The 121,896-nt window shown below is 50.2% G+C and overlaps 2 protein-coding genes across 2 annotated transcripts; one reads left to right on the top strand and one right to left on the bottom strand.

Annotated features, from left to right (window-relative positions):
- The first annotated feature begins 1,595 nt into the window (after positions 1–1,595).
- On the top strand, positions 1,596–26,227 carry Ccn4 (cellular communication network factor 4). Its single transcript, XM_051202590.1, has 5 exons — positions 1,596–1,904; positions 13,842–14,121; positions 20,130–20,390; positions 22,890–23,083; positions 24,291–26,227. Exons 1-5 carry the CDS (start codon positions 1,836–1,838, stop codon positions 24,588–24,590), a joined length of 1,104 nt encoding a protein of 367 aa, XP_051058547.1. The 5' UTR covers positions 1,596–1,835; the 3' UTR covers positions 24,591–26,227.
- A 7,913-nt stretch (positions 26,228–34,140) lies between these two features.
- Positions 34,141–72,076, bottom strand: Ndrg1 (N-myc downstream regulated 1). Its single transcript, XM_051202453.1, is given in 19 exon segments — positions 34,141–35,759; positions 35,761–35,802; positions 35,804–35,892; positions 37,965–38,016; positions 39,486–39,521; positions 40,383–40,430; positions 41,028–41,079; positions 41,790–41,846; positions 42,568–42,671; positions 44,421–44,477; positions 46,202–46,288; positions 47,504–47,564; positions 48,257–48,276; positions 48,278–48,320; positions 49,690–49,810; positions 51,573–51,678; positions 60,090–60,125; positions 61,405–61,485; positions 72,000–72,076. Coding segments are annotated over 18 exon segments (1,185 nt in total). The 5' UTR covers positions 61,468–61,485; positions 72,000–72,076; the 3' UTR covers positions 34,141–35,648.
- Between the last annotated feature and the right edge of the window lie 49,820 nt (positions 72,077–121,896).

The raw sequence follows: 121,896 nt of genomic DNA, 5'->3' as shown, positions 1-121,896 counted from the left end.
GCTTGCTCTGCCTGGTCACAGCACAGAGGGAGCTGTGACATGGCCCATGGCATGTGACATGCCCGTGCCTGTTGTCTGTCAAAAGGCCATAAATGATCCACTGGTTCCCCCGGACTTAGGGGGAGTCTTTAATGTCCCCTGGCAGCACACTGGTCTTGAGGGGCCCCAGCTACAGAAGCAATGAAATGAGTTAATGAGAAGGACATTATAAGCTATAGAGGTGATTGGTCTCAAGGCCCCACACTTATGTCCCGCTTTGCCTACATACATGATTTTCTTCAATTCTCAAATATCAATTAATATGGTTTGCCTCCAAAGAACAAAATTCCTGAGTACCTGTGGCTAAGGCCATGGGTTGCTGATTCATTTTGTCAACAAGAGGACCCAGGAACCCAGATTTCTTCATCAGTATCAACCTTGCTCTTATATGAAAATGGCTGCTCCAACTCCAGCCATCACATTTACACACCAGAAAGATGACTGGAGAAATCTCTTTCTTTAGAAATGAGGTCCCTTTTAGACTTCCTCTTACATCTCACTGGCTAGAATTGGGTCAGAGGCCCAACCTGAGTGAATGACTAAGGAACCCTGAATCATCATCATAGTCACCTTTGGGGGCCATATCTGTGGTGATCACAAATGACTTGTGTGGGTACAGCCAAACAGGCAGCATCCCCTGCTGAAGAACTGCTAGGAAAGGAAGGGAATTGTACAAGAATGGTGTCTTCCTACTGAGTAGGAGGCAAGCAAAGCAGCAGTGAGGAGGTCTGGCAGGGTCGGGGACGGGAACACAGGAATGATACTTAAAAGGGAGAGAGGATCCCCGGACCGACCAGCTTTGGCTGGCCATACCCAGGAGATGATCCACACCCACCAACCATAATGCCAGTCTGAGGACAGCTCTGATCTCTCTGGGATGCAGGAACATCCCAGAGGTCAGAGGGGAAGCCGAGGCTGGCGGCTGAACAGGGTATGTGCAGAGATGCTGGGACTCCACAAAGTGGAGTTGGATCTTCAGAAGACCCCCTGCTCCCGTCACTTCGGATGCAAACATGAGATTTCTTTGACTGGGTCTAGAAAGGACCGAGGCCGGGAACCTCAGCCCTCCAGGAGTAAGACTATCCAACAACACTGAAGGCAGGCTAATGGACTCAGGAGTCCTGGCTGAAGAGCCCGCTGGAGAGGACCTGCCACCAGTGTCCACAGCCATGAGGAGCCCTGCAGACCCCACCGATAGCTCACACCTCCAAGCATGCCAGGGGTAAACTCTTGGCATTTCTGGGTGGACTGGGAACCTTCTTTGCTGGCAGCTGAGTGAAGAAAGGCTAGCCCACGGGAAGAGACCAGTGAGTCAGAAGGAGGAGACCTCCCCCCCCCACCCCGAACCCTGGCAAAGCCCCACACTGTCCAGCACCCCCCTCCAGCCTGCACCCCCTCCCTGCTTCCTCCCTCCTGCCCTGAGAGTCTGAATGCTCTGGAACACTGGATGCTGGATGCTGGGTGAGAATTCATCTCCCTGTGTGAAATCAGTCCTGGGACTTTCCCTTTAAGAGCTGTCAGAGCAGGGAGGCTGGCCAAGCTGGGCTGGAGGTGGGGACTGAGGGAAGAAAAAGAGAGAGGGAGAGAAGCAGGAAAAGTTTTTTTTTAGAGGAAAACGCAGGGCTAGTCTGTTGGCCTGACGTCAGATGCAGCTTTCATAACCCCCCCCCGGAGGGGGGTGCTGAGGAAGGCTCTCTGCCGCTCTGATGGGCCAGCCCAGTCCTGGCCCAGCTCCCTCAAGAGGCATCTGCATTCTCTGGGCTGAAAGGTAGCTCCTGTGCCACTGACTTCCAGGCATGAGGTGGCTCCTGCCCTGGACGCTGGCAGCCGCGGCAGTCCTGGTGGCGGGCAACGTCCTGGCCATGGTGAGTCCCGCCTGGAAAGGATCAGTGAGGGGACCCGACCCCTTGCTGCCTGGTACTGAGGGTCAAGGCAAGATGGGTTGGAGTGGTGGGCAGAGAGGGGAGAGGACAGCTGGGGTGAGGAGAAGCTCCTGGAGTGGGGGCAGGAGGAGCAGCCCTCAAGACAGTCAGCCTGCTTTCCTCTGTCTCCACACAGGGAGTTGAGGATCAGCACCCCCCCCCCCATTGGCTGTGTGATCTGGGGTGGATCACTTGCCCATTCAGAACAGCACACGATGAGGGGTTGTTGGGGACATCCAGAGCCTGTGAGTTTGAAAAGCCCAGGACTTTGGGCATCAGAGCTCCCAAGAGGAGAGGTGCTGGGAAACCCCGGGGAAAACTAGGAAGGAGCATGCCTGCCTTCAACAAATTCCCGCTAAGCATGCTGCATTCGGGGGTTTTTGAGCTGTGCCAGTTGCCACCTCAAAGTCCTGTGTCCCTCCATGGTTTGTCCAGCGGGGGTGTTCCTATCCTGCCATTCCCAGAAGGCATCTGGAGACTTCTCTCCCACCTGTGTCCAGAGGGAGCGACAGAGGTCTGCACCCTCAAGAACCAGGGGAAGGAGACACGTGGCAATGTAGGGAAGTCTGCTGGAGCAGCGTGGGGGTGGCTGGGCAAGAGGATGAGCTGCTAGGGGCAGCGAGGTGGACGGCCAGGCAGAGGGGAGGCAGCCTGGGGCAGCAGAGCTAGTGGCTGGGCGGTTTCAGAGTCTGAGTCCCACATGAGGACCAAGAACCGTGGGAGGTGCAAGGCTATTGTTATGGGATTGCCACAAGGATTTCTTGGAGGGGGGGATTAACATACTTGTTCACCGTCAGGGTTCAGCTACCTGTCTGTGAGTACTGCAGCTCAGGACGAGACCTGGCTGGGACTGGGATTACCCACCTTGAGGTGTTGCATGCAGAGAATGAACCTGTCCAATTTGTGCCCAAGTCCTCCAGCTCTTACATGGTGCTTGTTGGTGCCAGCACCTAACCCTACAAAAAAGTAACACCAGCTCTATTCACAAACGATAGCCAGAAGGAAACAGAGGTTTGGAGTGACTGACGTGGGACTTGCAGGGGTCAGGATGAGTAAGTGGCCACGGCCTCGCCGGTTGGTCCTCCAAGCAATGCCTAGTCTGGAGCCCGGGAAGGAAGGAACTAGGCCTGCCTCCTCCTCTGGGACTGGATGGGACTGGGTGCGAGCCTGCAGGTGGCCGGGCCTGGGAGGGCCGGGTGCTGATGGAGTCAGGGTAAGGGGATAAGAGAAGCTCAGGGCAAGTCCTGCACTGACTGGAGCCTGCTCACTTGCCACTACAGCTGCTGCCACAGCTGGAGGACAGTGGGAGACAGAGACAGGGCTTTTTGGAGGCTCTCAGCACAGAGATCCAGAGTCCGGAGGGACCTGGCAACAGCAGGGAGCTCCTCCAACAAAAGCTCCCAGGATGCCCACCCCATCCTCTTAGGAGACTCGAGGCCTCTTCACACAAAGGTCTGGATGTCCCAGGATGTCCTCACAACCCCTAAACACCACACACAGGACCCTTGACCGTAAAGAGCGAGGCCCTGCCCAGCATCCAGTGCCTGGCTTTATGACCAAATTCCACACATGGCATCCTCCAGAACTAATACAGAAAGGGAGTTCAAATCCAGCAAGGGGTCAGGGGCCCCGTGGAAAGAATGACATGCATTGGCCATATGGAAGGAAAAGTATGTGGGAAGAGAGAATTGCCAACAAGGCTCTGAGGAAGTGGGCTGGGAGGGAGACTCGGGCCGCCTTGTGATGTGCATAGAACTCAATGGGCCGTGGGCAGGAGGGAGAGACCAGCTGCAGGGGGAGGGGCATCAAACGTGAGGGAGGCAGATCCTGAGCTCAGACACCAAGCCCGGCACAGTACGGCAGGATGCGTGCGTACGTGCGTATGGCAGTGTTATGGTTGACACTCAGTGTGAGGAGCAGTGTGTTTGATTTGTTTTCTCTTTCTTGGACAAGTGTTAAGCATCCACCTGCTAAAAGGAAGGAGGTAGAGTGTCTGAGCCTTCCCAGGGACTGTGTGTCCTGTAATACCCACCCATGTGTCATGCCTGTGAGGAGACGAAAGACTTGCCTCAGTACCATCAACATCTATTATGCTCAGCATCTCTAGAATCCCTGTCATCATAACAAAAAAGTAACCATCCCTCTTTGCAGATGCAAAAACTGAAGCTCAGAGAGGTTAGGCAAATTGCCCAAGGCCACACAGCTAACGGTCCATGGAAGTGACGTTCGAACTCAGGAGCAGCATTCTTCAATGAAGTGTTACACTGCTCTGACTCCTTATACAGAAATTGAATACATATAGGCTAGACAGACCCCAGAAGAGCTTGCGGGTTGGTGAGGATGAAGGCTAGAGGCATCCACACTTGCTGGAGTGAGAGATGAGAGAGGACGAGGCAATGTCTTCCAGGATTAGTAGGCTGTGATTTGGGTTCTGCCACTGGCCGAATCTTCTCACCCTGTCCATGTGTGTGGGCTGTTCACACAATTGTGTTTGTGGTGGGGGGGGGAGGGTAAGGGAAAGAGCTCACTGTTTGGAAAGGGAATGCAAATTCATTCTCTGTTCCCAGAACCCATTACAAAATGCCAGGGACCTGTGTATGTGATGAAATCTTTCCTCTAAATGAGAAAGCAAGCAGGACCCACAGACATAAGCACTGTGCAAGGGATGAGTCAGCAGCTCTGCCCATCCCTACCCACCCACCCCTGACCAGAGCCCTTCGGGGGGGCCTTAAAATCTGTGTCAGGGAGCTGCTGGGAGGCTACGGACAGACAGTTTGGCCCCCTGGAGTATGACATTTGTCGAGGGATGGGTCTCAGGAGGGCTGCTCCATCCTAACCTCGACAGTCATGTGCCCCACCTATGTGCTGGGCATTTGGCAAACACACACACAACAGAACGCAGGGTTTAGCAACAGCTTCGTCTAGAACAACTGAACAGGTAACTTCCAAGGCTGCTTGGGACCTGGGGCACACGCTAACCCTGAAACCTGCCATGCGATGCCCCCACTGTCTCCCCAAAATGGCTCCACGGAGAGCAGGGGAGGAGCCACAGAGGGGCTTGGCTACCACAGCCATAGAAGCCGCTCAGGGTTGGGAGAGTGACTGTAAGGTCTCAGTTACACTTTGGCATGTCAGCTCTTATGGTCAGCACACTACGGATACTCCACTTGCCAGCCACAAAGGAGATAAGAGGCCCACTTGGTTCTGGTATGCTACCTTAGCCTCCATGTAAAGCAACACATTGGAGCACCGCCCACTGAGAAGACAGAGCCAGCCTGCTGAGGTCCAGACCCTCACCGCCCTTTGTAGCCACTGGCCCCTGAATCCATGCTGCGTGGTCCTTTGGATTACAGAGTTCAGTGGAGATAATGCAGGGTTAGCAGACTCTAATTCCTACCCTCACCCTGTTGACAGGGTACAGTTAGACCACGTTTTGTGTTCAACAAAACATACAGTTGGCGTCAATTTTACTTGCTTCCGATTCCTTCTGATATAGCTACCAGAAAATTCTGTCTGTGGCCGGCAAATGGACACAGAGGTTCAATGTTTGGTGAGGAAGGGTCCTCTGGGAGGGTTCTGAGCCGGGCATTGTCCCCTTAAAGGGGAAAGTCTCCCTTTAAACATTCACACTAGATTCCAGGGATGGTGGGAGGGTGGAGTAGATGGAGGGAAGGGGTAAACAGCGAACATGAGGCCTGCCCACTCAGCAAAGAGTCCCATTGTCCCAGCAGCAGGGCTGGATCCCAAGCAAGTGGAGGCCCAGGCTTCAGGCAGGCACTACGGGGACTCGGGCTCACTACTGTACATGCGCAGAGCAGGACAGTGCCTGCCGTCCAGGGCTCCGCATAGGGAAGGTTCCAAAGCCCGTTTGCCAGGTCTCCAGCCCCGAGAACAGTCAGGGAGCACACCAGGACATCGCAAGAGCTGAAGACTGGTGAGGGGTTGCTGCTGCTGGTGATGACAGTGGTAAGGAGCGTAATAGCGATAGGGAGTCAAGGGTTAACGGTATCATGATGGTGGTGACCACGGAAATCGTGAAGATGACGATGATGACGGGGATTAAGGTGCTGGTGGTAGTCATGGTGACGGTAGAGCTGGTGGTGATGATGGTGATGGTGATACTGAGGATGCTTGTAGGGTTGTGTGTGTCTCAGAAAAGCTGCGTCAGGGGCAATAGCCCCTGTTCTGTTGGGAAGCAGGGGCAGCCTGCATGGGGTCTGCCTTAGGTGGTTGGGAAAGCAAGGCTCCTGCCTGCCTGGAAGATGGCTTCCTGATAACTCAAGCTTGCTTTGGACTTTAAACAACGGATGATATGAACCAGTCTCTGCTCCCACACTGATTTCCTGACATTCATGGGCCAGTGCTCCCCTTTCCCAACCCCCCCCCCTCTGTCTTCCTAACTTCCTCCTCTTCTTCCTCCTCTTTTCCATACACTAAAAGGAGAAGGAGGCTGGAGGGAGGATCTGGGCCCCTGGAAGGGGATAATGGGCATTCCAGGGGTGAGATTTGATCTTGGCCAGCCCACCAGTCTGGATCTGGAGGCAAGTTCAGGCAAGGTTTCCAGTGTTGCAGATCTGCTGGGAGCAGCGGGTGGGGAGGACAGAGGCCAGGCCCTAAGGGATCCTCCAGGGACTGCCTCTAGTCTATGGATGAAGAGGAGGAAAGGGGGCTGTGAGCTTGCCCGGGGCTAGAGAGTTCAGGGGGCCTTGCAGGATAGAGGAATAGTTAAGAAAGCTAAACATCAACCCTGTCCTTAGTAGAACGTCAGGTTCCCTGAATAGCTGCGCAACCCTGGTGCACCACTTCCCCCTAAGCTCATGTTCTTCATCTTGAAAGCCAGGAGATGTCAGACTTGACTCTTCAACTTGCTTCCTACAGAAGCTGTTTAGAACCCGCATGTTCCTTCTGGGGATCGAGCCACCACTGAACACGCTGCAGGACTCTCACTGGCTAATCTTCATAGGTGTGGGCGGGGTGGGGAGGAGTTACTGCCTTCCCGCTGAGAGCTGCTAATCTTGCTGCCCAAACCAATGCGTCCCTGTTCCAAGACACCCCTCTGGTCCCTGTTCCTCTCCCTGGCTCCTTGGGCTGTTTCTCCAGTCTCAGTCTCCTTTGCAAATCCACAGCTGTCCCCGTTGTCCTAAGCACAGCCATCCCGACCTGACCTTAGGGCGTCTCACCATCTTGGTAGGCACAGCAGGGCCCTTACCCAGCTCCCCCTGCCCATACACGTTTCTCAGGCTCACCCTTCATGACTACCTTGTTCACTTTAGAAACTATTTCCTGGTCATTTTCCCAGTCCTCCATATGGACTGCTCTCCTATCCCAGCCTGTCCACTCCATGCCATGAGTGCTATCTACTTGGGACACCTCCAAGAAACCTTCCTCGTGTCTCCAAAGTAGATATAGACATTCCCAATAGACCTCATCCTTGTCTAGTGAAAGGGATCACATCACCCGGCTAGAACTAACTACACCTGCCTCACCTTTGCTCATACTACAGAGCTTAACACCTCTTAATCCTCATCCTCGAGCCACCTGGGCTCCTCAACCCTGGGCTGTGCCCTCCACAGGCCTGGCTCATGCTACACTCCTTCCTGAACTAGCACGCCACCTGCTGGTCTTGTCAACGGCTATTCTAGTACACTGTAGGCGTTGAGGACCGGCTCTGCTGTGACCCATAAAGCCTGGCCAAGCCTGGTGTGAGCTGAGCACATTGTGTGTGGGGAGGATGGACAGGGGAAATGGCTTGCCGGGGAGGGGTGTGGAAATGTTGAAAGAGAACCTGACTCAGTAGCTAAGAGGCCCAGGCAGAAACTAGTGCTTCCAGACTTAGTACCAAAGCAAGAATGCTGAACTTAGAAATCCGCCTGCCTCTGCCTCCAGAGTGCTGGGATTAGAGATGTGTGTCACCGCTGCCTGGGTTTATTGTGATGCTTCTTAAAACTGCTAAAAGAAACCACCCCTGGTCTCAGCATGAAAAGCCCTGAGGTGGCTGTTGCCAGGCTGTGGCTGCCCTCATCCTTCCCTTGGTCCTCTCCACTCTTGTCTCCTCAGAAGGGAGGGGCTAGAGCTTGCAATGAAGGTTAATAGAGGCTCTAAGTTCACCGTCCTTTACCGTTGACATTGGGTACTGATATACATCCCAGGCAAGCCTAGAACTCGCAATCCTTGTAACCCTCTCAAGGGCTGGGCTCCCTATACTGTTCACTGTGCCTCTGTGTAAATCTGAAGGATGAGTGGATGAGTACGTGCTTGTAGTTTGGAAACGTCTTTATCTCTTGTTCCCTTTATCCTCTCCACGCAAAACTGCCTCTTCCAGCCAGAGGCTCCCAAGACGCAGTGTGAAAAGTTGACAGAAAGAAAATTACAGTCTTCCACATTCCTTGTCCTGACCCCTAGCCAGCTGGAGTGAAAACTTGGGGCAACTTTGCTCCCTGAAAAACCTCCTGAATGTGCAACCTGGGGATCTGAGGGGAAAGGACCATCTTTCATGCCTGACTCAGGCCTGCAAGGGTTGGAGTGAAGATCCTCCCACACAGTGGTCTAGAGGAGCAGATGTCCAGAAGCTCCCAGGAGGCCCTGGAAAAGTGGTGCCCTCCAAAGGATCAAAAACACAGCAGAGGGAGCCACAGGTTCCTGTAGTGCACGTGCCTTAGCCTGGGCCCAGACTCGCACTGGCCCTCACCTCCCCTCAGAACCTCTCTTTTCAGCTTCTGCTTCTAGACTCCCTCCAGATCCCCTTCACTGGAGATGTGCTCTTCCATTCTTGCCTTGACACTGACCCCTCGTGGAACATGTAGGCACAGCACCTCAAAGGCTTCAGTCAGGCTCTCAACCCTGAGCATTGCCCAAGCGTGCCCTGGAGCCTGTGGGCACTCAGGAGGGTTCCCCTTGCTGGACTAGTGGATGCAGCTAGTCTCTCCTCTTCTGGGGCCCTTTGGAACCGAGGGTGATCCCTGTTGCATTAAAATCCTGTAGTAGTCCATTCTTTGTCCCTCCAGGTTCCAGATATTGAGTAGAGCCTTAGTGCGTAAGTGTTAGGAGTAAGGTTTTCCCACCAGTCTGGTCCCACCGCCACGCCAGCCCCAATTAACACACAGAGACTCTGTATTTGATATAATGCTGTTGGCCAATATCTTGTTTCTTATCAACTAGCTCTGTCTTAAGTATTAACCCATTTCTATTAATCTAAGTATTTCCACGTGGTCTCATCTTACCGAAGAGAAGGGCTGGCGTTCTGCTCTCTCCAATCTCTCCATCCTGACCCCTCCTTACTACTTCCTCTTTCCTCCTTGTCTCCTAGTCCCGCCTATCTTGCTTTCCTATTGGCCAACAGTGCTTTATTCATTAACCAATAAGAGAAACATATTTACATAATGGCGTCTCCCATCATGTAAGTGTGGTGGGAAGGTGAAAGAAAGAAAGAAAGGATGGATGGATGAATGAATGAATGAATGTGAATGGATGGATGAGGGTGTGGTGCAATGACAAACTGCACATCCGTTCGTCCAGCAAGGGGAAACCTCCTGAGTGCCACAGGTTTCAGAGCAATGCTCACAACTTGGGCAATGCTCAGAGAATATCAGGGGTAGGGTGGAATGCTGTTCCTAGGTGCTCCACCGTGGGTCAGCTAGCAATGACAAATGCGTGCTCCTGGGGAGGCACCAGCATCATACATGGTTCACAGGCAGTGAAAACTCAGATAGGTTCCTTTGGCTCTCCGAGCCTTCGTTTCTTCCCCTGGGGAGAACACTTCTCATCAGGACTGATGGAGGGCCCTGCTGCCACCACCCGTTTATAAATGGGGGGGGATGACCATCCCCAGTGCGCAGCCCTGCTGGCGGTAAGGATGGGAGGCTGTTACATGGTGGCTCCTCACTTCCCTGTACCTTGTCACCACTGGACCACTCATGTCCTAAGGACATCACTGGGTCCCCCAGAGAAGGCTCCGTTTTCTGGTCCCATGTCCCTGTTGCCACCTTTATAAAAAACGGAGTAATCCCCCTGTGTGAAGTCCAGAAGACTGACTCAGTTTCTGGCTCCATCTGGAGTGGCGGACCACGCTGCCCCTCCCTTACTCACGTCTCACCTGTAAACGGTATGTCACAAATGCATATTCAGTCTGGACATCATCCCTTCTCAGCTCCAGTCAGCCTAGGCATTCCTGCATGACCGCAGAGATTTTACCCTGTCTACCCACTGTCTGCTTTGTCCAAAAGTGTGGCACTCTTAGGGACAGGCACTTTAGCAAACTCTCGAGGGCTATGATGAATTTCTACCCATCGCCTAACAACATTTTGTCCTAAGGGGTGAAAGAAGGATTATTCCCCACAGCTCTGTCTGGTCGCTCTGTATAGGGCACGTTGAGACACAAGAACTTCATGGTAAAGCAGGAAGATGACCGAGGCCCTGCCCTTCCCCTAGCTCCCACTGTTTGTACAGTCTTAGGAATGGCAAGGACTATGGGCCAACTCAGGCCTGTCTAGAAGAATCCAGAGAGTTCAGTCGGGGTCAGGGCATCCATATTGGTGGTGGCTGCACTCAGAACTAGCCAGAACAGCCTTGCTGTGCAGTCTTTTCCCCAGAGGCTAAGTTTGAGTCTTTGGGGACAGTGATAGGTCACCAACATACTCTGCTGTCAAGGTGATTCTTCTGATGGGCAAGAAAGTTAAGGAAGTTCCATTAGGCTTTGCTTCTGCTAAAGAACCTGAGCAGAGAGAGGGTCTCAGAGTGTAGAGGGTGGTAGGCCTTCAGCCGCAGAGCAGGGTAGGCCAGCTATGACTGAGCGTGTACTGTGCATTGTGTCTGGGAGGCATCTTGGGCATGCCACTTTTTCCTTGTCTTCCCATTAACACAGTAGCATCTGCAGGCTCTGGTGCCAGAAGCACATTGTAAAAGCAGTTTTATGTGAGCAACTTCAATTTGGAGAGACCGGGCCTTTTTATTTTTGTTTCATGTCTCTGCCCTTCTTAGCCAGCATTCTCCTTACTTGATGATTCTTTTCCTCTTTCTTCCTCAAGAGTAGCACAGGGTCCTAGGGCATTGTGTCTGCACAGATGCATCTACTTTCAGCATAGGCATGTTGACCCTTTCGTGTGCAAGAGGATGACAGCCAGGGCTCTCTGGGGAGGGGGCAGGGATCATGCTCAGAAAAGCAGAGACAGGATCCCAAGGGAAGTAAAAGTTCAGGAACAAGGTCTTACGGATCTGGGGCAGTGTATCCCAGAAGGAGGGTGTCTCTGGAGATCCTGTGGCACCTTAAAGAGCCCAAAGGGATTCTCTTCCCTTCCGGGCACCAGGAGACTCTCCCCATCCCCCCCACCTCACCCAGGGCTCTCACTTCCCCGACCATTGGAGGCTAAGCGTTGCAAGCTGTTGAGCTTGCCTGCACAGCTGTTGCCTCCACCTGATGGTGATAGCCTTGTTGGTTGTATTCTGAGTGCAAGACTCACTAAGTCCTGATCTCTTTGGCCAACAAAGGCCCCTGTAGCACAGTCCTCCTGGTTTCCTCACTCACCTGCAAGGACAGATGAGTCCATTGCTTAAGTGTCAGGGGAGGGGCTGGTGAGCTGGCTCTGCGGTTATGAGCACCTGCCCCTCTTCCAGAGGACTGGAGTTTGGTTCCTAGAATCCATGTCCACCGGCTCACAAACCACTACAAGTCTAGCTCCAGGGGATCTGGTGCCCTCTTCTGACATCCATGGGGACCTGAACACGCATGGGATACAGGTACAGATGCACACCCTCCTGGAGTCAGGGATGCCTGTTCATTTCTCCTACTTCAGCACCCAGCCTGGCGCCCAGCACACTGTGAAAGCTAAAGTTGTGCCGAGTCAACAAATGAAAGGAGTTGAGTGAATGATGTCACGGAAGCGTTCATCACCTTGCTGCAATTATCATGTACACATCACCACTGGGCGTGTGTTAGTGAGGGGAGGGACTATGCAATGCTGCTTCCTCCAAGCCCATCACAGGGCAGGGCCTGGCACACAGTAGGTGTTCGGTAAGAATCGGAGGATTCATTAGCCAGTGTGCTTTTCCGCCGTCTGAACTGCCTATCTTCAAGGCAGAAGTCCCCTGCCAGTGCCAGTCATCTGTGCATTCCTGTGTGCAGCAGAGGGTCGATCAGTGGAAATCTGAACTAAGTTCTGGCTCGTAGCCCTACACCTCAGATAATCCTGGAGTAACCTGGGGTGCAGAGGGATGGCATTGCGCTTCTTGCTTGGGGTAGCCGGGAGTGTTGTCACCACTAGATGGCACCAACGGCCAAGACTTGGTCCAAAGTAAGTTTTGCTTAGCCAGACACTGCCCAGTGCCTCTGTTAAGTCTGAGAAGGCCTTCTAAACCCCCCTACCCAGATGCCTGGGAGGTCTAGGCACGTACCTAGAATGAAGGCTTCCCCCCCGAGATTGCTTACTTGAGATAGACTGGGGCGGGGGTCTGATGGTGTACACCAGAACTCCGCGGCCACCCCACCCCCCACTCAATACCCGGAGAGCCTCACTGCGAACACTGCATTACACTCAAGCAGAGAGACAAAGACCTAACGGGGAAGGCGCTGTCTCTGTCCCCAACAAGGCAGTCAGTCAGTCGCTCCATGCACACTGCAAGCACCTCGTGACTGAGGGTTCCGAGTGTCACAGTGGGTCATAGAGAGCAGCCCGAGGGAAGGACGCCGAGGGCGTCCTGAGGCAGGGAAAGGATGCTCTAGACTGGGCCCTGACTTAAGCCTGGAAGTGATGTGGCTTGGCTTTGAATGGAGGCTACAGGTGACACAGGCCCACTAGGGTCACCTTGCTGGCCTTCAGTGCCTTCTTTTCTTTGCATCAGTATCTGTGCACCTGTCATGTTTCAGGTCCAGACCCCGCAGGTCAGACTGACGCAGTAGTTCATCTCTGGTCCCCTTAAGTGAGAGCGATTCCTGTCCCAAGTTCCAGAGCTCCTCTCTGCCCTTTCCACAGCAACCACCGTCTTATCCTATGGTGTGTAACCCCCAAAGCTTGTTTGTGTTGCATGAGTTTCAAGTACAGCACCTACTAAATGTTACCTTTAAGTGTCTAAAACATGGAGAGGGCTACACGCAAACTCAGCAAACATTTGTCGAATGGCTGGAACAGGCCAGAAATAACTACAGGGTGCAGGTGTCCCAGTCTCCTCTAGTGCAGAGCAAGAAACCCAGATGGGGTCTGGGTGGGCAGGAGACTGGATTACAGAGATTGCAAGCATCGGAAAGGTCTTGTGCTTGGACGCAGCAAGTTCCAGGCCAGTGAGAGACCCTTACTCAAAAAACAAGGTGTGCAGCGCCTTAGGCAAGCAGCTGAGAATGTCCTCTGGACTACACACACCCAAACATACACACCCACACACTCACACATCAACACAGATGCACACACATGCAAAGGCATACACATATCCATGCATCCATGCATGCACACATGTGCTCACACACACACACACACACACACACACACACACACACACACATACCATCCGACTCTACCAGGCACAGACAGCTCAGCAGAGTAAGAGCTTGGAGCTGCAGAAGGGAGCAATACTTGTGGGTTGTGAGCAACTCTCCAGCAGCGAAACTTATCAGCCTGTCAGCACTGCCCACATCCTGGGCTCCCTGTCCCGGAGCTCAGTGCCACACACACTGCTGGGCTATTGAGATGCCAAGGAAAGAAGGAAGCCAAGGTGGGCTAAGGTGGGTGCCAGGCTCCAGAACTTCACAGGCTGGGAACTGTTTTGACTCCTCTGAACTTTGATCGTAAGGAAGAACCATTCTAAACGCAATGAACATGGAAAGACAATCGCAGCCATTCAGGCTTGGAAACCATGGACTCAACAACCCCTTCCCATCTCTCCCTTCCTCCGCAGGCCGTCTCACCAACCCCCGCAACCATGACTTTCACTCCAGTGCCACCGGAGGACACAACTGCACGCCCTGAATTCTGCAAGTGGCCATGTGAATGCCCGCAGTCCCCACCTCACTGCCCACTGGGCGTGAGCCTTATCACAGATGGCTGTGAGTGCTGTAAGATATGTGCCCAGCAGCTCGGGGACAACTGTACAGAGGCTGCCATCTGTGACCCACACCGGGGCCTCTACTGCGATTACAGTGGTGACCGGCCGAGGTACGCAATAGGAGTGTGTGCACGTAAGTGAGACCCTCCGTATCTTCCAACTGCCCCCGCACCGCAGCTCCAGCCCACGGACACCCACAGCCCTTCATCTGGCCAGGCTGAGCTTGGTAGGAAGCATACGCCAGACCAGTCCAGTTAGAAGCCACAGGATGAGGTCATCCTGGGGAGAGAGCAATAACGGCATTATTCTTATTCCTAAGATCTCATTGTGTCTTGCTTTCTTCCCTACAAGAGACCTCCCCCTCTCCCCCGAGGAAGGAAATTCCGCCAAGAAATACTCAACCCTGGTTCCCTTCTCTCGGTAGATACAACTCTTCAACAGATGCCCAACGGCCTTTTAACACCGAATCACTGCCATACTTGAGATATTTTAATGACCCTTTAAATTAAAATGTTTAATAATATGCTTAAGACAAGCCAGTGACCGTGAAATAATGAAAACTGAAGTCACCAGTTGCCACCATTACCTTTAGCTGCTAGCCCTCTATTTTTATAGTTACCTCTACAGCAATGTCTTCTGCTAGATCTTGATTGGTTTGCTACACTGATTTTGGATCATTTATTAATTCCCCTACATGGTAGTTGTTGGCCTAGCTTCCCCCGCACTGGGAGATACCTTTGTCATCTTCCAAATGTCCTTGTTCTGATTTTCGACTACATAATAATGACTATTATTTATGTATGTTCTGACTGTGTACACGGGAACCTAAGAAGTATATATGTTTGAATTCTCCCTTTCCACGGTGCCTTCTGCTCTTTCTGGGGTTTCTAAATGACTTTGTTTTTCTTTGATTTTTTCTTTGATTTTGGTGTGCATGGTTTCCTTGTGTCTGGAGAAAGACTGGTATTTATCCCCCATGTGCTCCAACTCCTGTCCCCTGTCCTCACCACGGTCCCTGGAGATCATGTTTCTGGACTCTGTGCCTCTCTCTGGACGCCTGTGTCCTTAGTCAGAAATCTCTGAGCATTGCTTGTGAAATGACATGAGCCAACATGATGATGAACGATAGCCCGACACACAAGAAACATTCCTCAACATCTTATAGATACAGAAACTCTTCTCCCATTAACACTAAATCAAGGCTCCTCCATAACTGTTAGTCCACTACCGGCTCATATACACTACAGTCCCTGGTCCCACCCAACACCTCAGATTCCCCTGCAGGTTGTTGATAAGGGAGTGTGTACACAAGTCAGTAAACCCTGTCCGCGCCTCCTGTCCAGTGGCTATTTTCTTTGTCTTTGTTTGTTTGTTTCATTTGTTTACATTAATGTCTCTGGCTTATCAAATAAATGCCCCTGCTTCCCCCAACTTTCCTGTTTTTCTCCTCTTGCTGGAATTTGTTGTTAATGTCACAAAACATGCTCAAAGACTGGCACCATAACTTGCACATAATTACACAATGCACCAATTAAAAAATTTGTTTCCTGAGCATCAGCCCAGGCCTGTTTAAATAAACCCTTGAGTCACCGGTGACCTCTGCTTGCTGGTGCTCAAGACTGACATTATAAATAGTCATCTACCTTTTCCCATAATCCAGAGAGACTAGGCCAGCTTCCCTGTGCTAGAATCACCCATGAGGCCAGGCATATGGGACCAGCTAATATTTCCTCTCCTGACTAACAGCTATTTTGGAAGTTTGCTGTGATTGCACTAATCTCCAAACCCATAATGGGATCTTGCAGGACAGGCCTTGCCCCCTTATAAACATTGTCTCAGGGACCCAGAGATTGTCTTCCCCATCTTACTACCCCACCCTGACCAAACCTCACAGTCCCTTAGCTCCCTGCCACCAGGAACCTTGATCCTTTCCATTTGTTTGGGAAAGATAAATAATCGCCCGACCTAAGGTAGGATTCAATACACTTTTTCATTTCCTGTGACTTCCCTGGCAATGTATGTGGATTTGCAGACATTGAAATAAACACAGTTAACCAGGAGGTACGGGGACTTGAGATGAAATGTCCCAGCCCGTTGTTAAGTGTGTAAAGGAGCCTCCACAGAGCTCTGACCTTTCCATCTCCAACACTTAACTCTTTTGTTCAGGTACATTCTTACCCATGAGCCTTGCCACAAGCGCTCACACAGACACACATCTGGTGCATCCCCGAAAACACGCATGTAGGTGCATGCACGTACACACGCTCACTTACATGTAAACACGTGCACGCATATACACAGTTCGCTGGTGTCCCCCAATTACTTCCCCAGAAATGTGACATAATGTCAGAAACCATGAGGGCCCAAAACAAGAACCGAGACAGGTCCCGACAGGCAATGAGAAGAGAGAGCACTCAGACAGACGGTTGGCACATGGTCAGCTTAGCTCGCGGGTGACCCCCAGGTGTGGATAAACCTGTCTGGAGATTTGCAGAGAATTAGGTCAAGACGAGGCAAGTGTAAATCAGACCCAGGGAGCTCAGAAGAGATGCCAGCATGCCAGTAAATGCCAGCTTTGGCTGTCAGTGGTCACCGTCCTGGGCCACTGGGGCCAGGCGGAACAGAGAGTCTAGTATTGCCTGCACCACGCTCAGCTGTCAAGAGGAATCTAGGCGTGTGTGTGTGTGTGTGTGTGTGTGTGTGATGGGTCAACACTAGAACTATGTTCAAAGAAACTTTTAAAAGTGTGTCCAGGCCAACCTAAACACGGCAATGGGCACGGTGTCCTCTGCGTCAGGTTCCACTATTTAGGTTGTCCAAACACCGCCCCGATGCAGCTGGAAGAGGCGCCGGGGCAAAAGGAACATGGTGTTTACAGGAGATGGGCTTGGCCTTTCAGTCCCTGTTCTCTGCCCCTTGCTGCCCCCACCTTGGGCCACACACCTGAGTATCTTCGTTAAATCCACCTTGTGCAGGGAGGGGAGGGCAGGAGGGTGGCGACTGTGGGTTTTGCTTGCTCTCTGAAAAGTCATCTCAGCCCTGTCCACTATTATCCCTGGTAAAGGGAAGCATTCCAGGAGCACCCAGACTCACATGGCTAATGGAGGGAATGGAAAACTCAGCATGGCGCTTGAGGCTAGACAAGCAGAGCTGGAGTTCCATCGCTACTCCCAAGTATTCCTGGGCTGGTAGACTAGCTCCCGGACCTCTTAAACGCCACTGTCCTTGATAAGAACATTGTGATGAAGAGTGAGAACCTCTGTGGGAAGTCAGGCTGTCACATGCTTAGATACAGTAGGGACCTAGTGGAGGTCAGGGGCCGTGACACATGTGTGCCTCTGTCCACCCATCGGCCCGTGGGACATGTGACAGGACCCAAGCCTTGTTCCTACTCCAGCAAGGCCACAGATGATGCGGGCTTGAAGGTCACAGTAAAGAAGCATGGCGGCTTTTCTGCTGCAAGTCTTCTAACTGTAAGAAGGCTGCCCATGCCTCTCCTGAACTTTCAAGTGAGGTCAGAGCAAAGCTGGCTGTTCCCCCTCACCCCAAACCAGTCCCCCGGAAAGGTAGACAGGTTGTCTGTGTCCAGAGAGGGGTCTGACCTCTGCTGATGCACCATCCTCACCTACCCTGATCTCCCTTGATCTATGTGGGGTAGGCTCATCAACGGCCCATGGGTCCCTATTAGCCGATCTACAGAGGTAGCGCTTTTGCTGCGCACTGGACACTCCAGGAAGGCCTTAAAGAATACCAAGCCTGAGGAGAGCAACACCGCAGCATCTAGGGCTGTCTCATGTTTGTAGCCTGGGTACCAGCATCTTCAAAGGTTTTTCTGTGAGTTCCTTTGAGCTGATAGAAGGATGGCTTTGCCAAGGACACCACAGCCCTGAACTGACATCTTTACCCATGGGAGCAGAGCAGAAGCTTCAGTCTCCTCTCCACCAACACACACACACACACACAAACACACACACACACACACCAGACTCACACGCTCATGCACACATCACACACATGTAAACAAATACATATATAAACTAGTATGTACAAAGATGTACATTCATGTGTGCACACATGTGCACACTCACACACACACACACACACACACACACACACACACACATCTTCCTGGGGTTTGAGGGAGAGGCATGGTGACTGAGGCTCACGGGCCCCTTTGCATCCTGCTTCCTCCTCCTCTTCCTGAACTTCCTCTTTCCTCTCCCCTCATGTCCTTCCTTCCTGGTGTCAGGTAGAAGGAAGGGGACAGTGGGTTTAGTGTCTCTTCTCTGTCACTCTCTCCTTCTCTCCATCAACTCATGTTATCTGAGCTCACAAATCCCTCCCTGTCCCAGACCTCTCCCATCTCTGATGAAGTAGACAAAGCTCTCCTGAAGGAGCCATCACTGGGAGACCTGAGTGAGATCATGGGCCAGAAGCCGGTGTCCATACATGCCAGCACCTGCTTCCTGGATATCCAGAAAATGATAGCAACGATAAGATGCACACGCCCCGAGCCCACAGCTCATTGGTCAGCTTGCACTCTGATGACACCTTGCTGAGACTGTTTTGCTGTATATACAATGGAAGGGACAATGTGTTTCCTTACAAAACAAATTATGCCATGGAACACACAGCAGAGTCCCTGGTTCTGACAGCATGTGCACCTGACACATGTTCTGATGCTTATGGCCAGCCACCACCCCCACCAATGCAGGAGACAGGACAGAGCTGCTGCACACTCCTAACTGCCTCTCCTCTGTGGGCATCATTGCTGTCCTAGGACCCTCTTCATATAGTTCCAGATGCTGTCCCCAGGGAGCACATAGCACCAAGGGTAGACTCTTGCCTAGCAGTCCCCTAAGCCCACAGGCAAACTTCCATAACCAAGTCCACCAGGTATATCTCATGTCTAACAAAGACTTGGAGCTAGCCTGCCCCTTCCCAGCTCCTCCAGAGAGGAAGGAAGATCTTGCTTTCTGGACCTGAGTACAGAGCGCTGGGAGTCTTCCTTGCCTCCTGGGAGTCTTTGCGACTCTCCTTGAAAATGTGTCTGGAAGCTTAACTTTCTCATTGCTTTGGTCTGGGAAGCCACCAACCTCTGCTTGGGTCGCTGGGGTGCTACCCCAGTGCCATCCCATCTTGTGGCCCTCTCCAGCCTATTGTCCACTCAGTAGTACAAGATTTTTGTGTATGTGTGAAGTATATAATCCATCTCATTCATAAGCTACTCATTGAATGCCTACTGTTCGCCAGGAAGAGTGCTAGACACTAACAGTTGTAGATCTCCCATTGAGACAGGAGGAAGATGTATCTGGCCTCACTGCCTCTCCACACCCCCCTTAGCTTTCTCTCTCCCTGCTTCCCTCCCCCCCCCCACAGGCCTACTGCTCCTTCATCGGGTCCTTACACACCTACAGCAGATGTCCTCCCTACCCGGAAGACATTATCCATGCTGTCTTGTTCTAGTCTTTGTGGAAGGCAGGCAGAAAGCCCTCTTGCATCCATGGGCCTTGCAGGTCCACTCTTTCTCAGCCTACAGCCCTGCCCACATCCCACACCCACTCACTCTTCCATCGCCCCCCAACACTTACCTGAGTGAGCTGTCATCACCAACAGACGCTCCAGATGACCATTGGACCGTCTTTCTACCTTGTAGTGAGATCTTCAAGGACCAGACCGTTGTCACTCTGTCCAGCATTGGGTCCTCAGCTCCTGCCAGACTCCACAGTCAGTACTGAGGAAGACAACTTTTTCATTCCCAGGTTCTGGTGTCCTGGGTACGCCTTTCTCCCTTGGGCAGGCATTCATTCGTACCAGGCTGGGTGCTGGGGACAGTATAGAGACTAAAAATGCCTGTGCTCCTGCACTAGGGTGCTGGACCCTCACATCCGGTATCCAGCAGAGCCCCCCCTCCCCGGCTGTCCCTGATGTCATGGAAGGCCTTCACCCTTTCTCTGCTGTGTCCCTCTTCACACGGCCCACTGCTTGCCCTTGGTGTGCAGCCAACTGATATATGGGACATCTCCTCCGTCCTCACACGAGTGACGTCTTGGCCTGACATCTTACACAGAGGGAGAACAGCGAGGGAGTATCTTGGCCCACACCTTCGGACGTGACGTGTCTACCACCTGTGTTTTGCAGAGGTGGTCGGTGTGGGCTGCGTCCTGGATGGCGTGCGCTACACCAATGGCGAGTCCTTCCAGCCCAACTGCAGGTACAACTGCACGTGCATCGACGGCACGGTGGGCTGCACGCCACTGTGCTTGAGCCCCAGGCCCCCGCGCCTCTGGTGCCGACAGCCCCGGCATGTGAGGGTTCCCGGCCAGTGCTGTGAGCACTGGGTGTGTGACGATGACTCTAGACGGCCACGCCAGACTGCGCTGCTGGACACCAGAGCCTTTGGTAAGTGTGGCCAGGGACAAGTGGAGGCTCGGGATGCCACAGAGCCCCTAGACCTCTGATTTTCTTCTAATAAGTCAAGCCCCCAGGCCACTACCCACTCCACAGCTCACAGCCTTGGAGGTGTGCTGTCTGGAACCCAAATTCCCCATCTGTAAAAGGCGAATGATATCATCTTTGCTGCCTACTTTATGGGCTGTTCCCAGGATAAAAGCCTGGTGTGACATGTATGGTCCTCTATCATCTTACTAAAGTATCTCAGAGAGTTAGGGTATAGGATGGACTTCCCAGACAACTCAGGGGGTTCCATTGCTATCGTCAGGAGAAAAGATGAGGCTTTGCCTAGGTAAGCCTGTGAAGAGGAAGCTGTAGGAGAGGGGACAGGGACACGATTGTTTTCACCATTGCCTATGGAGCTCAGTGCACTTGCCAGATACCTGGAAAGTACCCAACCCATGTCTGCAGTGGTAGCTGTGTAGGTTTTTGGTTATAGGTGGCTGAAAAGACTAGTGAATAGATATGATAGATGATAAACGGGAGTGTGTGTGTGTGTGTGTGTGTGTGTGTGTGTGTGTGTGTGTGTGCTGCATCATCAAGACATATGTATTTGGATAGATACACAGAGAAGAAATGGTTGGTGAATGGAAGTGAAGTGGATGAGTAGATGGATGGATGGATGGATGGATGGATGGATGGAGAGATGGATGAATGGTCAGATGGATGATGAATGAATGGATGGCTAAGTCAGTGGAAACCTGGATCCATGCATGGAGAATAGATGGTTACAGAATGGATGGAAAATGGATGTATAGTTTAAGATGATTGATAGACAGACAGACAGATAGATATAGTTAATGGAATGAATATAATGGATGGATGGATGTATAGGTGGATGATGAATGGTTAGACGGATGGATGGATGGATGGTAGGTGGGTTGATAAAGGACACATAGATGGCGTCCAGTCAGATGATGGTGGCTAAATGCATAATTAGGCATTTGAACCAGGGCAGGGGGGGGAGGGAGGGGCAAAGTCACCCATGTGGAGAGACGGTGTGGCATGGATGAGAGCCAGTGGCAGCGGAGGCTTGGTCCCCGGTAGCTCAGGACAGCGTGGCAGCGCCTCCCACTAAACCTCCCTCCAGCACATCTGCTCAAGAGTCCTTGGGTGGTGGAGGGGAGGCAGAGGCTGCCTGCTCATTGTGTGTGACCCAGTGACCCAGTTCTTAGCCATCCCAGACAGAGGCCCTGCGGCGGTATGGAGGAGGCCCAGAAACCAAAGCCCTTCTACCCTCTCATCCTCCCTGGCAAATCCCTCCCTCCCCTGTAGCTTGCCTCACGCTCCCAGCCAGCTCATCCCAGACTGCCTGCCTCTGGGATCCCTCTGTCTCTGCCTGCCTTCTCTGTGTCAAATTCATTCAGCAGTAACGTTTGCTGCCAGCTCCAGGGACTGAGTGACGGGTTCTATGTTGCCCTAAGTAGATCCCTCATCTGTTTGGTGTGCTTTCCCCCCACCCCCCGATTCCTTGATTTCCTTGTCTCTCTTGTTCTCTCCCCTCCCTTCCTCCGGCCGTCTCTCTCCTTTCCTCCGATTTCCTGTCCCTGTGGGTTTTCTCCGTGGGTCTGTCCCATCGTTCTGCAGGCTGTTGTCTTGCCTGCCATCTGCCTGGCTCCCTGCACAGCTCACCACTCTCTCCTGCTCACCCCTGGCTAAGCAGGTAGCCATCAGATGCTAGGGAACTGAATGTTCACAGGACCAGTCCAGAGCAGATGGGCAGTCCAATGGGACTGTAGTCGGGTATCTATGCCCACTGTTTTCTACTAGGGCTCACTAAACCAGGGAGTCCCATCACATACACAGACACTCACAAATAAAAATAAATGCAAAGATGAATCTCACTTTAATAAAAACAAGAGGACAAAAGGCAACAGGAGAACGGGGTGGCGGCTGGTCACGTGGCATCCAGTCTGGAAGCAGAGAGTGATGAAAGTTGGCGCTCACCTCATTTTCTCCTTTCCATTTGGTCTGGGAGCCCAGCCCATTCCCGTAGTTAAGGTAGACCTTCTCACTGAACTTAACCCAGTCTAGAAAGCCCTTGACAGACACGCTCAGAGGTCTGTCTCCTCGGTGAGTCTAGCTCCTGTCGGGTTGACAGTCAGTAGTGACCATCACAGAAGAGAATTTGATGTAGGGAACTCCCGGCTCTAAAGATGGTTTCCTTCCATGATTTCATACTTCATCTCCTGGTCAGGAAAAAAAGGGTAAGGATATAATCTCCCCTCCCTGCCAATTAGAAAGCACCTTTTCCTTCTCCCTGTGGGGAGGAACAGCCCAAGTCTGTCTGTCTGTCTGTCTGTCTGTTTCTGTGTCTTTGCCTCTAGTTTCATATCATCTGTTTGCCTCTGCCTCTTTCTGAGGCTCAAGAAGCCTAAACTTTGGGGCAGGGACTGGTGGAGCCCGTGGAGGCTTCAGACTCATGGATTCCCTGGTGTCCCTCTTCAGCAGCTTCGGGCACAGTGGAACAATGGCATGGGAACTGCTTAGCCTACACTAGCCCCTGGAGTCCTTGCTCAACCACCTGTGGCCTCGGAATCTCAACTCGGATCTCTAATGTCAACGCCCGGTGCTGGCCAGAGCAGGAAAGTCGCCTCTGTAACCTGCGGCCATGTGATGTGGACATCCACTCGCACATCAAGGTAAGTCCAAAGCAAGGATAGGCATCCTGGGCAGGAATAGGCATGATGAGCATCCATAGCTATAGCTGGCTTCGAGCCCGGTCACTGAACTTCTCGGGAGTCATTCATAAGATGGAAATAACGAAGGTTGTCCTGCAGGTCTGGGGTAAGTGATTTAGCACCTCGTCTTTGGTGGACAAACAGTTTTCTCCCTTCTCTTCTCCCTCTGCTGTGCCAACCCTAGGCGCCACGGGGCCCTCATGTGTGCCTTCCGATTGGAAATAGAAGCAAAATGTGAAAGAAATAGGGCCATAATCTGGGCTAAGATAATTTGTCACAAGGCTGGGCGCTTCACAGGAGGCTTGTGATTCCTCTCCTATCCCCATGATCATCTACCCCTAGCTGGCTTACCCCAACTGGAAAAGCTACATGCCCCATCCACATTGGATGTGCTCTGTCCCCAGCTCTGATGTGGTGCTGATAATATACCCGAAGAAATACTAGCTCATGGCATTTAGTAAGTACCTACCGTGTACTAGCTTCACAAACTCAATTCTGAATTTCCTGATCCTGACTCTCAGTCTGTGCTCCTATTTCGACCATCCCAATGGGCCAGGAGAATGCTGCTCAGGCTCAGAAAAGGCATCCTTCCTTGGGAGTATCCTATATCACTCACTTATATTAGAGAGATACAGAAAGAGGCCCGGGTGTGAAGGAGCCCACAGCCTCCTGGAAGGCTCTACTTGTATTTAAGTAATGTCAGTGCTGTTGAAAATGCTGCATGATAATAGTGTGTGTGTGGTGAGAGAGAGAGAGAGAGAGCCATTGGATTTGGATTAGAGGGGACAGGCGATGGTGGCCTTCCTTGCCAGCTAAGCCACTTGCTACTAGAAAGCTTGATTAGCTAAAAGATAGCAAGCCTTCCTGTGATGGCAACCCTGACATGTGGACATCAAAAAGGCAAAACTTCAGGAGAGAGCTTGCAGGCTGTGAGATCTGAGCGCAGCATGGAAACCCCCTTCTGCAGTCCTCAGTTTACCTCTGCCGTGTGGCTAGGCCTCGCTGTGTTTGCCGAGGTCCTTCCTTGCTCAAGGGTGCTGTGAATCTGGAGCAAAGGTGATGCTTGCCATGCGCAGTGATGGGAAAGGGAGACAGGGTGCTCAGAGGGAGCAAGGTGGCTGTGCATCACCAGAGCATACTAACAGAAGATCCTTTTCCTTTCCCAAAGGCCGGGAAGAAGTGTCTGGCTGTGTTCCAGCCGGAGGGGCCCGTGAACTTTACTCTTGCGGGTTGTGTCAGCACACGCACCTACCGGCCCAAGTACTGTGGAGTCTGCGCTGACAACAGGTGCTGTATCCCTTACAAGTCCAAGACTATCAGTGTCACTTTCCAGTGTCCAGAGGGGCCGGGTTTCTCCCGTCAGGTGCTATGGATCAATGCTTGCTTCTGCAACCTGAGCTGTAGGAATCCAAACGATATCTTTGCTGACTTACAATCTTACCCTGACTTCTCAGAGATTGCCAATTAGGTAGGCATATGACTTGGGGTAAAGCTCCATGTTTGCAGAGCAGCCGGCCCTCTGTGGCCCAGGACTTCACAGATGAGCCTTACTTCATCCCCTTTCCACTGCATTCTGAATGTCCTGATCCTGACTCTTAGTCTGTGCTCCTATTTCGACCATCCCAATGGGCCAGAAGAATGCTGCTCAGGCTCAGAAAAGGCATCCTTCCTTGGGAATATCCTATATCACTCCAAAGAAAACACATCTCAGACAGTTCAAGATGAATCCCAAGCCTGACTCAGCCTGTTTGACTTTAGCCTGCTCAAGTTGTCAGAAATCCTGATGGGGCTGCGCAAGGAACGGAATCCATTGGAAAGCCAGTATCACAGACTCCTTCTTCAGATGCCAAACGTGATGATGCTGGGGTCCTCTCAGACAGATGGATGGGACTGGGAACACAGGAATAAGCTATTCTTTGGGCCTTGCTAAATAATACTATCATGGGCATGTATGCCCACAACACACCAAAAGTGCTCTTGTTCCAAAGATCTTTGTACCACGAGGTCTCCGAACATTTTCCAGGTGAGGTGAATGGTTGTGCCATTTTTCCTCTCAACAGAAGGTCATTTCCATTAATCTGGGAATAACTGAGGATATATTTCTCTTCTTCCTGTAGTGTAAAGGCTTCAAATTGTGTTCATGTTGATTGGAAATAATATCTGAGAAATCTTATTTTTGCTTGTGACGATAACTCCCAATCCATCCTATAGAGATGGGGCAAGGCCAGCCAGTCTCACAGGCCACAATTGATCAGGTCATTGAATCCGTTGCATACCAAATTCTTAGGACAATTAGCCAAGTCTTCCTAACATCTGGACCTCTCTTGCACTGGGGCTCCTGGGAATTGGTAGGGACCTTGGGGTGTCCTGTCTGTCTGTTGTCTCAACAGCACCCCGGAATCGTGGGATGGTGAGAAGATGTCCTCATGAGCCTTGGAAGATTCCTTTGAAGTCCAGACAAGACCTAGCAGGATGTATGTGTCAAACGAATAAGTTGGTCACCCTTCGTGGGCCTGGGTGGCCTCTGGTATGAGTGGTGAGGTCACAATAGTCCCTGGGCTCAGGATGCATGTCTTTTCTTTAGTGACCTATTTCACAGCTTTAGTCGCTGTGGAGCAAAACAGCTCAGCTCTCTAGTCTGAAGGTAGACGTTGACCAGCAGAAATCTATTTAACAGGGGTAAAAACCAAAGAGTTTATAAGTTGCAGAAAAAGATTTCTCCTAGGTGACAGTGAGGCAGTTGTTTAGCAGTAGAATGTAAGGTTTTCTGTCATCATTCTTTTATTGGGTATGTGCTATCCTTTGTTCTCAGTATTTGCCCACATATTTTGTTCACTGAAGCTTTGTGACAACATAGAGGAGCCCCCACCATCATTTCTGTCCTTAAAACTGTGAAATGGAAGCCCAAAGAAGAAACTCAACCAAAGTCACCCATCTGGATATTCATATCCCAGATAGATTAACTTCATAATCTATATTGCCTCTCTGCTACTGGATCTTCCAAACATGTCAGGGTAGGAGAGTAAACTGAAACGGGCAACTTGTCCTTCTCTGTTTGGCCTCTTAATATTGTCTCTCTGGTTCCTTTCCTGCTAGTGGTGCATGTGTGCGTGCGTGCGTGCGTGCGTGCGTGTGTGTGTGTGTGTGTGTGTGTGTGTGTGTGTAAGTATTAAGCATCCAAACTAAATGGAACAGGAAAAGGCATGCGGATTCCCTGTGGCTCCTCCTGCCTTGAAATCAGAGTCAGCTAACGACGTGAATTTCTAAGGGGATTCTGTTTGTCCAGCGCCACATGTGTGGTGGTGGAAAGATGCCTGTGAGAAAACTATGCACAGCACACAAATGGACTCTTAAGTAGGAAAGGGGACTCAGGATTTCCCCTCCTTCCTGTAAGCTCCCAAAGGCCTGGCCTTGTGCAAGATGAACAGCGGTGCTCAAGATGTACTTAAGGTGGAAAACACATTATAAATACACTCCTACTTTTCCTTAGAAGCACTCTTCTTCTAAGATCTCGTCCTGCCAGTGAAAATCCTCTATTAAAGGGGGCTTAGTGCTTTGAATAAATGTATGTCATATGTGTACAAGAGCTTGCGTGTAAAGATATGTTACCCCTGGGGATTATGACTTGTGTTAAGGTTTTTTTTTTTTTTGTGGATCATGCTAGATTTTCTTTGATTGGAAAACCCCGTCTTAACGTCTAACTCTGAAATAATTTCCATGGAAGCTAGGATTTCACCAAGTATCCATCCTTATTTGGGAGAACAGAAAGAAGCAAGTTTGACCAAAGGAGGCTCAGGTAGAGGAGTTGGCGTGATAGTGGGAATAGGAAGGAGGGGTGGGCCAAAGAAGCTCAGCTGTCAGTGGTCTTGAGAAATGGACCTGGCCTTCATCAGGATCTGAAGAACCCTGAACTGAAGTTCCAGGGGAGACTACAAGGATCCATATAAAAAGAAGTTCTTTCCAGTAGTCAAAAACAGCCTGTAGTGGTGTGGCCTGGTTCAAGGAAAGTTAAGGATAGCAACTACAGTTAAGAAAACAAAGCAAAAGTCCACTTATCGGTGACTTATCTGGTGCTAAGCACCACAGTGCATTTTTTCAGGTTATCAACTAGCAGAGCTGTGCTCAGTACACAACCTCTCTCCGTTTGATAAATAGAAACTCTGAAGCTCCAAGGGACTGGGGAACAGGGGACCAGATCTGTGCTTACTCCACTCTACCACCAGAGGAGACCTAGACAGAGCCTAAGTGACTGTTGCTGGAGTCTCACATAAGCTAAGCACAGTGTCCACTTCTGGGCTGACAGAGCAAGGCCTGCAGGAGTTAAGGGATTTGCTCAAGTCCTTACCAAACAGGGCATAGCAGACAAGCTCTGAAACCCAGGCTCATGTCATGTGACTCCCCATGCCAATCTCTCAGGTCATTCAGACACCTTGCCTGTCCTCAGCCAATCCAGAGCCACAAATGGTGACTCACAGACCCCGGTGCAAAAAAAAAAAAAACCTGATTTTGAGGGTGATTAGAGACTGGTCAAAGAAAGTGATTGCAAATGATATGATTGCCTGTAATTACCCTAATTAACTTTGTACTTTGCTTGCTTGGAGAATGCAGACAGCATTGGAACCGCTGACTATAGTGTTGACTCCTGTCATTTCTTTTTAGAGACTTGTTTTTGATTCAAAGGAGCCAAGGTGACAGGTCTAAATGGCTGGGAAGCAGAAATGGCCATGGTTAGCTGTGTGTTCCTGCATAGAGGTGTGTGTGTGTGTGTGTGTGTGTGTGTGTGTGTGTGTGTGTATTTTCAAACTGTGATTGAGTATTTAAATATTCATACTGCCATTTTGTAAGTGAATACACATAAAGGAATGTCTTCGGATTTCCCAACAGAGGAAAAATAGCCCTTGGGCAGCCTGTCACGTTCTACCACATTCCTCATTTTTCTCATGATTTGTGTAGTAGGGAAAGTGTTTGTTCGCCCGAGATGGGTTTTCATTGTTCAAATTCTTTGTTTACAGCTTTTCTTGTTAAAGCAATAAATCATCAGCAAAAGCGACTTCTTTGATTTGTGGGGTTTTGGTTTTTGTTGTTTTTCCTTGTAATTTCTGCTGTTGGGAGGCAATGAAAGACAACTGGGCATGTTCAGCCAACGTGCAGGCTGGGGAAATTAAGTTCCAGATATTGGATAAGAGAGAGCAAAAAAATAGCTTAAATGCTTGAAGATGAGCCTGGAAACACAGATTCTGAAACTAAGAGAATGCCAGTGTTGTGAGACGCTGTTCCTGAAGAGACCTGAGCAGACACCTACTCATCCTAGGTAGGGAGCCCAGGCTAGACCAACGGGAGAGCGCCGAAGTCTGACTTGGTGAACCTCTGCTTTTTATGGGAGCTACTCACAGGAGTCCAGATGGGAGGTGACCACTGGAGTGTGTATAATTCAAGGGCTTCTGCATCACAGAAAATGTACCCAGCACAGGAAGCTGGAATTTTCCAGCTCACTGTATGACTTAAAGGCAGCTCGACAGGGCAGAGCGTCTCTCTTGGGCAACTCAGCCTATCTGCCCTTAAACAGCCTTGCTGACCCATCTGTGTTAGGTAGTTAACTGGCCTTTGCTTAGTAGTTCTTCCTGTTTTCATAGCTTTGAGGGTGGGGGCTTGTGTTTCTGGTCAGTTTTAGGGACTTTTTGAGTATCCCGAGTTGTTTACCTCTTGACTCTTGGCATTCCCTCCCCCCTCCCTTAAGAACAAGCCTGTCTTTCAAATTTTTTGAGGCTTAATAAATCCATCTTACAACTTCTCAGGTCTTAACCAGCTTTGAGCCTTGAAGAAAATTGATGCACAAGAACCAGAGTTGCCAGTGTACCCAAGCTTAAGGATAAACAGGAAGGGGATCTCTAGCTTTCACTCCTTCATTCACATTCTTACTCATTCATTTAGTATTTTGGGTACCTTGAAGTTAGGGCCGTGACTACATAGCATCTTGCCTGGAGTATGTCAGGGGTGAGATGACAGAGTATCTATAGCATACTGTCCTCAAAGCCAAAAGGAGCATAGAGAAACATAAAGCTGGCTGCAAGTTTTCATGGAAACACCCTGCCGTTAGTGCCCAGCTGTGTCTTAAAACACTATACTCCTTCCTCTCTGGGATGCCTCAGTTCAGTCTCCCCAACTTGGAGATTCACAAAATGATGACACCTACCTCTTGATAAGAGTGCATCTTGCATGCTCCATTTTTAAATGGAGGGCTAGTATAAAAGTATGATGTTTACCTTGAGGCCTGAGGAACCTAGGTTTGAATCCCCCAGAACCCACATTAGAAACAAAAAGCTAGTGACAGGTGCTTGGGAAACAGAGACAGGTGGATCCCTGGGATTCCCCGGGTAGCAGGCCAACTTGAATCAACAAAGGCCAAGCTAATGAAATACTGCCTGGATAAACAAGGTGGGTGACAACTGGGGTTGACATTTGGCCTTGACATGCACTCACACCTGAGCATGGCAGCCAGGTGCACCCACATAAGCACTAGCCGAGCTGTTTCTCTACAGACGGGGTGGTTATGGTAAGACTAAACGTAAGTGTATGCATCTATATATTTAAGGTAGCCCTTATTTAAGGTAGTAAACGTGAAGTGCCATCATCATTTAGATGCACCCCTTCACTTTAATCATTGGCTGCTTAATCACTGAGTATTTTCCGCTGGTGTGTTTTTGTTTTGGGTTGTGACTTGATTTACAGCCCAGCTTCTCTAAGGCAGGAGGAGCATGTTGGTCCTCTCCACACGGTGTGTTATGCTTAGCCATCTGAGCAGCTGCTGATTGCTATGATGGGTCTCTGATTCCTTCTAGTCAACTTCTCCCAGAGCAAGTGGTATCACAATACAAAACAAGGGGAGACTCAGTTCCAGCTTAGAAAAGCCACACGACTTGTTTCCATTAACACCTCCATACGCAAGCAGTTTTTCTTCTTCTCAGGAGGACGCTGTAGCCTATCACAGAGATACTGCCACGTCCATACTCATTGCAGCTCTGTTTGCAACAGCCAGGGGATGTAAACAGCCTAGAAATCCGGAAATGAATGGGAAATGGGAAGGGGAAACAAGGACATATGAACGCACAGTAGAGTGTTAACCATCCACGAAGAAAAATGGAACGCTGAGACTTGCTGGGTAATGGGTAACAGAAAAATATTATAGTGACTGAGCCTCAGACAGACAAATGCTGTGTATTCTCTCTCCTGCACGGGTCCAGCTTCTGAGTTTTAATATGTGCACTTATGTGGGAATTGAGTGTGTATAGATAGATTCCAGAAAACCAAAAAGAGGCCCATTACAGGGGGAAATGGCTTTAATGGAGAGAATTGGGGGAGGTAATAGACACACATAGCACGAAAGCGGAAAGCAGAATCGTGGAGGAGGAAGAGGAGAAGGGGAGACGGGGTAGGGAGATTGTGGAGAGGAGGGTGTGGGAGAGAACAGGTGAAAGCAGGTACACAAGAAAGTGCTCTTCTAAAACAAGATGCAAAGTAAAGTTTAAAACCGTTTGGAAGTTGGGGCCTGGAGTCCTGTGGGTGCCTCAGATTCAGGGGAATGAGTGGCCCTGTCCCCTGGACTGCTGTCCCAAGAGGACTGCTTATGTGTATAGTATTGAGGCCAACCTGAGCAACAGGGAAGGACTAGCTAAAAAAAAATCTATCTTAAATCTGTCATCTATTTCTAGATATCATCTACCTACCAATTACCTACAATCTATTATCTATCACCTATCTATCATCTATCATAAATCTGTCATCTATCTCTAGGTATCCTCTACCAATTATCTATCATCTGTCTATCATTCTATTATTTATCATCTATTTACCTGTCTATCACTCATCTCTCATCCATCTATATGTCTACATCTACTTATCTTCTATCACCAGCATCCACCTACCTATCCCCACCTTATTTAGTCACATCTTATTTAGAAACCCATGTCCCTCTGAATTGGGGCTCTTTCTCTCACAGAACTGCTCAGATCAGACATGGATTTTAAGGAGATGCGGGCACAGTCTGCTCACTGGTACTCTCTGTATAGCACGCCTCAGGCTCTTCACTCTGAGCCTCATTTCTCTGGCTTTTATACGGTACAAAAAAAAAATTGTGGATTTCTTGATCCATTTCAGTAAAAGGAGCAAGAGCTGCTGTAAGCAGCCTCACTGATAATATTTTTAAATGCCAGCAGAGGAAAGGGAGAGAAACTCGAAACCACATCAAAGCTATTGTGTCTTGCAAGTCTGAATGTGACCATCTGATGGATGGACAAAGGCACTTAGGGCCAGTGAAACTTTTCAGGCTCCTGGTATTGACTCACAGCTAACCGATGTTCCACCATCCTAGACTTTGAAAGGCGAGGACCTGAGCCAGCTCTGTGCTCAGGATTTATAGGCAGGGAGACGATAATCCACCGGAATGGCCACTGGAGCCATCAGTCTCTTAGTTTGGGGAACTACTCTTTTGGGGGGGAGTGGAGACACTCCTGGAGCCAGTCTACCCAAATTGGTGAGTTCTAAGATCTGTGAAAGACCCTGCCTCAAACACTAAGGTGGGGAGCAACGGAGGGAAGACATCTGACATTGATCTCTGGCCTCGAAGCACACCATGCCTGTACACACACAAATACACACCAAATAAATAAATACAAATTCTTTGTAAGAGGAAGTCGGTAGTTTGTGAGTGGAAAAGTAACACACAGTATGCAGCCGCATACGCCATGTCTGCAAGTCTCTTTGCTTCCTAGGAATGCTGGGCGTGCAGGAATTGCTTCTCAGAGCAAGGATGAGCGACAGTGGGTTTTGAACCCACAGATTGACTGTCAGGAGATGATGTCACTATCAATTCATCAACTTAGCTACACTGAGTCCTTGGAGCTTGTCTCAGTTGCTTTTCTACTGCTGTGAAAACACCCATGACCAAGGCAACTTGTAAAGGAAAGCACTTAATTTGAGGGTTACAGTTTCAGAGGCTTGGAGTCCATGACCACAATGGTGGGGAGCAGGCAGGCAGGAGCTGAGACCTCACATCCAGACTTACATCCGCAAGCACAGAGAGAGAGAGAGAGAGAGAGAGAGAGAGAGAGAGAGAGAGAGAGAGAGAGAGAAACACATAAGCCAAGTACTCCACCATAGCACAGTGGTTAAGAACACTGTTCCTCCAGAGAATTCAGTTCAACTTGAAGGGCCCACGTGGTGGCTCACGCCGTCTGTAACTCCAGGTCCTGGGATCCCACACCCTCTTCTGGCCTCCACAAGCACCAAGCCTGCATGCAGGCAAACATGTACACACATAAAACACTTTTCTAGAAAGCCAGGCATGGTAGTGCATGCTTGCAATCCCAGTGCTGGGGAAGTAGAGACAAGATGATCGCTGGGACACTCTAGCCCGTCATCCAAGCCTACTTGATGAACTCCAGGTCAAGAGGTCCCATGGCAGCACAGATACTGTCCTCTAGACTCCAAGAGCCCTGCACCTACCTGCACAACCAGGGGGCACAACCAGGGGCCACCCTGCCGCGGAGAAAAACCCCATGCAGACCTCAAGCCAGTGCCCTTCACGCAGCACTTCGTGCTGAAGCAGGAGAGACCTGCAAAATGGTCACAGACAACAATAAACTAAGACAGAAGTCCTGTCGTGAGGCATCCTGGGATACAGAGGGGACATCGAGAGAGAGCCGGTGCCTCCCTTCTCCGGTAAAAAGGTGGAGCTCTAGTGTTGGCTTTTTAGGGACAGGGCCCCCCCGGGGCCTGTGAGGAGTCTTTGAAGTGATTTGCAGTGGTTAGGATACACATTGAAATGGACCCCCTCAAAAAAACAAAACCAAAAAAGCCTCACGCACTGTAGACTTAGTCCTCTGCAAACACTCAGAAACACAACTGCATTATGCGGGTACTGATACTAATCCATCAGTGGATTCAGAACCAAATGGATTCTCCCTTAGGGAGGCGGTGAGCCATAGTAAGTGGGGCCTGATTAGAAAAAATACTGGTTTTCATGTTATGTCCTTTCTGAATATTTATTGTCCCAGCTTCTTGCTCTTTGCCTCTTGGCTGTCTTTACGTGACAGCTTCCTCTTATACAGTCCTGCTACCACGGTTTCTGAACCATTGGGCCACTGCGATAGCGCTAGTCAACCAGACTGAACTGTGGGCTGAGATAAACCCTCCGTGTGTTTACGTCGGGGATTCTGTCATGGCCACAGGAAACTGGATGAAACCAACTGCAGGTGTCCTGTGGGTTTTAAGAGAATTACAAAACGCTTGATAAAACGAGGAACTATGCTAAACCCCGTTAACAACTGTCCCTTTTAGCAAGCAAGCTGAGTCTCTACTCTTACCCAGCAAGCACTTCACCCAGCAGGCCACCTCCCCAGCTTGGTGCTGCCATGTGATGGAGAGGTATGACTGGCTCTGTGGCCAGGTCAGCTTACAGGGTGAGCTCTAGGTTCAGTGACAGACTATCTCAAAGCCCGTAAGATGAGAGCAAAACAGTAAGACTCCCGACGTCAGCCCCTAGCCACTGCATGTACGCACAAATGAAACACACCTACAGCACACACACACAAAGCAAACACCTCCCGTGGGACGGACCAGTTGTCTTTTACCCAAATGCTTCCCTCTCCTTCTGGGTTGGAAAATGTTCTCTCCATCACCGTGCTGACCTGCTGCTGGATGCCTAGCTAGCGTGTGGCGAGGCTGGCTGCAATGTGCTCTTTAGTACAAAGAAAGGTGTGTGTGGCATATTGCATAGAAATGGCGATAGTCTAGACACATTGGGTTAAAGGGGAGCAAGGTTTAATTTGCCTTCACCTGATTCCTCTTTCTTCGGTATTACTACGTGACAGCTTAGGGAACTATGTGCCATTTGTACTGGCCAGTACCAATCTGTGGCAAAGAACTCCAACAGTAAGGGGGACACAACAGGGGCTCTGGGGTAAATCTCCACCCCTATGTCACACACACCCCTCCCAGGGGAAGGAAAAGGCACATGCCACTGCAAAGTTACAAATTTATTGGTCTGGAAATAAATACAAACATCTCATTAAGAAACTGCCCTGGAAATACGTGTACAATGGTTTCTTGTCCACATTCAGGCACCCTGGTCCCTGATATTTCTACAGAAGGTTGGAGGAAGCCTCCGTAGTAGGAGTTGGTGGTTAAACCGAGTCCTTGCCGCTCTATAGGGTGTGGCTGCCCTCCTCTAGCAACTCCCAGGCCTTAATGACTGCCCTCCCCACCCCCTCAAATAGTCAGGTGTCTCTGATCACATTTCCTATAGGGAAGTTCAAGGTTAGTCACTCTGAGAATCAAAGGGCAATAGTACAGGGCGTGGCCATTAGCTGGCATCGATGCTTACTAACCCAGTCAGCAGGAGGGGCAGGAAGAGGGGGCAAAAGGGGAGGAAGCGAGTTCCCGTGGAATGTACAGATTCTGGAACCACCTCCTCAGCCCATCCCCGACCAGAGCACATGGTTCTCTCTGAAGAGCCAGGGTTGGGCCAGCTGAAAGACATTTAGCTATCAAGTTTAAAACCAACCCCAGATGTCAGTCAATAATGAGAGACAAGGTATGACTCAATCACCCAAGATTCCAGGCCACAGGCTAGGAGTTTGCTGAAATCACACCCACGGGATTATAGTCACCCAATCCCATGCCTTCTCCATCGCCAACCATCCCCAGCCTAGAGACTCTTACTAACAAGGTCCACTGCCACCTGCTGAGCTCTCTGTCTCAAAGAATACGACTACAAATCAAAACTATCTTCCCCCGGGGACAAAGGTATCACCCACCCACTCATTCACACTGTGGGATGGGGGCCAGGGAGCCAGGACTTCTGCAAAGCAAAGTCTTACATCACCGTGACACCCAGTGTTTGTGGGATCACTGTCTTTATAAAGCCAGGAGTTTGTTGTCAGACTCCCTTGCATGTTGAAAAGGTTGGCAGGAAAACGGGCTGTGGCTTCCGGCACCCAGAACTTTAAAACGAGTTCCTTCCAGTGAGCTGTGTGTGGACTTGGACCCTGACTCTTTTTCCTTCTTAACATAAGGCGCCCAACTACTTCCTTCCCTGCCTCGCTCCCCTTTCAAATCAGAAATAAGTTTGTTTCCAGGAATGGGTTTAGTGGGGAGGAAACAGGAAGCCGGGGGGCTGGCAAAACGCCGGAGAACCAGGATGCTGGATCGCCCCGGGCTTGGTGCCAGGCAGTGTTACAGCTATATGTTTCTTAGGTTTTGGCAGTTTGGCGTCTGAGGGTAGAGAGAAGGGCCACCAGACCACTTGTTAGCAGAACAGAACGCTGAACTGCTTCTTGCCTTTGTCCACCATCACCGCCCACGCTGGTCCCAGGAGGCAGCCAGCCTGAACAGCTTGGGTCTGCCACCGTCAGAGTTCATTCTTAACAAAAGCAGTTTTAGATTAATACCGCATTAGTGCAGGGTGGCAGGCAGGGGTTGGGGGCTAAGGGAGAGGTCACCAGTCCAGGATGACTGATGCACAGACTGCCTAGCAGGACACCTCCATGGACTTAGGCCCGGCATTGTTCCCGGTGGCACCAGAGCTGGGGGTGATGTTGAGACGGGCATCCTCACTGGTGTGGGAGCGGCTGCGGGACCCCCTCGCTGGTGTGCGAGCGGCTGCGGGGGCCCTCGCTGGTGTGGGGAGCGGCTGCGGGGGCCCTCCAGGGATGTGACACTGGAGCCAGAGGCTGTGCGGGAACGCATCAGGCGAGTCATGCTGGCAGAGGGCACTGGGAACACAGAAGAAAATGTGGTTAGGATATGGGGAGCCTCCACAGGGGTAGGACAATTGCCCTGTCTTAGTCATGATGTCCTCCCTTAACTATTGTCCTGGGACCATCCACCTTCTGTGCCTTGATGTGAGAAAGGCTTACATGACCACACGGCCAGTGGATTCCCCTCCTTAAAGAGTAAGTGTTGCTGCTACTTTCCTTTTTCCTTTCCTTTTTTTCTTTCTCCCCCTCCCCACCTCCCACCCTTTCTGGTCTTTCGAGTAAGGCTCCATTAAGCCCAGGCTGGCCTCCAACTCTGTGGTTGAGATAACCTTGAACACATGAGCCTTCTGCCTCTGCATCCCAAATGCTGAGACAGTGTGGCTGTGCTACCATGTAACTAAGAGCCTACTTTTAATTCAGAAAGAACTGGCGTCAGTGCACATCTGTGGCTCATGTGTGTTTTACCCCGAGTCTCTATTTCTCCACCCAAATCCGTGAGTCCTGATGACCTCACCAGGAAACGGCAACTTCCCATGACACCAGACACACACAATGGACTAGTCCAGTCAACCCAGCATCACAGGCAGACACTCTTGAGCTGGAACCGCCCCTTTGGCCACGCCTTTGGATTTGTGATTCTTCCTCTTATTTCTCCAAGGTCTAAGGGAAGCTTTGTCAGACTGAATTGGGGACAGAAGTGAGGCGAATTTGGGGGACAACCAAGGCCTAGCTTTTGCTTCTTTTCCTTCCAGAATACACAGAAAACTGGCTGGGATTCACCCCCAGCAAGGGAAACAAACTGGACTGCCCAGCAATTAATTCTCTCCTGTTTCCACCAGGGAAAGCAGGCTGGAGGGAGGGAGGTCTACAGGCAAATGTGTTCTGTTGTTGACAGACAGCTAGCCACAGGGACCTTGTCGGGGGCACTCATATCAGGCTCCCTCCTCTGTCTTGCTGGGATGCAGGTGTGGGTGAAGGCAAATTAGTGCTTCGCCGAATAGGCCCATCCGTTTCTTTCTAAACGGGTGGATGGTGCAGGCAAGGAACACAAGGCTAGACTTTTCCAGGTAAGGAGGATGCATGGATGGTTTTAACCCCAAGCAGAAGGCAGGAAGAACTGAGTGGACTGCTTTGAGCCAGAGCCACAACCAACAAGTCAGTCAACCAGTGTCAATCAAGGCTACTGCCTAGCCGAACCTGTGAGCCCCGGTCACAGCTTAACATTTCTGGGAAAAGACTACTGAGTGACAAACCCACTCTAAGCCTGGAGCAGGAAGAACGACGTTCTGAAGCAGGCTGCTCTGTCCTTTAAGTCCCCAACTTAATGATCAAGCAAAGAAGCATTCTGCCTTTGGTCTCACGCACTTTGCTCTCCCTCCTACATGGAGCTCTGGCTTCACCAGCTTTCCACAGATTACCCCTGTGGCCTTCCCTGGTAGGATTATTTGTGATGGCTAAAGGAGGAGACAAAATAGACTAACCTTTCTTCCCCTCCTTTGCTACAGCTCTGGTCTCTTAAGCAAAACTAGGGGCATTCCTTGTTCAGCTGTGGGTCATTGATTTGTTTTTGGGGGGGGGGAAGGGAAACTGTTTAAAGGGACAGTCCTAGCCTAGTATACTCCTGCCCTGTAATCCTTGGGAAACTGAGGAGGATTATTACAAATGCAAGGACCAGCCTGACCAAGAGGAATATTCTGTCTCACTACGGTCCCAAATAATACTCTTTAAATGGTTCTCATGGAAAGCTAAATAAATGTCGGATCCTCTGTTCATGTATACTTAAAGGCATCTCATTTAACAGGCTGAACACATGATGTGGTCTTCTAAGATCACACGGCTCTCAAGAGATGCCATCACCCTCTAGTTTGTGTCAACATGCTGGAGGATGTGTGCCTTGTGATAAGCAAGTCTGTTACTGATTCATTTCTCATTCAGCCATGCCTGGTTGTGATTACTCCTTTCTCAGACTTCCCTAATGTTTAAGAGCTGAAGCCAACCAAGATGACAGAGCCTCCTCCTGCCCCTCGCTGGCTGTGACATTAACATTCCCACATGTGCCTGGTGCGTGCCCAAGGTGTGATACTCACTGTATCCCATGCCCTGCACAAAGTACTTGAAGGCCTCAGCAAGCTTGGCAGGCTGTAGGAGAGAGAGAGAATATGAGGTCAATGGCTGGAGGTCCAGATCACCAAGGGCCACATGTACATGCAAGCCAGAGCTCTGCCCAGGATGGAGCTACCATGTATGGACAGGGAGAGCATAGAAGCTAAGCAAGAACCAAGGGATGGCTGTGCAGACCAGAGTCAGCCTTGACCAAGGACAAACGTCTCCCAACCTGCCTTGATGGGGTATGTCCTTCTGTATATACGTTTCCCTTATTGGTTGATGAATGAAACACTGTTTGGCCAATAGCCAGTAGAGGCAGGAAGATAGGCAGGGCTAGGAGATGAGAATTCTTGGAAAGGTAGGCAGGGAGAACCTGCCAGAGAAGTTTCCATGTGGAGACCAGGAGGATAGGCATTCTCTGGTAAGATAAGGCCATGTAGAAATACATACATTTATAGACATGGGTTCATAATTAAGACAAAGCTAACCATCGGCCAACAGTTTTATAGTTAATACAGCGTCCGTGTGTTTATTTGTGGCCAAGAAGGATGGCAGGACCTGCCGAGTGGCTGGAAAAGCATGGATAAGTTACAGCCCTTTCTGAGTCACTATCTTCAACTGCATGCAGGGCCAAGTCACACTCTGTGCTCAAAGCCTACTGTCATGAGCCACATGGTCTGCTAGGGATGCTGCAGAACTATCTCCAGGAAACCTGACACCAGCTGGCCAGGGCCAGCACTCCTGGGTGCATATGACAGATGATGGAGGGGAACCTGTCTACCTAAAGACCAGAACTAGTAAGTGAGGGTCACGTGATGGAGCCAGTTCCTCCATGCCAGAAACTCTGCGCTTGACGTGGCTGACATGGATCAGGTTGATGGTAAGCTGGCTGGGTTAGTAGAAAGGGCAATGACGGGAAAATGTTAGTGGAAAGAAAGAGCAGAAAGAAAGGAGGGAGGGTGGAGAAATAAAGGGAAGGGTGAAAGGGTAGAGAGGTGGAGGGAAGGGCAAAGGCACACATGCACAGTTCTCGTGTGTGTGCATGCATACACACACATGTACATGTACATATACATACACACACACAAGAGCATGCATACACACACATGTACATACACACACACACACACACACATACAGGAATATGCATATACACACATTCTGGTGCTATAGCCTCTCCGTCCCTCTGTTGTTCTGGGCTTACATAATCCTGCCCCTGGCTAGGGCAGGATTAACCACGATTCTGGCCCCATGGCCATGCCAGGCCCATCTGGCAAATCTCTTAAGCCTGTGGACCTCAGGGTCTCCCAATCCCCAGAAGCTGCTTGATAGGGATCTCGTGAATCCACAATATTCAGGAAGCACATTTTATGAAGAAGATACGCATAGCCTACCATCGGATTCCACACAGGCGGGTTGGGGGGAAGGGAGCACTCAGGCCACAAAGACACACGCACTCCACCAGTGGGAAGTGACAGGTGTTGAATGCCAGTTTCACTCACCTGAGAGATCTGAGGGAGGCCACCGCAGTCTGCCATCTAGAAGGGAGGGAAGGCTAGTTAGCACCAAACACCTAGGCCATAGCTGTGGTGGCAATCTGGTCTCGGCCCAGGATCACCCACCTGACACTGCTCTGAGCGGGTTGATTATGGTGGGGGTAATGCTGTTGACTGTACCCCTCCCTTATCCTCCTTGGCAACTACAACTCAAAGCTCACACACAGCAACAAGCCCACTCAGACCACTCCATTTAACCCCTAAAAGCATACAGGGCTCAACGGTGCTTTCAAGAGCCTCGACTTCAGGGTTTACCCCATGGGGAGAGCCTCAGGAGGAAGTCCGAGGCTTTGGCACATCCCAGACACAGCTGCTACACATGGGTGCCTTTGCCTGTGTGTGCCCTGATTGCATGCCGTGGGGGTTCTGAAGATCTCTAACACAAGGTAGCAACCACAGCCCCTCACTACACACCAGGGGATCTGCCCCACCCTGAGAAAAAAAAGACTGTTGTCCTCTCTTTCCAGTCTGTCTCTCCCTAGCTGCATGGGCAGAAGTGTGCAGACCCCTGCAGTCTAGTCCCCAGAATGGACCACTCTGCTTTGCTTTACAGCCTCAGATCAGCTCCAAGCTTGCTTGCTTATTAACTAACTCCCCAGCTCCATGTCCTCCTTCCTTTCTCCATTTCAGAGACAGGGTCTCTAAGCCTGGTCTGGGCTGGCCTAGAACACGCTGTGTAGCCTAGGAGAGCCTCAAACTTGAAGGTCTCCTGCCTCTGGAGTGCTAGGGTGTGCATGACACCCAACTCCAAATGCTTGCTTTTATGGCTCTAACAACAGTTCTGTGCTTCAGCAAGCTTAGCTCATGTGGGGGCCTCTAACCACACCCCACTCCTGCTCATACCTTCAGCAGGGTGGTCTTTGTAGGGTCCAACTTGGAGTTGCATTCCACCTGCACAAGGGGAAAGACTAGGTAAGTACTCAGCCCAAGTCCGGAGATCCCTGTTCTCCCCACCGTTGGAAACAGCAGCATTTCTTCGGAAGCTGAGCTTTGGATTGTTAAACACACGCGGCTTTGGAGCCTGGCCCCGCCACGTCTGCGACCTGGAGACAAGGCAGGGTACAACCAGCTCTGTGGAGAACTGCAGAGGCAGAGCAAGACAGTCTGGACTCTGAGCAACAGCCTCATGTCACACATCTCCCTCTCAGCGCCTCCCTAGAGGGTAAACGGAGGCAGAAAGCTCTGCCTGACCCAGCTGCCTGCACTGCCCTTCTGACAAGCAGAAAGAAAGACCGACCTGCTGCAGAGACGCCAAGAACCCCTAGCCCTAAAAACCTAACCTTTGTCCCTCCACATAGATTTGTGCCCATGGGCAGCAAGAGGGAGGGAAGGCAGATGGCCAGGCAGCCGGGACCAGTGACCACAGCGAGAAGCTGGCCTGAACTCTGCCCCAAGGCTGGCGTGGCATTACACAATATCCTTGCAATGGGAGAGGGAAAAGCAGGGAGCCTCATACAGGTGAGCACCTGTGGCTGAGCTGATACATACCACAGCATCCACTGCAGGAGAGTTGTCCCCGACCACCAGCAGAGCGGGGCACCTGCACAGGACAGGGGAAGGGGGTGAGCCCAGGGTTCACCGCCAGCCTCTGCAAGGCAGCGGCAGCAGGATTCTAAAAGCTGTCTACGTGTCCACCACCCTTTGCATCTCTATGCCCCTAGGCTTTGGACTTTGAATAAAATGGGCTAGCAGTTACTTATACCTCCACGTAAAATTGTAGCCCAATGATTGCTGTGTCTTAGTGTAGCACCCTCTGCCTGGGGAAGGAGGGACAGAAATTTTCCAGGAATTAAGATGGCCCCCCCCCAAAAAAAGGTCTGGCATAAAAGACAAAGAAAATGGCATATGCCAGGTTCACAAGTGCACGCAGCGAACCATAAGAGGGCACCATCGCTGCCAGTGGAATGTGTTAGTGGCAACCATTAACTATTAGCTATACAAGACTCTCTCATGTCTAGGCTTTGGGAGGCACAGCCTAACTACCTTTAGCCATTGGTGTTGAACATGCCTAACAGGCAATCAGCTTCCTGTTTCAATGGCCCCAGTTATGATCACATACTTCCTGACCCGATGTTGCCTCCTGCTACCAAGGAGAAGTTCAAGTCAGATGCCTTGGGTAAGACATAGCCAGCTCTCTCTACCAAAGTGTTCCGCCCTAAGGTGGCATTTCTGATGCCCAGCAGAAGCCTGCAGCAGCCGCCCTGAGTGAAGCATGGCAGCTTGGCGATGCAGGGGAAGGAAGACACTCACTGGAGGGTGACGGTGTGGGTTCCGGGCATTGGCCGCTCGATCTCCAGGTCCCGTCGGCTGCAGGCAACACATGCATCGTTAGCATTGGCAGACCTACCCCGGAAGCTACTCTCACCATGCCAGAGCTGGAGGTCCCACCACAGACCATTCTAGACGAGCACCCATAGATCATTTCTATGGGATCATGTAGTTCTCAAGAATCCATGGCCACTTAGCATCCTCAGAAGTGTTAAGAGCCAACAGGACTCATCTGTTTCTAGCAAAACCTTCCTCATTTTGCCTGGTTTATTGTCAGTATTACTACTATTTCTGCAGGCTGTGGGAGCACATGTTCCAGAACCTTTACTGATGCTAATGACCCTGTGCAGCCCCTCCCCGGGAGAGCTCCATTATCCTCAGCTGGACAGACTCTCTTCCTAGCAGCCTCCGGGGTTCTGCATCCCCCCACCCCGAGTTTCTCTCTGTTACCCAGCTGTACCCACAGCAGCTTTTACTCTGAGTCAGTCTTGGGCACATACATACCTCAACTCTCTACCCCTATTGCTCAGCCGCACCTCATTCATCGGGTCCCACAATCTGTATAGAAGCAAGCACCAGGCAGCTCCTGGCAGAGCTCACTCAGTGCCAAGGGCCAGCAGCGCCGGCTCCACTCTGCTAGCTAACCACCTACAGCTGCACAGCCCTGACCTTCGTTTCCACTGCAGGCCTGCTGCTGCAGGAGGCTGCTGAGCCCCCCCCCCCCCCCGTTGACGTGGCTACCCCTGCACAGGGCTCTTACCTGTTGTAGGCGCTGATGAAGAGGTGCAGGTTGCTGGGGTTCATGTCGTTGAGGATGTGCTGGCGGTATGTGTGTACCACCTCCACATTGTTGTGCATCTCCTCCTGTGGTGACAGAGGGAAGAGCAGGAAAGGCTTGACACCACCGCTCAGGCCACGGTGGTGTGGAGGGAGAAGACGGCCGGCCGAGATGCAGAGACAGCCATGGTCCAGAGACATGTGGTGCCCAGTGCAGACTGCTGAGTGACACCTACTGGCAGCCAGAAGGAGCCCATAACAAGGGAGGCCTAGCTTTCCCTCAGAGCCTCGGCTAATCTCAGGACTCCTGCCTGCTTGTGGTAGACCTCAGAGCAACCTGCCCCTGTCACTTAGAAGATCAGAAGAGCCTTTGTCAGCAAGGATGCTAAGCCATGACAGTGTGACCTGGGGGCGTCAGCCAGCCATTTCATTTACCAGCCCAGGGTGATACCAAAGCAAAGCAGGGTGTTTTCTGCTGCCCTGAAAGCTGGGAGAGCATCACAGAGCTGTCACATTCATTAGCTCGGCAGCAGAGAGGGCTCCTTCCCGTAAGCAGTGCAATCACCAGAATCTGGGCAACCGAGGGGTTTTCCAGACATTGAACTTGGGTGTGAGCCTAAAGAACGTCCTCTCTGGGGGCTGTTGGCTCTGACTGCCACCAGATATGTGACACCAGCCAGAGGCAAGACCCAGGCCTGTCACCAGTACCCTGCAAGGAAGCCTGCTCTGCCTTCAGCCCATGGAAGAACTAGGCACAGGTGGAGGCTTCAGAGAGTTGGATGCTGCAGTTGGCAAGTTCAAATCCCAGTCACGCTTCTCCTGGCTTGGGAGACCTTACTGAGTCATTCAGACTCTGGCCTGAATTTTCTCCCCTCAGAATGGTGCCTGAGCTGATTCTATGGAATGTGTGTGGTTACAGAGCTCCTGGGCTGACTCTACGGAATAAATGTGTGCTCACGGGGCTCCTGAGCTGATTCTATGGAACGTCTGTGGTCCCCCACCGATTCTATGAGCTAATACTGGGGATGGAGCCCCAGGCAGACACGGAGCTGGTCCTGCAGGCATATACACTGAAGATGTCACTCATAAAAACCCCAAACTATGACAAACAAAGGGGCCATCAGGAAAGCTGCGGTATGTGCGCTGAGTGAAATATTACACATACCAAATAGATGACGGTGTCCAAAACCTAAGTAGATTCTAAAATAATCTAAAAGTCGGCGTGCTAAGGGCGAGAGGCCACAGCGAAGAGAGTAGCGCAGTACGGGATTCATAGACGAATATCTAGCGTGACAGAAAGCAGTGTCTGGAAGGCATGAGAAGAGGTTCCGGACAGGGCGGTGCCGGAAGGACACTTCCACTATCGTAGTCATTCTGAAGCCGGAAGGATTTACTTTAATACATGCCGCACACTGTGCTTCAACTAAAGGGTTACCAAGAAGCCCCACCCCCGGGCTTCTGCGGGAGGGGAAGAGGGGGATCAGGGATGGTGTCCCCGGTGGGCTGCCCATGCCAGTGGATAACCCTATCAGCAGCTTACATACCAGCCAGATTCACTAATAATAATATTAATAAAAAGCCACACGTTTATTCGGGAAGGAGATCTGGGAAGAGCTGGAGGGGACATTGTACACATGTATGAAATCCTAGAAAAGGGTGCCTATAGAACACCAGTATGAATGGCTTGCTGGCTGTGAGTCAGTATTTCACGATTATTCACAGACCTCACTCTGGGTCACCCCTTGATTATGTTTTGTGTTTACCAGCCCCGTGTGGCCCCGTGCTGAGTGCCACCTGGTTAACTGCTCAGTGCAGACAGCAGGACACACCACTCACCTTGCCGAAGAGGTGGGACACGACCATGTCTGGCAGGGCTTGGGTCCACCCGGAGATCTGTGGAGGGTGAAGTGAATGGAGGAAAATCAGCAACAGGACTTAGCAGCAGAGAAAAAAAAAGTCAGCAGCCTGGGGTCCTGGAGGCAGAGTGACACCTGGTTCCCTGAGGCTCACCCCCCTCCTCCGTCTCCAGGACAGCCTGGACAGAGCCTGACTCTGGAAAGTGTGCCATAGGCCACTAACCTAGTTAGTGTTGCTCACTAACCTAGTACCACTGGGAAATAAGAGAGAACCTTAAAAGGTTGAGACCCACAGTAGGCCTCCAGGGCTTTGGGGTAGTTCCTTTTATTTTTGCCCCCAGCCACAAGGTGGCTAGCCTGCTGCTTGACAAAGGGACCAAATCGTCTAAATCTGCTTGTGTGGCCTTAGTTCAGTTCAGTTCTTGACTCTGGTCCCCTCCAGAACCTATAGCCCAGGGCAGGCTAGGCCTGCCTGGCTTTGCATCCGGTTCCTTCCTCTCAGAGCCCACATGGATGGGACATACTGCAAGTGCGGTAGAACCACACAACCCAGGCAGGCCAGGTTCTCCTGCTCCCCAGTACTGAGGCCCCATCTCTCCAAGGCAGTGATGGCCACATCCACAGCGCAGGGTCCACTCAGCCCTGGCCTGACTGCCCCTCCCCCCACCGCCCCCTAGCTTCTCCCCTCCAGCCCAGTTCCTGGTCTGTGAATTCCTTGAAGTCTCTGAATTCATTAATGACCTCTCACACCGCCTCCTGTATACAGCAGGATCTGAAAGCAAGGTAATATATGCCTCCTGTATACAGCAGGATCTGAAAGCAAGGTAACACGCTGTTGGTGCTCAATAAATGTTCAGATCATGACAAAAAGTCCAAACGACTAGTTATACAACAGCAGCTGTATAAATGCTCCAGGTATACTGTAGGTGCTCTACAGATAAGGCAGATACCACAGCTTGAGAAGAGATGGGTGAAGAAGATGGACATTGGACCTGGGGCCCTGAACTGGCTTGATGGTTACCTGCACTGTGGAGCCCTGGGCTGGCTAAAGGCCCTGGGCTTCAGGTCTCTTGGCTATAACTGAAGGTGTTAAAAACCACGTCATGAGGACGCAGCACAGCTCCCACAGTGAGGGTCCAGTGAGGCAGCCAGGCAGGTCTTCCAGGCCAGAGGGACAGACATGGGAATTCACTAAACCCAGAGCACATCTCAGCCAGAGGCCCGTGTCCCAGCCCTCCTTGTTTGGCTCAGAGCAGCTGAGCAGCAGCCAAGTGGGCCCAAACGGAATGTCCCTTTCTGGACTGGAAAAACATAAAACCCAGCGAGGATGCTTTGCTCCTAGCTGCCCTGTGGGCAGGGACAGGACTTCCCATGCTTTAGGAAGAATCACAGCACAGCACCTAGCAGCAGACAGGAAGGAGGTGGGCACCGCTAATACCCTCTTCCTCAACAGCTCCAGCCTGAATGGCTTTGTCCCACCCTGGCTGGAAGCCTCTCCTTACCCTTTGGAGATCCCTAGGGACTTTACAGGAAAAAAAGAAAAGCAACAGGATTAACAGGGACCCTTGGGAGGGCAGCCAGGGCAGACCTACTGAGCAGAAAATGGTTGCTAGCAGAAACAGGGCTGAGGAAGGTTGCTCTCTAGGAGGGTAGGGAAAGTGGAAGGGTGGGGGGCCAAGAAGGCAGCCTTGGGGGGGAGGCCGGAAACCCCCAACCCCCCCGCCTGCCCTGCCCTGCCCTGCCCTGCCCAGCCCAGCCTACCTTGGAGGCAGCCCAGTCCATCCAGCCTTCTGCACAGGGATTCACATTCATAAGCACGAGGCCTTCCACCATCTCAGGGTTGTTGAGCTGTAATCAGAGACACAACGTGAGACGTATCACCAGGGGATTAAAAAGAATACGGAGGCCTTTAAGCCAACAATAGTGGGAGTCTGGAGCTGGTGGGAATTGGCTCCCTGAGGTTCTACTAGCCCAGTCAGAAGCGAACCGGGTCCTCCCAAGGGGAGGAAGAAGCCACAGAAGAAGTAAGAATACATTCACACTTTGGGGACCTGCTAATCATGTCCCGGGCCTCAGCGTCCCCAGATGCCCAGTGCTGCACCAGCCAAGCCATGTCTAAGTGAGAAGGGCCCAGAAATGCCCTGTGGCTCTGCTGCTTGGAATGCCTGTGTATTCAGGACCATGCCAGCATCTACTTGAAGCTGATGCCCAAGCTGAGTTGCCTGAGTACCATCAAGGTGCTGTACTTAGCAGGCATCAAAACACCCCGGGCTGAGGGACATGAGCCACTTTAAGGTAAACTAGCAACGACAAGGAGGACACCCACGGCGCTCGCTACCAGTGGTCACTGTCACATTCGTATGTGTCTCGTTCTTATTTAGACTCCCTCAGGATCGCAGAGGATCTGGGTCACAAAACCCTGCAGACAAAACCCTGCAGGATCTGAGGATGCTGAGCGGGAAGCCATCCACACTCCCTACTCAGGGAATAAGGTCGGTGACCAAAGCCCTGTCCCACTGTAGCATTTCAGCTGTGACATACTCGCACAGGTACCTATGTGGCATATGCCACAAGTGGCCCCGTGGCTCTCTCTTGGGGAATGGAAGTGCAGCTCATTTCTTTTTCCTCTTTGGGTTTTTTTTGATGCTTCTCAAACTTTTTTTTTTTTTTTTTTTTGTCCACATGTGTGTCCCATACATGCATGCATGCAAGTACACACACCCAGCATAGCCATGCAGAAGCCAGGGCAAGGCATGGGTGCTTGCATCTGTTGCTCTCCACCATGTTCCCTTGAGACAAGGTCTCTCAAATAAGAAGCTCTCCTTTTAGGCTAGGCTGGCTGGCCAGAGACATTTCCAGAGTCTCTACCTAAACCCAGCCCATCCCCATGCTGAGGGTACAGGTACCCACAACCATGCCTATCTTCAACATGGGATTGGGGGATTCGAACTCCAGCCCTTAAGTCTCTGTGCCTGCATATAGCAACACTCTTTCCTACTGAGCTTGCTTGCTCCCCAGCCCCTAAATAACTTTTTTTTTCCCAATGTAATTTTACAAACTTACTGCGAAGCGGGTCAGGATGTAGGCGCCAGCTCCTGTTCCCATGCCAATGACACTCTTGAGCCTGGAAACCAAATGAGCATTCAGGTCACCCGAGGGAGATGTATGTGATAGAGTCCCTGCCTGCCCCAATAAACTCCCCCTCACTTACTCCTAAAAGCTCCACCCCTTAGATATCTTTGCTGAGGATGCTGACAAGCTTCCCTGTGCCGTGAGAGGCAGACTGCCCCGACGTGCCCTCCAAGTCCAGAGCTGTGACCTTGGGAGCCTCATCCCTCCTTTTCCCCTTGCTTCAGCCAGCCAAGGCTCTGAGATGACTAGCATTTACAGGAAGGCCCATTAACAAGTTGCCTTACCCCATTCCCAAGCTTTACTCTGGTCTCTGAAACTTGGAATGAGAGCAAATAGGGCCAGAACCATGGGCTTTAACCCTAGGAGAGGTGAGAAAGAAAAGGAGCCTGCAAGGCAGAATGAAAAGAGAAGCCAAGCTCCCAGGGAACACTATTCCAGGAATGTGCCATGGGACCAGTAGGCAAGGACAGAGTGGACATTGGGGCCACTCAAGAAGCAAGGCTGAAGTCACAGAACACAGAGCGGCATGCTGAGCTGGGGGGGGGGAGGGGGGTCCAAGCTGCTGCAAGCTCCTTTTCTGAACTTATCTGAGGTCTCCAAGCAGCATTTTAGTGGTCAGATCAAGGAAGAGGAGACTGGCAGCTGCCCTTAACAACCTTAGAAGAGAGGGTCTCTTGCTCTTACCCAAACTGGTGAAGGACTCCCCGGAAGCATCTCAGCCAGCTGGTCCATGGAGGGGTACATGTACCTTTGGGGGACATGGGGAGGCAGACCTTGAGAACCCAGACCCTTGAAGAAACAAGTCATCCATACCAGAACATTCTGAAAGCCCAACACCAGCTGGCCCCTCCACGGACCAACACAGACACAGCATCCGCACCCCTTGGCATCCACTGTCTGAGGACCCTGCAGCTTCCTCTGCCCTGGTCTTATCAGCTACTTGGGAACCACTTGGCAGTCTACACTCAGAAAGTGGCTAGCAGGAAGATCTGTCCTTCCCCTGGTGAGCTTTAGGGGTAAGATGCTGGGAACAGATATGACACAGACCACATGGCATTTCACAATTGTGGGTGGCCTCAGAAAGAAGGAACTAGAACGAGTGTGAAGGGATCGGAAGCCATCAGGTTCCCTGTGAGGAAAGGGGCTTGGTTGGGAGGACACGGGAGCAAGGGATCACTCTATCCACGTGATCAGCGAGGGCTTCCTAGGAGGTGATGCTGAGATTGTGCCAGAGGCCAATGGGTAACGGATCCCTGACGGGGAACGGATGTGGAGGACCCTGGACGAGCTGGAAGGCACCTAGACAACGTGACTTCACTGGAGACGGCTTCCGGGCAAAGGAGGGGCAGAGATCTGGGAGTGATCACACCTCAGCGTGGTGAGGCGGTCTCCCCGGTACAAGATGGAAAGACCCCCTGACCACTTCCTGTCAGCTTCCTGGGGCTGGGTATACTAGAACAGAGTGGCAGATTCCTAAGCAGGAAGCAGACTCCCAACAGAGGATACAGTCAGTGATTCCCAGTCTTGCTCTCTAATAGCTCCGAGACAAGGGGTGTCACCTAGTCCCGACTCCAGAGGACGGGAGGAAGCCACATCCTGTTCCAACAGTGTTTTACCGTAGTCACCTGGCAAACTTAGGGGCCACACATCCCATATATTAATCTGTATTTCCCCCTGGGGAAGGCACATCATGAGACTTTACTTGGGGAGTAAGAGTCTCTGTGTGTCCCTCCTGATTTTCATCAGCTGGTTAAGAGTTAACTGTACGCCACCATTGAACAAGCTCTTTAGACTTATGTTATGCTATCCTATGTTATGTGTGTTATGATATGTACACACACGTAGCCATAAAAATTTGCTGAAATGAAATATACTGTTTTGTTTGGGCTTTCTTTCCCTTCCTTCCTTCCTTCCTTCCTTCCTTCCTTCCTTCCTTCCTTCCTTCCTTCCTTTCTTTCTAAAAACTTTGAGATGGTTTTGCTATGAGCCCAAGCTAACCTCAAACTAACAATCCTCCTGCCTCAGCTTTCCAAGTGCTGGGATTGCAGGTATGCTTCACCATGGCCAGCTTAGAAATAGTACCCCACCTGCTGCTGGGGCAGGGTCTCTGCTCTTACCCTGCTGGGAAGGATGGGGCACCATCCTGTTGGCCAGGGGCATCCACATGGCAGACAGCAAAATGATGTGTGATCTCCTGCATGTCCTCAGAGTTGAAGAGGGGGTTGTAGCAGGTCTTGTCTGCAGGACACAGGAAAAAAGTTAGGATAGGGGCTGGCAGCAAAGCAGATTCATTTATTCTGTCAGTGAGCAGCAGCAAGGAGGAGCTCCAGAAGTATGCCTAGGTAACCTAGTCGACACACAGAGGGTTCTAGAACCAGTTACGCTAAACAGCTTCACGCAGTGAAACCTCATCTCAAAAGAAAGAGTACAAGTCTGCTCACCCTACCCCCAGGCCTCCCTCTGGTTACAGAGGCAGGAAGAAGTCAGAGCTAAGATCTGGTACAGGGTGGAACTGGTCGCTAAATTCCTTGAATCCCCCTCTTTGGCATAATCGCCATGCGGTTAGAACAAGCTATATTCACTTCTCTGGGCTTCCAAACTGTGAGATCTGGGACGCCTTCCAAGCCACACATAATTCTCAGACAAGAAGTGTCCACCTGTGTCTCCTGGAATGAGCCTCACACTTGCTAAGGGGTTGTTGAAGCAAAACCAGCCAGCTGTGTAGTCGAGGCTGTCCTTGAACTCCTGATCTTCATACCTCTATGCATAAGGGTTAGGATTAGAGAGGGGGTGCACCACTACCACCACACCTGGCGTTGCTTTCTGTAGCTCAGGTTGACCTGTAACTTACTATGTAGTGTAGGTTGGTCTCCCGGCCCCAGATTCCCAAATGCTAGGATGACAACCATAGGCTACCAAGCCTGGCTTGCTTCCTGTCGTCTTAAAAATCCAATGTGTCAATATTCACTACAACACTGTGTATAACAGTTACGCTCAAAGAGCCAAATATCCTCTCTCCAGGGTGGCGGTTTAAATAAAAATAGTCCCAACAGAGGCGGGCAGTAGTGGCGCTTGTCTTTAATACCAGCACTCGGGAGGCAGAGGCAGGCGGCTCTCTGTGAGTTCGAGGCCAGCCGGGTCTATAGAGAAAGTGGCAGGCCAGCCTCCAAAGCCACAGAGAAACTGTATCTCTCTGCTGGCAGATCAGTGTGTAGCTCTCAGCTACGTCTCCAGCACCTTATCTCCCTGCCTCCATGTTCTCTCTCTCTATGCCGTGACCAAACATCTAAAATTGTAAGCGAGCCCCCAATTCGATGCTTTCTTTTATAAGAGTTGCCTTGGTCATGGTGTCTCTTCCCAGCAATAGAATAGTGACTGGGACAGAAGTTGGTACTGGGAGTGGGGGGTTGCTATGGCAGATCTGACCATGATGCTTGTTGGAGAAATATGGAGCAAGTGTGGTTGGCACTCAGAAGGATCCTACTCGCCAACAGCAGAGTGAAGTACTATGAAAGGCTACAACACGCATCCATCTTGGAAACATGGACAAAGCCGGGCGTGAACTAATCACTGAGGACCACACACTGGAGGAGCGTGCTTAAGAGAGTCTTGGAGACATACAGAAAGGAGACAAAGCATCCTCAGAGGGCTGAGGAGCATGTAGGATCAGGGCAGTGGAGAAAGGGGACAAGGCTTCTTCTAAGAATGACTATAGTGTCCTAGGGCTGTTTGTGCTGCTGACTACGCAGATCTCTGTGGTGATGTCAGAGACTGATGCACATATTAATTTTTAAGTCACTGTAACAGGTCGTTAGGTGGCATAGGCACTTGCTTCCTTCCCCAGAGTGTCCAGTACTAACACACAGTATGATCATGTTTTCCCAGACTGAGGCAAGAGTCCCTTCTGGAATAGCTCCAAGTCACAAAGGCCAGAAGAACTGCCAACTACCACGAGCCATGCTTAGCTGGCATTTCCCTCCCCCCAGTGACCCGAACTCACGGTTCATGCCGATGTCATGGTACGTGAGGATGACCGGACGGTTGCCCTTGGGGGTCCCACACAGTGTGACATGCAGGGAGCCATGTAGGGTTTCAATGTCCTGCTCCTGAGGAGAGATCACAGACAGAGCCCTGTTGCATGGGATTCACGGTGGCAGTGTGACTGAACCACTGAGTGTGGACACTTGCCATGATTTCTGAGGACACCCCAAGTACACACAGCTTTGGTCCCCAGGGCTCTGCACTGGGGACAGCAGATGTTTGAGGCCAGAAAGAGGGAGGGATGGAAGGAAAGGAAGGCAGAGTAAAGCTGTGCCAGGAGGCAGAAGACAGGGCCCTGGCAGGTTGTGCACTACGTTCCAGGGACAATTGGCCCCAGCCATGCTCCCTGAAAAGGACTTTGTTTCTGCATCTGGCATGAGCTTCCTTGATTTGCTGCACCTGTACCTCACCTAACCTATGGGCAATAAATATTTGCTTATTTGTAGCTTCCTAGAAGTCACTCCCCATTTCAGAGGACAACCCCTGTTTCCTGTGGGGAGACAGACACAGTGTGATATTTTGAGTAAGAATGGCTCTCCTAGGCAAGGAAAGGAACCCTTTGCTAGGATTAGAATTAGGAAATTAGAAGGCACGGCCTCGCTGGAAAAAGTGTCACTGCGCTCTCAAAAGCCCACACCCGGTCCAGTGTGTACCTCCCTCCCCTCCCCTCCCCTCCCCAGCCTGTGGGTCCGGACGCAGCTCTCAGGCACCACTCCACACCACGCATGCTGCCATGCTCCCTGCCTTGATGATAAAGCCAGCCCCAATTACGTGTTTGTGTTTGTTTCATTCTTTAATAGAAGTTGCCTCAGTCATGGTGTCTCTTCATAGCAAAAGAATAGTGACTATGACAGACAAAGACACACACAGACATACACACACATGCACACACACACACACACACACACACGCATGCACACACATGCATACACACGCGCACACACGGCACCCCTTTGGTTCTAGCATCTGTTGGTGTCCACCCCTCCTGTTTCACAGGCTGAGGTCAATCCCCACGTTGCACCTCTCAAATGGCATGCAATAGTAGGTGATACCAAGCAGAGCTAACCCCACTCACTGTGAAAGTGGACTAGGCTTGACCAGGTAATATGATGGCCTACCTAGAAGCCATCATATTACCACAAGGCAAGGGTTTGCCTGCATTAAACCATCATGCCAGGGATGGTAAATGCAGCAAAAAAGTAGAAGACTCAATGGCATCCACCTCCTGGGACTGTCAGTGTCGTGGGCTAACAACTTCCCTCTCTGGGTTGATGAGAGAACCTGCAATGATCCACCTAAATTCTTTCTCTCTCATGCTTCACACCGAGGCCATCTCTTAGTGATCCACAGCCCTCCCCATGCACCCTCATGAGAGGATGGAGCGTGTCCATCTTTCTTCTGCCCCTAAAAAGACAGGCTCCATCTTAGTTCCAACCCTCACCTCCCTGTGGGCTGCTTTGCCCTGACATCATCATCCGAACCCATGTAGATGGTTGTGACCCTGCCTTTGCCCAATGCTGTCTGTCTACTTTGCTGTCAGTCAAGGCTTCCAAAGACCCAAAACACATCTCCTGGGAGTGAGTTTCCTCATCTGAGAGCAACAGCTTCCTCCTCTGATGTGGGTGGCTCTTGGCTGCCCTCCCCAGCTCAGCTGGGCACACGGAGGCCTTCCTTGTAAGCCAGACCATTTCTCTCCAGATCATTTCTTGCAAGAAGAGCCCTGCAATGCTATGTGACACCTGCATCCACACCTGATGGTCAGGGGTAACAGGCAGGTGACACAGAGGCAGAGGTCCCAGTCAAACCCTTCACTCCACACACTCACACAGGTTGGAAATAGCACAGCCCACTTGCACCTCAGAACACGATGGATGGATAAGCTTGCAACAAGTGTTAAGATTAAAGCAGGACACGGAAAATTCCCAGTGCCATCCTTCTCCCAATATCTAGGACCCATACAAGTCTCCTGAGGCGGGAGACTAGAGTGACGCCCACGGTCTAACGTGAGGGGGATGGAGAAGACACCCACTCAGGAGCTGAGGTCTGGGAAGTCACCCTAACCTGTCCTGTGAGACTCTGGGTGAGCAGAAGGCTGTGAAGCCGATGGGGACAGGGATTGCAGCACAAACAGGTATTTACGCATACACAAGGGAGCCCATGGGTGCACTGGTACAGCATCGCCCATGCCTGCACTAAAACAGCAATGCACGTTTGTAGTAGTAGAGTAATGCATCTGGGTCAACTAATGCAACCGTGCACATGGGCGTACTGGATTTGCAGTGCTCATAGGTAAAGCAGCACACACAAATATACTATTGCAACACTGTGCAAGGACACGGATGTGCTGGTTTTGAGTGGAGAGGTGCACACTCGTATCCTAATATACAGTACACATGGATGTCTGTGAATAGCAGTGCACATGGATGTATTAGTATAGCAGCACACATGCGTGCACTAGCTAAGGCGTGCCCATGGATTCGAAACAAAAGGAACAGGCCCTCATTCCAGAGCCCCACCTCCACAGAATGGCTGTCTGAGTGCTGTTTTCTCTTTGCTGTTTGTACATACTGGAGATGGAACCCGGGGCCTCACACCCAGTAGGCACAAGTGACCAAGCTACAGTCCCAGTCCCCAGTGTGGCATCTCACCAAGGCCCCATCCTGTGTGGGTTGGCTGTGGCCATGCACATCATCTACAACCCCAGCACTGAAGAGGGAGACTTTGGAGACAGCCTGGGCTACACACTGTCTCAAACACACATGAGCACACATACACTTAAGGAAGAGCTAGCTCTGTGTCCCCACCTAGGCACAGAGATACAGGGGTCCTAACCCTTCCTAACCCTGAAGGCTTCTAACGCATGCAAGCCCAGAGCCCTGACTCCCACTCCACTCTACAGAATAGGAATCTGAACTGTGGCAGTGTCTATGAGGAAGGAAGTGAGGATTCTGCAGGCGCAGGCAGGCATTGGCACAGGCGCACTCGGGCGCCGACAGGCACAGCCAGGTACAGGCAGACGCAGACAGGCACCAGAAGACAGTCAGGGATAGGTAGGCACTGGCAGGCACAGGCAGGGACACCTAGCTCCAGCGCAGAGTCTCCTGAGCCATATGCCTTATTGTTCCCCCTTGGGAACACAAAAGCCCAGCCCTGCCTCCCTCCCCCCCCCCTTCCCCTTCAGCCTCGGTCCTGCTTTCCTGCCCAGAGCAAGCTCTGGAAAAATCCATAGGACAGGAGGCGACAGTGCAGCCCCGTGAGACATGGGTCATCTGCTGACCCTGAAGCCACCATGGAAATAATGGCCCATTGTGGAGCCACATTCTTTATTGTCTTCAGGGCTAACCCACATGGCTCCTTCTAAAAATAGACCAAGCCAGCCTCCCGGTGGACAGACACTCCGCTTGAAACCCTTGTCCCATCCGACAAACCTCTCAGAAGGGAGAGCATGTCCCCAACCCAGGAGCCTCAGCAGCAGCAGCAGGCAAGAGGAGCTGGAACACAGCCAGGCAGAGGGGACCCTTAGCACCCACTACCACTGAGACCAGCCTTATGGGGGTGAAGGCGCGTACCTGGCTTTGGTCCACCCCCTTAACCTGAAGGTGTGGACCATTTGTGTCATCATCCCACCAAGACAGAGAAGAGAAGCTAGAGGTCACAGCTGTTTTGGCTTTTTTGGGTCAGCCCAGGTCACAGAAAACATCAGGGTCATAGTGAAAAGCCCAGTCTCCAAGGAAAGAACATGTCTGGGTCAGGGATAGAACATGCCTGGGTCAGGGAAATAAATGTGGAAGTGACCAGGGGAAGCACAGTGGTCTGTGCATAGGATCAAGGTTCGTGGATGCAAGACTGGCCATGCCCTCCATGGCAGTGACCCCTGCCTCCATGTTTCACAGATTAGAGCTAAGTCTTGGAGAAGACAAGAAGGCAAATAAGACAGAGGCCTCCTGTCCACGCATTCCAGTTACCGGAAGAGGGTCAGCCTGACAGAGCCTGGCCTGGGGCAGACATGTCAGCACAGCTCTAAGCCTCGGCTGTCCTTTACTGGTCCAGGGGGCTGTTGCTATAGGAAACCCCAGAGCAGGCAGCTGGCATGTCACCTCCATGCAGATGTGCATCCCTGCCATATGCCAATGGGGCTTCTGAAGCTTTGCTGGGTGCGAAGTGAGAACAGGAACAGGAACGGGACAGGAAATGGGGAACTTCTGTCCTGTGCGCTCAAGCCACGGGGAATGAAAACAAAGGTATAAAGAGAAAGAGAGTAGCCCAAGATGGCTGCCCGTCGGCCTTTCCCGTGGGCTAGTTAATGGGCTTGCAACAACAGAAGCACAAAGACACAGCCTCCAGCCCGGCTTGCTCCAGGAGCTTCAGGAAGTAGGAACCGAGCACAGAGGGCAGCCCACACCGTCTGGCCCTCTACCCTCCAGCAAGCCCTAAAGGGAACAGCTGCTCATTTTCCAGAGTGTTCTGGGTGCCCTAACATCTTCCCATGGAAACCAAATCAGATGAGGTCATTTGAACAAGCACAGGGCCCAGGTAGAAGGCATTAGCCACTGAAGACCTAGTAGCAGAAGCCAGCCAACCAACCTGTGGCCAGAAGTGACTGAGTAGGAAAAGAGTCAACATGAGCACTTGCCCCTACACACACGCACACACGCGCGCGCGCGCACACACACACACACACACACACACGCAGGCACACACGCACACATACACACACGCACGCACACACACACACACACACTTTCAGAGGAGAGTCTGGCTCTGAATGTAGGAACTGAAGCAGCGTCAACGCCCATCTCATCATTACATCACGTGACTTCCCCAGAGTTGTAACTTAGATGCGAACACTAGCAGAGGAGGGGCATCGCCCTTACCAGGCTGTCGTGAAACTCACATATGGCCACACTAAGCAGTTTCCAGAAGCCACTTTCAACTTTACAACCTTCCTGGACTACTGTGTTTCCAGAAATCAACCTAGACTTAAACCTGGAACTAACCCCCATCATACCCCTGGGCATCTTCACGCAGATCTCTTTGCGGAGATAGTTTAGCACTGTGTGTGACATAGTTAGGAAGGGCTGGTTCATCCAGTGGCTTAGACAGACACATCTGGACCACTAGGGCAGGGCTGGACCATCTCAAAGGCATCTGCCAGTTTTGATCATCTAGAATTCCAGAATCATAGTCAAAGAAAATAAGCTCAAATCCCCCCACACTCCCACAACCCCAACTCAAACTTACAGACAGAGCCACCATCCTCTGAGGACCAGATCAAACCATATCCTTCCTGAGGCACTGTAGGCCAGCAGCCACCAGTTGGCACACTAAGGGATCCAGGCACCATTTAGCAAAAGGACACGCATCGATGCGAGCTATCTCTTTTATTGGTGATAGAGTCTTTTCTGGTCAGCTCTGAGCTAGGAAACTCATGTTTGTACTATTGAAAAGAGGTGCCAAAAACTTAAACTCTTAAGACCATGCATGCACAAAGCAGAGTCACCTAGGTTTATTGAAAATCCTAAAGTAGGAGCTATTCTTCATGTAGCAGCCCAGACTGCCTTCAGATGGGCACGGTGGGCATCTGGGTTCCTCGAGCTAACCTCTATGAAATGGGAGGAATAGGGATTGAGTGAAGGCACTGAGCGGTTGCCAAGAAGGCACAGACTAAGCCACACTCCCCCAAAGATTTAACAAGAAATCAATGGACTAGTACAAACCATGTGGTTGGCCAGACAGACCAAAGAGGCAAGCCACAATAGAATCTTAAGGACCCCTCCCCCAAGCCTAGAAATATATAGGAAAGTTCTGCAGGAGACAGTTCCAGCCAAGCTTGGGCTCAAGGGAGCACTTTACAGATGCTGTCACGGTCTCAGCATCCATGAGCAGGGGCAGTGAATTTTCAGCAAGAGCACAGGGTACCTGCTTGGCTTTGTCCATGGACACCATGGCAGGTTAAGTGGGGTTATGAAGCTATGTGAAGTTATCAAGTCACCAAAATACAGCTGCTATGTAGCCCTACTTACACAGGGTGCTTAGAAACAAACTCATTCATAGAAGGTGAAATAGAGCCAGGCGTTGCAAGGCACGCCTTTAGTCCCAGCACTTGAGAGGCAGAGGCAGGAAGATCTCTGGCCTGGTCTACAGAGCCAGTTCCAGGACAGGCTCCAAAGCTAGAGAAACCCTGTATCAAAAAACCAAAAAAAAAAAAAAAAAAAGGAAGGTGTGAAATGGTGATGGAAGGTCCTAAGAGAGGGGAACACAGTCTTGAAATCTATGCATTTACTGCCACCAAACTGCACACTTTAATGGTAAACATAATGCCTATTCTATGTTACTTTACCACAGTGAAAGTCAGAGGAGACCCACAATATCGTGGGGTGTGTTCTGTTTGACCCAGCACTCTCTCTATAATACAAGGTATCTAGACTTTTCCATATCACAAACGAGGAAACTGAGGCAGGAGGGACTGGGTTGACAACTGTTACTTGCACCACTGAGTAACACACATAGCCTTCACTCTGAGAACAGATAATTACTATAGCAACCATGCACTGAGTGAGCAGGAAGGCCCACAGAGCAAAGAAAGCAAGTCACCAGGCTCTTATCTGGGCGAGGCTTGCAAGGCTCAACCCTGACTACACAGGTGGGCCCCAGGGACTGTCAGTCACAGTTCTGCTGAGCCCACAAAGCCAACGAAATAACCAAGGCCCCAGGAGACAGTTTTATGGCTCTTACTACCCTGGAACAAGAGGACACAGTGATTAGAAACACAATCAGGTGTGAAACAGATCAGATGTGTCATGATCTTAGCCACTGCCAATACACAACTTCTGCTCTTACTCTGCCCCTCTGTGTCTCCAGTAGGGACCTAGCAGGGCTGAACAAAATGAACCGAAGTCCTCAGGATGGATTTTCCAGCTCATCACAGTACCCACACATCCCTGAGTTCTAGAGAAAGAGATGGATGATGTGGAGTTCTGGACATTGCACACAAAGCAAGGAGACTAACTAAACACACAAGCTCAATCAATACCTGGGAACAGTGAGCCAAAAATGTGCATTTCCTCCAGTGTAGCCAAACCTGGGCCTGTGCTACCACTTCAGTCCACCTCCGGTTCTCCATCTGAGCTAGATGGACATGACGCTTCCCCTGATTGTTGAGGTGTAAAATGGGGTACTGGCTGGGGTGGTACCTTGAGGATGGGAACAGGCAGTGACTTGCCTCCTTTAGCAACCACAGGGTGGCCTCTGGTGAGCCAGCCACTCTCCAGAACCTTCTCTCTCCTTAACAAGAATGTGGGTGGGACTAGCTAGGGCCATCAAAACTCCGCTCTTGTTCCTGGTGGTGGGCACAGCTCACCCAATGCGTCCCCCAAATCCTCAGCCTCCTGAAAGGCAATGGACCAGATCACAGGAGTCAAACACGACATATCTAATCAGGCAGGGGTGAGGGTGGAGTGACAGGCGGTACTCTGTGGGCCTCCAATACGCTAAACCCCTCCTACATCCTTTACGTCCAAGCTACTGCCCCCACCCCCCTGCACAGGCTCTCTCCTGCCTCTACACACAAGGCCAGTGAGCAGTCTGCTTTTCTTCCGTCTCTGGTGGGATGTATCCTGAATGCATACTACCATGCATTTGGGGGGAGACGGGCTTCTCCTGATGTTCCCACCCATGATCTTAGAAACATCTTTCTTGTCCTCAGAGGAGGACAGACAGAAGCCATGGCCTCAGACCCACACTGTGAGTCCCTGGAGCCTGGAGGTCACAGTAGCCTGCAACCAAACGGATACTAGACCCTTAAATGCCCACCTCATACCTTCATACAATTTATAAGGACCCATGGTGGAGATGAGCAAGCTTCTAGCCCTTGTTCTAATCTTTCCTTTTCCTCCTGGAGTCAAGGCCAGAGTCCCCACCTCTCTGGAAGGATGAGTACACATGGCAGCAAGAAACCCTGGAAGATGTCACAGATGGCTCCTCTGCAGGCATGGGCCGGAAGTCAGGATGTGTGGGTGGGAACCGGGGGAACGGGGTCCCTATCCCACCCTCCGTAGGACTCATGCTTGGGGTGATGGCACAGGGCATTGGACAGACCAGTGTTTCTCCCTCTCTACAAATGGCTTAGGCAATGCTGGAAACACGCGTTTCCGCCAGCTGGCTCTGAGCGGGCTACATACTCCAACGTTGGACAAAGAGGGACCCCTGTAACTTGCCACAGTCATCCTAGTTCTCTCAGTCTGTCTGTCTGTCTGTCTTCCCGGGGCTGGTCAGTTCCCCGCCTCCCTGGCTGGAACCCAAACCAGCTTCTTCAAGGGGCAGCTACAAAGTGTGAGGATAGGCTGAGCCCGTTCCCCCTTCCTCTCTGCTGACACCACATCTAGACAGCAATCCATTTCACGCCGATGCGAAGAAGAAAGGAAGGGACAGGTGGATAGACAGGTGGATTAAAAGGGAGGCCACGCCCTCTACTTGCCTGAACATCGAACTCTTGCAGGAGGCCGGTGAAGGTCTGCGGAGAAATGACAGAGGCATGATTAGTTTCCAGGGTCAGAGACATCCCCGGTCCTTCCCTTTGCCTGAATCTAAACTCTGCTCCACTGGCTTCCCTTAGAACTTGCAAAGAGACTGTTTCATCTCAGCAAACAGCAGTCCCATAGAGAAACAGGCCCATGGGCTCGACTCTTCTGAGGACAGCTGTCCAAAAGATGTGGAGGAAGAGCAGAGAACAAGGCCGGGTGAGGGAACACAGCATGCGGCTATGTAACTCATACACACACCCACGTGCTCTAGTCCTGAACTCAAACAGGAGCATGCCACTGCTACAGTTTCCCCGTGGCTGCCAGTGGTTGCGTTCTGTATTTAAGTCCGGTCTTTTGTGGGGAGAAGAGGATAACAGAAACCCGGAAGCCTTTTCCTCAATCTACACATAATGCATTTCAGCACAAACAACAGCTTTCAGTGACAGGAAGGGCCCAGGAAAGTAGGTAGAAGGGCTTGACTCCACTGAAGCCAGGACCAGTGTGGCTCGGGGAGGATCTGGAGCCTCGCTGGCTCAGTCAGCATCTGTTGGGGATTGCTATTGACTTATTTTCTGCCTGACTTAAGGGCTGAAAGTAAACAGAATGTCAGGCGACGGGCAGAGCCACGAGCCTCCATGACAGAAGATGCTCAGCAGTGCCAAGTGCCCAGGAGGCCCGGAAACACAGAGCAAGGAGCAGGGGACCGCAGGGGCTGGAAAACTCTAAGACAATAACAGATGCCTGGCTACAGGCTGCAGTGGCAACAGACAGGAACATCAAGAGTCACTAAATACAGATAGAAACAAAGGGGACCAATGATTGTCCTCTTCGCGAGCGTGTGTGTGTGTGTGTGTGTGTGTGTGCGTGTGTGTGCGTGTGTGCACGTGCATGAGTGTGCGCATGTGTGTGTATGTGTGCTGTGTGCGTGTGTGCATGTGTGTGTGCATGTGTGCACGTGCATGAGTGTGCGCATGTGTGTGTATGTGTGCTGTGTGCGTGTGTGCATGTGTGTGTGCATGTGTGCACGTGCATGAGTGTGCGCATGTGTGTGTATGTGTGCTGTGTGCGTGTGTGCATGTGTGTGTGTGTGCATGTGCGCGCCCACATTCTGCTGTTCATTTGTTTATATGCTATGCTCTTGCTCACACGTGTGCATGTTATGTACAATGTATTCATGACCATGAGTGTGCATGCCATGTAACTACAAGTGTGTGTGTGTATGTGTGTGTGTGCGCGTGCCCACCATGAGCACGTGATGGACTGACTCACCTCCCCTTTTTCCACCAGAGGCTTCACCTCAGCGAGGTCCACGTCCTGTAGCTCTCGGGACATATCCCTGCTATCACAGACCTACCAGGGGAAAAAAGGCCAGAAGGTCAAGCATTTCCCAGTGAGAGAACTTTCTTGAAAAAGGCAAATACATGAATGGAACACATAGAAACGCCACCCCAGGCCTCCCCACTGCCCCCCAGACTCCTCCCACCCACAACCAAGCCTTTCCCAGGCTTTCTAGTGGAACTGGGTTATAGATTTATTTCTGAAATCAGTTCACAGTCACACCGACACCGAACAAAGCAGGTGGATGGAGAACTAAAAAGCAGTAGGCACCACATCTAACCTAGACCCACCACGCTCACCCCAATACTTCTTCATGAATTCTAGAAGGACCCCCCTCTACTGATACCAAAGCCAGACACCCTCAGAGTAACAATCAAGAAACCAAAAGCCCCCCGATGTCACCATGCCCAGGTGCTATATACAGCTCCGGGCAGGACTCCAGGTTGCCTAACCATAGAGGGAGACTCCACAGGACACAGGGACAAACCTAGGCTGAGGGTCTGACAGGCACTGAGCACTCCGTGGAATGCGGAAAGGGAATCTAACATGAACGGCACTTCCTGCGCCAGACCCCAAAAGGGAAAGCGAGAGCGGCAATGGGTGTCTCCTTGGCTGGCACTGGGGCACATATATTCCCACAGGCCAAGAAAGAAAGGCTACAGAAACAGACAGGTGCAGAGCTCAGAGGAGCTGGGAATTCTGGCCTAATGGGTTCCTGTGGAGAAGAGGGAGCCGAAATGGATGCCCACAGACCTGGCAGATAAACACACATACTTCTAGAGCCACAGTCAAGTTGGAAGAGTAAATGCCCACCGAGAGCAGCCATGGATAGATAAGGTTCAAGGGATGCTGGGAAACAGAACAGACGTAACACAGGTGGTACACAGAGGACCTGTGGTAGAGGGGGAAGCCAAACATGGCCCAGAATATGGCCTTCTAACTGCCTACAGGCAGAGTATGAGTTCAGAACCCCAGCTGCTCGAGGCCCTGTAGCCTGCAGCAAAGGGAGCTAAAGTTTCAAGAATTCCTGAGAACCAGCTGCCCGAGCCCACAGGAATCCTGTGACCCTCGTCGACAGGCTAGCCTACAAGAGCAGGCTGCTCTAATACAGACCCAAGCATGCCGTGGGTGGACGGGGTGTTCTGGTCTGGGGCCCCAACATGAACTCTCTCTCCCCAGTAGATAACCACCTCACAAGAATGTCTTTATGCAGCCTTTGGGGTCTGGGATCCAGAACATTTCAAAAAACAAAGTCAGTTTTATATCTGCGAACATTCCTGGGCCTCTGCCAGCTCCGAGGCAGCAGGCAGGAAAAGCTATGGTCTGAAAGTCTTGCTAATTCAGCATGTTCATAGTCCCGAGACCTTAGCCGTGGGACACCTCGCCTACACAGCCTAGAGAGACCTTCCAATAGCCCTGGGCTCTGGCAACACCACCTTCCATGCTGAGAGTGGAGAATTTCACAGTTCACAGGGATCCTGGACATGACTCTGCTCAACACAGAGCTCAGGGTGAAGCTGGGGTCTTCAACTTTCCCACATGGTGGGTTCTGACAAGCCCTCCCCTGTGAGCCCCAGCCATCATTAGTACCCCTGCCTTATGCCTCTTGGCTCTCTACCCAGAGGTATTTCAGTACCCCCTGGTTGATCATTACACCTGCAAGCTTCCTTTGTAGTTGCCCATCCGTCACACACTGCTGTCTAGCTCAGTTTGGTCAGCCCTCCTCGGCTTCTAGAACATAATGCCAGCCTCCACCAGCCCTCTCCTCCTTCAGAAACTACAAGAGATCAAGTGCAGCCTCCAGTTCCCTCACTAAACCTCCTGATTCACCCACTCACCTCACACCCTTTCTCCTTTCCCCAGACCTCAGGATGAGAGGGGCTGAAAGATAGCACAGTCTCCTGATACCTCAAGCATTTGCCAGCCTGCACTTTGGAGCCTTAGAGCCTTCCTCTGGCAAGCCTTCAGCCAACTCAAGGCCTGACAGAAGTCCAAAGGTGAGGGACATGAGTAAAATCTCCACTAGGATTGATGTGTCTCCAAGAGGCCCTTTGCAAATATTTCAAGACCCTGTTGATTGCCATGAGCAGAGTGCTACTGGGATTCATTGTGATGAGGCCAGGGACACTGCTAAAGATCCCACACTGCACAGGACAGCCCCACAGCAAAGACCACCTGGCCCATGATGCTAACCACGCACAGGCTGAGACATCCTCATCTTGGTGAAGATGCAAATGTGGAGAGAGAACACATATCCCAGCAGACTGTGGGGGCGTGCCTGGGGATCAAATGCTCTGAGGGTGAGGATGCCTGTTCTATCCAGGTCACTGTTTCTCAGTGACCAAAACTGTACAATAACCAGGACCACAGACAGCTGGGCTATCACAGGCTACCACCATTCCTTATACTCATCAGCTATTGGGGTGTAGAGCATTGCCCTTCTACAGTTAATTCCCCCTAACAGGACCAATGGTAGGTAGGCCCAGTCCCTAAATGGCTTTGGCAGCCCAGCAAAAGAACCTTCCATATGTTTGTTTTTCTTTCCATAAGCTTCTGTACAAAAATAGTCTTTTTTTTTTAGGACGTTCAGGGTAGAAAAACAGATTAAAAAGCCCAAACAGGAAACTTGGGTATAGCCAAGGCGACATACAGGTATGGCCAATCTGTGGGCCCTTGTTCTCCTCCCCAGCCCCCGCCCATTATGCTCTGCACCTCTGGCAGTTTATGATGTCCATGATGTAGTCTTAGTTTCTTTCTGAAAGGCGTTAGTAAGGACAAAGTAACTGCGGTGTTGAGGAGAACTCACCATGTGATGGGTGTGGGGATAGAGCCAACGACAGCTCCCAGGACCTCAGTCTCAAGGCTCGTATGTATACGGCCTTCGTGCCCCCTCTGCATCCAAGTGGCACATCTGTCTGTCCCTACAGGGCCTGACTCTCCAGGACCATGAAAAAATTGATTCACCAGTTTGTTTTAGCACTATGACATTTAGACCGCTGAGCATCTTATGATGTCCAGAAATATCCCTGACCCTGGTTAAGCCACCCCCTCAAGCTGTGACAATTACAATTGCCTGCTGACACTGCCAAATGTCCTTTGGATGCAAAAATCAAATCTTTTCTAGGATTGGCTGAGCTTGGTGGTTCCTGGTATGAAGTGGGCATCCAGAAACGTCAGTTCTTTAATCCAGGACACATTCACAATCGCTTCCCCCAAATCTAATGACTTCGCTCCTTCACACAGCCCACTGCGGGGATTAGAGGAGGGGAGAATTTCCCTCCCAGTGAAAGTCTCCTACAGAGGTGGGTGCAGCCCAGGGTCATACCACCGGCTGGCAGCCTGGCTGGTACTGTTTCTTCCTGTCCCACCTGCCTGCCCCAGGAATTCAGAAAACAAAACTGTAGCAAGGGGCCGCCTGGTGATCAATAGCAGACTGTGGAGCAGACTCTGCTATTTACCACCAGCCTCAAAACCAAGTTGTCTGAAGCTCTACCTCTGTGTGTTCATGGACGTGTGCACGATGCCAAGGACATTGTGAGGCCTGCTCCCAGCAAGCAGCAGGGCTTAAGCTGAACAAACAGCTGTTTAATGAACCGGTATCTCTTCTCCTCCTTCCCAAATGGCTGGGGGAGTCCCTGGGGCGCTGTGAGGACACACAGCCTGTGCTTTACACATCGTTCGTCCCAGAGTGGCCGAGCAGGCAGGGAGAACATGTTAAAAAAAAAAAAAAAAAAAAAAAAAGTTCGGGGAAAAAAAAAAAAAAAAAAAATGCCAAACCGGTCTCAGTGTAGCACCAGAGATGAGGTCCCTCTAAGGTCGGAGAGGTTAGACCATGAGTGGCAAGGATTAAGAGGGCTGGGCAAACACATCTTGGTCAGTAATGAACAAGAATTTGAGGGCCCCTGGCCAAGCCAAGCCAACATGAGCTAGGAGCAGAGAGAAATGTAACCCTAGGCCTCAAAGGGCAATGGGTGGAGCCCCTGCTGGCAATACAAGGCCACTTGAGAATCATTAGGCAGTCTCTGGTAGCATTGGGGACAGAGTCTGGGATTCACAAGAAGCCTCAGAGAAGTGGCAGAACATGCTTGGGAGTTACTAGCATGGGAATCAGGTCACCTTCTTGCCTTATGACCCCTGTGAGCCTCAGTGTGTCCTTGGGACACTGCATGATTCCCAACGCAGTCAGTACACATGGGGACCCAGGCAGGAAGGCACATCTCCAAGACCAGACAGAGTGCCACACACATTGTGTGCGGCTCTGGCTGATGAATGGCCCTGCCTCAGACCCCTCTATGCTGACACAGGGTTTTCTACTGCCAGAGTTAGAGCTACTTTTTAGGCAAGCTGTCCGAGATGAACCCCCTAGAATCTCCAAGGGAAGAATCAAGAGACATCCAGCAAAGGCCCGTTCATGAACTGCTCAGGGACTTCCAGGACCTAGTCTCCCAGAAGAGCACCCACTGGGGGCTGGTGGACATGAAACCCCACATGGCCACACCATTAAGCACCACAAGAGGTCACTTCCAAGGCACCACACTTATTTCTGTCCCCAAAGAAGTCCTAGGCAGGGGAATTACCAGCTTCATAGAAAGGTAATAGGAGCCCCGTGAATGTCCCTCATGGGACTTCCCAACCAAAAGTTCCGTGTCTCAGTCCCCCAGCCCAGAGGAGCAGGACCACCTTTGTTGGAGTCCTATAGTGAAGCAGAGAAAGGAAAACCAGAGGGGACCATGCCTGGTTCAGCACTGACTGTTCGATCACCAGCTGGCCCGGATTCTGCCCTTCAGGTGCCAGAAGCATGGGTATTCTGAGCTTGTCCTTTACCGCACCTGGGCTGGGGTGTGTGCTACCCCTTAATACGGCAACTCCAGAGAGGTCTGCAGGGGAGTCTCACTGCTGTGTTAACCCAGGGAAAACACCCTTAGGACACGCCTGGGTTATCCTACATGCCTTCTGGGACATTCCTGTGTCAGCTCAAAGTCACTCTGAGGTCACTCTTGTCCGTAAAGCACTTGCCCAGGCTGTTGGTGTCTTCTGGACTTTTGGGAGTGAAGGCTCTGGGAAGGGAGGGGGTGGTGGAACCTTGTACTGATATCTTATGTAATAATCCAGTTCACGGAGAGTTCTGTGGGCAGTGCAGTAGCCAGGATGGAGCTCTGAGAGAGATCTCCAGTTAGGGGAAGTGTAGGATAGCGTGTGAGATCTCAGAGAGACCCTTCCCAGAAACCTCCAGACCAGGTTCCTCCAGGGCCTCAGGACTCTGCAAACTACTGGGCATCACTGTCTGGGTCCATGATGGAAAAATGGGATGAGGGTCATAGGAGAAATCACCTGTTGCCAGGCAACCAAAGATGCTCCATCCCCCTATGCATCTGTGGGGAATGGAACTTTTGTCTTTTAGACTGAACCTAGTATATGGCCAAGGACTCAACTGCCAAACTATATTCCCCACCATACTTTTCTTCTGAGACAGTCTCAGGTTGCTCATGCTGGCCTTGAACTTGCAGTCCTCCCGCCTCAGGATCCGAAGCAGCTGGGATTTCAGGGCCACACTACCTCTCTGTGTGTGTATGTGTGCTCGTGCGTGCGTGCGTGCGTGCATGCGAGCGTGCATTCGAGGGTGCGTGCGTGTGCGTGCGTGCGTGCGTGTGTGTGTTCACCATCCAGCAGTGCCTTAGGCAGAGCAGAGGCTAGCAGGAAGAGTGAGTGCCTGGAACCTGCCCGCCCCATCTTCCCAAAGTGCTCAGTGGTGTCTTGGCACTGAAGTTCTGGCAATTAGTGGCTTGGCAGACTAGAGTCTGAGGTATAAGCCAGCAACTGGGAGTCTGGAGAAGGCCATTGGTCGCACTAGAGGACTATTCTGTGAATCCGTGGGATGGGGTGTAAGGACGGAAATGGATTTCATACAGAGCCCTTTGTCCCCAAGATCAGACTGCATGCTGGTCACCCTAATGAGATCCTTCCCCCAAATGGCTGTCACTGCCACACTCCAGAACAGCCCCTGCAGTCCTTCCTGTGTAGATGGGCTGCGTTATTGCCCTCATCCCTGGAGACTTCCTTCAGACAGACAGACATGGACAGAGAACTCACTAAGTGCCTGGCTCTCAGGCCTGGGAGGGGGGCAGAGGGGAGCAGACAGGTGACAGGACAGTGTGATCCCACACACGGGACAAATGAGAGATGGCTGGCACTCAGCCCAACTGCCAGCCATGAAGAGACCATGGGAGGATCTGGAAGGAAGGGCAGAGGCTGGCTAGCTGCGGAAGGCTAGCTCCATCGTACACCTGTATTTTGAGAGGACTCCTCAAGACCCATCTCAGTAGCAAGTGGGAGGAGCTGGGGATGGAAACCAGGGGAGATGGGGACTTGGCTGTGCTGTCTCTTTAAACAGAAAACTACAAAGTAAAGATGTAAAGTTTTCAGGCTGGATGGTGGTATTGCATGCCTTTAATCCCAGCGGGAGGCAGGCAGATCTCTGAGTTCAAGGCCAGCATGGTCTACATACAGAGCTAGTTACACAGAGAAATACTGTCTTGGAAAAAAAAAAACAAAAAACAAAAACAAAACACTAAAACAGAACAAAAAAAACAAAAGCAAACAAACAGAAGGTGAACTAACTGCAAGTCCCCAGGTTTGTGAGCCTTTCATTTTACATCCTTGGGTAGGGAAGGGCTGGAGAGGAAGAGGGGTGGGCTGTGTGCACACAGGTCTACTGAATCAATAGTAAAGAAACTCTAGGTTCAAAGAGGCTGTTCACGGGCCAGACTTTGTCAGCGAGTTCTTATTCTGAGGTGCCAAGACAAACTTCCTCATATTCTCCTCAGGGCTTGAGCTCTCCTCCACACCCACCCTAGAAAATGAAGTTGCGCACCGTCGTCCAAACACAAACGTGGGCCTCCAGCTCTGAAGTCAAACTCCTGCTGGACCACACAATGCCCCCATTCTGTGCCTCTACAAACCCCAAAACCCCTTCTGATTAAACCACTGGAGGCCAAGTTGAGCAGCTCCATCTCCCAAGAAGAGCAAGTGAGAATGGCCAGCCTAGACTCAGATGTGAGCAAGAAGGCCCCAGGGCCTGCAATGAGTCCAACTAGCTTCACCACCCACGCCAAAGCTGTCCAGAGCTCTGTGTGGCCTGGAAGGGGCAAGGGTGGGGTTTGGGATTGGCTAGGGGTGAATCCATTTGACTCAGATCCAGCCTGTTTTCTAACCTGGGAATTAACACTGTCTCCTACCTCAAGTGTATGAGCCAACATGCTGGACCACAAGGCCATCTAAGGAGGCAAGTTCTATGCATTGAGCAACTACTAATTTCCAGACCCAGGGTGCCAAGACGGCATGGTGTGACTGTGTCCTCCTTCCCTCTGCTGTCCCCGGCCTCCTGAAGTAAAACTCCCCCAGTGCCTACCTTCAACCTAATCCTATTGTTTAGCTTTTTGAAGAATTTCAAAAAGGCAAGTCTTGGAGCACTGTGAGTAGCCACAGGCCTGGCTAGGTTCATCACAAATGGTGCTCCAGACCAATTGTCAAGGGGGTGGCTCTACAGCATCCTTGACTGCTGTTGTGGGAAACTTCCACAGTGGCTCCCCTGTGTGACGACCACTAGCCTCGCTTCACACGGGATAGCCTAACCAAGTTCTCCACACCCAGATGAGACGGTTTGTGTTTCCCTTTATAGAAGGGGAAACGTGGGGCACAAAAGCCCGCACGCTCATCCTGTCCTGCTTTCTCCAGGCTCCTGGGTATATCCTTATGCTAGAGCACGAAGACTTTAACAGATGACTCAGTCTGATTCTCCCACTTTTAGCCTGTGGTTTCCTCGTCCACTTGATAGAGTATACAGTCCAGGTAGTGTCTCTGTCTGTGCAGACCTAAGGGGCTAAAAGGACGCGGGATGCTCTGTCCATCCCACCCCAAACTGCCTTCCTAGCCGGTATTCAGCCTGCTCTGGCTAGACCTTCAGATGCTAGTTATCATGGTGCTTTGCCTCGGATGCCACCGGACCTGAGGTGAATCCGCTGGTGCTAGGTCTTAAGGAAAGCCCTGCAGCTTTGGGGACATCAGAAAAATCATTGCCTGCATTCTGTCCCCTGCTCAGACCACCAGGGTCAATGTACCCAGGGACCCCAGCACTGGGGGGGGGGGGTGGAGCAGCTAACTGAAAGCCATCAGGTGGCTGTGACCCTTGTCTCTTTCTCACTAAACTGACTTTTTGCTTCTACCTAAACACCTGATTTAAACCCTTTTAAAGAAAGGACAACAACTTATGCTCTGCCTTTTCCTCCAGGTGGCCTCACCTGAAACTTGGTAAAAAGACAAACTCCTACCTATTCACAGTCTGTATGTAGCATAAAGGCAAAAAAACATGTTCAGTGCCAACCATGAGACTTTGGAGATGGGACCCTGGATGGAGTTTTGGCTACCCCTGACAACACTGACCTGTGACCTGTTCTCATGTTTAAAATGGCAAGAGACAGGATAATGCCATAAGCTTGGACTTCCTTCTCGGATAGCCTAACCAGTGTTTAGCGGTCTCTGGTTTGCCTTCACCAGGAGAAAGCTTGCCAGGGCAGGAGACCCTACAATGGATCCAAGAACCAAGCAATACCTCCAGCCATAGATGCCTACCTGGGACCCAAAGGGGGCCAGGGCAGAAGGCAGGGCTGTCTTGGTCATTTGTTTGTTTGGTTTTGTTTTTTGTTTTTTGAAATAGGGTTTCCCTGTGGCTTTGGAGGCTGTCCTGGAAATAGCTTTTGTAACCAGGCTGGTTACCTGCCTCTGCCTCACAAGTGCTGGGATTAAAGGCGTGGCTGGTCATTTTTAATGTATGTGTGTGAGCTCTTTCTATGAGGCACAGACTACTGTTATAGGGATAGCAGGCAAAGTCCTCCTTCCCAGGTACCTAGTTCTGGCCACAGGGAGGCCAAGTCCATCAAAGCAAGAAAGCACAGGCGTGATTAGCTCAACCATAGAGCTCCACCCCTTGGAGCTTTTCCAGCTCTTTCTGAAAAGCTTCCCTCACACCTTTCTTAGACCAGGAACTGGTTGAGCCACCCCACTCACCAATAGTGGTCTGCCCCATCCCTCCCTGTCACTGCCCCAGAAGTTGGCAAGTCCTTTGAAGACAGGCTTGGGGGTCTTCTGGCTTTCTCTTTACCCACACATGCGAAACAAGCAAAATGCTAGGATTTCTAACAGGAAGAAGCAACCCGGAAGAGTTGCCTTCAAACTCATTTCACTCATCAGTTCATTCGGGGTAGTGGGGGAGAACATGGGGAGGGAGATGCACTGGAGACCTGAATTTCCCATCCTCCACAGGAGCTTAAAGGGCTCAAATAGGCTGACTTGCCCAGGAAACAAGTGGGGAAGAGCAGAAGGCGGTCCTAGGACACGCGCCACTGGACTTCCCTCCCCCACCTCCCATTCAAGCCCAGGGGGTGTTGCTTTGGGGATCCGTGACTACTGCCAGTAGGGGCGACAGACCGGGAAGACCGAAGGTGGCGGAGTAAGGAAGCGATCCACAAACCCAGCTTCAGCCACGGATCTGACAGAGGCGGTGGCAGCGTGTTTCTCTAGAGCCTGCAGCATTCCGCACGCCCCTCCCGAATCTCCCCGACAGGCTGAATCAGAGACCGCGACGGGTCTCCCGGGAACGGACGAGCAGTTCCAGCTGCTCTCCGGGCAAGATAGGCAGCGAGGAGCGCCTGGGAGAAATAAAGGGGAGGGGGTGTAGGCGGAGGCGAAGATGACGACACTCGGAGCGGGGCTGCCAGGTGCCCGAGCGACCCTGGCCACACAAAAGTCACCCCTCCCGCGCAGCCACTGCGCCAACCCGGGACTACCTAGAGAGCCGCACCCAGCCCGCGCTGCGCTCGCCGCCGACACTCGCTTTGGCGCGTGCAGCACGCGCCGGGACACACCCCGGACTCTCCCCCCGGCACACACATGCTCTCTCACACGCACAGCTCGGGAAGCTCCCGGCCCTGCGACCGGATGGGACCCTGGGCTCGGATCATACTGGTTTGGGACCAGGCTCCAAAGCAGGCATACACACCCTCGCCCCCTTCTGCAGGATCACCCCCACTCACCACGCGGGAACACGCTGTACAGTCGCTCCGTCCCATCCACAACCCTTCACACTCGCGAGTACGCACAAGGTGTCCCCATGCGCCCACTGGACAGGGGGCCAGCTGTGACTCAGGGTGGGGGAGACGGTGGACGCCAGGAAGAAGGACCCAGGTGCCCCTAGACTCTGTGCCTCAACTTCAACCCCCTTCCCCACATTAGAAAGAACGCGAGACCGGACATGTCTTTTTCTCCCTTATAGTAATCGACATCCCCTCCAGTGATGCCAGAGCCCCTTCCCTTCCCGGTGCCCCACCCACCCACCCACGCCAACGCCACCAGGTAGGTCCTCGCAAGGGCCACAAAGGCGGACCGGGAGTCCAGCGGCTCCTCGAAGACAAGCCTCTCATGGGTCCTTGTCTCGCCCCAGATGGAGAAGGCGTCCGAGGGGGCTTGCTTACCTAACTAGCGAGCACGGAAAGAAGACAACGAGGCTGGCAGAGCGCGCCCAGCGGAAGGTGAAGAGGGAGGCGAGGATGGGTGAGCAATCGGCCGCGAGACGGTGGCCTGGCAAGGTTTGTTTATGTCCGGGCGTAGGGCGATTATAAAGGCGCCGGGGCCCCGCCCCCAGGGCCTCGCCCCTCCCCGACCCTCAGCTCCCAGCCCAGCGGGGGACACACCCCTTTCTGCCCCCCCCCCCCAACCTCCCGCTCGCCTCGCGCTGCACCCTCCCTGGGCTGGGCTGGGCGGGCTGGAGCCGCCGCCTGTTGCGCAAGCCTTTGCAGGGGCGCGGCGGGAGGGACAGCCAGGCCCGGGCTGCAGCTCCTCCCTGCGATCCCCTCTCGGGGCCGCAGCGTGCGCAGCGGACGTGTGTGCTCTGAGTGGTTGTGTGTGTTCCCGTGCGCGCTCGTGCGTGTGCATGCCGACTTCCTTGTGTCTCTGCGCGGCCGCGTGGCCCGCGTCGCCTTCATGGAGTTTCCAAAGCGTTTGTCGGCGCCACGCCCTTCTGGGCGGCACCCCCTCTTCCTCCGGGTCTCCACGTAGTCACCCGGCATCCCCATTTACAGCCAAGACTCCAGACTTTCTCTCCAGGTTCCTTCCCACGTAGCCTCAGCTCCCTTCATTCTAATCCCTTCCTGCCCTTTCCAGTTCTATACTCAGGAGCTAAGGTCTCCTTGCTGCTCCAACCTTCCTGGTCAGCAATGGAGACTCTACAGGCTGTCTCTCTTCATGGTCCCCAGAACTTGCAGAGTTCCAACCTTTCCAACCGTGGCCGACCCTGCCCTGCTGTAGGGGCCATTCTAAAAACCTTGGCCCGCTTGCCTGTTACCGGGTTCTCATCCCCAGGCTCCACCTGAGACTCCAGGGAGGCCTTTCGTAAAAGGGTGGACAACCTGGCTATACTTCAGAGCAGCTTAGTCAGAATCTTGGGGAGTGCGTGCCAACACTGGAGCTTTATAAAGGGCTCCCCAATGGGTGCAGCATGATGGCTCAGTTGGTAAAGACGCTTGCCTGCCAAGCCTGAGAACCTAAATTCCATGCCCAGAAACCAAAAAGAAAAAGGAAAGAGAACCCAATATTGTAAGTTTTCCTCAGACCCCACATTCCCCATCTCCTCTAAATAAATAAAAACTACCCAGGTTGCCTGTAATATGAAGCCACGTTGAGAAACTCAGTGCCCAGTCCAGGTAGGGAGGGCCCAGTCCAGTCTTTGTCTCAAAACCACCTGTTCAGCCTCTCTGGCTCAAGGGGCCTCCCCTCCCCCTCCTACTAAACCATGCCCTCAAGGCTCCGTCCTTATACTCCTCTTTGCTTTCCAGTATGCTCTAGATACCCTGGCCCTCATTCTAGGAAGCTGCTTTAGGAGCCTGGCCTGAGGTATGGTGCTGGGGAAAACTGAAAAAGAGAAAACCCTTCATTTTGAGAGCATGGTGAAATCGAGCCCCAAGATTTCAGTTTCCCAGGAGATCCATGGAAGATGGTTAAGCTGAGCCTGTTCGGTATTTAGCTGTACTAAGCACCTACTCTGTGCCAGAACTGCTTGGACCCTGGGCCATGAGAGTGAACACTGGCATCTTTGTATCTTTGTGAGCCTTCCTGTTGGTTAACAAACTTTCAGACTAAGTAGTCCTTTACCCCACTAATAGCCATTTCCCCACATCTTGCCCGTTTTGTCTATCAGCAAACATTTATCGAGTACCTATGGTTTTGCTCCCTGTCAAAGAGTGTCCAATTTGAAAGGCTGACAGAGTTGACAACTTTCCCAGCAATGGGGAATGTAGCTTCAGTGTTAGCTGGAAGAGGGCACTTGGCCAGTAAAAGCCATCTCCTGCCCCTCTGAGTCCTCAGGACAAAGCGTGGAGAGCAACCCAGCCCTGCAGCTGAAGCCTCGAGTATGCTGCTGTGGGACCTGGGTCTGTGTTAAGGAAGCCAGATCTTTTAGGTGACCTCCAGCCCTGAATTCTCAGCTGGACAAGCTGGGCCCTCCTGGTGGCTCCACCTGTAATTCCAGTTCTCAGGAGACTAGAGCTACAGCAGGACTGTCGCCAAGACCTGCACAGGCTATGTAGGAAGACTTGGTCCCGAAACAGTAACAAAAAGGAACTGAGATCAGCAGGAGAGTGGGAGAGAGGGAGAGAGGAGGGCGGAGAGAGGAGGAAGACATTGACCTTGCTGTGGAATATCCATGGTGGTGACTCTCTAACCCCACATGCAAATCGCCCTGGAAAATTTCCCCGAGTGAGATCCATTTGAAACTCCACACACCTCGTAAGTTGTGGTAAGCCAAAAGCATCCACATTTCCCTTCCTGATGCAATCGACTGACCGTTGAATGTTGGGTGAAGCAAATGTGTGTGGCTACAACACCTATGCCTAGGTAAGAGACTATCCCAATTCAGTGGCGAATGCACAGCCAGGACAGAGATGCCTGCCCTTCACAGAGGTCACCCACCTCCCCAGCTCAGGCCAGCTGAGGCAGCAGAGTCTGTTGAGCTGAATGTGGCTGTCACTGCACTGAGTTGCTGGGATGGGTCCTCTTTCTCACTGGTCAGCAATAGAATCGGATTTGCTTAGCAAATACACAGAGGCTGCCAACCCCACACAGGGCGAGATTGGATTTTCTAGACTCATGTGCACTGGAAATTTCTATTCCACAACAGCTTAGATTTCTAAATGGCTACAAGACTCATCAATGTCTGGTCTTCTTTCTTGCAGTCTGTTGAGTGCTAGGTGTGGGCTAGCTGGTCTCCTGGAAAAGGATGTAGAGCTCTGTGGTGCCTTGTACACCTACCTGCCTTTCTATCTTGGGTTGTATGGAAATGACCCCGTTCTCTGTGACAAACAGCTGTGAGCCACTAAGAAACCTATGGAAGAAAACTGGCCACAAACTCAGCAAGACAGAGACTGCACTCCAGGCTCCAGGCACAGAATACATACTCGGAGCATAAATGAGGAAGTGACATTTGGTCCCCAGGAAGGTAGTGTCTCCAGACTTAGATGAGCTTGCTAAAACAGCCATACCAAGTCTCACAAGCTGGGGGAAATGAAGGCAGAAGTCTGTTCTCCCTCAGACCCAGAGGACAGAAGCCACTGTCGAGGCACAAAATGGGGCCTTCCTCTTGGGAAGCCTTGTCTGGGGTCTGGTGTTACTGATGGTCCTTGCTGTCCCTTGGCTTGTAGAGGCATTGTCTGTTGTCCTTCTCAATGACTCTCCTTTCATGTTCTTCCAGAATGACCTCTAGATACTTATGTGATGATTCTTGCATGCATGTGTATGTATGTGCGCATATGGGATATGTGTGTGGGTATATCTACCGTAGTGGTTGTATAGTAGTCAAAGGATAACTTGAGGTTTTTTGGGGGGTGGAGGTGATTTTAGAGACAGGGTTCTCTGTGGTTTTGGAGGCTGTCCTGGAACTTGCTCTGTAGACCAGGTTAGCCTCGAACTCACAGGGATCTGCCTGCCCCTGCCTCCCTATGCTGGGACTAAAGGTGTGCTTGTTTTTATGTATGGTTCTGTGTGTGTGTGTGTGTGTGTGCGCGCGCACACACACACACATACACATATGCCTCATGTGTACAAGTGCCTGACAGGTCTAGAAAAAGTTGTCAGGTCCCTCAGAGCTGGAGTTACAAGCAGTTTTGAGCTGCCACTGCCTGACATAGATTTCTCTGGCCACAGAGGACAACTTTGTGGAGTCAGTTGTCTCCTTCCATCCTTTTATAGATTCTGGAGATTGAACTCAGGTTGTGGAGCTCGCATCACCAAGTGACATCTGTGATGGTCAGTTTCGATTCAATTGTTCACTAGGTTGGCTCTGGAATCAACTAAAAGACAGCTTCCCATCCCATCTGTGATGCATGGCCAAGATTATGTGAGGGAAGAAGACACTCCCCGGGTCTTGCTTGCTTCTTGCTGGTCAGTGAATCTGTCTCACTGACACTAGAAGCCAGCTTCTCTGGCCTCCTGGTGTAGACTGAAGAGCTCTCCAGGGGTCCTACTTATCTTCACCAGCAGATTAGGACTGCCCAGGCTCCCAGCTGTGTAGACTGAGCACTACTGGGTTCCCAGCCTCTCCAACATGCAGACAGCCATTTCATAACGCTTATTCAATCCGTTCTGTCCCTTTAGAGAACCCTGACTAATGCAACCTCATCTTAACTAATCATCAAAAAATGTAACCAAACAACACCAACTGTTTCCCAATGCTGCACTGTTTGCAAAGTCTGGGAAAACATAGTTTTGGAGGTTACTGTTCAACCCAGCATATGGTTGACATGGGTTTGGAAAGTGGACACCGAACTCTGCTGTGAGGCCGGTGGCGCAGCAGCCTGCTCAGGAAACCATGAGATTGTTACAGACCTCGGTGGCCCAGGAGCAGGTAAGGAGAATGGAAGAGTGTAGTCCCAGCACTTGGACACTGGCGATGACCTTTCCTACCTGGAGGTCTGGTCATATGCACTCACCTTTCACCTTCCATGTCATGCTTTTATGCCTCACTTCAAGCAGGAAGTGGGGGATTGTTCATTTCAGGTGTGGACAGGGCAGAGGACAAGAGAAGTGTCCCTTCCCTGGAGGAAGGATGTGGGTGGGGCAACAGCTTCTGGAAGATGGGGGGGGGGAGGGAACGGGGAACACACTTGCAGAGATAAAGTTAGAGAAGTGTGCAGAAAGGAAGACAAAAGCTTGGGCTCGCCGGGCGGTGGTGGTGCACACCTTTAATCCCAGCACTCGGGAGGCAGAGGCAGGCGGATCTCTGTGAGTTTGAGGCCAGCCTGGTCTATAGAGCTAGTTCCAGGCCAGGTTCCAAAATAATACAGAGAGACCCTGTCTCAAAAAACAAAACAAACAAACAAACAAACAAGAATATCTAATATGCAATCCCCAAAGGGGTCAAAACCCACAGGTTGAGGAACGCTGTCCTAAGGACTCAGCATCACTGTATCTTACTAGAATTCCTTAGTGCACATCTGACATAATGTAATTTCAAATGTACTGAGCAGTAAAGGCGTAGTTGTTGTTTTTGTCTTATTCTTAGCGATAGATAAAGTCAGGTTCAGATCTCTCAGGCTTCTGTCTCTGTAGGACTCGCTGACTGTCCCATCAGTGTTCCTTGACATTGGCTTAGGAACATCCTTTACTGTTTAATTACACTTACTATGGGGGATTTACAGTCAGTGAAAGACTTCCTGTCGCAGAGCCCCGGGCGCTGTGAACTTGACACCCGCCTATCCAGAACCTGCCATCGACCTGGCCTCACCCGACCAGATGCTGCACCTCCAACAACAACTGTCCCTTCTAGCTGGACATGATCGCCTGCCACAGCCACAGCACCTCCACCTTATGCCTCTGCAGGATGGAGCGTCCTTACTCTTGAACGCAGTGGCTCCTCCTCCCTGGAAATGCATCGGCATACGTAAGGTGAACGAACATTCAGCGGTGTTGGTTAATTTGATGGGAAGAACTCACAGAAGAAAGGAGAGAGTGAAGGTAGAAGAGAGGGAGAGGAGGAAATGCAGAGAGGAAGAGGAAGGGGATAGAAGAAGGAAGGCAGGACAGGGGAGAGGAGGGAGGGAAAGGAGGAGGGGAGGGGAGGAAGGCCTAGAAGGAAGAGGGAAGGAAAGAATGAGGGAGGGAAGAAGAAAGGATGAAAAGAGGGAGAGAGGAAAGGAGAGGGAGTAGAGGGAGAGATGGAAGGGTAGGAAAGGAGGCCCTCTTGAGTCTCATAATCCCTACAATTTGCTTAGTGTTACCCTGCCATCCAGATTCCTAGGGCCTCATGGCTCCTTGGCATTTCCCAAGTTTCAGCCTGTTCTTTGCCTCCAGAGTTGGCTTTACTGTATCCATGGAGATGCTCATTTGGAGGCCTGAGCAAATGAGGAAGCAGGAGAGCTAGCTCGAGTCTCATGAGCAAATGAGTGTAGTTCTATACTTTCTTCTAGCCTGACTGATGATGCCTCACCTGGCTCCAGAGGAGAGGTTACGGGCTCACTCTAACCCGGGGCCTGACCCAAGAAACACAAAGGAATTTTCACAGCAAACCATAAAAGGAACTCCCCAACCTGATCATAAGGCAAATGTCACCTGCCTGCGGGTCTTGTGGTCAGTTACATGACAGGTAGCCCTGCCCCTGGCTAAGCCTGGCAGTAAATCCTGTATTAGTCAATAAGGCTTCCTACGGGACGTTCTCAGAACTGTGGACCCTGGTGTCTCCCACTTCCCTTTTCCTTACCATTCTGTGTGTGTGTGTGTGTGTGTGTGTGTGTGTGTGTGTGTGTGTGTATGGTGTGTGCTCCTGAGTGTGTGCCCAGTAAGCACCAGGGAGCTGCCTGCCTCTACTTCCCAGCAATGGCTGGGATTATAAGCATAGGACACCACACTCCATGTTTGTTTGTTTGTTTGTTTACATGACTTCTGGGGATTAAACTCAGGTCCTCATGCCCGCAAGGCAAAAGGCCTCGGGGATCGACTGAGCCATCCCTACAGCACACCTTGCCAGGCTTTCTGAAGCTCAGTGTCTACCCAGGACAGGGATGGTGACACTCAGCCTCACCAGGGACTCAGGCAATGTAGGCTTCCCCCTCCCACTAGGGTCAAAGACAAGAGAAGAAACAGCATGTTAACAGCACTGGTCCCATGTCCTACCAGGGCCAGGCTCAAGAGAGGGCTGGCCCATCTGCCAAGAGCGCATGACTGTCCCCACTTTATTGCAGGTCCAAGCTCATATTTGAACAGGCAGACGGTGACTCTGCCTCTAGCACACAAAATGTCAACAGAGTTTACCTGGATCCAGAGCGTCCCATAAATCAGGAAGTTCTGTAAAAACAGTGGGTAAATTCACCTCAGCACCTTTCAAGGTTTTAGAAGGAAATGCTTTGTGTACAATTATCTGCAAATGCTACATACTTACATATATATACATATGTAACCATACATACATATACAAATAAACACAGCACATGCATATGTGTATGTCTGAAAAATATAACAAAACAACAAAGGTATAAAATATAACAAAACAAAATATAAGACGCAATAAAACATAAACAACCCCTCGTATAAAAATAATCTTTATTACATCTCTGAATTTCCCATCCTAGAAATTTTCTATAGATTTACATGAGTGTTTGTATTTCAACTTACTGTATTTGTGTAATATTTTAATTAATTCTTAGAGAATTGCATTCGCTGTATCTTGATTTTCTTCACCTCACACACACACTTCTCTAGACAAACATCTAACTGTGAGATTTTTTTTTTTCTGAAACAGGCTGCAAGTGGCCTTGAACTTTGAACCCTGTGCTGAGGTTGTAAGCATGTACCACCACCCCCAGTTTATACATTGCTGGGGATCAAACCCAGAGTTTTGCGTGCGATAGAAAAGCTCTCTCAACTAAGCTACACCCTCAACCAACATCCAACATATATGTAGATCTTTTATTTATTTATTTATTTTATAACTCCTTTTTTCCCCCTATAACCACACATTAGGAACACCTTTATATTTAATGAATCTACCTACATAATCCTTTTTAATCAATAGTTAAAACAACATCAAGAAGCATCACACTTGGGTGTGTAGCATAATGAAAGTTTTAGGTGAGCACCCTCAGGACACATCAGGCTCCTGGGAGAGACAGAGAGCAAAGCAATCTCTGACTATGATGTCTGCACACACCCTCTCGGCCGGCCGGTATCCTATGGACACCTCTCAACTCATTTCTTGTGTCTCTTACTGTCAGACCTTTGACTGTTTCTGCTTCTGTGCTGGCATGCCTAGCCCTGTGTACTTCCACACACACTTTAAAAGAGTAACTAGTAACCTCTTCAGGTAGAGCCATAAAAGGGAAATGTCTGGGTGCAGGGGTCTGTAAGACTTTTGAAACATTGTTGTACTCAGCCTCCCAAAAGCCACCAAAGGAGTGGGCTTGCCAGCTGCTCCATCCCTGTCTCCACCCAGATGCCTGCTTGCTGGAGAGGGGAGAGCAAGGATTCTGCTTAATTGTCTTCTTTGCTGGAGAAGTTAATGGTGTTATTTGCTTGTGTATTTACAGCTGACGGATCACAAATGAGAAGCCATGCTACCAATACACACCATCTTAAGAGCTGGTGCTATCTATGCGAATTAAAGCCCTCATCTTACCCCTCTTGGAAGCCATTGCTGGGTTTCCAGACAGGAAGTCAGATTGTTATCAAGCCATTGATCCTGCCAGGGAGGAGCTATGGAAGCTAGTGAGCTTTGCTCCCTTCTCTGAACCATCAGGAGGGTAGACCAGTACTTGGGTCACATCTGGTGGCTGCTGGAAGTGACATTAGAGTGCCCTGCTGCTCCCTTCACCCTGCGGAGCAAGAACTCCAGCCCTCAGACACAAGGGGACGGGCTGAGAGAAGGAGGTCTCACAGCTCATTTCTAGAACCTGCTGTGTGGGAAGACATTTGCTATGAGCGTCTTTAGTTGGCATGTGGAGTGAAGGTTATCAGATAATCTTGCACCATTCCTCCCCCTCCCCCCCTCCCTGTCACACACATCTAGAACTGGATGAATGTTCCTCATTAGAAGGCCTGACCCATGCCCAGGCCCACTTTAGCCAGCTCCCCAAGATGGAATGCTGCTCAACCCTCCTGTGGATGCTGGGTGCTCACTAAGCTTTCTGGGCTCACCACAGCAACTACTCCTAGCCTGAGTTTCCTCAACACAGTTCCCTCTTTGTTGGAAACTCAGAAGGCCTGAGCTCAAGGGCTTTCAGAAACACAGGGTGCATGGGCTTGCCATAACTAAAAGTCTGCCAGGGACTCCAAACACTCAATGCACACAGGAAGCAGCCTGACCACCAAGGAACGGTTGCAACATCACCCTTACTTAGTTAGCAAAGCTGAGCAGCAGACAAAGCAGGCCTTGGACCACCAAAAGTTCTCTGGTTTAAAAATAGCTGATTAGCTGGGTGGTGGTGGCCCAAGCCTTTAATTCCAGCATCGGGAGGCAGAGGCAGGCAGATCTCTGTGAGTTCAAGACCAGTCTGGTCTACAAGAGCTAATTCCAGGACATCCTCCAAAGCCACAGGGAAACCCTGTCTCAGAAATAATAAATAAATAGAAATAGCTAAGTAAACACATAGTAAGTACCAAGAAAGCTATTAGCCGTTTGTATGTCATCATCATAACTTTTACACCTTTCTAAGAAGTGTTACTTTTTTTTTAAATCATCATTCCCAGTTTATGAATGGAAATACCAAGGTTAGAAACAAACAAGCAAAAAAAAAAAAAAAAAAAAAAAAAAGAGTCATTTGCTTAGAAAATCCCAGATAGTAAAGTAAAGCTAGACCTGGAAGCCAAGTATTCTGCAAACTCCCTGCCAACCTTGTCTTATGATCTGTAAACCCACACTCTGTCACCAAATCCTCAGCTCCTATGTGTAAGTGACTCTGAGCACGTCCTTGTAGGCAGTGTTGGTGGGAACATGCTTGAAGCCTGTACTATCTCTACTGCCAGAGGAACCTGACACCCACAGAGAGTACACCTGGCCCCAGGTACCAGGTCTCATGACTAAATCCGGTCCTGCAAGAATTCAGGCTGCTCCTGCCTCCTCCCTGGCCCCTAAGCAGCCATGGGCCTGGACTCTGAAGAATGATACAGGCTTAGTCACCAGGTGAGTAACCCTGGCGGGCTTCTTCCAGATATTTATTAATAGAATGTAGGCGTGCATGCTCAGGGATAGTCTGGTTGTTTGGGAAGCAGGGCTGGCTCGCTGTCCAAATTCATGATGTCACCTGGATGAATCAGGCTTTGGGCCACCCCTCTTGATCTTTTTTTTGGCAGAAGGCTTGGCTTGTCACCTCCGGAACACCTCACTTCCAGAGCAAATCAGAGCTTTACTTGCCCCATCCTGCCGAATGACGTCATCTGTTCCCAGGCTGGCTGTAGCACTGGAAGTCTCTAGAGGAAGGCTTGGACTGAATCCTAGGATACCTTGACCATACTTCAGCCTTCTTGTCTATGTAATGGATAGACCAAAAAAAAAAAAAAAAAAAAAAAAAAGAATTGGATCTAGTCACAAAGTAAGTCACCAGTTACCACTTAGATGGGTATGGCTAGGTGGCAGTCCGGTTGTAACAGCCACAATAGGCCCCAAAGGACAAGGTCCTCTTATTTATTTTTATTTTAATGGTTATTGCTTCTTTTTTTTTTTTTTTTGAGGTTATAATTGCATCATTTCCCTTCCTTCTTTTTTCATTAATTATTGTTACATGCATATACACATATATTCCTAAACACAACCTCAATCTGTGTAATATTCCTTAAGGGTCTGTTTTCAGGACTGACCATTTGGTATTCCCTGGGGTGCTCTTCCCTGGGGAAGACTGTGTCTCTCAGCATCCTTAGCTGTCTGTAGTCCTTTGTGTAGGGTTGAGGCAAGCACTTTAGCAAGTCTGCTGTGTTTGGGCAGTGACATCAGTGAGGCTTCACGGGTGTATCTTCCGACACTATAAGGAGACACGATCCCACAGCAGACTCCGAGATCCTCAGGTTCTCACAGTCTTTCTTCCCTCACCTTTTTCTGTGAATGTCTCCCCCCTCCCCGGACAGACAGACAGACAGACAGACAGACACACACCACACACACACACCACACACACACCACACACACACACACCACACACACACACACCACACACACACCCCACACACACCACACACACACACACACCACACACACACCACACACACACCACACACACACCACACACACCACACACACACCACACACACACACCACACACACACCACACACAAACACACCACACACACACACACCACACACACACACACACACACACACACACACACACACTTCCTATATTCCCCCAACCAAGGGGGATGACAGGCCTCTGAGAAACGATAAACTATTGCAGTATTCATCAGTGGAGTTCATCTTGTTTTTAGTAGAGTGTTTGAGAAGAGACCTCCACCCAAAGATTAGAGTTGTGGAGCCCCAACTGAGACACAGCCCTTACTGGCTTTTGTTTTGGTAAAACCAGAAGCATGAAAGATTTGGGCCAAGAATAGCAGAACGGAGACTAGGAAAAGTAAAATGCAGAGAGTGGCAGGCTGTTCTTGCACAGGGCAGGTCCCCAGGTGCTGTGAACAGCTAGGGCATCTCTTCTCCCTTCCATGGCGAGCTGGAGGAGGGCCGCTGTGTCCCTGGGCCCCTCTCCTTGTCTCTTGAGACCCTCCAGGAAGCAGCCTTGCCCTGAGGACCCTTGGATACTGCCCGGTCCCTGTTGCATAGTCCTGGGCCCTTAGCATTAGTAAGAGAGCTGGCATGTTCCTCTTGTGACTCCAGCTGAATTTGCCACAGAGTGAGCAAAGCATGGACACACATCTACGTATCTATGCTGACTACTGACTTCAAGGAAACAAAGAGACAGAGGTCATCTGCGCTTTTGTTGGTGATGGCAGTTGTAGTAAGTGAAATTCTGGAGACCGGGTAATTTATAAAGAAAGAAGTTTATCTTGGCTCCGGATTCTGGAGGCTGGGGTGGAAGCATCTGGGAAGAGGGCCTGCATGTGGGAAGGCCCTGTTTGCTGCCTCAGTGTGTGGTGAGAGAGGCTGAGTACACAGGCATGGAAGAGGGCACCCTGATTTTGAACAACCTGCTCTGCAGCTGGGTACAGGGGTTCCCGTCAGTAATCCCACCCTGAAAGATGGGAGGCAGAGAGATTAACAAAGTTCCCAGCAGCCCTGCTAAACGCTCTGAGACCCTGTTTCAACCTCAATACCTCCCAAGTAACCCAACCTGATCCAGAGGTAGTCGGTCTAGTCCCACAGAGCTTATTCCTTCCTACAAGCCTGTCCCAGGCTCCTGCAAGTTCTGGAGGTTCTGTTCTGAGATGGGGCAGGTCTCTGGGTGCTAGAGCAGCTGCGATGCTTCTCACTTCCAGGAAGGTAATTCTGGGTCCTCGGGGGGGGGGGGGGCATAAGCTACCATGACCAGGCACCTCCCACTAGGCTCCTCTTCTGACCTTGCAAGACTGAAGCACTGGCATACATTTTCATGGCAATGTGCCATAGTCCCGCCATAGCAGATGCTTCTTGAACATCATACTTAGAGGCCCAAATTCCCCCATTCCTCACACTGCAACAGGGGCCTGCACCCTGCATAAGACAATTTACCATCAATCCACGAGGTCCAAACAGGAAAGGGACTCTTGAGGGTGTCTGTGCTACAAGAATAGTGCCAGGGGACCAGGAGGAAACATTTTTCTCCTTGGGTAGACATGAGTGGGCTGCCTTACTCAGCAACCAGTTACCACATACTTAAGTCAGATTAAGGGAAAAGAGATGTCATTTTAGCATGGTTTCCAGAGATCAATAACACAGCTGACCGTTGGCTGCCAGTAAAACACATTCCGATCATTAAAGAAAGTTGCACTAGTTTGCTGGTTCAAGAAGCTGCAAAACTCTATCTAGACTGATACAGATCAGTTCTTCAGCAAACTCTGCAGGAGAGGGGAATCAAAACAGAATAGTTCACTCCAGAAGACAAAGGCAAAGGCTTCCGTTTTTTTTAGGGGCGGTTTTATTTCCAACAGTTAAGTTTGAAGAAGAAGCCTAAAAAAGACGAGAGTGGGTAGAAGGTACACGACAGAAGAAAGTGTGTGTGTGAACCATTTCCTGGAGTAGGAAGTCTGGGGCTCTGTGTTCTCCGGGGCACTTCCCTCTGCAGGTCCCTTCTTCTGAGGTCTTCTGGGACATATCATGGGTGGGTGGAGCCTCCACTGCCCACGGGTCTCTGAAGGATTTCTGGGACAACGCCAAATGGTCATTTCAGCTTCTGCTCTCTGCCCCAAGGGCACTGGCTCTGGGAAAAAGCCTCTTGGTCAGGAGAGTGGCTCTACTGTACTCAGCCAGTGTGCTTGTTAGCCTGGAGTCACCTGGGGAAAGTCTCATCCAGGGATTGCCTGCATTTTGTTGATTTGTGGGAATGCCTAGGAGGAAGTGTCTTTGCTAAGTTAATTGATGTGGCCACTGTCATTCCCTAGGCAGAAGGCCCTTGACTGTATAAAAACGGAGGAATTGAGTTGAGCATGAGCAAGCAAGCTTGTTTGGGTTTATTTCTCTCTGCTCCCCACTGTGGAAGTTATAACCAGCTGTCCCAGGCTCCTGCAAGTGTGACTTCCCCACAGTGACCAGGGACACAGTTAAAATAAACCCTTTCCCCCCTAAATTGTTAGTTGTCCGGGTATATTTTATCATGGCAGCAGAAATGCAGCTGGGGTGACCAGGCTGCATGCCATACACAGTTCTTCTTCGTAGAAGTCCTGTCCTCTCTAGGAACCACCAGCTTCGGGCACAACCCTCCTCCATGATTTCTAGATTGCTGTCGTAACAGAGCCAGAAGCTGATAAGAGAGCAATCCAAGCCTGAGCAGAGCTACACAGCTGGCTCTGTAGTTATAAATCAGAGTTGCAGAGTGATCAGTGACCAGAAAGAAGGGGAAGGTGGGAGACTGATACCCCACACAGAGCAGGGAAAACCCCTGTTGGGATTTGATAGACCCCCTGTCCTAAGGACTTTCTCATCAGTGACTGGGTATAGTATGGACTAATCCCGAGTGGCCTTTAACCCTGTAACAGACAGTGCAGGGAAACCCTTCAGGGAGCATGGCTACAGCACTGTGTGAAGAGGAACTCTGCTTAGATAGAGCCCAGATCCTGAAGTAAACCCTGGAAGGCCGGCTGGCTCTGAAAAGTCAGAGGTCACCGTTCTGGAGGTCTATCTCCCGGCTGACCACCCAATCCTGGGTGTTGCTCAGTGTGCTGTGGTCCCAACTTTAGAGACATCTGCCTCTCAGGATGCTGGCTCAGCCTGCCCTGGCAGCTCAACTCCACAGGTAGTTGCCAGCTCCCTGGGCAGGGCCAGTCCCCTGCACTGGCTTGCCCGTGTGCTCCCTCACGTCCCCCTCGCCTGCCTCGTTCCCCACGCAGTCTGTACAGCCTCCTGACAAGCATATAACCTCTGGCCTGAAGCCAGGTGTGTCTGGTCTGGCTGCCTGCTGGGCGGGTGAGTGTTAGCAACCCCACCCCCACTCTCCAAAGAAACCAGTCATTTCCAAACACAAACATTCAGCAACTGTTTAGCTCTGGTTTCAAACATCCATAGCCCAAGAGCCCGGGTAGCTAGCTCCTGTCAGTGAAGAAGCATGGTTGTCCATGCCTGTAAACCCAGCACTGAGAAGGTGGAGACTGGAGCAACCCAGGGCTCACTGACAACCCAACCTAGCTTACGTGGTGAGCTAGCTCCAGGACAACAAGAGAGACTTTGCCTCAACAGACAAGGTACATGGTGTCTGAGGAGCAGCACCTGATGTCCTCTGGCCTCCACACGAGTGCGCGTGTGAGCACACACGCACACGCACACGCACGCACGCACACGTAGACCCCAGCACACACACATAAGCACTTGTATATACACACTAATAGCTCACTAGCTACACTGAAACAGCATTCCTTCTATCATCATTTAGTCAGGCAATTGTCCAACCGGGTCCACTACAGTGATCAAAGTAGTCTGTCCTCCTGAGAAAGAGAGTAGAGGCTGCGCCTTGACTAGGTCAGGACGCCAGGGTGGGTGGTATCAGTTGGTATAATTATAATGTATAATGTGTGCCCACAGAGGCCATACCCTGCACCAAGAGCCTTCCTTACCCGGGGACATTAGGAGAAGGGTGATGTTACGACTCTGATTATGCACAGTGAAAGTGTGGAAGTGTCACGCCACTTGTCAGCTCCTGGGGCAATGACTCTTGGAATATATGTCCTGCAGTTAGTTCTTAAGGCCACACAGAGTTCAAGGCGTTGTTGGTACCTCCTGAAGCTAAAGGATGGCCCTTGCTTCTTGACTCTCCTGTTTTTGCTCTGTATCTGACAGTATCCAAATGTCATCCTTTATACACCCCATCCCCCGCCAGTCCTATTGGGTATTGGGTTAGCTCTTCCCATTAACCTCATTTTAATTGGGTTTACTTTTGAACCCCCCCCCCCCAGAACAGTCACATTCTGAGGTCCTGGCTGCTAAACTTTATTGCATAAATTTAAGGGACACAGTTCAGCTCATATCACAGCGAGCAGGAGGTAGAGCCAAGATTTGACCCCAAGATGGAACCCCCCAAAGTTTATGCATTGCCTATCACAGAAAATTCTTCCATTGGCTGACAGGGTCACAGAGGTCTGAGACCCTGGACCTGGAGAAGGGTGCCCATGCTGGTTAATCTTTATGTCAACTTGACACAAGGTAGAGCAGAGCGATTTTGGAAGATGGAAACTCAACTGAGAAAAATGTTTCCATCAGATGGGCCTATGGGAAATCTTACAGCATTTTTCTTGGTGGATGATTGATGTGGGAGGTCCCAGCACACTGTGGATGGTACCACACCTGAGCTAGTGGTCCTGGGTGATGAAAGGAAGCAAACTGAGCAAGCCAAGGACAGCAAGCCAGGAAGCAGCATCCTCCGTGGTCTCTGCATCAGTTCCTGATTCAGGTACCTCCCTTGAGTTCCTGCCCTGACATCCCCGGATGATGACAAGGTGTAAGATGCAATAAACCCTTTCTTTCCTCTACAAGTTGATTTTGGTCCTGATGTTTCATTACAGCAATAGAAACTCTAATTAAGACAGAACCCAAAACAAAGGCTTTCGGGAGGGGCAGACGTCTGTGACTATAGGTGACGTTCAGATTCCCCCAACAGCCCATGTCTGGGTATCCCAAATCCCATATGTCCGTGATGTTCAGCTCGATCGCATCTTCTTCCATGATCAAGGAAGTCGGAGACCCTTTCTCTTTGCTCCTCTTTAGCAGGAGGGCAGATGGGGTCCTCAAAAAGACAAGGTCCCTCTTCCCCCCCAGCCTGGAAGCCACATCCCTGGACTCACCCAGTATGAAGAACAACTATAGCCCGTGGCTGTTAGAAGGAAGAACAGACAGGTCCTCCCTGTTCCCACAGGTCTCAGAGACATCCGGGTACAGTTAAGCTGAGCATCCTACCGAACAAAGTCCCAAAGCTGTGCTGGGGACAGTGAGCCCTAGGCTTCAAGGAGGGTTGTGGGCCACCGAAGCTACAAAGCCAAAGCCCATTCAGGACAGAGTCGTGTCTCCCTGGATTCTGGGGTGGGGACACAGAGGAGCGCAGGCAAAGCCCTGGTGTGAATATGTTTTAAGAACAATGAATATATTAATGGGAAATGAATGAGTGGATTCCTAGCAAAAGCCCGCCCTTGCTTTTGGATCCATATCACTTAGGAAAAAAAAAAATCATTAACAGTCATTACTCCTCCTGCCCCTGGAGACCACTTGATCTTTAAGGTCGTTCCCATGTAAAACAAGTATGCTTCCGAGAGCCCTAAATGTGAAAACGTTTTGACTAATAATTAATTAGAAAAGGTTGAAGGCTTCTAGGAAATGTACTTAAATGGGAGGAACGCACCTTCTAATTTACTTCCTGCTTAACTCCTGCAAAGATAGGATGTAATGGCAGGAGCCCCTGTAGCCATGATGGACCATGAAGTAACTTTAAATAGCAAACCAAAGCAACAGAAGCAACAGAGAAGGAAGATAGTTCCTCGACACTGGGAGGCACCAAAACTACCATGGGCAGCTCCTCTTGGCATTGGCGCACAGGAAAGTAATTTCCATATAGTTTAAACTGCTGTTATTTTCGAAGAGTTTTCTTTTGAAATATTCAAAATTGATAATCTGAAATCCCCTGGGAGAATTAGCATGGCTCTCATGTGCCAGGAAAGCCACATAGGCATGGGCTCAGGCTAGATGCATGCAAGCTCTTGCTACAGTGTATCCTTTTCTCTCTGCCTTTGCTGAGCTAGGCCGGCAGTCTCCCTGGATTGACAAGGCGTTGGCTTTCACCACAGATGGGTGGGTGGTTCCCGCTAAGGTTAGAGAAGCCTGTGTTTTGCAGCAGACAGGTCATCTCAGGCCAGGAACGCATTCATCAAAGCCGCACCTTTACAAACCCTTCCAGCATGCAGGGACAGGGCTGCTGCGGCTCAGGCAGGCATCCTGGCCGCTGGGTTGCTTACTGCAGTAGAGCAGGGCTGTAAGGATCTGCATCTGTCCATTAGCCCCAGACAAGGGGACCGGAAATCTGAAGGCCTGGGCAGGCTCATGTCAGAGAAGAGAAGACAGCTTTCCCTCTAGCTTGCACTGTGCTCTTCCATTGGCCATGTATTAAAGCTGCCCTTGTTCCCACATTCATTTGGATCCTATGGGACATTTTAACAGCTTGCCAAACAGACAATGTGAAACGGGAAAGCAGAGGCAAGGGTGCAAGCCTGCATCCCAGCCCGTGGGAGGCTGAGACAGGAGGACCAGAGTTCTAGGCGGGCCGTCCTGGGCTGCATAGCAAGTTCTAGGTCAGCCTGAGGGAGACCTTGTTTCAGAGTAGTAATAGTAATAGTAACATGATGCTGTTTGTGACTGTTTATCTGCATGTACATTTGTATACCACATGTGACACGTATGCCTGGTGCCTACAGAAGCCACAAGAAGGTGTGGCATCCATTGGAACTAGAATGACAGATGGTTGCAAGCTGCCACGTGGGTGACAGGAATCGAATCTGGGTTCTCTGCAAGAGTAACCAATGCTGGCCCTAGCTCTCTAGTTCTATTCTTTCCCTCCCTTTCTCTTTTCCTTGATGGCCTTAGGGGCTACCCCCCTCCTCCTCCCCCATTCCACGCCAGACAGGGTTTCTCTGTGGATTTGGAGGCTGTCCTGGAACTCGCTCTGTAGACCAGGATGGCCTCAAACTCACAGAGATCCTCCTGCCTCTGCCTTCCAGGTGCTGGGACTAAAGGCGTGTGGCCTCAACAGCCGCCTCTTAGGGCTACCTTTATTTTTACACTGAGGAATGTACTGAGTCCTATTTGGCCTTTCTATTGTGTTGGATGATTTCTGTATCCATGCCATGGCAACTTAATTAACACAACTGATCACCAAATTTCATGATAAGCTTAAATACCCACCTTTATTCTTTCTTTGGATTTTAGAAGCCTTGAGCTCACTATGTAGATAAGGATGAGCTGAACTTCAAATTCTCCTGACTCTACCTCTAATGTGCTAGGATTGCACGGAACGGGCCACTGTGCCTGGCTTTAAGAAGTGAAGGGGGGCTTGCCAGAATTCTAGGCAAGTCCTCCTCGAGTCTCCCTGAAGTTTGGTATGAAAATCACCTAGTCCACTTCTAAAACCATAAGAAAAGCTTGGATTTGTTGTTGTTGTTGTTGAGATGGCACTAAATTTAGAATACAGCCTTCATAAAATCTGCCATTGTTGTGTGACTGTTTCTTCCTGGCCAAGGTCAGGTTTCACGTTGTCTTTGTTTCAGGTCTACCATTGTGTCTTCGGGCAATGTCTTACAGTTTCCTCTGTAGCGAAACTTATTTCCTTTAAAATTATTCCTAGGCACGTAAACATTTTATGGCTGCTGCTCTTTGTGTGTTCATCCACTGTATCTGTTTGATCAGTCAGTCAGCGAAAAGAAATCCTGTTAGGGCTTTCATTCTGAGGAAATGGAACACAGGAATTGGCTTCAAAGTTGCTGTTAGTGCTGGGGAACACAGGGTTTGGTGGCTTTTACCTCAAACCGGAGAGGCGCTAGCATTCAACTACTGGGGTATCGCCAGTGCAACGGAGGAGTTTCCGTTGTCACACCAGGCTGATGTCCCTCTCTGGAGTATCTCCACCCCACCCCCTCTGCATCTCTAATCTTCCTGCCCTGTGTTTCCTTGTGACCCTCTCTCTCTGAATCAAACCCAAGGTCTCACACATGCTAGGACAGCATTCTGCCATTGAGCTATAACCAAACCCAATTAAATTTACTCTTAGTCTACTTCCAATCATCTTTCCAAACATCTTAATTACTGGGAAACAAACCTTACAGAACACATTATTTTGTCCATAGACATTTCAGCATTAATCAAAAAATAGGTACTCTGGGTTGAGGAGACAGCTCAGTCCGTCAGGCACTGGCCTTGAAAACATGAGGACCTGAGCTTTCTCATCAGAACCTGCACAGAAAGCCAGGGAGCAGGGACGGGTGACTCCCTGAGGCTTGCTGGCTCACCAGCCTAGCCTGCTTGACCAGAGGGAGAACCTGTCTCCAACAGAGGTGGCTGACACCTGAGGGAAGCATGACATCCAAGTTTGCTGTCTGGCCTGTGCATGCATATAAACGCACAACTACACACACTGCACAACTACACACACACACACACACACACACACACACACACACACACACACACCACACTCAGAGACAGTCTGTCTTATATTGCTGTGATGAGATACCATGACCACGGTAACTCTTTGTTGTTGTTTTTGTTTTTCTGACAGCGTTTGGAGCCTGTCCAGGAACTAGTTCTGTAGACCAGGCTGGCCTCAAACTCACAGAGATGCACGGGCCTCTGCCTCCCCAGTGCTAGGATTAAAGGCGTGCGCCACCTTGTTTTGAGATCACACGATCTAATTCCCTCTCTTGATTTCCACTTTTATGCTCACGCTTTGTCACTATTGTCCTGTGTTTGCTGCTCTTCTCACTTGATTTCTCCTGTATGCAGTTTCTGAGCCCGGTTCTTCTCCATCCACATGCTCTGACATGTTTCTCTCTGGGTGTTCTGCCTGTAGACTAGGATTCGCCTTTTAAACAGAGTTGCTGCAAAAGGGACCGACTGGTTGAATTTGTAAATTCTGTGGTTTAGACATGGCTTGTGTTCAGAGAAGTCCCCTTGAGACATAGTTCCTCAAACCTGTTAGGAGGCCTGTCCTAGTGAGGGAGTGGGCTGAGGCCACACACACACACACACACAGACACACACACACACAGACACACACACACACACACACACACACAACTTTTTTGAGACAGGACTTCTCTGTTTAGCTTTGTAGATCATGCTGGCCTCGAACTCACAGAGATCCATGTGCCTCTGCCTCCCGAGTGCTGGGATTAAAGGTGTGCACCACCACCACCCAAGGCTTGGCCCTTCTTGAAGGAACAGGTTATCTGTTATGAGAGTTCTACTTCCTCTTCTGTCTATGCATGTGCCTATTCTCCCGCACTAGAAGCCAAGTGGATGCCAGCACCATGCCCTTAGGATTCTCCCACCTTCAGAACTAGGAGCAAAATAAATCTATTTCCTTTTACCCAGACTCAAGTATGCTATTATAGCAGTGGAAAATAGACTAATGTATTTCAATGTATTATTATTATTATTATTATTATTATCATTATCAATTATCATTATTATTGTGAGACAGATTCTCACATACCCCAAGCTGACTTGAACTTACTGTGTAGCTGGCAGTGACTTTGAGTTTCTGACCCTCCTGTCCCGACTTCCCCAGTGATAAAGTTACAGGTTTATGCAGCGCTACAGAACCAAAGCCATGGTTTTTGACTGGGCTGTCCCTCATCTACCAGCAGAGCCACAGACCCAGCTCTCAGTTCATAGAGTCAATTTCTAGTTCTAATGAACCCTGGTCAGAAAATGGTTCATATTATTTTCATATTCATTAACGTTTTGCTTGTGGCATATTATATTCCATTTCAGCAGATATCATGAAACACAAAATAAAAAGCATATCTGTTTTTCTGGATTCAACATTTAAAAAAAATCTATGCTAAAAATAGATTTTTAAGTTAAAATTTTAATTCTGTTTTATCCTAATCTTTCTACCAGGTACTAGGTAAACTAAAATCTGCTAGTAACAAGTATAGTTTTGACTATTTCTCCTTTTAGCTAATAAGTTTCACTTTAAGAACAGAACTACTGTTCAGTGTATACAATTCTCATGTTGTTTCACTTTGCTTATCAACCACAGTCTTTGGGTTTGTTTGTTTGTTTGTTTGTTTGTTTGTTTTTGAGACAGGGTTTCTCTGTAGCTTTGAAGCCTGTCCTGGAACTCGCTCTGCAGACCAGGCTGGCCTTGAACTCACAGAGACCCGCCTGCCTCTGCCTCCCGAGTGCTGGGATTAAAGGCGTATGCCACCGCTGCACGGCCAGTCTTTTGTATTTTGTGTTTCCATTTTTGTTCCAGAATTCCACTTCGCCCCATAGCAAAATTTTAATTATTGTTTTCCCTTTCTCTCTTTGTCTTCATGCTATCTGCCTTGATGTTTTCAATGTGCTTTATTCTGGATTTAGTACATTGAGGAGCTAAGCTTTTCTCTGTAACTTAATCTGAGAATTTTTCTCTTTAACAGATAATATTGAAAAGAACCATTTGTCATGTAGATCGTATGTAACGTCCTAACAGTTAAAATTTTACTATACAAACTATTTTAACATGTTATATGTAGTTCTTATAAGAGTAGAAAATTATTTAATACTGTTATTATTATTTTTGTTTTTTTAAAAAAAAAAAGGTTCCCATGTAGTCCCAGATGGCCTCAAAATCCAGTGTAATTCTTGAACTCCTGACCCCTCTGCCACTAACTCTTGAGTGTTGGGATTATGGATGTGATCATCACACCCAGGTTACAGTTAGTATTTTATCATAATAATCATCTTCATATTTATACCTCGGTCTTCTTTGTTCATGCCCAGATGTCATAATGAATCTCACGTGGGCCTCCTCCTTTCCCTACAGATTTTCACTGGTATTAGTGTCTTTCTCAAGCCACTGTTGTTAAATATTCTGAAACAGCTATTTGGTTGGTCAGCTCCAAACAGTAACTCTTAGATTCCCAGCGATTCTGGTAAAGAAGCTACCGGCAGAATCACCATACTTCCCACCCCAACTTTTACATATTTTTATACATCTCTGTCGGCTCAGCTCCATCTCTGTTTTAGCCCCATTCTGCCAGTTTCATCTAGTCAGTGCCCATGGCTAATCACGTGCCCATGGTCCTCGGTGATATTCCGGCTGGCTGAAATGGAAGTCATATTCCTCAGAGGACTGATTCCTAAGAACATTGGTGAGGTTAGTTTAGCGGAGTATAAATCCTTGAGTCATGCTTTCTTTTCCTGGGGATAGTGTACTGTAGTTTCAGAGGCTTCTGGCGTCCACGTGCCTGTGGTCAACATAAGTCTATCTTGCCTCCTTTATATGTGGCTTGAGCTTCTTATCCAGCTGTCCAAATATTTGTCTTTACTTCATTAGATTCCATGCACATGCATTAATATTGACTACTTCTGTAAGCTTTTCCTGAGACAGAATATTTTCTTTGGATACTTAACATTGGATTTTTATTAGGAAAAAAAAAAAAAGGCCATCTCATCATCTACAACATGGGTTTAAGGATTCTACCATAGGAAGTGGTTGTGAGGCTTCATGAGCTACTCTGCAGAAAGGTATGCCCTGGTGTCATTCAGGAGTTTAGGTAAATGCTATTACTATTATCATTGATACTATTTAAAAAACTACTGGATGAGGTCCTTATCTGTGCCGATCACAAAGCAATGCTGGATATGGCTAAGACATGTGCCTGATACTCAAATACCACCATATGAGGAGCTCAGATACCCATCTCCTCAAGTAGGCACAAGTAGCCAAGGTGGCAACTGTGGTGGCAGCAATTACCTCTGGTACCAGCATGCAGCAGAGGCAGAGTCTCCTCTATTGCAAGAAGCTTGTCTCTCCCCCTGCTTCCCATCATGAGTCTGGCATTCATTCACCTAGGCCCACAGCATTCATGAACGATCATGTACCTGTCCTTGCTGGCTTATATACATCTTGATTCCCCTGCAAGGCTGTGTGTCCAGGAGAGCAGGCCACGTCTGTTTTTGTCCCTGCTGAATCCTTTGTGCATGAGATGAATCACAACACTAGGTAAATATTTTTGCACATGCATGAATACCTATGCAATCATCTGCCCTAGTTTTAAAACAACACAAAAATCATGTAGAGCCGTGTTATGTTCACAGCTCTCTGCCACTCAAGAAGGAGAGTCCTTGTAGACAGAGTAGAGGTGAGTGGAGAATGGTCCTATGAAGTGGGCCAAAGCTGGGAGGAGCTTCGATTGCTTGGTGCCTGAGTCTAGCCTGCTTAGGAAGGGATGGGGGACACCCCACAACCCTCAGCCCTCAGGCTCCAGTTTCTGTAAAATCCACGAAGGTCCCTTGGGTAGAGCATATATCTGAATTTATCGGGACTTGCACTGGCGAAGCCTGGAGCTCAGGGAATCAAACATAGGTTTGCAGAAGCTTTGAGAAGACAAAAAAAGATGCCCTTAACTATTAGTATCTTGTTGGAGCTGAATGGTTCAGCAATGACCCAGTGTGGCGAAGGGAAATCATGAGGAGACCATATCTTGGGCCATTCCAAATTAAACTGATGGTTTTGGGGAGTGTCTGGAGGTGGGGGTGGTCGCTCTCCAGAAGTGCCACAACTGACAAGTGTTATGAACACTCCAGTTGTCTGTCCACACCATCTCCCCATTTCTGTCTGGCCAGGGCATGGCAAACCCAGAGTCTTACCTATGGAAATAACAGTTGCCAAGGTGCCAGGCCTTGGCACTAGGAGGGACCAAGGGCTCTGCAGGGTGTCTTGTTGGCCTTTACTCTCCTATAAAGCTTGATTTCCCTGCCTCTCCTGCCTTACAGGAGGCCTGGGATCTGAGTTCCATTGTTCAACAGCAAATCAGCAATGTTACTTCGGGCTGACTTCACACTTCTGTGAAGGGTCAGGTTCTAGGAATCTGTTCCTAAGCTTCTCATCCTGGCTGCAGAATTGCCTATTCCTAAGTGACTGACCTCATTCTTAGGAAAGATATATATCCCACTACTCCCACGGGCTGGAAGCCACAGGGCGAGGGGACCACCATAAGAAACTGGACCACTGGGGGTCCTGGTCTCAGTGAAGGTGCAAGGACAGCCAGATGCACACCTCATCCTCCTCAAGCAAAGCTTCTCATGTGGAACAGGAAATGTTATGAGTAGGTTTTTCCTGCCGGCCTGGTCTCTCAACCACGCCAGCACCAAATAACACACAGAGACGCTGTACTAGATGTAAGGCTGTTAGCCTGTTACTAGTTTCTTATCAGCTGGCTCTGTCTTATATTAACCCATTTATATTAACCTAAGTATTTCCACGTGGTCTTATCTTACCGGAGAGAGGGGCCAGCATTCTGCTCTCCTTATCCTACATCTTCTACATCTTGAAACTCCCCACTACCACTTCCTCTCTCCTCCTCGTCTCCCAGTCCCACCTGTCTTGCTTTCCTATTGGCCAACAGTGCTTTAGTCATTAACCAATACAAGAAACATATTTACAGAATGACATCTCCCATCAAGGAAACACATTCATTGCTTGGTCATCTGGTCACCATTCACACTGAATGCCTGCCCCTAAGGGACCTAGGTTTGCAATACAGAACGTGTCGTGGGACTTACCCAGGGGACAGGTGATGACATTATAAGCAAAGGGAGAGGAGTGAGAGGGAGTGGTAGGGAGTTCCAGAGGTGTTATCTGAGATGCTGAAAAAACTACTGAATGGAGATCCCATGGGGAGGGGGAGCCATCACTGGTCTGGATGAGGTCTCTGCATAGAAGGATGGCTCATAAGAAGTCTTGGGGAGACGGAGGGAGACAATGGTAGTCAGAGCATAGTGATAAGAAGCGGGCACCTATCTGGGTGATGGTGACACACACCTTTAATCACAGCACTCAGGAGGAAGAAGCTAGTCTGGTCTACAGAGCAGAGTTCCAGGACAGCCAGGCCAGGGCTACACAGAGAAACCCCCAGGAGGGCTGGGATAGGACTCAGGATTGGGGCTCCCACCCAAGTGACTAGTAGTGGTCCATAGTAGTGGGTGGTACATGCAGAAGGAGGTGAACAGAATTAAAATGAATTTCAGAGGTGCCACTTGATTTGATATCCAGTTCAGCACTTGGTGCATAATAAGTAGGTACCCAATAAACATGAGGTCCAGCTACTATGAACCCCGTTCATGAATGGGTTCCATATTTCTTGTGCCAAGCACAGCCCTGGAGATGGTAGATACGTACTACGTCCAGTGCCAAACGCAGCGGCAGACTCTGAAGCGTCTGGCATGGTGGAAGTGAACATCTTTTATCTGCACTATCTCCACAACATCCTGTAACATCGCCATGCCTCGGTTCCCTGATGTGGGATGTCCTCCTGTATGCTGTGACTACATGCTTCTCTTATCGGTTGACGAATAAAGCTGTTTCAGGCCAATGGACAGGCAGAATTTTGCTAGGCGGGAATTCCAACTAAGAGGTAGGGAGTAGGAAGACATGGAGAGAGAGAGACGCCATGGCCATGTAGCTGCCGGGGAGGCACGATGCCAGGGCATCACCTAGGTAAACCACAGCCATGTGGAGACGCACAGATTAATAGAAACTGGTTGATAACTAAGAGAGAGCTAGCCAGTAAGAAGCCTAAGTCATTGGCCAAACAATTATAAATATATGTTAAGTCTCTGAATGGTTATTTCATAGCGGCTGCAGGGACCTCGTAGGCAGAGAGAAACTGGTCCTGTGGTAGAAAGTCTCTTTTTTACAGTGTCCTCCTCTGTGAAGTGAGGATAATAACCCCCACACACCAGAGTCCTTGTGATGAATCAGTGGGCTTTGCATTTGTGGAACACTGGAGACTCCCTCAACACATAGTATATATCCAGGTGTTAGGCGTTACCATTATTCTCATTATTTACTTTCAGCCTTCCTGTACATGCCAGGCTCTGCTGTGAGTTACATGAGAACACGTGAGTTGAACCTTATTCCTGCCTATGTCCTTCACTTGCTTACTATACAACAATCCACCTGTAACTTACTAAAAAATGCACCACCTTGTCCATGTCAGAAAACCATTTCGATGGTGACCCTTGGCAAGGACCTAACATAAAGATACTTGGAGGGATTTTAGCATGTGCTTCTTTGCTTAGTGAAGTTGTAACAGAATATCCAAGGCTGGCTAAATTATGGAGAAGAGAAATACATAGCTCATCATTCTGGAGACCAAAGTTGGGGAACTGGTGAGGGCTGTTTTAAAAGCATCAGAACCTCTTGGGGGACACCACATGAGCTAGGCAATGAGTCCCCCTCTCATGATAATAATGTCAGCTTATTCTAGATGTCAGAGCATCCATGATCTGATCACTTTAAATCTCCCACTGATCAACACTGATATCCTGACCACAGGCCTCCACATAAACTTTGGGGGACCCACAAACCATCTCAGCATGGTATGAAGATCGCCTGGGTTTTCTAAGACGTAAACATGATGTGGATGGAGAGAAGTTCATGCTCCATTGTTTTGGAAGGCCACATGACTCAGGGAATGCCAACCAAGAACCGAGTCCTGCCAAGCAGACCCGTGCTGATGTGTTTATAACTGATTCCGGGCAGTTCTGATGTTAGGTGTTAGTAACCTGACTGCTAATTGCGTCTCCAACCATGGCCATACTGGGGCATTACAAATCATTTGGCTTTTCTCTTTACATGTGAAAGCTTGAGCATGTTATACATCGTCTTAAAAACTATATTCATAGGAAGATCATACTCTACAATTTTGGTTGCCTTCAACGACATACTAGGGGACACAGAGTAACTGGTGTTGGGTTTTCTGCAGGAAACAGACAGGTCAGAAAAGCAGAGCTTGCCTTTTAGAATGGTCAGTAGAGTTCCAGGCCCGCAAACACCCCTTAGAGAAGATGCTCCACCCAATCGCCTCCCTGACCTCCACACTGCGCTTTCATCTGGCCTCTAAAACACAGCATGCACATTTTTTTTTTTTTTTTTTTTTGCTCTGTCTGGTGTATACGTAGATTGTTCAAAGGAGCAGGCTTCTTGGTAACATTTGCATGCGCGTACGCCGTATACTTTGTTCACTCTGTCCCTGCTTCCTTCTCTCCTCCAGCTGGTCCCCTCTCACTTCCCAAATACCTTCCCGTCTGCTTCTGTGGCCTTCTGTTTCTGGCTCCACACATGAAACAAACCACAAGATTTTCATTCGTCTTTCTTAACGCAACCATTTACAGTCCCCCTCATTTTCCTGCAAGCGTCAAGACCTTACTCCTCTTCTTGATGGCGGAGTAAAACTCCACCGGAACACATTGACGGTTGTCTTCTTCGTCCGCTCATTTGTTGATGGGTATCCAGGCTGGTTCTCCTTCTAGGCTACAGTGGATAATTCATTTGGCAACAGGCGTGGGTGAACAGGTATCTTTTGGTGTGTTGACTTAGAGTCCTCTGTGAAATTGACACTGACAGAGCTGAGTCATGCGTTTTTCTGATTTGCACAGTGACCACACTGATTTATATCCACTCACAGCAGTGTGTTCGGGCCATCCCCTGTTCCCGCCAGCATTTGTTGTTTAATTCCTTGATGGTAGCGCCTCTTTCCCCGTAAACCCATGGTTCTCAAACTTCCTAATGCTGCCACTGTTCACTACAGCGCCTTGTGCTGTGGTGACCCCCCCCCCAACCAAAAAATTATTCTCGCTGCTACTTCATGACTGTAATTTTGCTACTGTTGTGAATTGTAATGTAAATGTCTGTGTTTTCTGATGGTCTTAGGTGACCCCTGTGAAAGGGTTGTTTCATGCCTTCCAAGAGGTAGTGGCCCACAGGTTGAAAACCACTACTTTGAAAGTTCCAGGACTAAAGAAGTCTCTATGTCCTTCCACCCTGGTTGGGTTTTACCTTTCAGAGTAAAAGACGCCAGCTAAGACACATTTGGGCCCTGTCCTCACTGACACCGCGTTTCTCTGGACCGTAGTCTCTTCATCTCTCAAAGTGAGAGCAGGGTGTTTGTTTGGAGATTCCTCCCAGCTATAGGAACACCAGGCAGCAGATCAGGGAGAGCGGGAACCACATCCACTGGGAGTATAACCCAGGCTGGGCCCAGAAATCAAGGCAAATTAGGAGAAGCTCAGGACCAGCTCTGCCCACTAGGCCATCCCATGCCCACTGTCTGTTTTCCTATCTGCAGGTTCCCTGAGTACAAAGCAGACATGGGCAGAGCTCACCAATGAGAGGCGGGCTGAGGCCCATTTACTCTCAGAAGCCCTAAGAAACTTGTCAAAGGTTGGGTCTACTGAGAAAGGGAAAATGCCTCCATGCAGAAGAGACTTTCTCTGAAGGCCGCATTTTTATGAGTCAACTTGCTTGGATAAATGGCTCAGGGATCAAGTACCCTGTGCCATATTCACCCTGTGGGTGTGAATATGAATGAGAGTCAGGCTTGCATCTGTGGCCTCTACATAGCTGATCCCCAGGGAGGCTGGGTACCCTCCAATTCTCTGAGTAAAGGTGGAAGAAGGGGGTATTTGCCCCCTTTAGAGGGGCCCCTGAATGAGCCTTGCGCCATCCATCCCCTGACTCTTCAACCTCAGCGAACAGTCTACGACCACACCCTTGCCTCCTCACACCCCCTTCCTTGACTAGCAAGGATGGATGCCTGCACGTCTCAAATTCCAGGCCTGCAGGAGCCATGCCTTGTAATAAAATCTTATGGGTGTGAGTTAGTTGTCTAAGGCAGTTGGTAATTGCGTGAAAGAAACTAGATTGTATAAAGACTCGTGTGGGAATCTAACAGCAATCACAAATGCCTTATTGACTGGAACCCTGAATGACAGAAAGTCCAGAAGCCCTTGCCAGACCCTCAGTGACCTGTGCTGGGTTGTTGGAATTCAACTCAGCATCAGCACCAGTTACTTGCCCTGTTGCTATGACAACATCAGAATCAGTTCACTTGCCCTGTTGCTATGACAGCATCAGTTCACTTACACTATTGTTATGACAAAATATCTGGCAAAAACTACTCAGAAAAAGGAAGGCTTTACTTTTACTCACACAGATCTGGGCTACAGCCCATCATGGCAGGAAGGGGAGGTTAAGACAGCTTGAATCAAGTGCTCACATAGTCTTAGTCAGTGTTCTCTTACCGTGAAGAGACGCCATGGCCATGACAACTCTTGAAGGAGGAAGCATTTAATTGGGGCTGGCTTACAGTTCCAGAGGTTTAGTTCATTATTATCAGGGCAGGACGTGGAGCTGGAAATGGGTCTACATATGGATCCTTAGGCAGCAGGAAGAGAAAGGCATTGGGTCAGGCTTGGAGCCCTGGAAACCTCAAAGCTTCCCTGCAGTGATGTACTTCTTCCCACAAGGCCACACCTCCTAATCCTTTCAAATAGCGCAACTTGCTGATGACTAAACACTCAAACCTATGAGCCTATGGGACCATTGTTACTCAAACCACCACACATACCCACACAGGAAACAAAGAAAGGTGAACGTCCATACCGACCTTATTTCCTATTTCTGTCTGGTGTGGGATCACAGCCCCCTTTCAATCTAATCTAGGAACTCCCTCACAGACATACCAAGAAGTCTCTTGTTTGCTTGTGTTGTTGTTTGCTTGTTTTAATGTGGTAATTCCAAATCAGGTCAAGTTGACACTCAAGATTAACCATCGTGGAATGCTCCTCATGCATCTCAGGACCAGATGCCATAGTATCCTAGCAACCACGGGAGAAGGCAGGCCCATCCAAGCCCATCATTCTAAGGGTCTTTGGTTACCAGGGTATCTAGAAATGGAGAGAGAAGTTTCCAGTTCTCTCTATGCCAGACAAGGCATGGTTTATTCTGTGATGAGCTGTAATCTACCTCACAAATCATCCCCACCCTCTGCTCCCTGCTTTCTTCTCTTGAGCTTTGTGGCTGTCCCATTCCTGCTGAACAGCCTATGGTAGGTAAGACACACTCCTCAGCAAGCCCACATTTTAATACCATTTCTCAGCTCTCCTTCCATGGTCCCTGAAACATGCTCAGAGCCATTGGTCTCTTGAGCCCATCCTCAGCCCTGGGAAGCTCTCCGGGTCTTCCTCCTGCAGCCTTTCCAGTTAGACGGTATTCCTCCTAAGAGCCAGACTCATCTCCTCGTCACATCTTCTGTCTTTGCCATCTGGACCCTGACAGCCACCACACTGTTGTAGGAACCCTGGTGGAGTGGAGGAGCCAATGAGTGACTTCGAAAGATGCTGCTAAGATAATGGGTGGTTAAAATGGGCCTTTGGCAATTTAAAACATTTCACTAAGTTACCTTCCTACAGTACACCCCTGGGCCCAAAATATCCTTAAGCCTTGAAGTCCTAAAGTGAGTCTCCCTTTTAACCATCCAGTTCCATTCCAGGGATTGACATCCATGGAATGTTCCTTCTTTTTGAGACATTTCCCTTTTTAAATGTTTCACACAATTGGAGAAATGCTATACACATTGCTGGGGGGGGGGGATTGGAAAAATCAAAAGACTTCTGCAATCTAAAGAGAAAGTAGAATATAGAACAAGTGGTTGCTTAGTTTTACTTCTTTCAACAATACGCTGAGTATAGGGAAAGTCTTACAGTATTCGCGCACACACACGGTTTAATCAAGGTCTTGTTAGAGCCAAGTATGATGTGTATAATGGTCACCACCAGGGCCTGCAGCCTCCACCCTGTCAGCTGCTGTTAGTATGTTATTCACTTGTGGACCCAGTGGCTTCCTTTCGGATGACAGCGGTGGGGTGTCCTTGTGAGTTTATCTATATCATGTGGATTGTATTTATTTAATGGTGAATGTGTCATATTCATTGCTTCCAAAGACAACAAAGACACTTCAAAGGCTGGGACCAGGCCGCAAGAGACCACCGCTCAGCATGTCACCGTCAGCACATCTGTGGGTAAATGAGAAGGCAGGCATTCCGGGCTGTCGCGTTTCTTCCAGGATGATTCTTAGGTTGCTCCAGTTGACAATTAAAGTAACCATCGGGACAGCTTAGTCAGCAGCTTGCCCAGCAGGCACAAAAACATGGATTCCACCCTCAGCACAGCATGCATGAATGGGACATGGGGGTGTATGCCTGCAACCCCAGCGCTCAGAAAGTGGAGGTAAGAGGAGTCCAAGTTCAAGGTCATCCTGCACTACCCAGTGAGTGCAAAGACAGCCCCGACTAGAGGAGACCTGTGCATGTGCCACCCCCACCCCGCAAGCGCTTTTAGTTAGAATGTGCCGGGCTACTCCACAACAATGCGCTTTGAACCCTCAGGATCTTGACACAATGAAGGTTTGCTTCTTGCACAGGGAAACCCTGAAATAGGTCAGAGCAGACAAACATCCAGGATGGCTCTCTTCTGGAAAGTCATGTCAACTTCCCCCGATCTCTGCAAATTTTGTTATAATCTTATCATGTGGCCACCAAGGACTTGAAAGGATGGGGGAGGAGGGGCGGGAGAGGGAGATTTTTTTTCCAGGGCCTTTTATGCTCAGGCTGAGAAACAGCACGTAGAACTTGCAGCCGTGTGTGCAGGCCCGTGATTTTGTGACCTCAGCATGACTGTGTTGGAATAGGCAGCACTATCCTGCTGTGTGTCCGGAAGAGGAAATAGCATGCTGAGCACATTGTGTTTGCTCTATGAAACTGGACCGTAAGTCTATAAACACAGAAAATGAAAACACCATTAGAAAGTGACTTTTTCTATGAGTACATTGTGAGTAATTTCTTGTTTGTTACGTATCTTGTGAATAATTTAAGGGTGTATCAGCCAAACAATGGAAAATATTTTTGAAACAAGAAAAATATCTTCATGTTTTCTGTGCCTTTGACAATTCAAAACAAAGCCATTTTGGCTGAGGATGTGGGTCAGTTGCTGGAGTGCTTGCCTAGCATGCATGAGGCCCTAGGTTCAATCTTTAGCACCTCAAGAAGGAGCATGGTGATCCATCCAGCAATTGGGAGTTCAAGGCAAGGCAGAGCTGTGTAAGACCGTGTCTCACAAAAGAACATGACAAAGAGAAGAAGGAGAGAAGGGAAAGATGGAGGGAGGGAAGGAGGGAGGAAGGGAGGAGGAGAGGCAGGCAAGAACACACCCACTTTGAAGTTCATGAGGCTAAGCAGTTGAGAATCAAACAAATGACTAGTGCAAGTTAAAATCAAATCCCACTTTTCTCTGATTCCAACCTTCAGCTGCCCCTAGCTTCCCAACCAAGGCATTTCAGATTGTTTACACGAAGAAACACCACTGATAGCTTTGGACTCTCCCCTCTTGTCCTTATTCGCTTAGAAGGCATTCCCAATGATCACAGCTACTCACCAGGGCCTGCCACAGCAAGCACAACTTGGCAAGCTAGAAGCCCACGCTGAACGGTCCTGTCTGCAGCCTCCTGGATGCCACATGGAGCCCTGGGGAGAGACTAGACTAGGCCTGGAGCCCCAGCAGGAACAAGCAGATCTCATGTTCCCGCCAGGGCAGATCTGATGCCAAACTGGGAATTGAAGACCAGCTGAGCCCAAGGGTTGAGACGCTGAGCTCTGCAGAGCCACGGGGAACAGTTTCCTCGTGGATGCATCAGGAGCTTGCCTCCCCAGGCCACCGGTCCTGTAGGCGCAGGAGTGAACGGGAGAAACTGACGCGGACCTTTGGGATGTTAGACCCACCTCAGAGGTTAAAAGGAAGAGATTGGGCGTGCAAAACACTGGAACACTCACATTTTTAGGGCTTGTGGCTTCTCTTTGTCACTCAGTCTGACCATGGGATGTTGGCAGATTCTGTTCCAGGTTCTCAATGAGTCTGAATCATTGATATCAACGTGGTCACTGGTTATTAATCACATAACTAATTAATTATTATTTTATAATAGCACAGGAGGAGTGTTGCTGTACAGGGCAAGCTAAACGACACAGAGTTGGACTCAAATGAAACAGCTGTCATGGGCGATGATCTACCTCCTCCATCCAAATCCGTATGCTGACGCCCTAAACCCTGGGATCTACACTGGCGGACAGGCCTTCACCAAGGTTATCGGTTAAAACGGCATCATCTGATCCATGCCAGTCTCATAGTGAGTGATGTCCTGAGGGGACGTGGAGATTAAGACAGAAATGGATGCCTAGACAGAGGGCTGCAGGAAAATACCAAGACGGGGGGCCGCCTGCAAGCCAGGGAGAGAGGACTCAGCCTGAGGCCCTTGACCATGGACTTCCAGCCTCCACAATTATGAGAAAATACTATTGCTGCTGCGGAAGTCTGTGAGGCTTGGCCTGTTCCCGTCCAAACTGATATAGCAATGTGTTAGATACCCACCACTGTGACAGAATGCCAGATGCCAGCAGCTCTGTGACAGCGTGTGTGGAGGGCAGAAGCTGATGTTGGCTGTCTCAGCCATTTCCCACCTTGTATTTTGAGACAGGGTCTCTCAGTGGACCTAGAGCTCACCGACTTAGCTAACCTCCACCTACCCTCCACAGTACTCGGGTTACAGGCATACCTTGTTTCCCTTGACTTTTACATGGGTCTTAGATCACAACGTAGGTCCCCAATCTTCCAGGGCAAGCATTTTACCAACTGAACCATCTTGCTGAGTCTGAAGAACAAAAGGTTATTTGTGTGGGCTGTCCCATGCACTGTGTGAGGTGTCCTGCATGCCAGGACCCAGCTTGCACAACCTCTCTGACCTCCCTGCTGCCCTGAGGGTCATCTGGTCCACTGACCATGCTCACACAGTTAAAGGCCTGGTCGATGTCTAGGGCACGGCTTAGAAACTGGGGCATAGACCGCTATCGATTGGTGGAGATGAGGCAGGCAAGGTCATGGGGAGTTCATTTATCCATTCACCCAGTTATTCATCCAGTCAAGAAACTGGTTCAGAGCCAGTGGTTATTGAGCTGAGGTTGGAAAGACCAATGAGGTTTGGTCCTTATGCTCAGATACTCGCCATTGCACACCTGAACGTATGATGATGGCTGCCCACCATATGCGTGCTTTCCAAAGTGGGTCATGACTTGGGGGGTAAAAAGCCAGTACCTTACTCACCCAGGCTGGGAGAGCGGGGGACATGCAGAGGGACATGCCGTGGGATATGTACAGCGATGCTGCTGTTTGTTCTCGTATTCCCTCCAGACCAGGGTCTCATAGTATAGCCTGAGTTAATCTGGAGTTTGCAGCTCTCCTGCTTTAGCATTCTGAGTCCTGGGATTGTAGACAGGTGTCCTCACACTGGGCTAGGAATGCCTGTCTTTCCTGGGGCTCTCGTTTGTGACAAAGACGTACAGGTAACAGCAGCTTTGTCCCATTCAGAGCCTAGCCCACTTTTATGAATGTGGAGTCACGCCCAGTAAGGTGAGACAATATCCATGCTGGGAATGTGGTGGCTCTGTGTCCTTTGTCAGGCTGTACAAAGCCCAAGTGGGAAACCCAGTGCCTCAGGGTTAAGAGTGAGATCCAAAGCCCACAGCCAAACAGGAGCCACAACCCAGACTTTGATGCCACCGCTCAGGTGTGCACAGCGGCAGGAAAATGTGGGTGTAGGAGGGAACCTGGAAGGAACTGAAGCCCAGAGCCGTGCAAAATGGCTCCGCGGGGCTGCTCTTAAGTGCTGGGGAAACTGGGGACAAATTATAGAGGGTGCCATTCTTCTTTGCAAGCCTGCTGGGCCCCCAGAAACCTTGCAGCCAAGGTCATTGAGCCACTGAGGGTAGAGATGGGAGGGAGGGTTCGGGTTCCTACTTTCTACTTTTCCTTCTCTAGTTAAACACAAACCAAATAATAAAAGGTTCCCAGGACATGTGTTAGCAGCAGCCGGGTGCATGTGCTGAGAGCTCTGGTGGAACTCCTCAGTAGATGGGGCCACAATGGGGAATGTTTAACCAGGGACAGTACAGGGAGGTCCGTGCCTCCCAGAGCCCAAGCCACAGCAGTGACCTTGGGCATTCCAGAAAATGCTGAGCAGGGCTTCTGTTGCCAGAGCCGCCTCCACTGTCCAACCCAGCCCAGGGCTTCGCTCAGATCCGTTTGCCTTCCTGCCACAAGGGTCCCCCAGAGAGGATGGCAGGACCTTGCAAACCAGAAGTACCTGAAGGTTGGATCACTCTCAGAGAGAGACACTGAGCACAAAGATGAGGTCTGTGTTGACTTAGGCTGTGTGCCACCTTAGTCAAGGATTTATAGAAAGCCAGAGCCTGGCACCCCGCCACAGCCTCCTTGCTGTCCCAACAACAGGGACTCTTGAGACCTCACCATCAGTTCACACAGGTTCAGGGCTGAATCCACACCAGTTCACACAGGTTCGGGGCTGAATCCACACCAGTTCACACAGGTTCAGGGCTAGATCCACACTAGCTCAGACTGTGTCCTCATCCAAAGGCAAGAAGGACAATGTCCCTTGTCTCTTTGTAACTGAGGTGGTCCCATCCTGAAGCCCTGCCCCCACCACGTCAGGTCAGGAGCTTCTGTAAGTTTCTCTGCAATCCCACAATCCTACAGCTGGCTCAGTCCAGGCACAAGCTAGGTGTTGTGCTTCTGTCTTCGTGCACCACACACCCTGCCTCCAGATTTACTTCCTTGTGATTATTTGAGGAGAAGTGCCCGTGAGAGTTGAGCTGTGCAAAGGCCCTAAGCAGGAGTATTCACAGCCATGACTAGGAACAACCTGAAGGAGGCAAAATGGCATCAGTAGAGACCACAGAATATGAGAGAAAGAAATGGCCTCGGCACACTCCATGCACTTGGTGGCTTTGCATAGGACACTTCATGTGTTTGGTAAGAATGAGGAGGGGTGGTTGCCTATTACTGATGGAGCAGGAGGTAATAGATCTTTAGTGTGCTCGTGGTACTGGTACAGCAAGTGAACCTCCTCAGGGCTGAGGATGATTGGTTCAGCCTCATGCGATGCCTCCTGGGCCTTGGAATCTATCCAATACCCCAGAGCTCATCGGATTACACCCTGTAGCTACCCCTCAAACTGTGTCCTCTCAAACACTTCAATCCCAGCTCTTTGGGTTGAGACGTTCCACACCTGGACTTGCAGGTAAGGGAGATGTCCCATGGCCTGTGATAGGACAGCACACAGATGGAGACTTGCCCAGGCTGTGTGATCCTGGCCCATCCCTTTATCCCCATATGATAACATGAGGATGGTCGTGGCTGTCCCATGGGCTACAGTGAGCAAGAGAGATAAGCTTCTACAATGATTAACTAGGGACAGAACATTTTATCAGCCATTAGCTATTATCTAAATTCTACATGTGACCAAAGTGAGAGGTACTAATGCTTTCCTCACTCCACACCCCCAAGGCTTCTCAAGAGCGGGAAGACAGTACAGTCTGTCTGCTGAAGACAGCGGCCTCCAGCCAAAGCCTCCGGGGACAGTGGTCTTGTCTATATGGGACACACTCTGTGACACAACAGTGCCCAAGAGTCCTATCCTTTCTTGCAACTGTAGACCAAGTCACAGGGCTGACAGCAACCTTGCTTCCTAGGGCCTCAACAACTTCCTGTTGATGCCCAGCCACTTCCCGCCTCCTCTGTTCTGGCATCATGGCCACCCAAGTCTGCATGCTCAGAGCGAGGTAGGCTCCCGGTGCTGAATAAGATCAAACCTCAGAGACACAAATCGTTTTGAGTTCCCAGTGACTCCTGGCCCTGTGCTTCTTCAAGACAGCTTCCTGCCCACCCCCATCCAGAACATAGCTCCAGGCCGAGCAGCTGTGTGTAATCAAAGGGAAAGGGAGAAAGAGCAGGCGCGGGCAGGCATTCCCTCCCTCTACTTCCCGAGGCTGTGACGGAAGCCGCTCTGCCTGCCACACCCTCCTGCCATGAAGGCTGAGCCCCCTGAAACTTTGAGCCAAATTAATATTCCCCTTCGAAGATATTTACTGCAGAGAGTTCACCAGTGTCAAGAAAGCAAGTATTACACAGCTTCATGTGGCCCACAAACATACCTAGGTCCCTTTCTCTATTTTGTACACACACACACACACACACACACACATACACACACACACACTTACAGTAGAAGTCCTCACCTGACAGGTTGAATAGCCTCTGTGTCTACACTGACTCGGGCAGAGGGGACTGGGACAGGGTTGTGGCTGCCTCTGGGCTTGGAACACCAGCTCTGCCGCTCTGCCTGTCTTCTGGCCTCCAGGTGCTGAGGACCTGGATTCAGGCCCTCATACCACACGTAACCATCTTCCCAGTCCCTCCATGTTTGGCTTGTTTAGCTTGTTGCTCAGAGTGTGGGGATGGAGCAGGGGCTTCCTTGCACCTACATGGAGATGAAAACACCTTTGAGTGACAATGCAAAGTGATCTGCACACCTCCAGTCCACAGGGGCTGTCTCTGGAGATACAGTCTGTCACTTGGGCTGGGGTCTCTTCCCTGACTAACCTTGGAACAGCTGCCAGCACAACACCCCTAGACACACACACACACACACACATGTGCACACATACACACACACCACACATACACACACACACCACACACACACACACACACACACTCACGAGCTCAAGCAGTCAACTTCCCTGGGTCAAACCTGGAATGTGTTGTTTTGTCGTGAAATTAACAGTATTCACTTCTAGGGCCTGACTTGGGACTGGGTGCCCAGAGCATTCCTGAGGGGTCAGAGGGAGGTGTTCCCTGCAGCGGGAAGCGCCTGCCAGGGACACTTGGTTTGTGCTCTTCAGATCAGCTGCAAAGCAAGCCTCCCTGGGCCCTGCTGTGTGCCAGGCCTGGAGACCCACAAAGATGGGGGGTATGAGAGGACAACTGTGGGAAGGTCAGTGACACCAACGAGCCCAGGACATGCTGGGGGCAGGGGAGAGGGAGACACAGATGGTAGCTCCTTGGGCCCTGAGCACCAATGTCCCCGTTATGCTAGAGAGTGAGCCATCTGCAAAGAGACTCTTCCAAAAAACAAGAAGAATGCTTACTTTTTCTTCCTTTCAAAACTACAAAGTGCTGGGGAATGTGCCTGTTCAGCAAACAGAGTCCTCAGAGATCTCCCACGTGGGGTGTGGACACTTTTCTTTTCCCAGCATTTTCTCCAGGTTCCATGGAAGCTCATAGCACTGGGGAGGCACCCAGACCTCACGCAGAAGCCGGTGGGTGTACGTCTCACAGTGCTGATGGTCACAAGTGCCCATTTTACACATCAGGGGACTGGTCCCTCAAGGAATGGTCAGTTCAGACAACAAGGATGGATGGATGAGTCAGGATTCCAAATGGGACATCTGGGTCCCTTTCTGAGCACTTGACCAGATGGCAGGGAGTTCAATAACTCACCATCTTCATTAGAAGCTGCAATTTGCTCAGACCAAGTCCACTCTCTGCTGTCATCAATGGGACAAGGGTACAGAGTGTGGTGTCCTTGCCGGAAATCCCAACCCTAAGGAAGTGGGGACAGGAGGAGTTGGAGGTCAAGGCCAGCCTTGAATTCTTGAGACCCGGTTTCAACAAAACCTATCAAACCAACACGCAAAAGGAGAAACTGTGTTGCTGTTTCTCAGTGTCCCCAAATCTAGAACCAGGTGAGAAGAGACCCTCATTAGAGGTATTATCTAGATTAGCAGTTCTCAACCTGTGGGTTACAACCCCCTTGACAAACCTGTATCTCCAAAAAAACAAAAAAAAATTAATGTATATTATTATTCATACCAGTAGCAAAATTACAGTTATGAAATAGCAATGAAAATAATTTTATGGTCGGGCGGGGGCGGTGGTCACCACAACATGAAGAGCTGTATTAAAAGTTTATAGCATTAGGAAGGTTGAGGACCACGGATGGAGATCAAGTTAGTTTGCACAGCGTCTGTGGGGATTTTCTCCATTGTTGGTTGAGGCGGATGACCTCTGCTCTCAGTGTGCGTGCCGCCATATTTCATGGGCTGGGACCTGGACAGTACAAGCCATGAAAGCGAGAACTCAGGAACCTCAAAAACTGCCTATGGTCAGCCCCGCCCTCTGGGGACACAGGGTTGGGCCTGGCAGTCCTGGTATGTAAGCCTGGTATGCACATGGCTGCCACACACAAAGCCACGAGAACAGTCCTAGCCGTACTGCAGCCTCTGTGTGCCCTGCAGCCAGGCCCTGGCACACGGCACAGCTTAGCCACCCTTACACGCTACTCTGGTCAGTGCAGTAAAGGCGTTTCTGAGCTGCCTGCGTTCAAACCCATCTCTAATCCCTGGTTGTTCTACGACCTTGGACAAGGCCTTTAAAGTCTTTGTTTCAGCTTCTTGGTGTGAAATAGATTCTTGCTGTAAATCACAGTGTCTGCCTTACATAATGCAGCCAGAGAGCAAAGTTAAAATACCGGAGGCTTCTGTGAACACCTGGAGTGTGAAGACCACTTGGCATCTGCTACCAGGCCGCCAGCAATGCCCCGCTCCTGTGTACACCCCCACCGCTTTGCCCCCTGCCCCGCACCCGCCTCGCTTCCCTCTCCACGATAACCTTCGCTTGGCAAATAACAGATGTTCATGGAAAGAGCTTCATGTGGGGATCAGAGGGGCTTCTTCTTTCCTTCCCAGCGACTCTCAAAAACACGCCTTTGCCCATCTCTTCTCCATAACACAGAGCTTTGTCCATGTCTGCCACCTGTGGGGGGTGCCTAGCAGGGTTGTCACAGAGGATGCTGCTCCTGCAGCCCGGGAGCTGCAACAGGGACATGTGGGGTCTGGAGGAGGAGAGACTATAAAGAAGCACTGTGCATGCGTGTTCTGTCCCTGTGCTGAGCTGCCGTGGCTCCACCTGCTGAGTTGTAGGGTCCACTGTCCAGGATCCAGCCGCATCTCCTGGCTGCCTGGTCCCTAGGTCTCCTCCAGAGCTTAGCTCAGTCCTTCCTGCAGGTGCTTTGGGTCAGCCTGGCTTTTAACCATCCTAGGTGCTTCATTCTTGCCGGGAGACTGAACATTTCTCTGAAGGCAGAGGTTGGGGTAACTCTGTGGAGGCACAGGCAGCTAAAGGTTGGGGTTCAGTTTCCAGCTCCGCCTCACTACTCCAGTGCCCTCGAAGGGGACGCCTCTGTGAGTTTATCCTCCTCGGTAGACTCGCCCACCATGTATGTGTGCCTACTCTGCCCCTCTTGGCATCAGGCAGCCACATGACCTGTCCCCTGGTCCATAGTCACTTTTCCTGTTGCTGGTATAAAATACCCGGATCAAAGCAACTTAAGGGGAAGGGGTTTATGTGGCTCACTGTTCAAGGGTGCAAACTATCCCAGTGGGAATTCCAGGCAGCTGCTCACATTGTCTCACAGTAAGGAGGCAGAGGCGCTGGCCTCTGTTTCTCCTTTTTTACCCAGTCAGGACCCTGACCTAGGAAGCACTGGCTCCCACGCTTAGAGTAGGTCTCATCTAGATAGTCCCTCACAGGCTTCCATCGGGGAGGGGGCAAGCTAGAAAACACCTCACACGTGTGTCTGGAGGCCTGTCTCCCACGTGCTCCCAGATCCTGGAAGTAGAAAGTCAACACTAACCCAGGAAAATGGGAAGGCCTGGGAAGAGACAATAGAGAGGCTAGAGACAGCCCCCAGCCTACATCCTTTGTCTTTCTTTCCCTAGGGGCAGGAGACTCATTGCCCAAAGTGGCTTTGCATCCTGAACCTCCCTGGATGCCTCAGTCTGGGAGGAGAAAGCAACATAGCTGTCTCTTCTAGAAAGACCATTGCCTATTGCCAGACAGAGCTGTGGGCTGCAGCTACCCACAGAATGAAGTCTGCAACAGACAGACCCTTGCCTAAGAGTTTACCCACCACTCCCTGATGCCCCTGGGCTGCACGTGGTGTTGAGGTGCTCAAGGGAATGTTAAAGAGAAAGAAGTTGAGTGAGGGACTCCAGGGACGTAACTTTTCAAAGTTGTCAGCTGGACGGGACATTTTAGGGACATTTAGCTGCCTCGGTTACCTATGCTCTTGTTGGTCATCCATCACCTGTGGCTGCTGTGTGTAGCCCACCATCCAAGCTTGTTCCTGTATCAACCCTCACCCCGTTGTACTAACCCTCACCCCGGCTCCTGTGGGTAACCCTGATAATTCACTGGTTCACCAAGCTGGACCTGGGTAGACTTGTTTCTTCAGTCTGTTAGTGGAGTGAATATTCAAGTTTCCCCAGAGAAAGTCATACAAGTACCACGTCTCACTAGGCTCAGGAACTGGGCCAGGTTTGAAACCACGTTGATTATATTTAAGCTATAGCCCTAATACTGTTCCCCTCCCTTACCACCCCCCACCCCAGCCCCAGGGTCTGGGTGTCGTTTTACTGTGTTTGCCTGAAGAATTCAGAGACTGTGAGAAGACCCTGACTCAGATCCCCCACCAGATGGGGGAGGGGGAGAAAGTGACACACCGCAGACATGCTACACAGACCACACGCCTCCCAGTCCCGTGACGACCATCACATGGGCTACCCTGATCCCAGGCTCCTGCAAAGGCAAGACCTGACCACTTCTGTCCATCTGGCTACTTGGCCTACAGACAGTGTTTATATGAGTACTCCAATGTAGGGCTGGTGCCTACATAGAAAAGTAGTGTGTGAATCCCCAGGTCCCATCCATGGCCACTGCCTGTGGCTGTTGTGATATGGCTGATTGCTGTAGTGCTCTCCTCTCTCTCTCTCTCTCTCTCTCTCTCTCTCTCTGTGTGTGTGTGTGTGTGTGTGTGTGTGTGTGTGTGTGTGTGTGTAGGAGGGTGACAATGTGAGCTGAGGTAACAGCCTGACACGTGTGTCAAGTGCTTTTGCTGGCTTCTGCAGCCACCACATGAAACGCTCCCATCTCTTAAACTGCTCCTAAAAGAGATTTCAGTTTGGAGATGATACAAAACAAGGCAAAAAATGTTAGTTCCTATATAAAACTGTTATTCCTCACCTCAGTGGGACCTTCCCTCCATTGCGGACTGTTGTGGGAGCTATTGTAACTACAGGATCCTGGTTCTGGGCTGGGTGATCCTGGGAAAGTCAACCTAATCTTTCTGAGTATTACCGTCTTCACTTGATAATGATATATGCTCATCAAATGTCAAGGATTAATAAAAGTAGTGTTACAATGGACAATGTTTGATTTGAATTTTTTTTCTTCCTTATTGCTGGAGATAATCCCTTCCCTTCCTTCCTTCCTTTCTCTCTCTTTCTCTCTCTCTCTCTCTCTCTCTCTCTCTCTCTCTCTCTCCCGTTATTAGCAGATCCAAAGGAGTGGCTCCTTGTGGGAGCATGTGGCCCCTAACTGGCTAGTGCATCTGTGTCTCGGAGCTGATAGAAAGGAAACCCAAAGCAATATCCTCACCTTCAGCATTCACTGGGCAGCACTGTAAGACTAAGCTAGATAGCAGTGTGCAGACAGTGAAATGCCAAAGTGTACATTGCTTTTAGGACTCTAGTTAGTGTCACAAGGACCAAGAGGGTATGACAGGACTAGGGTAATGTTACTCACGCCCATAGGAATGAAGTGAAGTTGAATCTCATCCGTATTTCTGGCAAGTTGCTAGGTGCTGCTGTGTAGAGAACAGGAGGGGATTAGGGGTGAGATGGGGGCTCCTCACAGGAGTGTCACTGCTTGGCTCCCTGCTGGGTGACACCCACATCTGTCCCACACTGGCTGTAGACAACAATGCAACTGTACTGTCTCTCACTGAGAATGCTCATATACCCTCCCCCCGCCGCCAGGTGCTAACTCCATGATGGAAGCTGGACAGAGCTCACTGAAAAGTTTCTGTACCCTGATAAGCCTTTCCTCTGACACAGCAATTCAAATCAGACCAGATGAAACCAAATTAGAGAAAGCCCATGCTTGATGGCTACAACGCTCCCTGATGGCCTTCCAGTCCCCAGAGAGGAGACGGGAAAGGGAGACCAGAAAACCACTTGTATATTTTCTGCTGGACAGCATAAATACCCTGTGGGAATGGTCTCGAGCATCTCTGGAGGAGGGGTCATCACTTAGTGGGCTTTCTGAGATGCAGCAGGGTTTGGAGAGGGATAGCGGAGGGGGCTTGGGGTGGAACTTCCACCAGAACATTGCAGACTCTTTGGGTAAATGAATGCCAAAGGCTGGGGTAAGGCCACTCTGAACTTGGCCTCATCTCTGCTCTACTGGTATCATGGTCCAGAGGAGGGTAGGGTAGATGCTGTCACACAATGTCACAGTGCCCACCTCCCCCTGGACATTAGGATGCATCTGACTCTGAAGGTAGAATTGGCACCAGCATCACCGTGGCTTTACCTAGAACTCTTGGGTGCTAAGGCTGGGGGAGCTTCGGCCAACTTACTATTCAATGGAGGCTTAGACACCCTGTGGGTTGGAAAACAGGGTGAGCCGCTCCAACCGTGACCAAAGTAACAGTGCTACTGTTCCTGTCTCCTGCAACAGTCTGGCTAAGCCAGCCCTGCTCTAATGGCCGCTCATCTCTCCTCAGTATGCCAGCAGCCTTGACGTAGCGTGTGGTGGGGATGACTCACCCAGGCCACCCAGCACGTGATCCCTGGGTGCCTGGCAGAGGACACTGATTGATCTTGTGGTTTCTGGAGTCACAGACACAAACAGTACTTCTCACTTCTGTTCACAAAGCCACAGCTCACAGCAAAACTAAGCCCCGTGGCCTGGCCTGGCTGCAATGAGGCCTGGACAGGAAGCCTGTGTCCTTGTGTCCCCATATTCAGTTAAACGTGAGACATCAGTGGCCACAGAACGGTGCCTTCCATCTCATCCTTGTGGAACACTGTTCTTCCCAAATTGTCATTCCCTGTCTCCTTGCTTTCTCCTTTGTAAGTGGGAGAAACAGAAACATAGATATCGCCACTTCCCTGCGGGCAGCTGCTGTTGGCGTTGTTTTTAATTTAACTTTGTTATTGATTGGTTCTTTGTGAATTTCACATCATGCTTCTTGGCCCCACTCATCTTCCGATCTGTCTTCCGCCCTTGCAACCTCCCCCCAAGATAAACAAAATACAATTAGAAAGAAAGAAAGAATGAATGAATCCTGGCGTGGACGCTGTAATGTAACTCAGTGAATCACACATTTCATCCTTTAGTTCATAAATTTTGCTTGCAAGTGTCCATTGCACTGAATCGTTGGTCTGCTTGGAGGCCTCTGGTTTCTGCTACACTATGGACACTGGGCCCTCACTGGGACTCCTCATGGATGTGCTGTGTAACCGAGATCCTGCAGCTTTGGGTCTGCTGGACCTGCCCCTTCATGTACTCCGGTAGATCATAGATGGGGTGGATGTTGGTCGTTCAGGAGTACTCCTATAATCCTAGCAATTAGGAAGCTGGGGCGGGATCGGTGCTTGAGAGTTCAGGCCAGTCTCCGTTTTCTCCCAGTGATCTTCTTTCAGACTCTTCTAGAATCCAGGCTGGTTATATGAGAGCCAAAAGTTGTGTTTTCAGTTTTCATTACAGTGCTTAAGAGACCCATGAAATAAAACGGCCTCTAACCTGTAAGCCCCTTGCCCAAAGACAAACACTTCCTGAAAAGGTGACCACTATCATTAAGGGGAGATAAGGAGCCGCACGTTTCTCCCCTCAACAAATTTGTTTGCTCCAACTGCACCAGCTGCGTTGGACCACATGTAGGTGGGAGCTACTTAAACATCAGGCTACATAGTTGCCCCTGGTTGGACCTGGCAGGAAACACGATGACCTTATGGGTGTGCTCTTTTAAGCCTCTGAAAAATGTGACTTGTGGCCATTTTCTGGGAGAGTGATCAATGCTGCTTCTCAGCTGAATTTCTCCCTTTTCTGTTTTTTGTTTTTTTAAGTAGCCTGGGTCCTGAGCTCTTGGGAAGGTGCCTCACGTTGCACATGGGTCTTCCCTCTGAATGACTCCCCTGAAATGGCCTCTCAGGCGCATCTGAGGCGTGCCTCGCTGTCTCAGGCTTTTATCTTGTTGCTGGGATAAAACACCACGACAGAGCTGTGTAAGGGAGAAAGGGTTTTCTTGCCTTCCCACTCCTGGTTGCATTCTGTCCATTGTTGCTAGGAAGTCAAGGCAGCAGGCATTTGAAGCAGCCTGTTGCATAACAACCAGTCAAGAGCAAGTGAGTGAACACATGCATACATGTTAGCATGCAGTTGACTTTCTCCACTCAATCTTCTACTCAGTCGGGATGTCTTGCCTACAGAATAGAGTTTCCCATCTCAATGAGCTTCACTAGCACAATCCCTCCAATGCATGCTCAATGTAGCCTGTTCCCCACTGATTTTTCCTTCCCACTTGATTCCAGATTGTGTCAAGGTAAAAGACGTAAACGGATCCTGTACCTGCCAGTCTCCTAGGTGGTTCTAAATCTAGTCAATCTGAATATGAAGATAAGCCATCAGAAGCTGGGAACAAAGCTTACAAGGTGCTGATGGCTGTTCAGGCTGGGAATGGCTCCTCCAGGCTTTAAGTCCTCTTTTACCACTAGGAATGAGGCTGGCACTTCTGGACAACGGATGGCAGATCCCCAGAGTGAGTCAGTGTGTTTGCATAAGTGTTAGGATGGTTATGATCTCTATGTGTATTAACTATTGCTGCTTGGACTGATAACCAGGGCCAGGCGGGAGCTGTCACCTGCTGCTCCTGAGATGGAAACATCCTGACCTTGGGCTTCTGATGTCGGTGGTCCCTTGATAGCTCGTCAAGAGCCATGGGACATGGATTCATTTCATCTCAGTGTGCAGAGGACAGACAGCAGAGAGGAGAACAGGAGAGTAATTTTCTATAGTCCTCTTGCCTGGAGGTAACTTTTCTCTACAAAGGTTCCCAGCCCCCAGTTATACATGATATATATATATATATATATATATATATATAAAATTTTTGGTTTATTATTTTTGTGTAGTCCTGGCTGCCCTAGAACTCTCTCTGTAGACCAGGCTGGCCTTGAACTAACAGAGATCCACCTGCCTCATCCTCCCCAAGTGCTGGGACTAAAGGCGTGCTACACCACCACCCTGCTAGACCGCACATTTTATATTGATAATGGTTTTCTACTTTGGTTCTCACAAAGACTTTTGCTGTATACGCTGCATCTCCATCACTCCCCTGTCCTTTAAGCACCAGCCTGCCTCTCTGCACTGCCTTTCTTACACCTCCATCCTTGCCTGGGAGTCATTGGTATCTCCACCAGGGAAGTAGACAGGACCCACCCAGCTGACTTCTCACATTACCTCCTCTAGCCTCATGGCCTTTCCCTACTCCTTCCTCCAAAGAAAGCCTGGCTGGCAAACCAGGTGCTGGAAAGCCTGGGGTCTGGGATCTTTATAACCTGATGAGTTGTGTTCCCATTTATGCGGTCAGTTTGGCCTCCCAGGCTCAGGGAAATCTCTGAAGGTCATCAACCAATGGGAATGCTGTTGAGCGGTGCTTGTTATCTGGTGTGCCTTTTTAGCCTCTAAACCACTGGTTTGCAACCTGTGGGTCCCTCTGGGGGTTGCATATCAGATATCCTGTATATTGGATGTTTATGTTACGATTCATAACAGTAGTGAAATTACAGTCGTGAAGTAGCAACAAAATAATTTCATGATTGGGGGTCACCACAAATGAGGTCTCAGAATTAGGAAGGCTGAGAACCTCTGTTCTAAGCTGAAGAACAGGGAGCCATTCTGGTCAGCTAAGGACTGGCCTTCTGTCCTGAGTGGCTTCTTGGTGTAGCAGATGGAGCTCAATAGGAAGGAGTTATTTGGAGACGCCTTGGGGACCAGGGAAGGAAGCAGGATTGAACAAGGTTGGGTAGGAATGGTCCCAGCCCTGCTCTGGCCACCTGGAGCTGTGTAGGGCTGAGCTGTTGGCTCTGCAGATGGCAGTCATACGCCAAGGTATGGGAATTGTGAACTTGGTGGCTCAAGACAACAGAAATACATTGTCTCTCAGTTCTGGAGGCTGGGAATCTAAGGCTAAGGTATTGCCTGCTCCAGTCTCCTCTGTTTGTCTCTTCTAAGAAATAGTTCAGCGAAGAGACATAATTTAAGCAGAAGTTTATTGTTGGGGCCCACTGAGATGGCTCTGCTTCCTCTTGGCTTAAGGTCAGAGAGTCCAAAACTATCCTTATTCTTCCAAGGTTTAAGTCATAAGGCCTAAAGGTCTGAGGCATGGCTACTGTAGGAGGTTTGGTCTTGGTCTGAGAGATTTAGTCTAAGGCGTGGTTACCAATTGTTTGAGGATTAAGGGAGAAAGTCTGTTTCTTCCTTGTATCATGATAAAGAAGTCTTTTGCCATTTTCTCTGTTTTGGTTGGGGTATAAGAATGTTGAAGAAGCTGGGTGGCGGACGGTGGTGGCCCACACCTTTAATCCCAGCACTGGGGAGGCAGAGGCAGGTGGATCTCTGTGAATTCAAGGCCAGCCTGGTCTTCAGAGCGAGTTCCAAGACAGCTAGGGCTACACAGAGAAACCCTGTCTGGAAAACAACAGCAAATGAATGTTGAAGAGCCTTGGTCCTGCCTCAACTAGATGATGGGACAGACTTAGTAGACTTCCTAGGGGAGGCCTTACCGTGGAGCAGATGGGATGAGGTGGAGTGGGAGGAGAGAGGGAACTGGGATTGGAATGTACAAGATCAATTTAAAAAAGAAAGTTGAAGAATGAATTGGGGCGTTAGTATTCACTGGAGTACTCTCCTGACTCTGTCTTTTCCTTAGCACCCTTACCTGCCACTTCTCAATCCATACCCCCCTCTCAGGCATGAGCAAGGGTTAAATCAGACCGGCGCCACAGAGACCACCTACTATAGACGGCTACAACAGTTTATGTCCCAAAATGTGTGTGTGTGTGTGTGAGAGAGAGAGAGAGAGAGACAGACAGACAGAGACAGAGAGAGACAGAGACAGAGAAACCGGAGCAGGCTAACCTGAAGGATCAGGTAGCTAGCCACCTTTGGGTTCTGCCTTGTAGATTTTTATGGGATCTTTGTGAATATGCATGAAGAGGCTAACAGTCATGGGAGTAAATTGACCCTTTTCCCTTTCAAATCCCAGTGGGCCATATTTCTTCCCACAATCCTCTCAAATAGCCCATGGATGTCAAAAGTACATCACCAATAGGCTTCTAATGGCGCTGTGGTCTACTGAAGACACAGCTGTTTCTTCGTACATGTTCAGCAGTGGGTGAGTGCCCAGTGCTTTAGTTTCCCACCTATCAGGAGGAACATTCATCTCAAGGATGTTTACCCGTAAGAGAGCTTCTCTTGACAGTCACTAAAACGCAGATGCACTTTCCTTGGCTTCCTTGTCCTTAACTCCTTGTCTACCAGTCTCAAAGCAGGGTCACGCTCTCCTCAAAGCTTCAGAGAACATCCCCGGAAAGTTTGCCGGCTGTTACGAAAGGTTCTGAGGGAGATGTTTGAGAGAGATGCTGAGATGAATCACTCGGGAGTAAGAAGTTCATCAGAAAAGTTAGTAATACCACAGACAGACAGATAGACAGACAGACAGACAGACAGCCATAATAATACCATGAGGGCTCCAACAGGAGTTCAAACTCCAGCATCAGAGATGAACAGCAGGCGGGTCTTCGGAGAGGAGTCAGAGCTCATGAGGGAGAAGGAGTCACTTCTTACACATATGGATGGGGAGGCAATGACGCCACAGCATCAAGAAATGAGTCTGATTCCCAAGCCAGGTGAGAGGTTAGGAAGTGGGTAGGGAGCAGGCTGTGTAGCCAGGAGTAACCCTTTTGAGATAAACTCACTTTCCAGGTGAGATTCTGGCACCAGAGTCTGTTAGCCAGGACCTCACAGACAATGCCTCAGTAGGGTTCCTGTCAGTATCTGTGAAGAGGGGCAAGGCTGATCCTAGCTCTGATGTAATATTCTTACCTCTCTCGCCTCCTCTAGGCTCTAGCACCTGGCGGGACTGCTTGTTATTCTTTGGACTCCAGAGGCATCACTCCAGTCTTTGTCTCCATAGAAAGCTGGACACAATTGCCTGTCTCTGTCTTTTAGTATCAGGACATGGGTCATGTTGGATCAAGATCCCATCACACTTAGTGTGATGTTATCTTAAACAATTCTATTTGGAACCATAGTATCTCTAAACAAGGTCACACTCTGAGGTACTGGGGGTTAGAACTTCCATCATATTTTTTTTTTTTATAGGCGAATACAATTCAACTCACATCAGTTAGCCTGGCGTTTATGCCTGTGTCCATTAACTATTACATGTGATCACGCATTGGCCTCAGGCAACGAGACCGTCTGAAGTTGCTGAAGGGGTTCACAGTGGCTGGCCGTCTAGGACAGTGCTCCTAGCAAAGGAGAGTGTGCCCTATCCTAAAGGTGAGTCAGGCAGACAGCGAGTGATAGAGGCTGCCACATGAGTTAACTGAGAGTTGGCTCTCCAGCTTTGCTTGTTTTTAATTGACACTACATATTAAAATTTGGGTCAAGCGTATTCTGTGTTTTACACTTCTGAGGTCTAGCATTATGTTCCTGGCTCTGAAGCTTGCCTATGCCTGGCTTGTCTTGCTGCCTCCATTGGACATGAAAGATTAAAGATGTAGCCAAGGTTGCTGCTGACCATGCTTTTGTGATCAGAAAAGAACAAGGCTCAGGATAAAGCCAATACAAGAAGAGACAGAGATGGAAGACAGCCATAGAGGTTCTAGATTAAGTCTTTTGGGTCAGATATATGTCAGGTGTTTTCCCTTGCAACTAAACCATTGTAACTGGTTTGAGAAGTTACAGCAGTGTCCAGAAAGAAGCAAGTAGCGAATCAAATTTAGCAGCCTTGGACTCAGACCCCCATGCACCAACACATCTAACCCTTGGCATTGAAACCCAAAAAAATCCAGGTGGAATGGGGACAAGGAATGGTCTTGAGTGGACACTGCAATCTAGAGGTATCCCTATGTAGTATGAGTGAATGGAGGTCTCACAAGTCATACCTTTGGAGCATTAATGACGGTTGTGTCTGTCAGCTTTCTGACACTGTGGCAAAATGCCTGGGACAATGAGCTTAAAAGAGGTTTGGTTAAACTCTCTGTTTCAGGATGCTAGTCTTGGTCATTTGACCATTGTCAATTTCAGCCTGTTAATGACGACACAGGACACATAGTGGCAATCACCTCATGTTGCCTTGG

This window comes from Phodopus roborovskii, unplaced genomic scaffold, assembly GCF_943737965.1.
Source record: "Phodopus roborovskii unplaced genomic scaffold, PHOROB, whole genome shotgun sequence".
NCBI lineage: Eukaryota > Metazoa > Chordata > Mammalia > Rodentia > Cricetidae > Phodopus > Phodopus roborovskii.
This window is presented reverse-complemented; position numbering and strand designations above follow the sequence as displayed.

What these genes read in the sequence shown, in the direction of transcription:
- Ccn4 (XM_051202590.1), top strand. Translation starts at nt 1,836, where the DNA reads ATGAGGTGGCTCCTGCCCTGGACGCTGGCAGCCGCGGCAGTCCTGGTG. An exon ending in CGCAATAGGAGTGTGTGCAC is followed by an intron (nt 14,122 to 20,129) that starts GTAAGTGAGACC and finishes TGTGTTTTGCAG; the next exon opens with AGGTGGTCGGTGTGGGCTGC. An exon ending in ACATCCACTCGCACATCAAG is followed by an intron (nt 23,084 to 24,290) that starts GTAAGTCCAAAG and finishes CCTTTCCCAAAG; the next exon opens with GCCGGGAAGAAGTGTCTGGC.